The sequence below is a fragment of the Coffea arabica genome, chromosome 2c, assembly GCF_036785885.1.
Source record: "Coffea arabica cultivar ET-39 chromosome 2c, Coffea Arabica ET-39 HiFi, whole genome shotgun sequence".
Classification (NCBI taxonomy): domain Eukaryota; kingdom Viridiplantae; phylum Streptophyta; class Magnoliopsida; order Gentianales; family Rubiaceae; genus Coffea; species Coffea arabica.
In genome coordinates, this window is record NC_092312.1 from 10025337 (window position 1) to 10166990 (window position 141654).

At 35.5% G+C, this 141654-nt stretch overlaps 13 protein-coding genes, 1 non-coding gene and 1 pseudogene across 15 annotated transcripts; 10 read left to right on the plus strand and 5 right to left on the minus strand.

Moving 5' to 3' along the window:
- The first annotated feature begins 4259 nt into the window (after positions 1–4259).
- On the plus strand, positions 4260–8637 carry LOC113725859 (cysteine-rich receptor-like protein kinase 25). Its single transcript, XM_027249261.2, has 7 exons — positions 4260–5325; positions 6252–6377; positions 6497–6618; positions 6716–6926; positions 7296–7533; positions 7894–8044; positions 8138–8637. Exons 1-7 carry the CDS (start codon positions 4458–4460, stop codon positions 8462–8464), a joined length of 2043 nt encoding a protein of 680 aa, XP_027105062.1. The 5' UTR covers positions 4260–4457; the 3' UTR covers positions 8465–8637.
- A 10916-nt stretch (positions 8638–19553) lies between these two features.
- Positions 19554–23253, plus strand: LOC113723864 (cysteine-rich receptor-like protein kinase 15). Its single transcript, XM_027246830.2, has 7 exons — positions 19554–20468; positions 20798–20941; positions 21080–21207; positions 21352–21562; positions 21929–22166; positions 22459–22609; positions 22788–23253. The coding sequence occupies exons 1-7, from the start codon at positions 19664–19666 to the stop codon at positions 23103–23105; spliced, it is 1995 nt and encodes a 664-aa protein (XP_027102631.2). The 5' UTR covers positions 19554–19663; the 3' UTR covers positions 23106–23253.
- An 11757-nt stretch (positions 23254–35010) lies between these two features.
- LOC113723865 (cysteine-rich receptor-like protein kinase 25) lies at positions 35011–38174 on the plus strand. Its single transcript, XM_072076735.1, has 7 exons — positions 35011–35815; positions 36318–36455; positions 36579–36700; positions 36835–37045; positions 37209–37446; positions 37634–37784; positions 37922–38174. The coding sequence occupies exons 1-7, from the start codon at positions 35011–35013 to the stop codon at positions 38150–38152; spliced, it is 1896 nt and encodes a 631-aa protein (XP_071932836.1). The 3' UTR covers positions 38153–38174.
- Positions 38175–46505: 8331 nt separating this feature from the next.
- Positions 46506–50210, plus strand: LOC140004447 (cysteine-rich receptor-like protein kinase 10; annotated as a pseudogene).
- Positions 50211–56540: 6330 nt separating this feature from the next.
- On the plus strand, positions 56541–59639 carry LOC113725860 (sulfite exporter TauE/SafE family protein 2). Its single transcript, XM_027249262.2, has 4 exons — positions 56541–57470; positions 58235–58366; positions 58474–58623; positions 58783–59639. The coding sequence occupies exons 1-4, from the start codon at positions 56667–56669 to the stop codon at positions 59089–59091; spliced, it is 1395 nt and encodes a 464-aa protein (XP_027105063.1). The 5' UTR covers positions 56541–56666; the 3' UTR covers positions 59092–59639.
- Positions 59640–60506: 867 nt separating this feature from the next.
- On the minus strand, positions 60507–64332 carry LOC113725861 (transcription factor bHLH115). The gene is made up of 5 exons (XM_027249263.2): positions 64022–64332; positions 62465–62527; positions 61594–61671; positions 61247–61409; positions 60507–61107 (listed from the first exon to the last, which is right to left on the minus strand). The coding sequence occupies exons 1-5, from the start codon at positions 64159–64161 to the stop codon at positions 60841–60843; spliced, it is 711 nt and encodes a 236-aa protein (XP_027105064.1). The 5' UTR covers positions 64162–64332; the 3' UTR covers positions 60507–60840.
- A 2535-nt stretch (positions 64333–66867) lies between these two features.
- On the minus strand, positions 66868–70420 carry LOC113725863 (thioredoxin-like protein CXXS1). The gene is made up of 3 exons (XM_027249265.2): positions 69900–70420; positions 69364–69486; positions 66868–67229 (listed from the first exon to the last, which is right to left on the minus strand). Exons 1-3 carry the CDS (start codon positions 69999–70001, stop codon positions 67077–67079), a joined length of 378 nt encoding a protein of 125 aa, XP_027105066.1. The 5' UTR covers positions 70002–70420; the 3' UTR covers positions 66868–67076.
- A 2948-nt stretch (positions 70421–73368) lies between these two features.
- Positions 73369–74712, plus strand: LOC113725864 (oxygen-evolving enhancer protein 3-2, chloroplastic). Its single transcript, XM_027249266.2, has 3 exons — positions 73369–73787; positions 74152–74447; positions 74551–74712. Exons 1-3 carry the CDS (start codon positions 73487–73489, stop codon positions 74647–74649), a joined length of 696 nt encoding a protein of 231 aa, XP_027105067.1. The 5' UTR covers positions 73369–73486; the 3' UTR covers positions 74650–74712.
- Positions 74713–80178: 5466 nt separating this feature from the next.
- On the minus strand, positions 80179–81620 carry LOC113721868 (protein DESIGUAL 2-like). Its single transcript, XM_027245580.2, has 3 exons — positions 81424–81620; positions 80978–81183; positions 80179–80679 (listed from the first exon to the last, which is right to left on the minus strand). The coding sequence occupies exons 1-3, from the start codon at positions 81520–81522 to the stop codon at positions 80451–80453; spliced, it is 534 nt and encodes a 177-aa protein (XP_027101381.1). The 5' UTR covers positions 81523–81620; the 3' UTR covers positions 80179–80450.
- Positions 81621–89499: 7879 nt separating this feature from the next.
- On the minus strand, positions 89500–90743 carry LOC113721875 (protein DESIGUAL 2-like). The gene is made up of 3 exons (XM_027245584.2): positions 90563–90743; positions 90132–90337; positions 89500–89830 (listed from the first exon to the last, which is right to left on the minus strand). The coding sequence occupies exons 1-3, from the start codon at positions 90659–90661 to the stop codon at positions 89602–89604; spliced, it is 534 nt and encodes a 177-aa protein (XP_027101385.1). The 5' UTR covers positions 90662–90743; the 3' UTR covers positions 89500–89601.
- A 4386-nt stretch (positions 90744–95129) lies between these two features.
- Positions 95130–98900, plus strand: LOC113725865 (protein HEAT-STRESS-ASSOCIATED 32). The gene is made up of 5 exons (XM_027249267.2): positions 95130–95430; positions 96972–97163; positions 97247–97457; positions 98300–98523; positions 98613–98900. The coding sequence occupies exons 1-5, from the start codon at positions 95308–95310 to the stop codon at positions 98721–98723; spliced, it is 861 nt and encodes a 286-aa protein (XP_027105068.1). The 5' UTR covers positions 95130–95307; the 3' UTR covers positions 98724–98900.
- A 3102-nt stretch (positions 98901–102002) lies between these two features.
- LOC113723866 (alpha-farnesene synthase-like) lies at positions 102003–105499 on the plus strand. Of its 2 annotated transcripts, none has more exons than XM_027246831.2 (7): positions 102003–102223; positions 102618–102879; positions 103357–103732; positions 104019–104237; positions 104345–104486; positions 104600–104848; positions 105028–105499. In XM_027246831.2, the coding sequence occupies exons 1-7, from the start codon at positions 102005–102007 to the stop codon at positions 105322–105324; spliced, it is 1764 nt and encodes a 587-aa protein (XP_027102632.2). In that variant the 5' UTR covers positions 102003–102004; the 3' UTR covers positions 105325–105499. The 2 variants fall into 2 exon arrangements, with proteins under 2 accessions (XP_027102632.2, XP_071930371.1); XM_072074270.1 differs by having other exon boundaries at positions 104600–104867; positions 105028–105387.
- Positions 105500–118443: 12944 nt separating this feature from the next.
- On the plus strand, positions 118444–120454 carry LOC113725866 (uncharacterized). Its single transcript, XM_027249268.2, has 2 exons — positions 118444–119290; positions 119770–120454. Exons 1-2 carry the CDS (start codon positions 118669–118671, stop codon positions 120399–120401), a joined length of 1254 nt encoding a protein of 417 aa, XP_027105069.1. The 5' UTR covers positions 118444–118668; the 3' UTR covers positions 120402–120454.
- A 7381-nt stretch (positions 120455–127835) lies between these two features.
- On the plus strand, positions 127836–130401 carry LOC113725867 (anthocyanidin reductase ((2S)-flavan-3-ol-forming)). The gene is made up of 6 exons (XM_027249269.2): positions 127836–128059; positions 128788–128954; positions 129054–129254; positions 129421–129580; positions 129732–129945; positions 130056–130401. Exons 1-6 carry the CDS (start codon positions 127897–127899, stop codon positions 130198–130200), a joined length of 1050 nt encoding a protein of 349 aa, XP_027105070.1. The 5' UTR covers positions 127836–127896; the 3' UTR covers positions 130201–130401.
- Positions 130402–134045: 3644 nt separating this feature from the next.
- On the minus strand, positions 134046–134152 carry LOC140036069 (small nucleolar RNA R71). Its single transcript, XR_011839954.1, has one exon. It is a non-coding gene; the product is annotated as a small nucleolar RNA R71 (small nucleolar RNA).
- Positions 134153–141654: the final 7502 nt, after the last annotated feature.

The window sequence follows — 141654 nt, forward strand, 5'->3', positions numbered from 1 at the left end:
CCTTGGGACCGAGGGTTTGAACTTTGAAGTCTATTGTTTGAGACTTTTGGGCCGAACTCCAACGATTAAGATTCCAGCGTATTTGGCTGGCTTACAAGGGTGTTTTGTTTTTAGCTGTTATTAATACTGACAACAGGGGGCTGATATAACAAACATAAATACCAATAAGATGAAAAGCATAATAAATATGTTTGACACATCAGGATTGATGCTCTACATTTAATTTTCATCATTTAATTCAAAAGTACTCCATCTCTACCCAAAGTCAATAAAGTCACACTGCTGTCACGATAATCCCGATACAATAAAGTCAATAATCTACTAATACAAACATGATTTCCAACTTTTCTGGAGCAATTGGTTGTTTCGCTCAAGCAAGTGATCTGTCTGTTTGGATTGTGAATTATTAGAGATATTTTTACAGTAGCACTTTTTGTGATGTGATGTATGTGAGATAAAAAGATAATTGGGAAGGTAAAAAGGTGTATTGGAAATTGTAATGACGATGTAAACAAATAAATTTTGAGAAATAAAGCCCAATCCAAACAAAGCTGATATTATCACAAACGCCATCCCAGAGCTTGAACATGATGAAGATGTGCCTATTTTACTGTTTTGCACAAAGATAATAATGCCTCTTTTTCTTTATATACAACATTATCATCTAGGGTGAAAAATGACGTCAAAGCTTTTTGCTATATAATGTACTTGAGATTAAAAAAAAGTTAAAAAGAGAAAAAAATAATTAAAAAACGTATTTCTCATCTAAGTAAACTTTTTTTTTCAAATAATAACTTCTCCAAACACACTAATTCACGCGATGAATCATTAGCCTTTTTTGCCCCGGGAGAGATATGATATTTTAGCATGGAAAAAAATATAAAATATAATTACGATTAGACGAATTAAATGCTAAAGATAAAGATAAGGATGACCTACAATCTTAAGGTCATACTATTCATTTTGAAATTTCATGTTCAACTTAGTATAGCAATATTATTGTGTCCTAGTAGGTTTTTTTTTTGGTTACAATGGTAACGTTTCTATAATTTAATCTATCTTAATTTATGGGGAGGGGAAACCGATGGAAGTAAAAACTCCATCAGAGGAATCCATTAAAAATCGTCACATATAGTGACAATTTTTGGTAAGAAACAAGGGTTCCTAATACTATCAAGACTTAAATACTTGGTAGTGACCACCAGCCTTTTGGCATGGTGGCTATCCTAGTAGCTAAAAGGCCCTTTTTTTTTTCCCCATTTTTTGCCCTTTACCAAGAGGAACTAGTCAAGTAGACGACTAGTGAGCGAGCATGACGGGTGGAAAATCGGAAACGGGCAATAAAATGGGATTTCAATCGTGTCCCCACCGGCTTGATTAAATCTTAGTTAGAATTTGACGACTTAGAGGCCGTCTTGAATGCTGATAACACCTGTGAAGTGTAAACACGAATTTTCTTCCGAGAAACCAAAATGGCATTAAATTTGCTATAAACTTGAAAAAGACTGCTGAATGGAAGTATGACTTCCCAGTTTGACCGCTTGAGAATTGAGATAGCACAAGCAGAGATTGTAAGGGCCTTTGTACCCGGATTAGCATATTAATAAAGTGCTGTCGTTTTGAAGAAAAAAAAAGAAGAAGAAGCCAAAATGGCATTGGAGTCCGTAATGGGGTTGGAATGGAAGCCGTAAACGTATCGTTTTCGGATTATTCAAGATAATCACCGCATTAGGCAAGAAAGACTGTTGGACTGGACGTGAGGAGAAAGCGGTCAAGACCCAAATACCATTTTCTCCAGGCAACTTTTGGACCGTCGTTTACTCTTAGTATTTCCCAAAGGATAGGGTTTTCCAGTTCCTTAACCTCGACGAAGCTTCCTCCAGCCAATGCCTGTCTACTGAAACTTGTGTATGGGCAATTAATTCCTTTCATCCAATTTGAAACATTTGGAAGGAGAAAGGTCTTCCGCCAGTGGGTGCGATGTCAGATTAGTTAATCTTTGTTCTAGAACTACTCGAATCAAGAGAAAAATAAATAGAAACACTCATTTACAATAATGAAAACAGCTACAGTGACTGCTTTTCCCCCTCTTTTTTTTTTTTTTTTTTTTTTTTTAAAGAAAACAAATATTTTCATTTTAACCACTAAAAACATGTGCAGGACTTATGCTTACGAAAGGACCCAAAAAAAAAGTAAACTATTTTTAGATGAAAAGCTAAAAGATACATTTTCGACTGGTGTTCCAATATTACACTAGCCTATCTTGTAAATATCTTGATTGATTAAAATATTTAGAGCATATTTTTTAAAATACCTTTGGACATGATCAGATGGTGTATCTTTAGCTTTTCATTTAAATGTCGCGTTACATGAAAGGATCTTGCACTATGATTAAGCACTTCAAAAATTCGAACATGAATAGTTGCCTTTGCGTATCTATATCTAGTAGGAGTTAAAAAAAAAAAACTTTTACAGCCAAACAAATTTTAAGTTATTGCAATAATGATCTTTACGGAATCAGTTAAGAATTCACAAGATTATCTAATGTTTGTGTGATTAAGAAAGATTAATTTATGCTGTAACTTCGAAGACCAGTCAACTCCATGCTAATGCAACGAGTTTGAACTTTAACGGTAATGCTTTTTTGGAGATATGCTTAGGGGCTGTTTGGTAAAACTGAAGCCTGAATTCTAAATTCTTAAAGTTAGTGTTAAAAGTACTAAGTTGTGGAATTGTTTACATTGTATCTGTTTGGTAACTAACTGGATTATAATATTGAATTGAAATATCGCACAAAAATGTGTTTATATATATTTTAAAAATTACCTTTATTTGTGTATTGGAGAACAAGAAAAATAAGTGAGAGAGAGAGTAATGAAACAATTCAAAGATGGCATTTAAATATGTTGTATATTTGTGTGTAAAAAAGTGCGTGTACATGCATGTGTGTCTCTATGTGTGTTAAACATAAAGAAAACAAACGTACACCGCATGCGAGAATAGTATGAAAGTGTTTTATGTGTGTGAGATATATAATATATGTAATCAATTTAGAAGATTCAGTGAAAATTTTTCACTTAAAATTTTGTACATGAATTAATCAGTACTTAATACATTAATTGATAAAGCAATTTTATTGTCAAACACGTTAAATCCAAAAGCTCTGAATGAATTAATTTTCCTCGCGTAGAGTTATCAAACAGGCCCTTAGTCTCTCTATCCGAAAGAGTCACTGAATTGCTTAGAATGAATTCAATATATCCAGGTGCAACCAAACACAGCAGTTCACTATACAAATCTTATGAAATGTAAATTTAGTCGAGTTCATCCGTTAGTTTTTTATTTCACTATTTATGTGATGCTATTGAGTGATGATTTATGTGCATTGATCCTGCTACTGTAACCTAGGGCAGTTTCCCTGTGCAAATTGCATAATTATCCCTCTTAATTTTGCAACCAAGAAAAAATGGAGGAGTCCATGAATTCGACGACATGTGCCGGTGCAGCCCTTCTAACCCAAAGACGACGTGACCCAGACGGACCTTGATTATTCTCGGGGCTACTGCCCAAATTAATTGTACCAAACGTCATCGTCGCTTCCGTCACGTGACATCAACGATGATGTACATATGGTTGTTGAAATTCATTTGTGGAGTAATTTCCTGTTTTTCACTATTGCTTGTAAAGCAACTTTTTGGCATTCTTCTGTAATGGAAAAATCAACTTAACACAAACCATTTGTTGTATCCGGGATGTTTCCCCTTACCCGTCAGTCGTCACCTTTGTAAAAGTCATATTGTAAAAAAGTTTGTCAAATAAGTGCTAATGAATACTCGTAAAAAAAAAAAAAAAAAAATCCTAAGAATATGAGAGTTCTTGTGATTTTTTTTTTGAAAAAAAAATATCAATAAAGTCTCTAAATGTATAGAAGCAATAATTTGAGTATATTTTTAAATTAGATTTGTTTGGCCACTTATTAATACAGCTAAAATTTATTTAATCTATCATATATGTACACATACTAACATTTATTATTCTCTCTTGCATCGCATTATATATTTTTTCTATTTAATTTTACCTATCCTTCATTATATTTATTTATTTTGTTTTAAATAATTTTACATTTTAAAAATTATGATACTATATTTTAACGAGTATCCGACAGGCACACGTTAAATAGACCTTTTTAAATTTTAAAATCATGTACATATCTGAGTTGATGCTAAAGCATGATTGGCAGGCAGTGCAAACGTAGGGGAAGAAAAATTAGTGCTCATTTCCTGGTACGATGCAACCGCCAACCACTCATTTCCTGATCCAATTAATTCTAAAGCAAAACCACCGTACCCACCTTATAAAAGTTTGTTAAACTGCTAGTTAAAAACTGCCAAGCCATCAAACTAGCTGGAGATATTCTGAGTAACTACATAGTCATAAATCCATATTCAACAATTCATATGATCATGCTTCGTTTTGAAATCATATGCAAAGATTTTTCAATGTTTTTATGTTGCTTACTCTGCTTGCTGATCGGCTTCAGCAAGAGAGCAAATAGCGTGAATTTTCTTGCACCCTCCTGCGAAAATGTCACCTATAGTCCAAACACTACCAACAGCCCCTTCAGAACCAACCTGAATTTCCTCCTATCCACACTATCTTCCAATGCTTCAAGGACTAACGGCTTCTACAATTCTACCGCTCTTGGCCGTGGCAACGATCCCTCTAATACAATCTATGGCCTCTTTCTGTGTCGAGGCGACCTTAGCGTTGATGTCTGCCAACAATGCGTGGCCTCTGCTTCCAAGAGAATTATTCAGGAGTGCCCCAATCAGAAGGGTGCCATCGTTTGGTACGACGAGTGCTTGTTGCGGTATTCAAATCAGTACATCTTTTCCAGAGGGGATGCCCTCGTACGACTCCGCCTGTCTAATGTACAGAATGTAACTGAATCTGATGCAGCGCGATTCACCTCGTTATTGGAGAATTTGATGGATAAGATTCAGAACCGGGCTGCAAATGATCTTTCAGGGAAAAAGTTTGCTGTTGAGGAAGCCAATTTTTCTGCTTTCCAGACACTGTACACCCTGGCTCAGTGCACACCTGATCTTTCCACTGTGGACTGTGATTCTTGCCTCAGTAATGCTATCTCAGTTCTTCCAACTTGCTGCCGTAACCGTGTGGGAGGTAGGGTTCTTTATCCCAGCTGCAACATCAGGTATGAGCTTTACCGTTTCTACAACAATAGCGTAGCACCTGCGCCAGCGCCTCCACCAAGTCCTCCGCCACCTCCCCTGCCTCCTGTTCCGACAACTTCAAGCAGTAAAGGTAAGCTCTGGAGCTCCTGAGTCAGGAAGGTTCTTGGGTGGAACTTGTCAATACAGACTACGTCTCCAAGAACTTCCATAATGGATTTCAGTACATGTATATCCTGAGTGATCATTGACTTTCAAGTATGCAAATATTTCATAATCTAATTTGCTGACAACCCAATCGTACAATTTAATTAAATCACATTAAAAAGAATAAAATACTCTCAAGTACAAGCATCAAGACTTACTTTGTTCTTTTAACTTCTTATTTGAAACAAGGACCGGACTCCCTAGATGCATGTTCAGTTTTTTTGAGAATGGACGAGGTCAGTCTGATTTGTTGGCTAGGAAGTCCAAGTTTTCAAAGATCAATCTGGCCAAACCATGGTTTTCCTTATTTTATTTTGGGGATTAAATTCCCTCCAAGATATCTCTGGATTATGTTGGGAGTTGGGACAACTATATATACTCTTTTTCTGAAACAAGAATTTAGTGCGTGTTTTCAAAAGAGGGGAAGAGGGTGGGAGCGAGAGGGGGGAAGGGAACTGAGTATGTATATTTTACGAGAGTTTTAAATTTATATGTCGTCACTAGCATGCATCCCCACCCCCACCACCACCACAACCACCACCACCACACAGACAGACAGACAGACACACACACACACACACACACAATAATAGCCCAATTTGATCTGCGCGGAAATAGGCAAAATAATGATAGGTAATCTGCCACAAACTTAAGATGTATTAGATTCTTCCTTTTGCGATGCATCCTCTTTCAGAAGGCTTACAGGTTAATTCTTGATGTAAATTCTATGAACACTCCATTTTACATCTTTATTTATGTTGTTTGGACTGGGATCAAACGAGTTCATAGTTCACTAGTCATCCACAGATACAGATATTTATCAAACTGAAGATCTTCCGTTTCATAATACAGGCTCATCACGAACAATTATTGCCATTGTTGTTCCAGTGGCCGTTTCCATTTTGCTGCTCTTGGTAGGCTTCATTTTCTTAATAAGGAGATCAAGGAAGAGATATGATGCCATCGTGGAGGCAACGGGTAACTTACAGCAGTTAAAATGATTAGTAATCAAGAAGAAAGTATTTCAATCCTTCTGTGCTTCTGAATCTTTCTGACGTCTAACCATGGATTTCTCTGAAATTCAATTTATTCTGTAGATGCATCTCAATTCTCAACGCCTGAATCGCTGCAATATAGTCTGAGTTTAATTCAAGCCATCACAAACAACTTCTCTGCTGAGAACAAAATTGGTGAAGGTGGTTTTGGTCATGTCTATAAGGTACCTACAATGAGCTTAGACGGTTCCAAGAATGATATGTATCCACATTATATAATTTAGTTCTAATCAACTCCTCCTTGCTGTATTTATTGACTAGGGAACTCTTCAAAATGGACAAGAGATAGCAGTGAAGAGATTGTCCAGAAGCTCAATGCAAGGTTTAGAAGAGTTTAAGAATGAAATTTTACTGGTTGCCAATCTCCAACACAGAAATCTAGTTCGATTGCTTGGGTTTTGCTTCGAAGGAGAGGAGAAGTTACTTATCTATGAATTTGTTCCTAACAAAAGCCTTGACTGCTTCCTTTTTGGTAGGCCTTAGTTCAATAGCTACTTGTATTATTTTCATATTATTTTCTTGACTTCCAATCAAAGTCTAGAACTTCATACCTTAATATGGAAATATATGATCAATGTTGATCTTGTAGCATTGACCCAGAATAAATAAGCCAAGTTGAATAGGAGTGTCAATTTAACCACAGTCCAATACTCTTAATATAACATGACGTCTTGACCACTGCCTGCATACATATGGTGTAGGACATTTTGAGGCATTACACTTCTTTTTTATGCGTTTTGGAACACTTCCGTTTTTCTTTGGTATGGGTATTCCGTTTCTGGCTGTTTATGCATGCTAATTGCAACACTGACCTGAAACATTATTTTCAATTATCATGAAGATCCTGAAAAGCAACACATGCTGGATTGGTCCAGACGCTATAAGATCATAGCAGGAATAGCAAGAGGACTTCTTTATCTTCATGAAGATTCTCGGCTTAAGATTATACACCGCGATCTTAAAGCCAGTAATATATTACTGGACAGAGATATGAATCCAAAGATTGCGGATTTTGGCATGGCAAGGCTTTTTGGTGCTGATCAGTCTGCGGCTACCACAAAAACAATTGCCGGAACATAGTAAGTTCTGAAATTTTGCACAATTTTGATGAAAGTGTGGAACACATCCAATGTTCCTAATCCTTTTTAGAAGCACAAATCATCATCTGCTTGAAATAGCCAAAAAAAGGATTTTAACTGACAGGTCTTCTTTAACTGCTGCCTGGATATATGTTAGTTATCCGCGAAGTAATATTCTTTCTCGAAATTGATTATGAAAGGCCTGACAGCTCTTCAATTATGTTGCTGCAATTAAGCATACGAGGTTTTTGTAACACTAACACATTAGTACTGCTAATACTACTCCACTGTCCATATATTTGCAAGATTTGCGCTTTCTAATATATTTGTAACATGTCTGCCAATTGGCTTTGGTTGTAGTGGCTATATGTCTCCTGAATATGCAATGCATGGCCATTTCTCAACAAAGTCAGACGTGTTTAGTTTTGGTGTTCTGGTTCTGGAAATTGTAACTGGCAAGAAAAATAGCAGCTTCTACCAGTCAGATGGTGCACAAGATCTTCTAAGCCATGTGAGTGCATATTATCAAACCTGTTATGATTCTTTTTTTAACCCCTCGAAATTCCAAAGAGTCTATGATATCCATTTGCTATAAATGTTGCAGTGTTGGAAAAATTGGAGGGATGGGACGCCATTAGCATTGCTGGATCCAATTCTTGGAAACTCCTCTGCCAGAAACGAAGTGATTCAGAGCATCCATATTGGCTTACTATGTGTTCAAGAAGATGTTGATGAGAGGCCTAACATGGCCTCGGTGGTTCTTATGCTCAGCAGTCGTTCTGCCACCATGCCCACTCCAGATCAACCTGCATTTTTTGCTCGCAGTAAAACAGAGAGCTTTCCGAGAGAGTTTCAGTTTGATGCATCCACATCCAACTCAATGCCAGCTTCAGTCAATGAAACAACCGTTACGGAATTATATCCAAGATAGAGCAAGTCATTGGGCACTTCTCGTTTCAAGATTGTAAAAGTTGTGTACGAGTAAAAATTTCAAGACGGAACATGTGTTGTAATTTCTCCATGTACTTTAGTTGTTCAATTTTAGTAACAATATGCTGCTAAAAAGAATAAATCAAGTATTTCGGGGATCGAGGAACTCAGCAATCAGGGGGCTAATAACTAATTCCTGGTGTTGGCACTTAAGGGTGGAGACTGGCTATTCTGAATTTTCGAGATGGGGTTGAATCAGGGGAGCCACATCGAAGAAAAGGTGAAGACAAAGCTATTCTCGTCATCGGAATGCTACCTCCAATCACTTCCCGCTCAGAAGTCCAAGACTCCAAAGCCAACTGCCCATCCTTTCGCCTAGTTTCGGTCTTCTCTACCAAACTTCCCACCATCATTCCAAAAGCTTCACCCTTCTTCTGCTTTACCAAAATTCAATCCCGAATTAGAGACCACAGAGATTCAAACATGGAGCATAATCAATTCTCATTATGGGGATAGAGGTACGGCACGGCAAAATTGTATGCATTGAAATCCAATGAAAAGATCTTTTGACCAAAAATTGAGGAAGTCGATTGTTGCATGGCTTGACGGCCAAGAGCTCCTGGTTTGCCTAGAAGACTGACAAAAAAAATCCTTAAAAGTAACACTCACTAAGGATGTTGCCGTTGTCGGATTCATTTTTGCAAGACCATCCGTCTTAATTTGTTCATGGTCGGCTAATGTATGAGGTTTACACGAAAATAAAATATAAAATACATAAGATTATTCAAAATGTAATCAATTTTAAAACATACATAGCTACTTGAATATAAATGAATTATTCCATCGTGTACAACTTAATCATTCATAACGCTTGTCCTTTTGTTTTTGTTTTTTTTTTTTAAAGAAACTACCCTTTAAATATTAGTTTTTTTTTTCTTTTTCTTACAACTCAATTATCTCATTAAAAGCTGGGAAAGAGCCTTTAAATTTCACAACAAAATCTTAGTCTAGTATATTATGTGACATATAATTCTTGAATTTTTATGTAAATAATTAATGCAAATGGTTTCGGCTGCATTTATTGCTACGAATCAGAATAGACTTTCAAGGCCACAAGTCGCATATGCGAGTACTAACATATTATTATCTCTCGCCGCAACTTCATATCAATAATGAGAATTGAATACATGACTTTTTGAGGGAAAAAAATCCATTTATTCTAATTGGATCGACGTGCGGCGACATATAAAATACTGAATAGAATAAAAATATTTAGGTTCGAATCTATTAATCAAATGAAAAAGGTTTTGGTCACTTGTTGAGGATACTGCGATTCCAGATTTGGTGCAAAATCACATGGGATGTTAAGCTAATAATAATCAAATACAAAGATATAAGTCTGTGCACCAGTTATGTGCTTGTACAAATTTTAAATTTCTCCAAATTTAATATTTATAGCAGCTATTTTTACAACATGAATATGAGGCGTAATGTATATAGATACCACTACATATATGTTTACTTTAAACATTAGTTCAACTGATAAGACATACACAAAATTTGGTTTTTCCTTCCACGCTATGAATAACGTCCTTTTTCTCTCCAAAATGTATAATTACCTTTAGGTATACAAAGTCTTTCTTAATTGGAATTTTAATTAAACGTGTAAGGTTTTATCATTGTGTTCTAGACTTGCTATTATCTTTTAGCATTCGAATTTTGCATGTGTGGATTACTAATTAGAATAGGAAAGATATGGTGATTATGCTTTCTTTTTCTTTCTCTCTTTCTTTGTTTGGATAGGTAAGGTGCTAGTGTAGTTCAATTGTCTACTTAGTGAAAGACAATTCATTTGCTCCAAACTCAGGATGAGAAACGAGTTTCGCTATGAAGGGCAATTTTCAAGAGAAATTTCTAATTTTGTGATGATTTTAAAAAAAATTCTACAAAAGGGGTGATTGTGGCGAGGGATTCCGTTGGGGGGTCTTCGCATTTCACGAATGCGAGCTCTCCTGAGCTCGCATCTTCTCAATAGAGATCCACCCCTTTTTTGCTTAATTTTTTTCGGAGGCAGAGATTTATATTTTTGTATTAAAAGAAAATGTTTAAAGATTTCGCATTCGCGTTGGCATTCCCTATAAAAAATTTACTTAGGTCTGCTGAGCTCGCATTCGCGAAATGCGAGCTTAACTCAACTTAAGGGCGATTCGCGAGCTCAAAGACACTAAGTATAATTAAATATTTTGTTTTTTTTGGGAGCTAGAGAATTTTTTCAAGAAAATAGTAAGAGGTAAGTGCGAGGTCCTAAATATTTTTAAAAAAAATTTTTCAAATAGCTCGCATTTATAAGTTTGACCTCCAAAAATTGTATTTAATTTTTGTGTTAGATTTCGCATTTATAAGCATGACTTTCATAAAAATAAATTCAAACTTGGTAGAAAAAAAATTTAAAATGAAATTTACGAGCTCAAAAAAAAATGTACAATTAAATGTAAATGTTGTTTGTTTTGTAGAATTTACCTTTACTAAAATGCTCTCGGTAGTAAAATCTTATTTTAAAATCTCAACTAAAATCTTATATTTTGGAGAAATGTAGAGAAATTTTATTTAAAAATCTATAATTAGCAGAGGAATAAAATTTTTTTATTTTAAAACTTGCACGTGCCTAATCTTCATCAAATATGTGCTGTAAAGAAAAATCATATTCACAACAATCTGTTTAATATAATTTACTATACATGCATATTTCTTTTATATTAAAAAAAATTGATAATTTTACGGTTGGAAATACGTTATTTTATTATAATACATTTAAAGGGTGGAAAAAGAACACATGCATAGTTCTTTCTATTTCATAGATCAATGTAAAAATAGAATGAAATTATTAACATGTAAGGTGTTGACTATATTTTATGAATAAAATACTAACTTTTGATCCTAAATTTATGAAATAAATTTATTTATCAAATTCTAATTTTCCTTTGTTATTAATAAATCGTATTTATTTGTTGACACCGATGAATATTAGTTATAAGAATGTAATAATTAATAGTCATTAATATCTGTTACAATTTTTTTATTGTAATTTTAGAAATTCCATAACGCAATGCTATTTAAAAAAAGTATATAAGTTATTTTTATGAAGTGCATGTTATTTGTTTGGTAGTTGAAAAGGAAAAGAAAAAAAATAAAATCAAATATCTAGCTTGGTAAATCTTGCGTGTTTTACCTTTTACAATTGATGCGAATGTAGATATTTTTAGATGAAAATCACTGGTTACTCAACATTTCACATACTGAAGTTGCTTTTTATACTCTTAATTTAAGTATCGTTTTACGCGAAAGTCGACATTTGTAGATGAAAACTGCCGGTTACTAAGTACAAAAACATTTGGAGTAAAATAACCCTTTTTTATTTTGGTGTATATATAATAAAATTCCCTCTAAAAATAATCATGAGAAAAGTATGACACTTATTGACCATATTAATTTCTTAACTTATAAAATCAGATAAAAAAAAGAATTTTCATCAAATGTGCAAAATGTAGGCATAATTTTGTCCACTTTACTAGATATACTTTCCTATAGATGTAAAAATTATAATCACATAAAAATCATTTCCCAAATTCAATGAGAAAAGAAGTTTCAAAACTATATATATTTATTTCAAAAGGATAAGTGAAAAAATTGTTTTTATTTATTATGGTTAATAACATATATATGTATAAGGTTTTTATTTATTATGGTTAATAACATATATATGTATAAGGTTTTGGAAAAATTTTGACAGAATCTCCCCTTAAAAGTGGACTAAAACTCCCTGCCAGCAACCACAAGAAATACAATTTAAGCACAGCAATTATATGAAACACAACTAAAACCACAAGTACCACACATATTTCTCCCCCCACACTTAAATTACACATTGTCCTCAATGTGTAGGGAAGAAATGAAACAAAAGAAGAAAAGAAAAGAAAGAAGTTTCCGCCAAGTCAATGGTTGAGATCCTTTTCAGCCACTATTCACGAACCACTGCCAAAATACAAGTGCCTACCAAATAAAAAACAGAAAAAATAAAATGAAGTTAAACATCTTAAGTTCCACAAGTTAAGATAATTAGGCAAGCAAATCCACCAACTAAAGATAGCTTCTGCAGTGCACCATATCAGTTATCCCCCTCGGCATCATCGTCATCCTCTGCATCACGATTGGGTGGTGGATGAATGCCTAAATGATCTTCAATTCGGCTTAGATGATTCCTAACGTCAGCTAACTGGAATGAAAAGTTTTCGATATGGTCAAAGAGTCGCTGCCAATTAGTCTGTGGTGGAGGAGGTGGTGGTGCTGCAGTAGATGGTCCAACTTCATCCCGACCATGTCTCGCCTTCTGTCTCCGCTCCTCTACAGGGCCTGGATTGCCAATAGAAAGGCGGCGAAGAGTAGTGATAGTCATCTCAGCCCGTGGTGGAACAATCTCACGCCTCATTCCTTCCAACTGAACCTCAAAACGCAGGAAGATTAAAGTCAGTAGACGAGGAAATGATAGTTTGAAGGAAGTTGTCTTACGCCTCGCCGTAGACCTAATGTAGCTGATGATGATATTAGACAATGAAATTCGAGCATATGGAGATGTCCGGTTATGGAACATGTAATCCAAGAAATAGATATCGCTCTTGCTAAGACTGTTAAAGCAATAGTGTCTAAATGTATATAAAAAATAATTAAATGGCATGCTAAGACTGTTAAAGCAATGGAAATGCATCCAACACAACTTCAAAAAACGCGCATCAAATTTTGGGTCACGCTAACATATATTGTAATTTTAGCAAAATTTATTTTTCCATTTTAGTTTAATCTCCACTATTTTTCTAAAATCTTCTCTAGGAACACAACTCTAATGTACGATTTACCCATCTATATCTGGACACAGAAAACGCGACTGAAAACGCGCCTCGACCCGCGTTACATAAGTCGCGTTTTGTGCACAAATCTTGCGGGAATGAAAACGCGACTGTGGTGGAAAACGCGACTTCTAGTCACGTATTTGAAGTCGCGTTTTTTGGTATATGATCCAGGCTTTAAAACACGATTTAGGTGAGAAACGCGACATCATAGCGCGTTTTCTTCAGTGTCGTTGCAAGAATTCGAACAATGTAACGTATATCCTCAAATCCACCACAAAAATTACAAAAATAAGCACAACCCACGTCAAATTTAAACCCAAATTTCACAACAAATCTGAACTTGCCTTTGGATTCAAGTATTCAAGTATTAATTAAACTTAAAATGTGAGGCATTGCAAATGGAAAGAGCTCACCTTTATGCTGTTTGGCACTTGAAGTGGGACGGCAATGCTGGCAAATGTTGGGTACGGCAATGGGCGGCAGTGGGTGGGCAAAGTCGCAAATGGGTCGGCAATCTGTCGGCGCAGAAGCTCCGAAAACCGGCTGCAATCTGGATGGCTTGCTTCAGCGAGGCAGAAACTTCAGATTTGCGTGGCTTGCGGCGGAGCAGAACAACAGAGATGGTGGCGCCGTTCCTCCTATTTCTGCCGTCCGGCGTTAATAGCAGCGCAAAATAGGACACATGGTGGCCAGCTCTTTGGATGCTTCGATGTGCAGAACCCAACTCAGTTTTTTTCAATTGCGAGGCAGCTATGGCGGGAGTTTGCTGGCCGGCTCCGTTTTCTTTGTTTTGCTGTGAACTTCTCTAAGAATTGCGTTCTGCAATTGTTTTCACTGAGGGAAACTTTTTGACTGAGGGAAACTTTTGTGGTCACTGGCTCACTGAGCTCGCATTCGCGAAATGCGAGCTCATTGAGCTCGCATTTCGCGAATGCGAAAACCCTATTTCAAGAATAATACCCAAAAACCACCCTACTTGTAGAATACCTTTTTTTTTTTCGCCATAAAGTAAGAATTCTCCCCAATTTTCAATTAGAAATATTTTCTTCTTCGTAATAAATAGAATAAAATTTTCAAATATGTTAATAAACCAACTTTAATCAAGTAGTGATGAACTTTTACTTGTTTTAAGAAGGGCAAATCGTTCAAAAAGTCCCTCACATTTTACAAGATAACTTTTTTTGTCCCTCACTTTTAAAAGTGTAATTTTACGTTTCTTACAAATTCACATTAACCAAATTTGGTTTCTACCTAGGTTTTCGACTAATTTTTTACTGGAATCCACCACGTGACTTGCAATGTGATCATTTTTTAAGGGCAAAATTGTCAAATCAAATTTTTACATAATCTGATTCATAGTCCCTCACATTTCACAAAATGAATTTTTTTGTCCCTAAAATTTTACAAAATGAGTTGTTTCGTTTTTTATATTTGAAAAAATGAATTTTTCCATCCCTCATATTTTTCAAAATGAATTTTTTCATCCCTCATTGATCATGTATACGAATAGTTTTTTTTTCCTATAAACTCACGTATATGTTTATTTGATTTTACCTGAACGATATGAATAATATGTAATTTATCCCTATTGGATTTCATCTAAACATGCTAATCGTAGTTATACACATGCTATTCAATAAATATATATAGGAGTTTAAAACTAATAATTTTGTTTGAAACCCATGTATATATTTATATGATTTCACCATTTGAATCTATTCGATATTTGTGACAGTTCTCTTTTGGTAAGAATTTATTTATTGAGTTGTATAATAAGGTCATCTAATTAATGGGTCCTAACTCGAATTCTATAATTGTGCTAACAAATTTTAGTTTAAATCTGAAATTTCTACTCGACACTTTTAAGATAATCAGTTGAGTTACTTGCCTTGTAATTGTGTTAAAATTTGAAAGTGTCAATTACTTATTTCTTTTTGTTATACTTTTCTTTTGTTTACTTTTTCTATCTAAATTTAATTCGATATAAATACTCGATAATATTTAGGATTAAATGTCTTCTTTATTTCAAATTTCGAGTAAAAGAAAATGAATATAAGTGAAAAACTAACAATTTTTTTAAACCCGTATATATATCTATTTGATTTCACTTAAGCAATACGAATAGTATGTAATATATTTCTATTTGATTTTACATGCTATTCGTACTGTTCAGGTGAAATCAAATAAATATATACATGGATTTAAAAAAAATTATTCACACACATGATCAATAAAAGATGAAAAAATTCATTTTGAAAAATGTGAAGGATGAAAAAATTCATTTTGTGAAATGTAAGGGACGAAAAAATTTATTTTATGAAATGTGACGAATTATGAATCGAATTATATAAAATTTGATTTAACAAATTTGCCTTTAAAATATGATCACGTGTAAGGCACGTGGTGAATTCCGACAAAAAACTAGTCGGAAACCTAAGTAGGGACTAAATTTGACCAATGTGAATTTGTAAGGGATGTAAAATTACATTTTTAAAAGCGAGAAACGAAAAAAGTTATTTTACAAAATGTGAGGGACGTTTTGAATGATTTTCCCTTTTAAAAAGGCTTTAATTTTCTAAAGTAAAACTCAAAAATGGCTTTTTTTTTGTTGTACTTAATTGAGGAGTTAATCTGAAAATCTGAAATAAATTTCGACAGAGTCAAGACAAAAGGCAGATTTCCATTACAATAGGGATGAATTAGAAATTTGCGTTACAAACAAGTTGTAAAGGTGGGATCCAATATTTATGTTGGGTAACCGGATTATAATGGAAAGAAACTAGACATCTCGTTTTGTGAGTTTTAAATGTGCTAAAGGTGGGATACATAATATTTTCGAACCGAAGAGCTTTCTTTTGAATAATTCAGGAACAGATGTAGGCTCACGAATAATTACCACCATTGTTGTTCCAGTGGCCGTTTCCTTTTTTCTGTTTCTGGTAGCCTTCTCTATCTTTAATAAGAAGAACAAGGAAGAGAAATGAGGCAACTGGTAAATTACAGCAGTTAAAAATTGTATTATTAGATAGGGAAGAAAATATTTTAATCCTTTTTGTGCTTCGGAATCTTTCAAATGCCTGCCCATGTAACCTATGAAAATTAACAAATTTATTCTGTTGATGGATCTCAAGTCTTAACGCCTGAATCGCTGCAAGATAATCTGAGTTCAGTTCAAGCCGCCACAAGTAACTTCTCTGCTGACAACAAAATTGGTCAAGGTGGCCTTGGTCATTTATATAAGGTACCTATAAATTATAGGTGTCAAAATTGGTGATTTGAGCGGGTTTGGGTTGGTTAAAATAGGTAATGAGTATAAGTGAATCAATTTATTTATATCTATTTAATTAGATACGTATAAATAGATAAGTTAAAAAATAAATTGGATAACCCAATTACCCATTTATAACCCATTTATTATAATTTTTTGTAAACTCATTTAAATTCTTTTTTGCAAACTAAGTTATCAATTTATACCACTCTTTGCATCCATCATTAGTTTTAAATATTTACTTATAATGCTTAATAAGCCTAATTACCAATTTTTTTTTCATCCGTACTCTATGTCACAAAATTACATACTATTAATAATTGAACAATAAAAATATAAAAATTTGAACTAAGTACTATAAAAGTTAACATAAAAACTTAATTCAAAAATTTTGAACCCCTAGTATTTTTTTCGTATGTAAATTTAAAATTTCATTTTGGAAAGGTAGGAAAAGAAGTTAAAACTTTTCATAAATTGGTAATGTTAAAAAATGAGCAACTTAACAAATTAAGACTAAATAAAATGATAAGATAAAACCAACAAATAATAATGAAAATGAAACAAAAGTAGTTAACATCATGACAAAATGAAGAATATGAGAAAAAAAAATGAATGGGAGAAGAGAGAAGACTTGGGGAAGGACAATTTTAAATAAGTTAATTGGGTTTGATGGGTTACCCAATAATACCCATTTATTAAATAGGTATTATTGGATAACCCATTTATACCTATATACAAAAATTTAACATATCCATATTCATCTATTCATGAGCGAATATGGGTAAATTTAGTTAGATACTCATGACTAGGGATCTCTTCCAAATTTAGTTAGATACCCATGACCAGGGATCTCGTGAGATTTAGCACTTTTTTTTATAAAACTCTTACATGATTTCAAAATCTATGCATTGCCCCTTCACAATTTATACTGAACTGTCAAAATGATGAAAACTATTCAAATGTCGAGATTATCCTCGTTTAGAAACTAAAATAACTGAAGTGGCAAAAATTTATAAATGTAGTATGGATTACATTTTAACACCCTCTAGTTTAACGCTTTTCAACATAAGACTCTTATGATTTTTAAAATCTATACATAGTCTCTTATAGTCAACAAATAAGTTCCATCTTGAAAGCAACTACTATCAATTTTTGATACTTAAAATCCAAATTGTGAGGGAATTAATTACAACTTTTGAAATCATAAAAGGGTTACATTATAAAGTGCTAAACCACACGAGGGTCTTGTATAATTTATCCTAAAAAATAACAGGTTTTTTCCATAGCTAATACGATATTAATAGAAGCTTATAGTACTGCACACATTCGTAACATTGGCAATTTTTTATATTTGTCAACCCAATTGGCTTTGATTGTAGTGGCTATATGTCTCCCGAATATGCCGCCATGCATGGCCATTTCTCAGCGAAGTCGGATGTGCTTAGCTTTGGTGCTCTAGTTTTGGAAATTGTAACTGGCAAGAAAAACAGCAGCTTCCACCAATCAGATGGGGCATATGGTCTCCCAAGCTACGTGAGTGCAAATTAACAACCTGATATGATTTTGTTTGCCCTCTAAATTCGAAAGTTGTCCTGCGTAAAATATATCAAGTGTCTATGACATCCATTGCTATAATTGTTATAGGCTAGGAAATATGGAGGGATGGGACACCATTAGCATTGCTGGATCCAACTACAGGAGACTCCTCTGCCAGAGATGAAGTCATTCAGAGTATCCATATTGGCTTACTATGTGTTCAAGAAGATGTTGATCAGAGGCCAACCATGGCCTCTGTGGTTCCTATGCTTAGTAGTCGTTATGCCACGCTGCCAACACCTGATCAGCCTGCATTCTTTTGTTAGCAGTAAAACAGAGAGCTTTGCAAAAGAGTTTCATTTTGATGTATCCGCATGCATTTCAGTGCCAGCATGAGTCAATGAAATAAGTTACAGTTACGAAATTATATCCAAGATAGAGGAAGAAATTGGGCATTTCTTGTTTCAAGATTGTAAGCATTATCTACAAGTAAAAAAATTTCAAGATGGAACATAATTTGTACCTTCCCCATGTATTTAGGTGTTAAATTTTTGCAGGTATAAAAGAATCGATCTATTATTTAGGGGAAGGAGGGACTCCGTTAAAAACAGGGCTAATTACTGATGTTGGCAATTAAGTGCGGAGATTCGCTATTTTGAAGTTCAGGGATGCGATTGAACCAGGGGAGCTACTTTGAGGAGAAGGTGAAATTTTATTGTTGTTTCTAACAGTTTTATAGATTGGGCTAGCCTAAATTTTATGATAAGAGTGCACTTGTGAATTTTCCATAATTATATAAGAGGAAAAGGAAATGCACTTATATAGTTATAATGATGATTAAACCGTTGGTGCACAAAATGTGCAATTATTTCGTATAAATTTATAAATTTAAACATGGACAGGGTTTAAAGATTACGCTGTAATATTTTCGCTTGATAATATTAAATGGGCAGGCATTATTCGGGCTGAGCCTAGCTTGATCCAAGGCCGGTTCTCTCTCAATTTTTTAGATCCTGTGGTTTGACCAGAGCAATTAGATATTTCATGGAAGGGACAACAGTCACGGCAGCCAAGATTACTTGTAATAATCTACCCTTAAGTCAAGGATCAAACAACACACGCATCCAGTTAAATTAAACATTTAGTAGAAATCGAAAGAACGATCCAAATGGACAATCTAAGGGACTACAATACTTGTAATAATCTACAATTAAATCCGATTAGCATACCAGTCTCATCATCAACTTCCACGATAATTAATCTGCAGCTTTTTTTGGTTGACTAAGTACTTCATTCCTTTGCCACAATCTAGAAGTAAAAATAAGAACTCAATAAATAATTGCGCTTAGTTGGGTGGCTTGAAATGGTCTTTGATACTTACAATACTTATCAACAGAGTCAATAATCTGGTAATCATATGCAACTAGTCTAATAGCAATGGTTTGTTTCGCATAAGTTGAGAAAAAAAAAGGGCTTAGCCAAGAACTTGAACATGATGAACAAGCACAATTTCTTGATCAATAAAGTAGTACAATCATGTCTTTTGTTGTGGTGCTGCGGCAGCTTGCGCACACATGCGGCTGCGGCGGATGGCCCTAGCAGTCTAATTCGCGGCTGCCAAGGTACCAATCTCTCGGACGTCAACCCCTATCGACAAAACCTCAACCAGTTCCTAGTTTCAGCCGCTGCTGCTTCTCGCACCCAGGTCTTCAATACCTCCGCCACCGGCAGCGACCCATCTGATACAGTCTACGGCTTATTCATGTGCCGGGGTGATGTCAGCAGCGATGTCTGCGCCAACTGTGTCTCGACGGCTTCCACGGATTTCCTTAATTATTGCAGTCAGATGGTTGGGTATGGTTGGTACGATAACTGCCTCTTACGTTACTCGAACCAATCATTCTTCTCTGTTTTCTCCCAAGCGGATGCTGCCGTGGCTTCCTATGCGAGGAACACGATGAATGTTAGTTCTGACGAGGCCGACAAGTTCAACCAGGTTTTGGGAAGTAGCATGAATGAGGTTGCGGATGGAGCTGCCAATGATACTCGACCCCTGCAGAAATTTGCTGTCCTACTCGGGGGAGCAGAGTTTTCGAGCTCCAACAGTGTGTACCCGCTAGCCCAGTGCATACCTGAACTTTCCGGGACAGACTGCAGGAGATGCCTGAGTGATGCTATTTCGCTGCTGCCCAGATGCTGCGCCAATAGCCGAGGATGTAGAGTCGCCTTTCCTAGCTGCATGATTTGGTATGAGCTCTTCCAGTTTTACAACATTGCATCCCCATCAAGTGGTAAAGGTAAATTCAAGCCCCTCAGCCTAGCTACACCCCTTTTTGAGAAAAAAAAAAAAAATAGTAGTGACGCACTTAATTAGGTAATCCATCATAATCAACTATGGCAAATTAGGTTAGTAAATTGTTAGATAAAGTTGTTGAGTAAATGCTGATGCCCGGTACACTCCAACTATTTTTTTTTTAAACCTTAATTAGAAGTCAAGATTTTTAACCTTTGTGGGTCCAACTATTTTTTGGGTCAAAATAATTAAAATGCTAGAGTACATACTTCGTCGAATTGGTGAGGAGGACATTTCTGTCTAGTTTAATCCTATGTTCTTCTCTTGATTCAGGCAAAAAAGGAATATCAAAGCAAGCAGCTATTGGAATTGCTCTTTCAACCATTTTCTGTGTGTTGCTGTTTGTGGTGCTCGCTGTTTTCCTCCTCAAGAGAAGATCAAGAAAGCGACGTGATGCCGAAATACAAGAGGCATATGGTATAACTACAAGGATTGCAATGCACCATAACAAGACATAACTATCTTTGATTTATTTGCTTTTTTTAAAGAAATTTTTTGCCCTTAAACATTGGATTAAATGAGTAAACTTCAGTCATTTTTATGTTTTCTGTATAGATGGAGATGAAACCTTACAAATTGATCCCGAATCACTGCAGTACAGTTTAAGTGCAATTCGAATTGCCACAAACGATTTTTCAGTTGATAACAAAATCGGCCAAGGTGGATTTGGTCCTGTGTACAAGGTACCTGTATATCACTATGTGCAAGAGGAGCTTTGAAGAAAAACATACACAATTCACGTATAAACATTCCCTCAAACGGACGTATAAGTGATAATAACGTTTCCAATCAACTCCTAAATTTCTGCTGTTCATATACTCTCACAGGGTAAACTACCAGATGGACAAGACATAGCCGTGAAGAGACTATCTAGAAGATCAGGGCAAGGTGCACAAGAATTTAAAAACGAAATTGCAGTAGTTGCCAAGCTTCAGCATAGAAATCTGGTTCGACTTCTGGGATTTTGCTTGGAAGCAGGGGAAAAGTTACTAATCTACGAATTTGTTCCAAATAAAAGCCTTGACTACTTCCTATTTGGTAGGTTCTTCCTCAAATGCTTTTCCTCTTTTCTGTTGTTCTTTTTTCGTCTAATTTCCCGATTATGATTAAGCATTGAGAAATGCACTCTAGATCTGTTTGCATAATGACATTTTGCAAAATATTCCACAATATATTCTTTACACACATTTGCCTTTTGGATTAATCTCAGCTGGAATTTAAACTTCAAATTCTGCATATGTAGCATGTATCTAAATCCATTAGTGTAAACACTATTAGCGTAAAAAAGTTTAAATCTCAACGAAGGTCAATAAGCATTTTATCCTACATCTTTTTCCTGTGTATAGCATGACTTCGTGGTTCCTAAAACTGAGACGGAATATTTTCTTTGATGTCATTCTAAAGATCCAGAAAAGCAACAATTGTTGGACTGGTCAAAACGTTACAAGATCATTACAGGAATAGCAAGAGGACTTCTTTATCTTCAAGAAGATTCACGTCTTAGAATTGTTCACCGTGACCTTAAAGCTGGCAATATATTACTAGATGAAAGGATGAATCCAAAGATAGCAGATTTTGGGATGGCAAAAATTTGTGGAGTCGATGAATTTGAAGGAAACACAAATAGAATCGCCGGGACAATGTAAGTTCTGCATGCATCCAAACGATCAATCTCTCCTAATGGTGATTTGTGTTGTAAACCTATATACTGTCCCGACTGATAGCACTAGAATATCATAGGTTAGGTTACAAATTCCACTTATGGTGAAGATAGCCCTCCGGATTTTAATTTGATTACCCGCGAGGGTTTTTTTTTTTTTTTTTGAAATACACAAAAACAACATGATACGCACTACATATGCTTCTCCTCGAACACATTACATTGTCTTCTCATCCTAATAATCATGCTAACTAGTAACTATTGCGACTTGCAGTGGTTACATGGCTCCTGAATACACTACGACCGGGCAGTTCTCGGTCAAGTCAGATGTTTTTAGTTTTGGGGTCGTAATTTTGGAAATTATTGCTGGCAAGAAGAACAGCAGCTTCTACCTATCAGAGGATTCTCGAGACCTTTTGAGCTATGTGAGTGCACACAACAAATCTTAGCACCACTTCTACGATTCCTTCTGTTACGGTTTTTGTGCCTGCAAATCTTTGCATGATGTACTAGTCCAACTGGGTTCATACTTACAGGTGTCACTTGACTAATATTTGCCGTTTACTAATTGTGAACTCGATACTTTGGATTGATGTAAAACAGGCTTGGGAACAATGGAGACATGGCACGCCATTGGCCTTGTTGGATCCAACAATCGTAGACTCTTGTGTCGAAATTGAGGTCCTAAAATGCATCCAAATTGGATTGCTATGCGTTGAAGAAGATGCTGATAGAAGACCTATGATGTCTTCCGTGGTTTACATGCTCAGTGGCGACTCTGTTACCCTTCCTGATCCGCATCTTCCACTAATTTCCCGGCGTGAAAGAACAGAGAGCATTCCTGAAGAGCTAGAATCAGATCGATCTGATACCAAGTTACTGTTTGGCTCCATGACTGATTCATCATCATCTGCAGTTTAGGTTTTTGTGTTTTTTAGCACAAAAGTTTAGGACTGATGACATTTTTCATTTTTTTCATTGGTTGAGCGATGTATGTGCATTGAGGTCACGGCCCATTAACCACACAATTCTTTCTTCAGTAAAAGCTTTTAGCTTTTTTTTTTTTTTTTGATGAAAATTGTAAATTCTCTGATGTGGTCAAGTATTTTCAAATGTTTATTGCCTCCTATAAGCCTAAATACAAGCCAGATGTGAAATTAAATTTGAGCAGATACAATACAAGGTAACATGTATCGGGACCGGTTAATTAAATAGTTTTTATACTGTTACTGTACAAGAGATAATTTTCGAATTCATTCGACATCTTTGATTAAAGACAGAGATGCCTTATTTTTCACACTAAGCATTGAGTACATCACTTACTAGAACACCTTCCGAGGATGTTGGAAGGGGCAAGAGAAGGTACCTACCCAACAGGGCATATATATGGAAGGGGAGGGAGGGTACTGCAATTCTTCTCTGCTTCCCAGGCTAGACCTCCTGTTATTCTCCCATGCGTAGCTAAAGCTTAATTGATGGATTTACGTGGTCTTCTTCTTCTTCTTTTTTTTTTTTTTCTGTTTTTAATGAAGTTGGAATAATTCAGTGGGCTATCTCCATCTCTGCAACTTATATTTTTCTTGTCATTATTATGAGATATTTGCATGTTTTAGCTTGAGGAGCAGTGGTGGATTTATCATTTAAGGTGGGCATTGGGGGGCCCCCACAAAATTCTTCTGGCACGCCTTCAATTTTAGTAGATTTTTAGTTTTGCCCCCTCTAAATCATTTAGTTGGGAACATATTTTATGTCTAATTTTATATTTTGACCGAAATTGGAACCCTAAACAATCCAAAATGAAAAGCTTTTTCGTCTAATCTTTTAGCTTCCTTGGAAGTCATTTTAATTTATTACGCGATGGTTAATTGAGTTGGACTTTTTCTAGTCAATCATAAAATACAACGTTGATATGTATCTACAATTAAATAGTTATGCTGCTCAAGTAAAAATAAAGCAAAGGTAATAGGTTGACATTTTTTAGTAAATAAAAATTTTCGTTTCCTTTTGCTTAGAAAGTAGTGTAGGTCAAAAATATTTAGTATGTTTTTTAAAAGAAAATAATTATCTTATCAATAAATTTGAGCATGTCCTTTTATGCCACAGCATCCCTAATTTGTAATATAATTTCACTTGTTATGCAAATATTGCTATTGTGTCCTTTAGAGAAAATATGGAAGTATAATATTATTTTAGGTTTTTCTAATGGATCCCTCCGCATGGTACGCCTAAATCAAACTCAAATATCATGTGAATGAATACAGTAACAATTATTATGTGAATGCAAATATTAATAATTATTGTCCCTTATTGCATTTATACACTTTTTTGAATAATTTTTTCCCAAAAAAATAAACACTTACACTCAATTTTAGAATTGATCTTCTATACACTGACAGTGTATATATTTTCACCATTAGATGCATGACAAATAATTCGAATTTGAATTTAAAACACAAATTTTACATATGTATCGTATATCTAATCGTGATGGTGTATAAAGCATCAGTATGTATAAGATTTACTCTTTTAACAAATGCTAGTGACTTTTGTTAAAAGAAACCTTACTTGTTTTTTGCCACCACCTGAAATTAATCCTGGCTTCGCCACTGTTGAGGAGTTTCTAAATCCAAGCCTTATGGACCCAGCACTCAAGCTGCCACAAGAAATAGCAAAACCTGAAATGTTTGCCAAACGGCTTTTTAATCATGTCCCACTTGTCGGAAGGGACTTTAGAGTGGCCCAAAGTGGTCCAACCTGCTTTCATGCCGGTTTAAGCAAAACCATGAACCTGATCTCTCACTCGTCTGAATAGAGTTTAGATCCAAAGGGAGATTACTACCAACGGTCATGCATCCAAGCTTTGTATTAATCAATTCACAAAACCTGCCCAAAAAGCATAGAAATTCCTTGACTATTGCTAGCTCTCATGGGATCATCCCAATACTAGATATGCCATGCCAAAAATAAACTAGTGGAAACCTTTTTTTTGTGCTAGTTGTAGGGGTATATTAGTAAAAAAAACTTTAAAATTAATCAGTAGGAACAAATTACCCATTGATGTTATATTATCATGTGGGAATGGGGTTATATAATTATGAGAGTATAAATTTGTATTATGTAAAGGATAAATTAATTTAAAATTTTATCATCCTATCCATTAGTCATTCTAGGATGACTAATATCACCTCCCCATGGGATTATTTTATCCCATGAATAAATGATTAATCCAATTCTATATCATTCCATTAACCAAACGGACCCTTAGCTCTTATGTGGTCATTGCAATACTTGATGTGCCAAAAATAAAGGGTTATTATCACTTTACCTCTCTTAAACTATATTACTACTATCAGTTTACCCCCTAATGTTATTTTTTAGTCACTCTACCCCTATGAATAATTGAACTCAACATGTTAAAAAATTTTGGATAAAAATACCATTTTATTTTATAGTATTATTACATTGTTATTATCACTTTATTCGTTTAGATTATAGTGATACAATCACTTTAATTCCTAACATTATTTTCTAGACATTTAACTCATCATTAATCTAATTAGTATGGTCAAAAAATTTTAAATATATTTAACCTTTTTTATATATTTAACCATAATTGGATAATAAGACTATAGGGGTCACACTGCTGTCACAATAATCCTGATATAATAAAGTCAATAATCTACTAATAATAAAAAAATCATATCCAACTATTCTGTAGCAATTGTTTGTTTCGCTCAAGTAAATGATGTTAGCACCAACGCCACCCTAGAGCTTGAACATGTGCCTATTTTGCTGTTTTGCACAAAGATAATGCCTCTTTTTCTTTATATACAACATTATCATCTAGATGAAAAATAACATCAAAGCATCATATAATGTACTTGAGATAAAAAAAAAGTTAAAAAGATAAAAAAGTAATTAAAAAATATGTTTGTCATTTAAATAAATTCTTTTTTTCAAATAATAACTTCTCGAACACACACTAATTTACACGATGAATCATTAGCCTTTTTGACTCCTGGAGAGATATGATATTTTGACATGGAAAAAATATAAAATATAATTTCGATTAAATGAATTAAATGATAAAGACAAAAATAAAGATGGCCTACAATCTTAAGGTCGTACTATTCATTTTGGAATTTCATGTTGCTGGTCAGCTTAATAACGCAGTACTATGTTCTGGTAGTTAAAAAGTCCCTTTTGTTATGAAATAATGATAAGATGTAGATGTCCATTAATATTTTCAAAAAGAATTACAAGATGTGGATGTTAAGATGTGGATGTCCATTGATATTCTCAAGAAGGATTACAAGATGTGGATGTCCGTTTATATTTTCGAGATGATAGACACATGTATTCTCCCTAGATTCATTGGTACATTGGATGAACTCATTTATGGATGTACTTGATATACTAAATTCATGTATTTGTATTTAATAGAGTTCATGTACCTTTGATCTTGGATCACCTGTATATAGGGGTGTATCCTACTTCATTTGTAACCTTGAAAACCTTAAAATCTGGAAGTACTTTGATCAGTAAATATAATAATTCTATCTCTCTCTTCTTCTTACTCTACTATTTCAATCTCTACTTTTGGTAGTTTCTTTTATTAGTTTTACAACACGTATCAGCACGAGTCTCTACTTTGAGTGAAGGAAAGGCGCGAAGCAAAAGTGAAGCACGAGACGTGTCAAGATTTTGCCCGAACAACTTTTGGCTACTTATCAAGGTAATATTCTTTCCTACGAATCTATTGCATAGTCTTATGGTTAATCTCACAAAACAAGAGTTCATACCTCTTGATATTTCTGGAAAAAATTATTTATTGTGGGTTTTAGATGTTGAAATTCATCTTGAGGCAATGGGTCTTGGTAATACTATTGTTAATGAGAATGATGCCTCAAATGAAGACCGTGCTAAGGCCATGATTTTCCTTCGTTGTCATTTAGATGAATGATTAAAAGTAGAGTATTTTACTGTCAAAAATCCTCTCGTCCTTTGGCAAGATTTGAAAGAAAGATTCGATCACCTGAAGTTGATTGTTCTTCCAAAAGTCCGATATGATTGGCTTCATTTACGGCGACAAGATTTTAAATCTGTCAACGAATATAATTCAGCCATGTTCAAAATTACTTCTCAATTATCATTGTGTGGTGAAAAAGTCACTGATGAAAATATGTTAGAGAAAATATTCTCTACTTTTCATGTCTCTAATATGCTCCTGCAGTAGCAATATAGAGAGAAAGGATTTAAGAAGTATTTTGAACTTATTGCATTTCTTCTGTTGGTTGAACAAAATAATGAATTATTGCTGAAAAATCATGAGTCCCGACCAACTGGTGCAAGTCCATTCCCTGAAACGAATGGAACTCAATTCCAAAATTCTGGTTGAGATCGTGGACGTGGCCGTAGAGGTGGCCATGGACGTGATCGTAGTAGATTTGTGCCTCGTGAAAATTATAACCGTGGCAAGCAACAAAATATTTCCCAAAAAAGGAAAAATAACTACGATCCGAAAAATGGAGAAAAGAAAGTTTATGAAGAAAAATGCTACCGGTATGGTATGGAAGGTCACTGGTCCCGTACCTGTCGAACGGCTGAGCATCTTGTTGACCTCTATCAAGAATCATTGAAAAAGAAAGACAAAGGTGTTGAGACAAATTTCATTGATCAAAAGAATAATTATGATGATGCTGATATGACATATCTCGATGTAACTGATTTCTTTGAACATCCTGAAGATGTCAACAAATATCCCATGATTGTTTAGATATTTTTATAATGCTTTTATATATTTCATGTAATTTTCTTTTTATTTAATATTTATCTTCGCATTTTTATTAATATTTATTTTTATTTGATTTTTTCTTCCTGAAAAAGAAATGAATGCTAAATATTTGGGATCAAATAATGGTGATGATAACATTTGTCTCGTTGATAGTGCTTCTACGCACACCATATTGAAAAATAAAAAATATTTTTCTTATTTAACAATGGGAGAAACAAATATTAATACCATCTGTGGTACTGCAAAATTAATTGAGAGTTCCGGAAGAGCCACTCTATTTCTTCCTGAAGGAACTAGGATTGTCGTAAATAATGCACAAGTCTCTCCCAAGTCTCGGAGAAACTTGTTGAGTTTTAAAGATATCCGCGATAATGGATATCACATCGAGATAATGAATGAGACAAATGGTAAATTTTTATTAATTACAAGTACCATTTCTGGAGGAAAATGTGTATTAGAAAAAATTGCCTTCTCTTTCTTCTGGCTTATATTATGCACAGATAAGTGCTATTGAAATTCATCACCTAGCAGACCAGAAGTCTGCTTATCCCAATAATTTTATGATTTGACATGATCGTCTCGGATATTTTGGGTCCATTATGATGAGACGAATTATTGAGAATTCACATGGCCATTCATTGAAAAATCAAAAGGTATTGAAATCAAATGAATTCTCCTGTGTTGCCTATTCTCAAGGAAAATTAATTGTTAGACCATCACCAACTAAAGTTGGGACTGAATTTCCAACATTTCTAGAACGAATTCATGGTGATATATGTGGACCTGTAGATCCACCATGTGGACCTGTAGATCCACCCTGTGGACCATTTTGATATTTTATGGTGCTAATTGATGTATCAACTAGATGGTCCCATGTATGTTTGTTATCTACTCGCAACATAGCGTTTGCGAGATTGCTTGCTCAGATAATCAAATTACGAGCACAGTTTCCTAATTATTCTATTAAAAGAATTCGTTTAGATAATACTGGTGAATATTCCTCACATGTTTTTGACGAGTATTGCATGTCCATTGGGATAACTGTTGAACATCCTGTAGCCTATGTTCACACACAAAATGGTCTAGTCGAATCATTTATTAAAAGGCTACAATTAATTGCTAGACCATTGTTGATGAGGTCTAAGTTTCCCTTATCTGCTTGGGGACATGTTATATTACATGCAGCAACACTTGTGAGAATCAGGCTGACTAGTTATCATAATTATTCCTCCTTCAATTAGTATTTGATTATGAGTCCAATATTTCTCATTTACGAATATTTGGGTGTGCGGTTTATGGTCCTATTACACCACCCCAACGTCGTAAATTGGGCCTTCAAAGGCGGTCGGGAATATATATCGGGTATGAATCACCTTCTATTATTACATATATTGAGTCATTGACAGGTGATTTATTTACTGCAAGATTTACAGATTGTTATTTTGATGAATCACATTTTCCGATATTAGGGGGAGGAACAGATCAACTGAAAAAGGAAATTCCGAAAAAGGAAATCCCGAAAAAAGAAATCATTTGGAAAATATCATTAGATTTCCTGGATCCTGGTACAAAAGAATGTGTACTAGAAATTCAAAAGATCATACATTTGCAAAATATTGCAAATCAATTGCCGGATGCATTTTGTGACTTCAGAAGAGTCACCAATTCACATATTCCTGCCGAAAATGCTCCGATTAAACTAAATGTCCCTGAAGGGCAAATCACAAGTGCTAATGAATCCAAAGCACGCTTGAAGCGTGGAAGACCTCTTGGTTCCAAAGATAAAAATTCTCGAAAGAAAAGAGGATCAAATGAATTAATAATTAGTGACAAAATTCAACCTCTTGAAGAGCCAACTCTCAAAGAGCCAACTCCTGAAGAGAATGAAATTATAGAAAATTCGATAAACTTATCACTACAAGAAAAAATTGGAACAGAAGAGAAATAATTGTTGATAGTACTTTTGCATATAATGTAGCACTTGATATTATGATAGATGACGAGAATTATGAGCCCAGGTCGGTTGATGAATGTCGGCATAGAAATGATTGGCAAAAATGGAAAGATGCGATATAATTTGAATTAAATTCACTGGCTAAAAGGAATGTTTTTGACCTGTAGTCCAAACACCGAAGGTATAAAGTCAGTTGGATATAAATGAATTTTTGTGAGAAAAAGGAATGAAAAGAATGAAATAGTGAGATATAAAGCAAGACTTGTAACTCAAGGCTTTTCACAAAGGCCTGGATTCACCTGTGGTAGATATGATCACATTTAGATATCTTGTGAATATTGCAGTGCATGAAAAACTTGATATGCGTCTGATGGACGTTATCACTGCTTATTTGTATGGGAATCTTGACAATAATATTTACACGAGAATTCCTGAAGGATTCAACATGGCTGAAGCATGTAAATCAAATTCTAGATATGTGTATTCTATTAGAATACAAAAGTCTTTGTATGGATTCAAACAATTTGGACGTATGTTGTATAACCGCATCAATGAATGTTTAACTAAAGAAGGTTATACCAATGGCCCAATATGTCCATGTGTTTTTATCAAGAAAAATGGATCAAATTTTGTGATTATTGCGATATATGTTGATGATCTCAATTTGATTGGAACTCCTGAAGAGATCCAAAAGACTGTCGAATATTTGAAGAAAGAATTTGAGATCAAAGATTTTGGAAAGACAAAATTCTGTCTTGGTTTATAAATTTTGGAATGGTATTAAACACATTTTTCGCTATCTCCAAGAAACAATTGATCTTGGTTTGTTTTATTCAAATAAATCTAAGCCTAGGTTGCTTGGATATGCTGATGCTGGGTATTTGTCTGACCCACATAAAGCACGATCTCAGACTGACTATCTCTTTACTTGTGGCGGAACAGTCATTTCTTGGCGTTCTACAAAACAATCCTTAACTGCCACTTCATCAAATCATACTGAAATACTAGCAATTCATGAAGCCAGTCGAGAATGCATTTGGCTAAGATCAATGACCCACTACATCCGGAAGAGTTGTGGGTTATCCTCTGAGAAGAAAATTCCTCCAACTATTTTATATGAAAAGAATGCAGCTTGTATAACTCAATTAAAAGGAGGATATTTTAAGGGAGATAGGACGAAACACATTTCACCGAAATTCTTCTTTACTCATGATTTGCAAAAGAATGGTGAGATTGACGTGCTACAAATCCGATCGGATAATAATTTGGCAGATTTGTTTACCAAGGTTTTGCCGACTGCTACGTTTGGGAAATTGGTGAAGAATATTGGTATGCGTCGGCTAAAAGATCTCATATAATGTTTGCATTAGGGGGAGAATTTATTACACAAGAATAGTGTACTTTTTTTCCTTCACTAGGGTTTTTGTCCCACTGGATTTTTCCCTAGTAAGGTTTTAACGAGGCATATTTTTTGTGTCATGGACATCCAAGGGGGAGTGTTATGAAATAATGATAAGATGTGGATGTCCATTGATATTCTCAAGAAGAATTACAAGATGTGGATGTTCATTGATATTCTCAAAAAGGATTACAAGATGTGGATGTCCGTTTATATTTTCGAGATGATAGACACATGTATTATTTCTAGATTCATTGGTACATTGGATGAACTCATTTATGGATGTACTTGATGTACTAAATTCATATATTTGTATTTAATAGGGTTCATGTACCTTTGATCTTGGATCACCTATATATAGGGGTGTATTCTACTTCATTTATAACATTGGAAACCTTAAAACATGGAAGTACTTTGATCAGTAAATATAATAATCATATATCTCATTTTTTCTTACTCTACTATTCCAATCTCTACTTTTGAAAGTTTCTTTTATTAGTTTTACAGCACCTTTCTTTTTTTTTACCTTCTCGCCCTTTACCAAGAGGAACTAGACAAGTTTACCAAGAGGAACTAGACAAGTAGACAACTAGTGCGTGACTATGACGGGTGGAAAATCGGAAACGGGCAATCAAATGGGATTTCAATCCTGTCCCCACCTGCTTGACTAAATCTTAGGGCCTGTTTGGAACCTGAGTTTTTTAGGAGTTTGTCTAAAACTTTACTGTAGTACACTGTAGAAGTTTTTGAAAAAATTTTGTAGAAATTTTTATAAGGTGAAAAAATTTTTTGTAAGCTGCAAAATTTTGTAGAAGTTTTTTTAGAGTGAAAAACTTTTTTTTTCTTTCTTTTTCTCTTTCTCTTTCTTTTTCTTTTCTTTCTTTCCTTTTTCTTTTTTTTCCTCTCTTCTTCTTCTTCTTCCTTTTTCTTCCTCTTCTTCTTTCTTTCCTCCCCGTTACCTCCCAGCAGCACTCACACCCGCCACCCCTCTCCTCCCTTTCCCCTTCTCTTCCCGCCATCTCCCCTCTGCCGCCGTGACCACCTCCCCCCCGCCACCTCCTGTGCCCCTTCCTCCCGCCACCCCTTGTGCCCCTTCCCCCTCTATCATCGTGATCCCCTCCCCCCGCCACCCCCTGTGCTCCTTCTCCCTCTGCCACAGCAATCCCCTCCTCCCGCCACCCCCTTGCCCTTTCCCCCTGCCATCCCCTGCCCTTTCCTCTGCCAGCATGACCCCGTCCCTACGGCACCCCCTTGCCTTTTCCCCCTCCTCTCGCCGCCCCCTGTTTTTTCCCTAGCTTCTCCCGCCACTCCCCCTTCCCCCGTCACCCCCTGCCCTTTCCTCTGCCAGCGCGACCACCTTCCCCCGTCACTCCCCTGCCCTTTCCCTAGCTTTTCCCGCCACCTCCCCTATGCGACCCCCTTCCCTGTCACCCCCTGGCCTTTCCCCAACGCGACACCCTCCTCCCACCACCCCGCGGACGGCGCTGAAATAGTCCCCCAGTTTCCGGCAAAAAGCATAGAGGAATTTACAGAACTTGGAACGCTTCGTCACGGAGGATTTGCTCTTCTGTATCCAGTTGAATAAGGTAACCATCACTTTGAATTTGATGTCAAATTCCTACATTCTGGACTTTTTTTCCCCTTTTTTTGCTTTTTCTGGGCTATGATTTTGCTTGTTCGGTTCTTGGGATTCCATGTTCATTTTTTGTGTTTTAAAATGAAGGATTTAAAAATCGCCTAAAAGGGGGAGGGGGAAGGGGGCAGGGGAGGCAGAGGGGAAGAGGGAAGGGGGGAGGGAAAGAAAAAAAAAACTGTGTATGACCGGAACTGGCTGCCGGAATAGTAACCGGCGTCGGAAGTGGTGGTGGAGGTGGTGGCCAGCGGCGGAGGATGTGGTAGGTTGGGTGAGGGAGAAAAAAGAAAAAAAGTTTGAAAGGAAAGTTTTTTTGTGTATTTTTGAAGTGTGTAGGTAAAAAGTTTTGAGAAGTTTTTTGGGATTCTTGTAGCAAAAGTTGTTAAAAAACTAGTAGGTAAAAAACTTGGTCAAAAAACTCACTTCCAAACAGGCCCTTAGTGCCAGTAGTATTCTAGCCGTCTTGACTGCCGATAACACCGGTAGAGTGTGAACACGAATTTTCATCCGAGAAACCAAAATGGCATCAACCAAAATCGCTCCAACGCCCTACAATTAGTACAATTAATTAAATATAAATAGAATTTAATAATTAAAATAAAAAATAGTTATTATTTAAATAACAATTTTACACCTTATCACAGACACATGGTACCTAATAGGGCATATATTCGGGAAAGGGTTAGGAATCAACCTTAGCAAGGCACTGCAATCCTAGCTTAGGTCTCCTTTTATTCTGCCATCCGTTCAATTGGTTGACTTATGTCATTTATAATCGATTTTTTTTTCACTTTTTATTTTTTTATGGAAACATTTAGTGGGCTGTAACCCATCTCTGAAATTTGTTAATGCAACTTAACTAGTAGAAACATTAGATATTAATCAAATAATCGTGAAATTTTTAATTTGATTTTCAAATCCTCTTCTTTCCTTCTTCCTTTTTATACTTTGGAGTCTCCATTAGACAAAACTTTTTCTCATTATGGGTGTGCATATGTGTTTTTAATTTTTATTTTGAGAGGTAGGTCTCATCTTTGCCATCAACTTCCCATTTTTTTTTTACTTCAATTGTTCTTCATTTGGTAGGTCACCATAAAGCAATGACTATGTACATATGCTACTCATTGCTTTATCTTTCTTTTTTTTTTTTTTAAGAATTTAAGAAGTGAGAAAGAAGAGAATTTATTTTTTTTTAACTTCAATTGTTCTTTATTTGGTAGGACAGCATAATGCAATGACTATATGCAAGTAGTACTCATTACTTTTTTTTTTGGGGTTACTTCAATTGTTCTTTATTTATTAGGTCAGCGTAATGCAATGATTATATATATATATATATATATATATATATAGTAGTCATTACTTGTTTTGGGTTTTTGGAATTTGTAAAATGGGAATTTAAATCTAGAAGTTCTAAATTGTGAAATTTTAGTTTTAACCATTAAACCACAAGGTCTCCTCCACTAATGCTGATTACTTCCTAGTGATGTTACACATAATAAGTTAACTAAAGAAATGTCTGAAAGGAAAAATAAAAGGAAGAATGTGTTCGGTAAAAAAAAAAAAAAGAAGAAAAAATTAAGGGGGAAAATGAAAAGTTCATCTTAATATAGCCAGCGACAGAAACCTCCGACTAGAAGGAGCGTCAAAATAAGCAAGAGACCGACTGATACGAATATCTCCCATGTACACAAATGAAGTTGCAGCTCGCCAGTTTACCTGGGAATGATTCAACTATTTCAACTAGTAAATGATTCCCACCATGAGTTCCCATAGACGTGCTCGTCACTCCGATCGTTAATGCCATACCAACAAACATACGTGCTTTGAGCCCTTCATACCATAGACAATTCAACATTGCTCGGAAAGTTGAATGGTTGACTGCTGAATATATTGCCAAATTCTTCGCAGCTGGGGTAGTATGTTATCTAACACTCCCCACTACTTCAACTCCACCAGTTCACAATTATGCTGTATAAGTTCAAAACCTGAATACACCAACCTAGATTCTAAGTTGGAAGGATTGCATTGACGCCTGTTTTGGACATGATCCCCAGAAGCCTTTTTCGCTTATGTTGCATTCTTGGCTTCCTTTCCTTCAGCAAGAGAGTAACAAGCTTGACTTTCCTTGCACGTAGCTGCCAAAATACAACCTACAATCCGAAGGCTAATAGCGCTTACAGCGCCAGCCTGAACTTTCTGCTTAGCAGTTTATCTTCTAATGCTTCTCACACCATCAACGGGTTCTATAATTCCACTGCTGGCCATAACATTTCTGACAAAATCTACGGTCTCTTTCTCTGTCGAGGTGATCTTAGCAGTGACATTTGTGAACAGTGCGTGGCAGATGCCAGTAATAGGATTCTAAAGCTATGCTCCGATGAAAAGACTGCAATCGTTTGGTATGACGAATGCTTATTACGGTATTCAAATGAATCCATGTTCTCCAGGGGGGACGCAAGCTTTGAGATAAATTTTTGGAGCCGACAGAATGTCACTCGACCAGACCTGTTCAACCCTCTACTGCTAAATCTGATGAATAATGTTACCAATCAGGCGGCAAATGATGGTTCTGGCAAGAAGTTTGCTGTTGAAGAAGCCAATTTTTCCTCATTTCAGAGGTTATATACCCTGGCACAGTGCACACCTGATCTTTCGAGTTTTGACTGCATGGCATGCCTTAGTAATGCTGTTTCAAATCTTCCGAGTTGCTGCTACAACCGTCAAGGAGGTAGAGTTGTCTATCCAAGCTGTAATGTCAGGTATGAGCTCTACCGGTTTTACAATATTGTAACCGCTGCATCAAATTTACCTCCTCTGCTGCCGTGGAATACTCCTTCAAGCAGTAAAGGTAACCCTCAGAGCTTGCTGAATGATACATGTTCATTTGTAGGCATGCATATGCCCCATCAAATACCCTCATTTCGACTGTCATTTCTCTTTTTGTCGGCTTATCTTGTAAAAGCATGAGGAGGTTCTTTTTTACATTAACTTAGACCGTCAGGATTCATGAGAACAAATGATAACAGTTAGTGACTTTACATTGATGAGGTATTCCATCTTCTGCATCAAAATAAGTCAGGTATCTCAGGTCAAGCAGTGAGGAACAGTCTCCCTTTTCTCTTCATTTGCATGTTGACAATATATTTGGTTTGAATGCCATGGTATAATGGATTGCATAAGAAATTAATCTGGCACTCTTAATAATCCCAATCTAAAAAGGATTATGACTCTCAACACCTAACATAGTAAGTGTGAGTGACGGTTGGCCACTATCAATTTTTTATTGTAGGCATAAGAGAAGAATTAGCTATCAATACAGATTTTTGAGTTGAATAAGTTTATTGATGCAGAAAAAGGGCAAAATTCAAGAGAAGTAGTTATTGCCATTGTTGTCCCAATCATCGTATCTGTGTTTCTCTTTTTTGTGGCCTTATTTCTCCTAAGGAGAAGATTAAGGAAGAGAAGTGATCGTGTAGTGGAAGCAACTGGTAAGTCATAATCATTAGTATCCTCAGCACTAGAAGATGAGAGCTCTGCACTCTCTGCTATGCAATATTATTCATAAAATGATAAACTAAACAAACCGGATTTATGTACTACTTGTCATGTAGGCGGAAGCGAAATCTTAGATGCTGAATCCTTACAGTATAATCTCAATGAAATACAAGCAGCCACAAACAACTTTTCTGCCTGTAACAGAATTGGGGAAGGGGGATCTGGTCGTGTCTACAAGGTACAGTGAGAGCTAGATTTCAAGAGTGCAATTCGGATTTGATCATTTTGTGGTTGCCGTTGTTATCATCTTTCATTCTGTGTACTCTTTGTGTAAGTGTGTTAATGGATTATCTACTGTAACTGGACACTCAGGGTACACTTCATAATGGACAAGATGTAGCGGTGAAACGGCTGTCTACCAGCTCATTGCAAGGTTTTGAAGAATTTAGGAATGAAATAGTACTGGTTGCCAATCTCCATCACAGGAATGTAGTTCGGCTGCTGGGATATTGTTTTCATGGAGAAGAAAAATTACTCATATATGAATTTGTTCCCAACAAAAGCCTTGATTACTTCCTCTTTGGTTAGCTTCGATCTATACACTTCAATTTACTCTCTCTTTCTCTCTCTGTCGCTTTTTCTTTTTTCTTTTTTTTTTTTTCTAGACACTTCATTTCCTTGTCGTGCTTAAGCACAATGTCGATTTACAAGACTAATCTGCAAAAATTGTCCTTATCTTTTTAAAGACCCGGAACGGCAACCAGTGTTGGACTGGTCAAGACGATATAATATCATAGGAGGATTAGCAAGAGGACTTCTTTATCTTCATGAAGATTCTCGCCTTAGAATTGTTCATCGCGACCTTAAAGCTAGCAATGTACTGCTAGATGAAAGTATGAACCCCAAGATAGGAGATTTCGGTTTGGCAAGGATATGTGCAGTTGACCAATCTGAAGGCAGCACAAGCAAAATTGCCGGGACATAGTAAGCTGCTCACCTTTAACTCTCGTCATATGAAATACCAACGGTTAATCCTCAAGGACGATTCTCTTCTTCAGTAAGCTAGTCTGATTAGTGAAACATATAGATTGAGTCATATCCTAATGCTTAATGTCAAATATCTCAAGATATTTAGTACTTAGTTTAACGGATTGATTGATTTGGCTTGTAGTGGTTACATGGCTCCTGAGTATGCAATGCGTGGTCAGTTTTCCGTAAAATCAGATGTGTTCAGTTTTGGTGTTTTAGTTCTGGAAATTATAAGTGGCAAAAGGAGCGGTAGCTTCCACGAATCAGACAGTGCTGAAGATCTTCTGAGCTATGTTAGTGCAGATAAACATCATGCCATCCTGCCTTCATTTGAGAATGCTTATGCATCAATATCATGCCGTCCAATCAAGATTGAAAGGAAATATCATGACGCTCTTAATTGAATGTCGCTTGCATTAATGTTTTGCAGGCTTGGAAGCAATGGAGGGATGGAGCACCAGTTGCGTTGCTGGATCGCAATGTAGGAGACTCCTCCTCGAGAAATGAAGTCATTCAGTGTATCCATATTGGCTTGCTATGTGTTCAAGAAGATGCAGAACAGAGGCCTAACATGGCTGCAGTAGTTCTCATGCTTAACAGTTATTCTGCGACCATGCCAGCACCTAATCAGCCTCCAATTCTTTGTCATAGCAGAACCTAGAAAATGCCAAAAGAGCAAAAGACTGAGAATCTCATGGGAGCTTCAGCTTTGTCAAGTGCTTAGGTTTATCATCAAATTACACGCAATATTTTGGCTTGAAATGGGTGCTACAGAAACAATTTCCTAATCATAAAAAGACCACAAATTTGCCTGTCAAGCATCAATATTTCAGAACGTAGTCTTTTTTTTTTTTTTTAAATAGTGTGTTTGTATTGGCCTAAATGCGCAAAACCCCATCTTTTTTGTCTTTAAGACCATAGCGTGAACGAATACGCTTCTAGGTGAATTTGACTTTGTCAGCCAGGAAGACTTACCGTTGGGCCCATTAGAATTGACAATTGACTTTCGGCGATCAAGAAGAAAATATGGACTAGGCCGCGGCATGGTCCAGCAGCGGGGTTCTTAAGAGCTCTTGTGATTCTGAATTCGAATCTTATTCTAGATCGGCTACCAAAATTGGATTCAAATCTTATCCTAGATCGGGCTATCAAAAAAAATTGACTAGTCGCGGTGGGTGCCAACGCCCCCAGGACCCAGAAAATTATATATCACCCTTTAAAATTTTGAAAGGTTTCAAAGGGTGGTTTTGGAAATAACATGTTTGCCCCCACTCATATATTTAAGATTTTTATATGATGTTATACAGTTAATATGATAGTATTAACTTTGCCCCTTCAAGTTAATACTTCAACAATATTTCTACTTGTAGACTCCGACTCTTTGAGGGGTGATATGTTCTACTTTTCCACCAATTTTTATTTGGATGATACTTTTCCTTTTTGTGCGTAATGAAAGAAAGAACATACAAGTGACTACATTTTCATTTGTTTGCATGTGCTTTATTCAACTCTTAGGTGTGTCCTGACCGGAAAAGAGATAAGAAAATGTGCAATATTGGAATGGTCCTCCATGAAATGTAATACCGTTTGAGAGCAAATGGTGAAATAGAATCTTGGGCTGCTAAGGCTGTGGTAAATCTTTAGCTCCAATTCAAATTGCATAGAGTAGTACTCTCCATGTGGGTTTTTTTTTTCTTTCTTTCTTTATTTGAAGATATATATGAGTGTATTTGAATAGGAGATTAGTTAGGATAATTTTTTGAAAAAAAATACCATAGATATATATATATATATATATATATGATGCATGTGAGGTGAAAAGAAGATTGAAAAAATGTATTTATAATGTAAGTAATAAATTTGTGTAAATAATTAGCTATACAAATGGTGAACCTTCATGTTCATTACTGTCGTGGTGGTGACATATAGAGTTAGGTGAATAAGTTCCATCTATTGAGAATTTGTACAATTCTATGCTTTCACGTATCTATCTCTGAAAATTTTTATACTTGTAGGAATTCCAGAGCAAACATGGATTGACTTGGACCGTCTCAAGTAGGACTGCAAACGAGTCGAGCCGAATCGAGTTTTGAGCTAATTGAGCCGAGTCTCGACTAAATTTTACCAAGGTCGAGCTCGAGCTCGACGAGCCGAAAATTTTCAAGCTCGAACTCGACTCGAATCAAGTCGAGCCGAGCTCGAGCTCGACAAAAATAAAAAGTAATTATTTTATTTTTAAAAAAATAAATAATAAAATATTAAGGATATATATGTAATTTTACTATGAAAATAAAAAAAAATTAAAAAATATATAATATACGTAATTTTATTATTAAATAAAAAAATTTTATATATATATATATATATACTCAAACTCGCGAGCTAACGAGCTTAATATTCTGAGCTCGACTCGAGCTGCTCGCGAGCGGCTCGATTCGTTTGCAGCCCTAGTCTCAAGTCTTAACTTGCCTGAGGGGTACGGGTTGAACCAAGTGATAAAGGAGAAGTTATTATTCTAAGTGTGAAATTTTGGATTTAAAACTTTTCACTGATTAAAAGAAAAGAGTAAATCTTATATACACTGACAGTGCATACACTATTACTGTTACATTCATGACATATGCGCAAAAGTTAAATTTCAAATTTAAATTTTATATAATTGTCATTCATCCAACGCTGACAGTGTAGAAAAGATTAATCCTAAAAAAGAAAATCTTAATCTGTCTGAGAAGATTTAAGAACATAATAATTGAACGACAATTATTTGAATGTTTATGTGTGAGATTAAAAGATAGTTGGATGATATGTTAAAGAATCTGTAAAAAGTTAAAAAAAAAACTAAATGTTAATCTTTTGACCGATCAAATTTTTTGTTTAACCTTCCAAAATAGATTAAAGTGTTGCTTAGCACCTAATGATGAATAAGTTCTAATTGAATCTGCACTCCAAATAAGCCATTTTCTTAATTCAAAATTGTTATAATTAAATCTGATAAATGTTTAAGGGACACTAAAACAATTAACCTCCTACCCAAATGAGTTAAAAAAGATAAGATGTTCTCCTTGAATTAAGTGTGGAAGATTTTTAAAAAGTAGCAAACCTCTTTCAAATTACATAAACAATACTTTATTCCTTTTTGCCTAGGCGATAGGCTAATTACTCCAAAGTCTCAAAATTTTCAATTTACTACTAAGGCTCCGTTTGATAACATTGAACCTGAATTCTGAATTCTGAATACTGAATACTGAAATAATTAATTTGCTGAATTTTAAGCACTAAAAAGAGATATATGAATGTCTGAATCTTAATGCTGAATCTATTTATACTGTTTGATAAATATTCATAACTTAATGCTTAATAAACTAAATTGTACAATTTTACCCTTCTATCTTTTAATCCAAAAAGGAAATAGAACCTATGATTTAATTAACTTAAAATTGTTAGGTATGAAAATGACAATGATTGTGAAGAGCAATGTATACAATGACAATGTTTCTTTGTGTGGAAAAAGGGTATGGTTTCATCGTTTTGAGAATGGGAAAACGAGTTTTTAATACTCCAAAAGCACGTTAATTACATTTCTCAATCTTGCATGTGCTTGTTTAAAGCGTTCTCCTTTTGATCTTAGACGAGAAGCATTTCGAAAATCAGACAACCAATATCTAATATTTCGATATGGTGTCATAAAGCCACGTGTGTGTGGATAAGCTACATCACATAAATAATATTTATCTGCACAAAAAAAATCAAAATATAAATGTTTGTGGATGAAAATTACTGCAAAAAAATACTATTGTTAAAAAAAATTTTAAATAGAGAATATCAGGTTGTTTTGTTTAATTAGATAAGGATTTTGAATAGGGAATATTAGGTTGTTTAATTAGATAAGAATTTTGAATGTAATTAACAAACAGGGATATATTTGGTAGATAAGATAAAGTAGTTGAAGTAAATCTCGTGATTCTTATCAAATTAAGCATTCAGCTACGATTCTTGTGCTGAAAAAAATACATACTGTAATTTCCCGGTGCAACCCAATGAGTACAAACAATTTCACAATAATGCACAAAGATATATCAAATTTAAGCACAATAAAGAAAATTTAATTAAAGAGAAAAGATAAGAAATGCAAACCAAATATCAATCCAATAGCCTCTTCAATTGATGGCGATGCTAACCAAGATGTACAAGTGAAGGTTCACTCCTTCCTCACCCCAAACACTCTTTGGTTGAACCAAGGAGTTTTACAACAATTCTAGTTAACTCTCAACAACCTACACTTGAAAGATCACTCACCCAATTAAGAACTATTTTATACAAATGAGGCAACGTTCACCAAGGTTTTACCACTCCAAGTGATAGGTTCTCCTTCACCAAGGTTTTACTCCTCCTAGAGAGTAACCTTCACTTGAGCAACCTCACAACCCAACTTTCCCAACCCCTTGTACAACCAACAAAGAATCTTTCTACTCAAAAATCTCACTTGTAAGCTTGTATTTTGTGTTGGCAAAAGTCCCTTGTCTTCTTGTGCTTTGGGGTTTTAATAGAAGGTGAGAAATGGCTCCAAAAGGCTCTCCAACGGTCAAATATTAAATGCTGTCAAAACTAGCCGTTGGCCTGTCGGACGTCCGAACCCTGCGTCCGAACGTAGGCAGAGAGTCATCAAATCTTTGCGAAATTTCTCGGACGTCCGATGCGATCGATGTGCGTCCGACAGAGTTTCCTTCTTGACGTTCTTCATCCTTTCGGACGTCCGATAGCTTCCTTTCGGACGTCCCACATGAGTGCCCTGTTTTTGCTTCTTCTTTTGTGCCACAAGAATCTGTTCTAACAAATTGCTCACATAAAAACATTAGCCCAAATCTACATTTTGGTTTGTTAATCATCAAAACCAAGGATTGATCGACCAAAGTCAACAATCTCCCCCTTTTTTATGATGACAAACAAAATGAAGATTTCTTTTATCAAATAAATTCAAATAAAGCTCCCCCTTAGAAAGTGCCAACATACAAAGAAATTTCAATAAATCCTACTCCCCCTTTTGGTATCAATCAAAAAAACAAACTCCCCATTTATTTTTCAAATCAAGACCATATTGAATATCAAAATTTTGAAATGTACTTACAACCATTCAGCACACCTTGGATCAAATCTTCATGATTTACCTAAATATGAGAAATTTCAATTGGTACCCTTTCTTTATAGGGTCCTTGGGAGTTAATACGACATGATCTAGCAATCCACATGGATTTCATGCCTTTTCTCATATTTTTCTTTACATAGCAATCATTTTGCATATGTCCAAATTTGCAACAAAAGTGACACATGATAGAAGTATTTTGCACATAGGTGGATTTAATGCAACTAATTTTCTTACCTCTTATCATAGCAAACTTATTTGTGCCTTGAAAAGTTTTTCTTTCTTTTGTTTGAGAAAACATTTGTTTTTCATTTTGGAGAAACTCGTTCAAGTCATTAATTCTTTTCTTTAACACATTTTGTTCCTCCAACATTTTTTCATAAAACTTTGTTTTCTCTTCCAACTTCCTTTTCAAATTATTTTTGCAATCAAAAACACTTTTTTGATTTTTTAAATCATCATTTTCCATTCTCAAATATTTGTTTTCTTGAAAAAGTTTGGAGTTTTCTTCCAATAAATCATTTATTTTTGTTTTCAAATCTTTATTTTTAGCATAAGATTTTCTCAAACTTTTATGCATTTTAATCATAAGAATTTTCACATCATCATCTTCATTATTTTCATCACAAGAAAAGTGATAAGAACTTACCTCATCTTCTCCAACGGCCATTAATGCCATTTGGGCCAACTCTTCTTTTTCTCTTTTTGAATTGCATTCATCCCATGTAATTTTGCAATCTCCTCTTGAACATCTCTTGTTGAAGATCTTCTTGAAACTTTTGATGTGAGGAGTTATATCATTGTCCACTTCCATGATTTCATTACCCATGAAGGATGGGTTATCCCCCACTTGAGATGCTTTAAAAGCAATGCCTCTCTTATACAATCTTGCATTTTCTTCCTCTTGCACTTTGAATTTCAGCTTTAATTCATAAGAGGTTAGGGTATCCACAAGAGATTCAATGGACATAGAATTTAAATCCTTTGCCTCTTCTATAGCATTTATTTTGTTTTCCCATTCTTTTGGCAAGGCATTCAAAATCTTTCTATTTTTCTCACCCAAAGAATATTCTTTTCCAAACAATTTAAGATCTTCAATAATGTCACAAAATCTACTACACATCTTATCAACATTTTCAAGAGGATGCATTTTGAAAAATTCATATTGAGAAACAAGCAAAGATTTCTTTTGTTCTTTAATATCTTGGTTACCTTCATGAAATACACACAATTTATCCCAAATATCTTTAGCTGATTTACAACCTTTAATCCTACCAGATTCATTTACATCTAATGCATTGTACAATATACACATGGCCTTGGCATTCAAAGAAAGGTATCTCTTGTGTTTTTCATTCAATTCTTGTCTAGTCTTTAATCTACTCAAATTGATGGTAGAGTCAACTATTCTAGCTTCATAAGGACCATCTTCTACCACATACCATAATTCAATATAAACGGATTGTAAGAAAATCATCATTCTTTGTTTCCACATGCTAAAATGAGAACCATTAAACATAGGTGGTCTATCAATAGATTGCCCTTCTAAAAAAGAAACTTTTATGGTTGCCATGATCTTTACTCTAAGCGGTTAAACTTGATCAAAAGAGACCAAGCTCTGATACCAATTGTAATTTCCCGGTGCAACCCAATGAGTACAAACAATTTCACAATAATGCACAAAGATATATCAAATTTAAGCACAATAAAGAAAACTTAATTAAAGAGAAAAGATAAGAAATGCAAACCAAATATCAATCCAATAGCCTCTTCAATTGATGGCGATGCTAACCAAGATGTACAAGTGAAGGTTCACTCCTTCCTCACCCCAAACACTCTTTGGTTGAGCCAAGGAGTTTTACAACAATTCTAGTTAACCCTCAACAACCTACACTTGAAAGATCACTCACCCAATTAAGAACTATTTTATACAAATGAGGCAACTTTCACCAAGGTTTTACCACTCCAAGTGATAGGTTCTCCTTCACTAAGGTTTTACTCCTCCTAGAGAGTAACCTTCACTTGAGCAACCTCACAACCCAACTTTCCCAACCCCTTGTACAACCAACAAAGAATCTTTCTACTCAAAAATCTCACTTGTAAGCTTGTATTTTGTGTTGGCAAAAGTCCCTTGTCTTCTTGTGCTTTGGGGTTTTAATAGAAGGTGAGAAATGGCTCCAAAAGGCTCTCCAACGGTCAAATATTAAATGCTGTCAAAACTAGCCGTTGGCCTGTCGGACGTTCGAGACCTCCTGTCGGACGTCCGAACCCTGCGTCCGAACGTAGGCAGAGAGTCATCAAATCTTTGCGAAATTTCTCGGACGTCCGATGCGATCGATGTGCGTCCGACAGAGTTTCCTTCTTGACGTTCTTCATCCTTTCGGACGTCCGATAGCTTCCTTTCGGACGTCCCACATGAGTGCCCTGTTTTTGCTTCTTCTTTTGTGCCACAAGAATCTGTTCTAACAAATTGCTCACATAAAAACATTAGCCCAAATCTACATTTTGGTTTGTTAATCATCAAAACCAAGGATTGATCGACCAAGGTCAACACATACAAATTCAGCACCACTTAATAAGTTCAGTAGGTGAATTTTTATTTATCAAACACCCATAACATCTGAATGTCTGAATGAATTCAGTTTCAGCACTTTTTTATGTTATCAAACAGGCACTAAAGCTCCATCGAATGTCATGGACCAAACATGAATTGATAAAATGGCTTCTTTGAACAACTTAATTGGGGCATTGCTTGTTTTTGGGGCTGAATAGAGACGTTGGTCTACTTTAGAAAGTTATATTAACATTCATCCTTTCTTAAAAAAAAATTTGAAATGCTAATAAAAAATTATGCAGGCAATAGATGAGGGTGTATAATTATTTGAAAAATTAATCTTTTCAATAGTGTATATACTAGTAGGGTTATATATGCAAAACTTGAAGTTCAAATTAAAATTGAGGTTAAGGACCATCTATTGTATATAGTATAACTATGTCAATATAAGGGATATTAATTGAATTTTTAATAAAAAAATCAAAATATTATTCGTTATTTGAAAGGTAAATTGGACATAAAAAAGCTATATTAACTATTCACTAAAAATCCATAATCTTTATACTAATTTACCTTCAAATTAAATTATGATTTTGGAATAAACCCTGAAAATCACTATTGCGTAAATAACCAAAGGTTGGCAAAATTGGAATTCAAGTTATTAGAAAATTAAAATGTAGATAGTCCAAATTCCAATTCAGCCTAATATTAATTCAATATGAGGGGTCCAATGGTTTTCATACACTCCTTTTGGTGAGTCTAATAATTTCTAGGTACTCCCTCTAGAGAGATTCAATAAGTTTTCAGGTACTCTTCCCTGATAAATTCAATGAGTTCTAGGAAGGAAATTAGATTTACTACCGAGATAAACCACAGCTACAAATTAAAAGTTCCAGTATAGACTTATCACACGCATACTCAAAATGAAATTGCCATTCTAAAACAAATACAACGCTCAAATTGAGTTTTTTCCATAAAAACTAAAAGTCTGGCAAAAATATACGTCGAACAAAGCATTCAACCATAAGCTGTTCTAATTCTAGAATTCCACGCCTTTTGACAGCTAATTAAGTGGCAGTCCATTTTGGGGTTTGGAAAATGAAACTTCTAAGCCACAACCTTTTGTAGCCCATAAGTACAGTACTAGTGGCCTCACCACACTTTTTCTAATCTGGCAGGTATTTATGATGAACACCTGAAGGCCTCCTGGAAGTGCAAATTCGACGGTACCGCCGCAAAAGATGTCACCTTCTCTCGTTTGTACCTATAACTTAAGTTTTTTCAATATATAATCCCTTTTATTATCATAAAAAAGAAAAGATGTCGGCCTTCATGTTGTCTAAAAATTTATTGTACTTGTGTTGCGTGCTTTGTTTATTTATTGTTACGACCAGAGCACAAGATAATAGTAACCCCGATCAGATTAATTCTTGATAAAAGATGTGATAACACTGATCTCATTATTGCTGCTAACAGTACGTACCAATCCAACCTAAATTTCCTCCTTACCACTCTATCTTCAAATGCCTCAAGGGCTGCTAACGGCTTCTATAATTCGACTTCCGGCGGCATCCCACAAGACATCTCTAACACAGCCTACGGCCTCTTTCTATGTCGAGGCGATGTTAGCAGTGATGTGTGCCAGAAATGCGTGAGCAGGGCCTGTAGGGAAGCGCTAGAGCTATGCCCGGATCAAAAGACTGCCATTTTTTGGTATGACAAGTGCTTGTTACGTTATTCGAGTGAATCCATCTTCTCCAGGTTGGATGTGAGTGTGGTGATAACTCAGTATGCCTCCCTCAATGTCAGTGACACTGATCGGTTTAATCAGGTATTATTGAGCACGATGGATGAGATAGCAAGAAGGGCCTCAAATCCTGATTCAGGCAAGTATTTTGCTGTTCAGGAAGCCAAATTTTCAGATTTTCAGAGTTTATATGCACTTGGACAGTGCACGCCAGATCTTTCCGGTGCAGATTGCCATTCATGCCTTAGAGATGCTATTTCTGTTCTGCCTAGTTGCTGCCTCAGTCGCCTGGGAGCTAGAATTCTCCTGCCTAGCTGTAATATTAGATTTGAGAACTGGCGCTATTACAATATCTCTACCCCTGCACCACCAAGTCCGCCTCTGCCTCCTCCTTCCAGTCCTCCTCCAGCAAGCAGTAAAGGTTAGCTTCTGTTTCAGAGTCTGCGACTAAATCCGATACTATCCAAATAAAACCACCCGTCGTCAACTGGAACGTTCCGTCGTGATTCATGAATTTAAATTGCCTACACTAACTGCACAACTCTCTAGCTAATTCATCACCTTTTATGAATGCAGGAAAAAAGCGGCAAATCTCAACTCGGATCATAGTCGGTATTGTTGCAGCATTCCTTATTGCCAGTGTGCTGTTCATCTTGGTCTGCTGCTTCGTAGCAAGTAGATCAAGGAAGAGATACAAAACCATAGCAAAAAATGCTGGTAATTTTAAGGATGGAAAGTATAAGCATTAATTAAAATTTATCCCCTAAGGTGTATCTTGATTCTTGCTTTATCCCCTAACCTTTATTATTTTTATTATTTAAACCCTTATGAGACAAAAATACACCTTTATTATGCTAAATTATTATTTTTAATTTTTTTACTTCTTTCAAACAATAAATTTTAAACATGTGATTTGGCTTTGATTACTCTAATTGGTGGTGATATAGTTTCACATGAAATTAGTACATATATTAAGGAATACACTAATAATATACTTTTAAAAACTCCTAATAAGAAAAAATTTATTAGTGAAAAAATAGCAAAATAAATGTCCAATAATTGACATGTAAACGTGCAATTATAAAGATGGATAATTGATTTGAATTCCTAATTACAAGGAAATAGAATGCAATTTTTTTTAGAATTTTTTAAGTTAGAGAATAGATGAAGTTGATTTGCAAAAATGTATATATAATTTCTTCAATTTTGTAAATTAGACAATGAACATCCTAAATTTTTTGTTTGAGAAATTTTTTGTTTGAGAAATTTTTTTATTTTCTTAAAAAAAATTTGCAAAAAGAAAATTAATTTAGATTAGAAAAGAGAAGAGAGACCAAAAAAAAAAAAAAAAACCAACGTAATAGAGAGGTATTTTTTGTATCTTAGAGGGTTAAGTAAGAAAGAATAAAGGCTGGGGAGTAAAGTGATAATCAAGGTATATCTTAAGGGAATAAGTTATAAATAACCCAAAATAGAGTGAATAAAATCACTTCTATATATACTTACATTTCCTTCTTAATTGACTCTATCTTCTTTTCCATATCTAGATGGGATTGATATCTCAACCATAGAACCATTACACTATAACCTAAGTGATATTCAGGCTGCAACAAACAACTTCGATCGTGATAACAGGATTGGAGAAGGTGGATTCGGATCAGTTTACAAGGTACCAGAATATTCGGTGATTCATTGCAAGAATGCTTATATATTGGTCTTTACTGAATTCTCAAGGCACATTCTAAGAGGTAAATTGTTTTTACAATTCTTTTCCTGTCATACATTCTAAGGGTACTCTTCCTAATGGACAAGAGATAGCTGTGAAGAGGCTATCTAGAAGTTCCACTCAAGGTGCAGATGAATTTAAAAATGAAATTCTACTGGTCGCAAAGCTTCAACACAGGAACCTGGTCCGAGTGCTGGGCTACTGTCTGCAAGGAGAAGAAAAGGCTCTTATCTATGAACTTGTTCCAAACAGAAGTCTTGACTACTTTCTTTTTGGTCTGTTTTAATCCGTGCTTCTGTCTTTCTCTTTTTCTTCTTTTACTTTTTTTTTTTTTTTTGTCTTCTCTTTGATTAAATGACCACAATATGAAGAAATACTCCCTTAAAACATCAAAGCGACAGAACTGATGAAAGACAGTCATCTTATGGAAAGCATTGTCATAGTTCATGAGATTAACAGGCAAGTTTTTTTCCTTTTTTGGTCTTCGTGATAACATAGGAACAGAAAAGCAACAGACATTGGATTGGTCGACACGACTGACGACACAAGATCATCGAAGGAATAGCAAGAGGACTTCTTTATCTACACGAAGACTCTCGCCTTAGAATTATCCATCGTGATCTAAAAGCTAACAACGTCTTACTAGATGCAAATATGAATCCAAAGATAGCAGATTTTGGCATGGCAAGGCTTTTTGCAGTGGATCAGACTAAAGGATCCACAAGTAAAATTGCCGGGACATTGTGAATGCTTCACCCTAATCTTGTAGTAATTATGTTTGTAAGAAATTATGCGTATAATCATCTAGTATATTTGACGCTTTTATATATGGTCACGTCATTTACTCTTATATATGATAGTTAGTTAATTTATACGCTAACCGGTCATATTTGTGGTTCTGGTTTGCAGCGGTTACATGCCTCCTGAGTAAGTGTTGCACGGCCATTTCTCTGTAAAATCTGATGTGTTCAGTTTTGGTGTTTTAGTCCTCGAAATTGTAAGTGGACAGAAGAACAGCAGCTTCAACCAATCAAATAATGCTGATGGACTTCTAAGCTATGTAAGTGACAGTAATAAATATCATAAAATTGGAGCCTCGGTGTACTCATTTTTGGATTAGTCTTCACATTAAATAGACAATAATATCTAATTTGAGATTGCCACAAACTTTATTGATCTAACTTGAAGGCTTGGAAGCAATGGATGAATGGAACACCACTAGCTTTGGTGGATCCTAATATAGCAGACCTTTGTGCCAGAGAAGAAGTCATCCGGCGTATCCATATTGGCTTACTCTGTGCTCAAGAAGACGCTGAGGAAAGGCCTAACATGGCCACGGTAGTTCTCATGCTCAATAGCTCTTCTCACACCATGCCAACACCTTCTCGACCTGCATTTTTTGTGTCTAGCGGGACAGAGGGCTGGCGGAAAGAGCAATTGGAGGCTGATGAAGGACCTGTAAATGAAGCATCAATTACTGAATTGTCTCCGAGGTAGAGGAAGAAACCGGGCATCTATATATTTCTCATTGCAACTTGCAAGGCTATGAACCTGGGCAATAGATTTCCAGTCTCTTTGCTTAGCAATTTTTCTTTTTTCTTTCTCACCAAAATAAATATGTTATTTCAAAATACTATTACACCAATGGTCTAGCGACCATTTGTATTTGTATACAATACATGCTTTTGTCTTCTCTTGAGCTTTGAAGCTGTTGATGAAGATGTGATCACTACGCAATGTTTACATTTCTAATGGTAAGTGGAACAAGTTTAATTTCATGAATCATGTTCAAATATGGAAAATACTTTGAGAAGATGTTGCTATTAAGCCTAAGAATGCAAGTGTGGCTATGGTATGTCAAGTCCTTTTCTTTTCTTTTCTTTTTTCCCCTAAAAAATAATACTTTTGATGGAATTTATCATTTTTTTCTTCATACGGAATTCAAATCTGACACTTTTGGTTTCCATATTATTCTCATTATAAATCATTTAAGATTATTGGAGAAAACATCCTGTCTTTCCAGCATTCTCATCCACTTCAAGGTTCATCATTTCTAAATGTAGATTTTTCCTTGTCGTTAGGCAATATTGGAAGATTCTCTGAAGAAGACTCGCATTGACTTATAAAGACACGACAATGGACCTGGCCTCAATCAAAATTTCCAGTTTTAATCTGCAGAAAAATGTGCAAAAATTTTCAATTCAACTAATAAAACTTATTTCAAACATTTCTTACATTGGAGATGACAATGGGTTGGATATCCTTAAAAATTCCTCTCACCAAACCCTAACTCGCAGTTTTACCAAATTCTATTTGGTAATCCTACGGGTTTTAACTCCCATTACCAAATTCTCTTACTCGATGATTTGGATTACCCATCGGATACCTTCTACCTACCAAGCCGAATAGTACAAAAAAGGAAAATTCAGAAAACGTGTGTAAATGCGAAAGGGCTAATAATAATGGGTTCAAATGGTACAAGGTTATCCTGAATTGGTAAGCGTGCATCATTTCACCACATATACTTACGTAAAACACACCCAAAAAAAAAAGGTACAAAAAGTATATATGTAAAAAATGGTTGGTACAAGAGGGCTACTGTATATTCACCAAAATTCTCAGTACGATTGTTCGAGCGATCAGAAATCAACTTATGTATTTCCGGATATACATATGATCCCCAAAATTGTAGATTTTGGTAAGGCAGGACTTTTCAGTTGAACAATCTGAAGCAAACACAAGCAGAGTTATGTGCCAGGCCATGATAAAGTTATTTCTTATTTGTTCTCAAATACCTCGTAGTATATGTCTGAGAGACGTTTGCTTTTCACAAAGCATATTATTAGCATCTAAAAGTATAGCTATAATCCCCAAGTTCCCGTCGGGCTGTTTAAGATGAAATCGATTAGTCTCCATTAGCAGCGTGGACCTTGGACTGATGATCATCTAAAGCTCTATCGAAAGGAAGCAGCCTGCAATTTTCAGCTGCACCCCTACGCAATAATGCAAGCACAATCGAGACGGCGGGGAGAATGTGCATGTGATTGGGATAAATTTGAAGGCTTTTTCTTGCAATGTTGCCCACATCCCAAACAATCAATTTCTTTTAGTGCAATATGACTTTGTACACCTGCACTGCCTCCCAATAAGCGAACAGGAACAAAATCAGAGGGGTTGAACAGTAGTGTTAGGAAAAAAAAAAAAAACTAGTTACAGGTAAAATAACAGGTTGATCACCTCGAAAGTCAATGGACTGCTTAAACCATTTACTCGAACATTCATTGGCTGAACCCATATTGAAAATGGACAATATATTGAAAGACAGCAAAAAGTAAAAGAAAATTGTAAGTTAGGCCCAAAGACCTACCAAGTGATGCTTAATTCATGCTTTGATGAATTTTCATGGTAATGCACAATGAGGTGTTATCACTTATCGTTATCATCTGGAAATTCAAGCTTGTAATAATTGGTACATCATCTTCCGTTTTTGCATGATTCAGTGGCCCAACTGGCTGAAGGCACGTAATTGCCCTAAATGCTGTATTCACTTATCATCAAGAATTTCTTCAAGTTTGTTTGGATAAGAGTTTATTTGGATGATTTATTTGAGATAATTACTGTAACATTTTTTGTGATGTGATGTATGTTAGATAAAAAGATGATTGAAAAGATAAAAAGGCGATTAAAATTTGTGAAGTTAATTTTTTTTATTTGAAATCAAGCCAAACTGTTATTGGTTCATCATCTCCCCCTGTGTTTTCGCATGGTTCAGTGCCCAGCTGGTTGAAGACACGTAATTGCCCTAGTCGCTGTGTGCTGTTACCTGTTAGCATCGCTCTGTGCGGACTCATTTTGTAATGCTGTTACCTGTTATTATTGCTGCGGAGTCATTTCTGCCATCAAGTCAATTTGACATTTGCACTTTGCCATTAGGGAGACCAGATGTCCTCGGGAGTTTATGGCAGGTGATGAGATGACATCGCCTCTCTCTCTCTTTGGGGGATTTCGGAGAACTCATCATCTACACAAGCATAACCCTATTGAAACTCGTGTAATTTTTTCCGTTTGATTCAGTAGTCTGTCGTTCAGGTGACATTTTATATCATTTTGCATTACAATTTATTTGAACTAATAATCTTCCTCCATATTAACCATTGGAGTTGATCCGGTGGTGAAGAGAGAGGTTTTAGAATTTTTTGGACTTTCAAATTCGGGGTTTGATTTGTGATTCTAGCAGTCGGGAGTGGCAAGCATGTGAGAAAAGAAAGAGAGGCAAAAAAGAAAAAGAAAAAAAAAACTCCATCTCCATGAGTAGCTATAACTTTTTTTTTTCTTTTTTTTTTTCAACACCGAAAATATCTCAATTTTATCAGACTAATCTCTCTGTGTCTATGCACTCCGCGCCCTAAGGATATATAAGGGATAGAGAAGTGACTCGAACATACGATTTCGAAATCTAATTAAACTACTCCGAAACCATCCGAACCAACCCCAAGAGACTGTGAGTAGGTATAACTTAAACCTATCAAAACTTCTAAGAGATTGAAGGGGGACTAGCCAAAACTTAGGGCGGCTACCCTGTTGGCACCACCTCTGTTCTTAATCTTAAACAAATTGAGATAGTTCCGCTGCGAACCAGCAGCTCTAAACACTTGGGATGCATTTAATATTATCAAACTGAGGTCTAAATATTGAAATATGAAGTGTAAAATATTATATTTGAATGTATATCACATTAAGTGGTAAGTGAATAACTTATCATTTATTTTGTGAAACGAGTTTTGTTTAAAAAATTCAGTGTCAATTAATTAATTTAAATATTTCACAATTAATTATCGAGCGTATCTGAACATGTTAAAATCTGATCCCATTAAATTTAAATATTGAATTTGATTATCAAACAGGTTTTAGTTTAGCACCATAATTAACATGTAATTGTTCTGACAATCAGTCTCCCACTTGGAACATCAAATCTTACCAGGCGAGCTTTTTACACATTTTTTATTGGATTTGGTTCACAGGACAATAATTAACGCTGTAAACATCATAAGAAATCGAACGGGTAATTGTTGTGACAATCAGTCTCCCACTTGGAATATCAAATCTTACCAAACGTTCCATTTTGCACATTTTTAATTGGATTTGGTTCGCAGAACGAACAATTAACACTGTAAACATCTATAGCCTTTGCAATGTACAAGTTCTAAAGCCTACCTATGGTTCAGGATTTAAACTGAACCCCGGAAAAGCTGTTCAATGCGTCTTCCACGATTAAAATGATTAACTCGTTTTCTGTCGATGTGGAGACAGCAGGAATCCATTACGCCAGTCGAAATGTAGCATAATCAAGATAATGTTTAATAATGCTGCTAACGTAAGACCAGCCGGTTTGCTCAAAATGTTTAATCACTATTCACCGGCACGCCATAAGAACCTTCAGGCACTTGACCATTGTTTATTACCGTTAAAAATGACATTACATCCATAATCTACATTTTCTAATAATTTAAATGCCAAAATTAACCTCAGGGCCTAATTTTAATGATCATTTTGCATTACTTTTATTGAGATCTTTACAGGGTTGACTATAAAATCTTAATTTTTTTAACTCTTTTTTTTTTTATATAAAAAATTTAACAATGTTTAAAGTCGTAAAATTCACCTAAAAATAATAAACAAACTCAAAAATAATACAAACTCCATGCCACAAAATCTATTCCTTTATTCAAGAACTTATATAAACACGACATTTTTAAAATCATCCTTACCAAGAACTTTCTTTATTATTAGTTATACAATAATTTAAAACTAATTTCAGAGTACGAAAATCTAAGTGAATTGAAGAGACAGAAGTTATTGGCCAACACACAGAGGGGCAATTTGTCTTTTAGAATGTTTAATGGGTTTTTGTTTTATTTCATTAAGTAAAAAAGAAAAGTAGAGTATCTGTAACATTTTCTGAAGTGCAAATATATCATCATTTGCCTGTTCTTCAACAATATGAAGTCTATGGCATTAATCCCCTGCGCATGCCTAAATTAATCTTAAATTTCTCCTTTGTTCTTCTTGTCACGTATTCTAAAACGTCTGTTTTAGAGAACGCTAATGATATTCCTTGACCCTCTTTAATTTTTTGCATACATTTGCAATGCTTTTTTGAGCAGAAAGACAAACATGTATGGTAGACAAAAATACATTGTAGGTGTGGGTACATGAATTTGGGGCAGCAACGGTCAATAGAAAAATCGTCTGAATCAGTTTTGTGTGTTTTGCACAAGGTGTAATTTATTTTGCACAACGCGCAATTATAGAATAAAATTTTATGAGCCCCATGCATTGTATGAAAAACGATGTACTAGATGGAAGTTAGATCTCACATTTTTTTTTAAACCAAATCTTAGCCATCAACCTTTTAGAACGGTTGCTTCCTGCAATTGCTCCTGCCCCAAATCTGTGTGTACATGGTAGCTTAACAAAAGTGCCAGAATATCCTTGAATCTTGGATTCATCAAATTTTTTTTTTCGTTATTGTTTTTGAGATGAGAAAGTTGTACTTTTGCCACCACATTAAACCTACAGGCGAAGTACTTTTAATGCATTCATGATAAGTTCATAATATAAATTGCAATAGATGTAAAGGAGATTGTGAAACATTTCAAACAGAAAGCAGATCCTGTTGGTAACCCTTAATACTCCAGACAAATGTTGAAGGGGATCAAGGGTTTCAGTTCAGACCAGTTTGCACTTGAGTAATGACTAAGATTGCAGTGTAAAAATAATAGTAATAAATTTTATCCTTATCAGCGTTCGAACTTTGTATCTCACGATTGAGAGTGAAATGTGATTGAAAAAGTGTGAAAAGCTTTTTAAATAAAAAAATGCTGGCGACTTCTTGGAAGGAAAAACAAATCTTCATTTTTCTTTAGGTGCGTGCTTGTCCGTATCTCGGTGTCCATGTTTGTTCTTGCTGCCCTTTCGCTATTGAACGACCAAATTTTGCAATTTGAGAAATCAATCATCAGACTGGTTATTATTATTATTATTTTTTTGTCGATATTGTAGATTAGTTCAAATACTTTCACAGAGTTACAAAAATATCTGAACATCAAGTCATTAACTATTTAAGATTACCACCTTGCACCATAATCTATCAATTTTGTATTGAAGTACTTCAAACTTTAATTTATTATTATTATTTTTTTTGCAAAGTAGTGCATTAACTGAAAGATTTTGAGAGCACTCGTCAATCCGCCTAAATTATACATATATATTTTAATTTTTTTTGGTAAAAAATGGGTGGGATTTAAAAAAAATTAAAGAAGTGAAAGAGGGATTTGCATCTAAATTACACACAACATAGTAATTTATTATGTGAACATACACGTTTATAATTGTTACATCTTTTGTATTTAAACACTTTTTTCAAATTAACTTTAATTTTATTAAAATTTAACAAACCTCTTCTAATAGATGCCTCCAGGGTATCCGTTAGCCAAATCCATACTTAAAACCAAATGAAACTCACCTAGATTTCATCAAAATTTAGAAAAAGAAAAAGAAAAAAGGTAAGTGTCTTTCTTTTGTTTTTCTTTTCGCAGGGCTTTCAAATCAAAAAAAAAAATTCTCCATTTCCTCTCAGTGATATTTCTTCGTGATAGTTGCGCTGCTTAACATAATTTTCTTTTTTTTGTTCGCCTTTTTTTTATTTATCATTCCTTTTTTCATAATTACGATAATTATTTAAATTTTTGACCCACTAATCTTCGAGTCAATAAACAGGATGGCTTTCAACTGGCTGATGACTTTAATATTAAGCTGGTTGCACCTTTTCTTGCATGCCCAATTTTGTCCCATCCATTTGTGCTTTGGCCTTTTTGTGCTTTTGCCTTATAAAAATGCCGTGCAACCCATCCTCTCTTCCTCCATCTCTAATACTCCTACCACATAAGCCACCGATCCATTACTCAGAGAAACACAAACTCAATATCCCAGAAAGAACTGCAATAAAATGCAAGTGCAAAGAAATTTGAAATGGATGGTTTTTCTATTTATCATCCTGACAACATTCAAATCAGGCCATGCAAAAGAAACACAGCCCATTCTAGAAAAACTTGATCAACTCTTGAAGACAGCTCTTGAATGGAGGGCTAATCAGCAGATGCAACTGCAATCCCAAGATTCCAAATTGAAGCCTACAGTTTCCGTGACGATATCAGGAGCTTTATGCTTTGTAGCAGCATCCATATCAAGTGCTGGCGGGATAGGAGGTGGTGGGCTATTCATACCAATTCTGTCTATAGTTGCTGGATTAGACCTCAAAACAGCCTCAAGCTTTTCAGCATTTATGGTCACAGGAGGGTCAATTGCTAATGTTGCGTGCAATATGATCATCAAAGGAAAGAAAAATGGCGGTAAGACATTGATTGATTACGATATAGCACTTTTATCCGAGCCATGCATGCTCCTGGGAGTCAGTATTGGAGTGATCTGTAATCTTATGCTCCCTGAATGGCTCATTACAATCATGTTTGCTTGTTTTCTTGCTTGGTCCACATTCAAGACATTCAAATCAGGAATATCTTATTGGAAATTGGAATCAGAGTGGATGAGCAAAAATAGATGCCAAAAATTGGAAGGCGGGATGTTAATTGCTGAGAAAAGTGGAGAGACTGTTCAGAGCTCGCAAGAGCCTTTATTGCAGAAAGAAACAAGTTTAAAATTGGACATACCATGGACGAAGCTGGGGATGTTGGTCGCAATATGGTTTTGCTTCTTTGTTCTCTATCTTCTTCGGGGGAATCGCTATGGACAGGTGTGTGGTCTGTGGACTTCCTCATCTTCTTTTTCAATTCCTTTTAATATTTAGATAGTACCGGATATATCTATAGCTAGTTAGTGTCCGTGTTTTCTTTTCTGCCCCAGTGTGATAAAAAGGGGAAATTAAGACAACAGGGGAGAATTGTTCAGAAGTATAAATATAGGAAATGTGATCGTACGGGATATACTCCCGGTAGTAGAATCTAGTAGTAGATGTCACTCCTCAAGTTAGCTTTTTCCTCCTCTTTTTTTTTTTTTTTTTTTTTTTTTTTTTCTTGAAACACATTAGCTGGTTCAGTGAACCAATTACCCAGGCAGTCCTGAATTAATTCCACGTAGGGATAGGAAATAAAGACTACGTGCTACCTTAATTTTGAGCAAGAAAGCAACTCAAGTTATGAGAGACAGATTATTGGTGGAAAGATAGAGAAACAAAATAAAATTGGAAAAGAGACAAATTAATATGCACAATGAGCAAACTGGGAAATGGGGTCTGCGCAACTTCTTCTTGTATTTCTGTTTTGTTCGGAAACCTTCGTCAGGTAAAGATTTAACAAGCTTGTGACTTTCATCTAAATTTGTCAGAACCAATGGGCGAACTGGGCTGGCACTAGAAAATTGACTATCCAGTCGATGAAAACCAGACGGTGGACGAAAGTGTAATTAACGATCAGACTAATGTGTTGATCCTAAAAGAGTACATTAGCCAGTGGCTTTTTCTGAAAAGGAAAATGCTCTAACTATTTGAACTCTATGCAGGGAATTATAGTTATGCAGACTTGTGGAGTGGGATACTGGATCATCTCATCGACCCAAATTCCTCTTTGCATAATCTTCACTTTATGGATTTTGTATAGCAGAAAAAGCAACACCGATCAGTTTCAGCAGCAGGTGCTTGAAAAATCCCTTTTAGTACTTCTTTTTGTAGTTAATGCCGATTTTGATCCTTTTCTCCTTGAACATGCAAGACTACTGACACGGTCCTTTTCTTTGTATAGGAATTAGGAAGTGACGCGAAAAATCAAGGGCCAAACATGTTCGTGTTCCCAATCATGGCGCTGTTAGCAGGGGGATTGGGTGGTGTTTTTGGAGTTGGAGGTGGAATGCTGATAAGTCCACTTCTTCTGCAAGTTGGCATAACTCCTGAAGTAAGTTGTTTGATACATACTCTTTATCTTAGACTTCAGAATTTTGTCATGTCTTTGGTTAGCAGCAATCATCGTTATAGAGTTGTAGGTTGTCCAATCTTGACGGGTAACTGTGCCCGGATCAATTAGCTTAACTGTATAACCTTGTTCCTAGTACAGGTTACTGCGGCTACCTGTTCATTCATGGTATTCTTCTCCTCAACAATGTCAGCTTTTCAGTATTTACTCTTGGGAATGGACCATGTCTACGCTGCCATCATATATGCAATAATTTGTTTTATTGCCTCGATTATTGGTCTGGTTATTGTACAAAGTGCTATAGCGAAGCAGGGAAGAGCCTCGCTCATTGTGTTTTCAGTTGGTATAGTGATGGCTGTGAGCACTATTCTGATGTCTAGTTTTGGAGCTGTTGACGTCTGGAGGGACTACATTACTGGAAAATATATGGGATTCAAGAAGCCCTGTTGAAAAGGGGGAAAAGAGGAGAATCAGTGGTCCTACTAACCTTATAACCTGGTCCAGGAAGAATAAGGCCATAAACGCTAAACCGTGCTCTAGATTTTGCAGAAGAGATAAATAACGAGCTCGAGAATATTACATATGCATGCAACATCAAGATCGAAAGCAGTTGCATTATAGACATAAAATGCAGTTGATGAGTGATTTTTGGCACACATCACAACAAGACGAAAGTGCAGTTCCAGATTAGCTGATAAGATGCATCAGTTTCAGAAACTGATCCTCTCTAAATAAAGGCATTCTGGTGTACTCTATACGACTTGTTTATGTTCTAGTAAAGAATGGTGTAACCAGTTTTCTAGTACCGACCAACAAAGGTGAATAAGAATGAAAGGAAGCAAGAAAAGGTTCTTTGCATCCAACCTGCAGAAATATCCCCTACGGATGGTATGATTCAATCCTGTTTTGTAATGTCAAAAGTGTGGCTATGCGACCATTGTATCCTTCACTTATCTAGTGGGTATAAACTTTTAGATGTGGAATTTTTTTTTTTTCAATTTGATTGAGACAAAGGATGCTTCGATCCTTTTTTTTCCCAACAATTATTAGATCCATGTCAAAGTTGCATAAAAGCAAAATAGCATCTTTATTCCAGTATGTCTGATTCTGACATAGTGGACCATTCGTGACTATATGTCAACATCTCTAAGCATTTCTAGTAAGATGTGGATGCAAACTAAAGTTATGGAAGAGCTATTGGATAAGATCTGGTCTGGGAATAATAGCTTCCAAAGTTTTAAGAGATAAGACGTTGATATCCTTGGCGATTATAACAAAGAATTCCCACTTTTCATTAGGTACTAGTGTTTGTCCTTCACCACGCATCAAACAGAAGTAGAAAACTCAAGTACAATCACTAGAGGGAACTTAAGCAACCAAACTGCAAGGCAACCTGAAATGCATAATTTTTTCCAAATAGTTCTCCCCACCAACTGTTTACACATGCAAAAGAAGCAGGATACATTGTAGAAAAACTATCGATCATTGCTCAAAATCAATGACTAATCGGAGGCATCTGTAGCAGGTACAATGTGCAAAAATTCTATATTGAAGTTGACAGCTGATAATTTAGGAGCAGGGGCTCTAGCTTTATAGCAGCTAGCACTATAATAGAATAAGCCGTTTTCAAGTGCATGCATGTCTAACTTAATATGCATCTATCATTTCAGTGGAGGTTGAGGATGTTAAACAATATCAATTGTAAAATTGTAATAACTATTATACTCAAAATGCCAAAAAAAAAAAAAAAAAAAAATCAGCGACAAAGCTCTCTCAAGCTTGTCAAGAAAAGGAAAAGATAAATGCCAGTTCCACTTGCGAACATTCAGAAAATACAATTCTAGCAGCAGTTGAAAGAGTGATGATAGTAAAAGAAATTGGAGATCATAGTTTATTTCACTTTAACAACCATACAAAGACTAAAGGTTTCAAAACTGTAAGAAACAGACGTAGGTTAATGGACATCGTGCCAATGTCACGATCCTTAAACCATAAAAACATTAGAATTCTTTGAGTTTCTTGCAAACTCTACTCCTTTGTGAAAGCCGCCAGTAACTCATCCATTTCAAAAAAGTTTTACCAATACAAACTTAGTCTAGTTTCAAAACTGGAAACCAAAGTATTAAAATCTAACTATTTATATTTTGAAAGAGAATATTTTCTCTGATCACTTACAGCTCAGAGCTGAGCTATTATGAGTTAAGCAACTGGTGGACGTAGGACATGATCTTCCGAAGTGTCAACTGCAGCAGGTGGCATAAAATGCCACATCGATGTTCCAGGATAGCCAACAAATGGTGTCATCTTGCTGCTGAAAACTTGATGTGGAGCTACAAATGGAGCTAGAATTGCAGAAGGGTTGGATAAAAAGCCAGTTTGAGAGCTCAAGGCTTTTAATTGGTGTTCAAGTTTGTCCTTTTCTGCCTTTTGCTTCTGCTTCTCATCACGAAGTTCATTTTTCTCAGCCTATATGATAAGTTATTGTGGATCAATAGGAAGGGATGTATCTTCGCAGTGAAGGTGAACTATTGGAACGCCTAAATAGAAACTTTGCTTCCATACAAGAATTTGAATTACAGGAATGAATGACAAAAATTTGACACACCTTTAATTCATTAACCTTCTCTTGTAATCTCTCATATGACTCTTTCAACTTCTCGGCCTCATCTCTCAACTGAATCAACATCCTTGTGGCATCACCTAGTATAGCAGACTTATCCACTTTTGGGGGTCTTTCAGGATCCAGGAGAAAACTTAATTCTTGGAACCTTGGAAAAGAAACAAAGTCAACTTTGCAAAATGCACGCTTTGTGTAATAAAGTCAACATTGCGTAATCTCATGTGCACCATTCACAAACTCTAAAATAGATGAGTTGCGAACACACACACACACACATACACAGATGCACACACACACACACACAGATAGAGAGAGAGAGAGAGAGAGTCTGCCTATCATTCAATTTATCCCTACGCATTTTCTCCCTGTATGCTTTGGAATCTGTTGCACTGCATGGTCCAGACCTTGCCCTAATACAGTTACATCAAACTTCAAGAGTCAGATGGAAATAAGATGAAGATAAGAAGTAGATGAGAAGGAAGTACAAGGCAAAAGGGAGTGGCATTAGTTCCTGACAACTGGGCAGGGCAGAAATGCTATGGCACATACATGTAGAAATTCAAGATAAATGTACAAGAAAGACAGGCATCTAACTTTGGCATGAAATTCTGATATATATGTGCTGACTAGTCATCAAAAAATTTGAGCCCAAAGACTTAATCCTAGTTTGATTCCAAAAAAATTTTAAAGCTTCTATGAAATAAATGTGAACAGCATTCTGCCAATAAAATGCTGAATTGCAATTCTTACCAGGATTTTTAGGCTAAAACAATTAACATTCAACCAAAATCCTATTGGCAAGGGTGAAATGGCTGAGGGTTCAAAGAAAAAACCAAGTTTCCAGTTACAATCTCCATCCTGATACAGGTATTCTTACTTCCTGATATAGGTATTCTTACTCCTCTCAACATCATTAAAAAAAAAATCATATAACATAACAGATACACTAAAACTTAACTGTGAAAAAGAGGTTTAATACTTTCTTTCAAAAATATAAATCTAGTAATGCTGTATAACAGATTAAGACTGTGTATGCTATCTGCATGCCAAGAGGTGGAGGGGGCTGTTTATTGCGGCAGACCCATTATGCTGGCCCCTTTAAGAGTAAAGAGATGTTCCACATAAGTACATTGACCCATCTGACACTTTTCCTAATTGTTACAAAAGAAAGAGCTTGCTGATTACTCTGAATAAAGTACACACCTCTTTCTTGAGGAAGCTTCTTTCCTGCTCCGTGAACTTTGGAATGCACCATCAAGTTCCACACTGTGACGTTATCATCATAAAACAGGTTTTTAATTGGACAGTAAAGAGAGGGTTTTTACTAAAATCAATCGGGAAGTTGATTAATAGAACAGACAACAAAAGGAATCAAAGAAATAACATCCCAAGCAACAGAATGAGACAGCTAAAAACATGAGTTGCTCTCCAGGAAATTGAAATCCTATTGAGCAAGTAATAAGATCCCACAACTTGGCAAACATAATTGTCCTTCCCTGTGACAGATAAAGATGGAAGTAAGTACCTATCTGCAATCATCAAATGCGAGCATAGACGTTTATGCTTTCTATGATGCTACTTTTGTTAAAGTGGCAGGGACGAATAGTTAATAGTCAACAATTTGTAAATGCAAATTCTGATTTTCTGACAAACCACAACTTTTTCAACCATAAACTTGCCTCTATCCCAAACACCGAAGCTGTTATTTTTCATTTTCACTTCCTTGCATGAACAGAGCAGCGAAAGTTTATCTCACAACAAAAGCAGGCAAGAGTCTTTTTCCTTTTGGTTTTCTTTCATCTACCCCAAACAGAAACCGATACGAATCAAGCAATGTGCAACTTTTGCCAGAATTTAAGGGGACTAACGTTCTAGCACATCATGTTCAATCTATTCAGGAACTAGATGAAGCCAAGCACCAAATTGTTTGTACCATGTGAACTTCCTATCATCAACACGTCAACGTAACTCTTAAAACATAAGCAATGCAATCAGATCACAGTTTAGTCTGTCGTTGAGGCCACTGGATGTGCGATGAGCAGATATTCGCATTTAAATTATCGGTAAAGCCACCAAAGGTGTTAACTTTCTCAATCTGTTTCTTCATATTAGGTGGAACACATGCATCGATACAGGAATATTATTCAACTCTTGAATGTCCATCAATGCATGTACCTCATTTCTTCTTCCTTTTTTAATATTTTTTTTCTCGCTTTTGGTTAAGCAAATAGGAAGCTGGTTATTAAGTAGGCTAGCCCAACCTCCAAGCAAGGAACATTGCACTCGTTTCACACCACACTGTATCTGAAGAGATCCTTGCTCTCTAATAAAGTAAATTTCTGCAGCAAAAGGCAACAAATTCCTTTTTCTCAAAACAAGCAAACAAATTGTGAAGGGGCCCAATCAGCAAAATTGCAACAGAAGCGAACATTATTCTGAAAAATAATGCAATTATTTGTCGAAAAAGCTCCTAAATTATTTCGAGAAGCTCTTTTCCCTTTTTTTTTTTTTTTTACTAAATTTGGAAAAATTAAGCATCCCAAGTGCTCAGATTAAAAGGCCAAACCAAAGGAAGAAACAATAGAAAAAAAAAAAAGAAGCAAGACCACTTAAGAAATTCGCAGGCCAATAAATACCATAAAATCCACATCCAAGTGAAATAATCAAGAATTTTCATCTAATTTCGCAATAAATGCAATGCAAGAGTCGAGAAGGGAAACAGAAAAATTTCACATGCTAAAAGTAAGGAAAATGGAGGACCTGTTTGGATTGTAAAATGAATTGTTGGACCAATTTTGAAAACCGGGATCAAGAGGAGGAAGGTCACCACCAGGAACGGGAATGTCTTCAATCAATCCAAAATCGAAAACCCAGTTGGAGTCTTCCTCCGGAGATGCCATTTTCTCCGAAGGGTATTGTTGGGAAGGAATTTTTTAGTGGAGCTGTTTTGGGGAGTGCAAGAGTGAAGAGGAAATTCAGAGAGAAAATGGAAAGGAAAAGTACAAAGATAGAGAAAGAGAATGAGGAAGGGGAAGAAAATTTTATGTGGCGGGAGGAAATGGTTGGCTCTCTCAACGGTTAGTGGGGAGCTAGTTATGACGTCATCTTCGTGGAAAAGTGATTCCAAACGGAAGTGACATCGATTTTTTTTTTTTTTGTCGAAAGGTCATCATGGTTATTCATCCTTTTAGGTTAAAATGGTGTAGTGGGTTATATGAACTTCTTTAACTTGTAAAAAAAAAAAAAAAAAACCTCTTTAATAATAAAAATAATAAAATTTCAGTCAAATAATTCAACCGAAATCAAAGGGAAAATCTACAATGTGGTGGTAAATCACATTGCAGAACAAGAGTGTGAAAAAAAAGAAAAAAAAACTAATGAGATATCGCAAATATGGTATATCACATCGTAAAAGTTTCGGAAATAAAAATATTTCTTTGTCATTTTTATCTAAAATTTTCTTCCTACGCTCATACTTGGGTTTTGTGGGCTACAAAAACAATTTCTTTCACGATGTTCAAGTATGAAACTCAGCAACAAGGAAGAATATGTCTATATCAAGTTCTTTTTTGGACTGCCCTTTTTCTTTTTCTTTTTCTTTTTTTTTTTGTAGTCATTCAGTTAGGAAACAAATGAATGTTGAACGAAAATGAACATCCTGCAATAGATTGAGACTGTCCCAAGGTATTCTTTTGGTTAAATAATGAACTAAATAGCCAATGTAGCAGCGAGCATACATAAAAATGTTTCATGTTCAAAAAATTAAAGAAGTTGAATATGACTCTTTTTAAGTACTAGTAACAAGTAATTACCGCTGAAAATTGGGAGAGTTGAATTAGGTGGTAAGGTGGAAGAGATTGTAAGTAGAAGATCTTGGATTCAAAACTTTATATTTAAAAAAAAAAAAAAGTTCAAGAGAAGGTCATCAAATGAATATTGAAGATTTAATTAACTATGTAATCTCGCAAGAGAATTTCATAATTGACTACATCCACTTTTGGTTTTCTAATTGAAACTTGTGAACCAATTTCGAAGATTCAACGGTTGAATCTACCAAATCCCTCAAGGAAAATGTTTGGATACATGCGTTTGGATACATGAAAGGAATTATAGATCATATATAGCAGTATAGGAAACTCGTATCAAAGAAATAAAAATTTGTAAACTTTGAAAAGGTACAACAAAGTAATGCATAATACTATAAAAGTTGAATGCATGGTCTAAAATTAGACTAGGTGTCTCAAAGTACGCAAGACACATCGAACTCCTTGAAAAGTGAATAAGGATAAGAATAAAGAGAAGAACAAATGCGACACAAACTAAAGGCAATATTTGACTTCAAACACAGCCATCCAAGGTGTGCGTGCTCAAGAGCATTATATTATTATTATTTTATGGAATATGGTGGCCTCCATTACAATTTGGTGGTCCTTTTTTTCTTTGCATAATGAATTGCATATGCTATTTTAGTAGATACGTGTAAATTACGTGATGTGTGTGAAATAAAAAATTAATTAAAAATAATTATTGAAAAACGCATAAACGACGCAAGTGAAATAATTCTAGAAAAAATTTTGACATCCAAACGCTCGTAAAATTGATGACTAAGCATGCCAGATGAAATTGATGTACTGGATCCCATGAAAGCTGTTTTTTTTTTTTTTTCTCTTAATTGAAAACAAAGAATTCAAGAAGGAAAAGCATTTTCATAGTAATATAGTAATAATCAAGAGATTGTTTTATAGAGATTACACATATTAATTTAATAGTGTTTGATCTATTTTACATCTCTTTAATGATTTCTATTGAAAATATTCGGGTGAGGCAGAATTGCAAACATAACCAAAGACAAAAAAATTCTTTATCCCCTATCCCTGTTTCTCCTTTTTGGGAATTATTTTCGGTTTTGAGTCGAGTCAATTGAGAATATATGCAAATATAATTCTTTCCTGACCACTATGGTCCAAGGACTGATGATCAATTTAATTTCAAGCCACACCCTTATATTATGCACCTTTTCTCTAGAGCTTTGAAGAACCGTGGCTGCTTCTATCCTATGCAAAGTATCATAGAGGATGATCCATAACCATAAGCACACTTCCCAATATCCAGATCCTGTTCAAAATGCGATAATCTTGTATCACCAAAATAGCTGGTAGCCATTAGAAGAGGCCACCCAAGATTATCTGTACATGACAAGTTGACAGATCAATGCCTCAAGATGTTGATGTTTGATCCGACTTTAGGAAAGTTCTAAAACAAGGGAAACCTCACCACGTGTTTATGATCAACTCCGGGGCAACATCATGGGCTGCTGAAAAATGACATTTAGCAGAAAGCTATGCAGTCTAGTCTTCTGAAGGAAAGAAACAGCTCTTTTTGTGGGTTGATGCTCTAATAAGCTCTGTCACAGACTAAGGAACAGCTTACATGAACTTGGTTTTTCTCGCAGTGTTTGAAACTGTCGAGACAGATTTAAGAGGGGAAGTGTACGTTTAAAAGAGCTTGATAGATGTAGTTCTTCTTCTGGTTGCTTCCAGTTCCCAGGAATGAAGATGTATTGCTAACAACATACGAAAGTACAGTAGGTTTGATGATATACCAGCTTCAAAATCAAAAGAGTGATATATATAATCTGTAAACTACAAATTCAACTCCAGGTTTATCATCAATAGACAACACATTGCAGGCCAGTTATATATTCTGATTCACAAGCATTACTCAAAACAGTTATGTACAATGGGAACTGAAATAGCAGCGGAACATACAGTTGCAAACAAACAAGAATCTGAAAACAAAGAAAAGCACATTTCCTTTATGCCAATTGAGCAGGAGTGGACTGAACGAGACTCTCTATCCTCTTCCGAATTTCATCAGGATTGGCACCCACCAGTTTGTCCACGGGAGCTCCTTCCTTGATCAGGAGAAATGTTGGCATGGCTTTTACTTCATACTTGGTTGCAACCTCCTAAGTTAACAAAAGAAGAAAATGAAATACAAATTTCTTAGTATCACCACTTATCTATAATTCTACCTTCTATCTTCCTGAGACAAGAAAATGATCGTTGTGAATCTAGGTCTCTTGTGAAACTTGGCAACTCCAATAAGATCATACGTAATAGCAAAACGATATGGAAAAGATATATATAAACCATGACAGTCAGCTATCCAACTTTGCAGCAAGTGACTCAGTAAAGATGTTATGTGAAAATTTAATAGCTATTTTGCATATGAGGAATTGCCTCTGATTAGCCTCCAGTAAACAACAGTAATTAGACAAAAAAAATGCTAAGAAAACAAGCTAGTCGAATCCCAAACCTCAAGAACACACAGGGCAAGCAGAATAAATCTGCCAAGAATGTCATTATCTATCTTAGATTGCTTCAAAATATTGTGCAGATTCTAACACATTCATCATGGCCTTCTGTTGTAAACAACATGAACTACCTATTGAATAGAATGTACTAACACTAGCTCACAATTTTCTTCCAACTGTGCAGTCCAGCCCTGGATGCTCTGTCTAGCTTCTGGCTTCCTTTCTATTTATCTATTCTACAACCACGACAACCACAAACATATACCATAAGCATTCATGATGGAACAGTTCCCACCTGCAACTACTACAGAGATGAACAGTTGAACTATAGGAAGCCAAGAATCATAGCAGATGACGTTAGTGCCGTCACAAAAAGTAAGATTCAAGGCTACCAGTCTCGTTGAGTCAAATGACAGATAATGAAGTCCCACTGTATTACACTCTATATGCAAGCTTATCATGTGCTTTAGATGACTGAAATGCTCTAGGGAATGTACTTCATATGATCTTTAGAATGCTGATGGTAGTCAGAGGCCATAGGCTCTATTATACCAGTATTCTTTCAACTACTGCAATATTAGTAGATAAAATTTCATGAATTAAGTTTTGAATATTTTGACTGGAAGTATTTACCTTCCTGTTAAGCTCTGGGTATTTCCATGTTCTACAAAAATTACTTCACCAGAGACCTTAATGATTTTGTGGACAGCAGTACAGAAAGCTTAAAACGGATTTACCAGTGCATCTTCACCAAAATAGCATAGGAAACGGATAAAAAAACCTTTGAGACAGGTGAAATACGAGAGTCATACTGAGCAGCTTGCCAGAGCAGTTCATATGATAACCAAAGAGGATTTAAGGGGTCGCCAAACATAGAGGAGATTTAACAATCTTAAATTGCAGTCTATTGATCGAGTACAGATAAACTAGAACTTAGATCTGCTCAAAGACAAAAGACAAACAAATTTGATTTGCATACGTATTATCAGGCAACTCTTTGGTTTGGAGAATCATGCACAAATGTAAAAATGCATGAAATTCATAAGATATTTCTTTTAGAGAGCGCAATTGGAAGGAAGGATCATGAAACAAAGACTATTTCTGATAGAAGCCAGCAAAGCTGAAAAGGTTACACTACGTATTGAACGTTGTCCTGCATTATTCCCCAAGTACTAGCAAGTTTTAATTAACATTAAAGTAAAGATGTCTTGAATCAGATTCGATCTTTTTGAGCATAACAAAGTTATGGAAGGGGAAGAATATGCATACAATTTGAAAATCTCTATTACCCTTCTTTGGTTGACTGAAGTGGAAATTAAATTGATCCATGATCTTAGACAAGATGACAATTCAGTAGCTAAAGCATGCATAATTAAGCTTGTTGTACATCAAGACAACAGGTGGTGCATCCATCCTTGGTTCTTCTAGCATAGTACTAATTTTCTTAAAATTTTAACAAACAAGCTTAATTCTGTTCATCCTTGTGCAGTTTAGTGATTTTTGTACTTGACAAATGCAAATGAAAGTGAACTGCCTGAGTCTTTCTCCTAAACTAAAAAATCCATAGATGCAGAGCTACTAATGCAGTACAAAATCGAAAAGAGCACAGGCTTTACAATTGCTACCAATGCAACATCCTTCTACATACTTGTCAGCCGAGTTCATGCTACAACTTAAATTAAATGCCAACAGAAAATCACCTCTAACCCCAGGGGGCGAAGGGGGGCGGGGGGGTTGGGTTTTTCTGGGGGTTGCTTGTATAGCAGGAAACAAAGTGGAGTATTACCTTGACTTCATCCACATCAACGGACAAAAAGGAAACATCTTGAAAATCTGAAGCCAATTCCTCAAAGAACGGATTCATTGCCACTGATGGCATGCACCAAGAAGCTGAAAAGTGTGCCACAATCTATACATACAATAAAACACCCCACCCATCACTACTTATTTGTACAGCTTAAATTCATTGAGGAAATTAAATTAAAATGCAATTCAATGCTAAAAAAGCACTTCCAGGATTTCACTGATTTCATGTAATTTCGGTAAAACAGGACGCCTGACTCCTCATATAAGAATTGCTTAAATAGAGATAAAAACGAACTAATCTTTCAAGGTTTATTCCGAAAAATTGAAACAATTGCTCGGTTGTTCCCATACACTATTCCTGAAGAGCCCCTTTCCAATTGCATCAGAAACAGTGAAAATAAGATGCTTTGTTTTGTATAATAATAGAGAGGAAGATAAATCAGTGAGCAGGCGGAAGAATTAAAGGCATATGCAAGCTTAAAGTACAAAGAGCTAAGCAGATACAACACAACATACAGGATTGCCTCGAGTTGTTGCCTGATTAACATGAAAATTCCAGGACTCCAGCGAATCCACCTTGACAACTCTTGACTTACTTTGATGCTCCTGCCCTTCCATTTCTTCTTCTTCTTCTTGCAGTTGGATGGCCTGGCTAGCTAGAAATATCCAATCACCATAGCTGTTGAAACATGTTTATACGTAGTTAAACCATTAAAGAAAGATGACATCTATTTTTTCCAGAAGATGACAGAGCAAATTACTGCTAAATTGAGGTGTCGGACCCCACTTGTGGATATACATTGTGCCATTATGTAGCCCCCACAGCCCACAATGCATTTGCCCAATCTTTAGTAGATTGGATTACATTTGTCGGGTCAGGTTGAAGATTCTTTGCGGACCTGAAGCAAATCCTCCAATGTGGATTTGTTCACACAATTTAGGAAATACTTGTTCAAGAAATCAAGATCATGAGGGCACTCATCTGTCTCTAAAATCTTTCTTTCTTGGACTCTATTCCAGACGGACAAAGGCGAATTCCAATTTGCAAGGAGAAGTTGAAAAGTGAAATGGGTGTGTAATCACTATATAACTACAAATTAACGCCTTTAAAGATACACGGCAAATCTCAAATTAAAATTTTGTTGGCAGACCTAGAGAATGCAATTCAATTCTGAATTTGAAATTAAAAGGGCTGAGACCATCGTCCTAAAACCCATCAATCCAAAAATTCTACTCTGCTTCCTTCCCTTGCACCTTAAAGTTGCTGTATGAGTGAGAAAAAGACAGAGAGACTTTTGTGCAGTTGAAATATTAGTGAGAGGGACAAAATGCGAGCATATGAAATATCCAAATTTGATGAGATTAAAGATTTTTTTTCCACGAAATTAATCCCTTCGTTTGTTGACCTAGACATTTTAGTTTTTCCGACATCACTTGGTGGTTTTTTTCTCTCTTTTTTTTTTTTTTTTTTTTTTTTTCTATTCCCACTCATGTAGCAAGACTAGCGTCTCTTATTGAAGCCCAAGAGACATATTTTTGTTTAAGGATGGCGGTTCTGATCACCGTCCTTGTCCCGAAATCGATAATTTTCAAAAATGATATGACGTATTGAAATGACATGACAATCAAGTTACTCCTTAAAAAATTAGGGAAATAACACAAATAGTCTTTCAATTCTTAATTAAATCACTTTTGGTCCTTCAACTTTAATTTAAGATAATGTCATCCTTTAATTTTTATTATTGAATCAATTTGATCCATCTACTTTAATTTGGGGCTATGCCCTAAATTAGCTCGATAATTAAGGTTAAGAGACGAAATTATCCCAAACTAAAGTGAAAGGAGCAAAATGATCTAGTAAAAGGATAAGTAGGGGTGGGCAAAATTATCCGCTAACCCGAAAACCCGTCATATCCGATCCGATTCGAAAATTAGGATATCCGATTTTTAGTATTTAATCGGGTCAAAAGAGGGTCGGGTATCCGCTAAGATGCGGGGCGTGTTAGGGTCACATAATTAAAAACCCGCGGGTACCCGATCCGCCCCGCATATATATATTTTTTATTTTTATTTTTATACACACACTATAAAATAATAAGTTAGAACTAAATAAGTAATTTTATTGAACAAATTGCATTACAAATATGAGAGACTATAGTTTATTTACAAGATTCATTTGTAAAGGTCATGATCTTATATTTTATAGAAAAAAGTTTAATTAATGTGGAACATATATATTAAAAATTGTGCTATTTATTTCAAACTTTTATTGATTTTGAATTCTTTTAATTTTTTTCCTTTATCTTATATTCTCTTCATATGCTTGTTTCTTGATGGGAAACCTTTTTTTAGGAAAAAAAATTATTAAATCTTAGATGAATGTGTAAAATATAAAATTAAATTGGTATAAATCATTTTTTTTAAAAAAATTAAATAATAAACGGGGCGGGGTGGGTACCCGCTGATCCGACCCTATCTCAGCAGGTACCCGTTATAGGGTACCCATTGATATGCGGGGCAGGTAAGTGTCAGAAAATGACTGACCCGCAATATGCGGGTCGGGTCAGCCAAATGGTGAATAGGACGGGTACCTGACCCGCGCCCACCCCTAAGGATAAGGGATGACATTGCCCTAAATTAAAATTGAAGGACCAGAAGTAGTTCAATAAAAGTGTTGGAGGACTATTTGGGACATTTGCCTTAAAAATTTCTCTTGTTTTTAGCTATGCGTGCAATTTGGCAAAACAAACTTACCTTTGGTCAAACTGCTGAGATGCAATACTTATATATGAAATTTGAGGAAGTTAAAGGCATTTCAATTTTCTCAGCTCAATATACAAAAGAGTTTGTTTAACAGTGTTCTTAAATTTTTAAAATTTTTCGCAGTTCAATTTGCTAATTATGTTTCTGAACTTTTATATTCTATTAATATTCTTTTTGTTGGGTTGGAACTAGAATAGTTTCTATATCTTCTTTTCTTTTCTCTTTTTTTTTTTTGTGTTAACGCTCTGGTGACTAGTCACCGTATTGGGTCTCAACTAGGGTTGCAAACGAACCGAGTCGAGTCGAGTTTTGGGCTAATTGAGCCGAGTCTCGACTAAATTTTATCAAGCTCGAGCTTGACGAGCCAGCAAATTTCGAGCTCGAGCTCGACTTGAATCAAGTCGAGCTGAGCTCAAGCTCGAAATAAAATAAAAAATAATTATTTTATTTTAAAAAAAATAATATAATATTTTTTTCTTAATAAATAATAAAATATTAAGGATATATACGTAATTTTACTATGAAAATAAAAAATAAAAAAATATATATATAATATACGTAATTTTATTATTAAATAAAAAAAAAAATATATATATATATATATACCCAAGCTCGCGAGCCTAACGAGCTTAATATTCTGAGCTCGAGTTTGACTCGAGCTTGATTCGAGCGGCTCGCGAGCGGCTCGATTCGTTTGCAGCCCTAGTCTCGACTAATCCAAAGTCGATCAACTCTTTTAATGTTGCTTGAGATCTTGTTTAAGGGATATCATGTTCCTCGCCACTTAACCCAACAACGATTGGTAAAGAGTTTATGTATTACTAAAATATTAACGTGCTCTTCTCACACTGACAATGTATAACAAGTAACCATAAACTAGGTAATTAAGATAGACATTTTGGGGCTAAAGCATCCAATAATAGCACCAATTCTCCAAAATAAATATTCTATATTAGGCCAGATGACCCTCCTGTTTGTTAGTATGATTACTTTTCATTCGTTTTCAATTTGCTTTCAAAATAAAATAGATCATACAACTGATGCTCATGAAAAATCCCTTGACATTTCTACGCACGTATGAAATCTTTGTAGGTCCACGTGTCAAAACGATATTGAACCAATTCTAACCTGATCCAACTTGTCAAAAACTTGAACATTCATTGGCCGAGGGCATATCCAAAGGCAGATAAGGTGCTCTTGAGTATTCGCTCTCCATCACAGAAACATTAAAACAAAACCTCTACATCATCATCCAGCTGCGAAAGTTATATTCGGCGAATTGCCTTTCCATCACTTTGCCTGAGAATTTTGGAAATCTTGCAAACTGAAATAAACAAGCAATGGCCCAAGCTATGGCTTCAATGGCAGGATTACGTGGATCCTCTCAAGCTGTGCTGGATGGCAGCCTCCAGCTCAGCGGTTCTGGCCGGTTGAGCACATCCAGCACCACCAGAGTTGCCTTGGCTAGACCAGGATTCAGCGTTAGAGCCCAGCAAGGGTCGGGCGAGACCGAAACAAGCCGCCGAGCCATGTTGGGGCTTGTTGCAGCTGGGATTGCCTCAGGATCTTTTGTTCAGGCAGCGCTTGCTGAAGCCAGGGCAATCAAGGTTGGAGGACCACCACCGCCCTCTGGCGGATTGCGTAAGCTCTTCTCCATTCCCTTCTTCTACGACTTTCCTTGTAAGAACATGGCCATGTCGTTTTCACATGAGCTCTTGCTGATTTATCCTAAAATTAGGCGAAAATTGGATCACAATGTTGGATAGCTAAGAATTTCCCCACTTCCATTGCTGTCAGCTACTTCACATAACCTATCGAAATTTTACCTCAAGATATCTCTTTCAATCTATGAAATGAATTTGGTTTTTGTTGATTAAAAATCATCTGAGACATAGAGCTACAAGGTTTGACCGTAGAGTCAGATTCTTTGGATAGATAATGTTAGATTGCTAGTCGGCAATTGAGATTTTACTAATCATTATGTCAAAATTTGTGCATTTGGCAGCCGGAACTTTGAACTCAGACATTCCGAGAGACCTTGATTTGCCACTCAAGGACCGTTTCTTCATTCAGGCGCTGCCACCGGCTGGGGCAGCAGCGAGGGCGAAGGATAGTGCCAAGGATATTATTAATGTAAAGGGATTGATAGACAAGAAGGCTTGGCCTTATGTACAAAATGACCTTCGTCTAAAGGCCGAATTACTTCGCTATGATCTCAACACTGTCATCTCAGCAAAACCCAAAGATGAGAAGAAACAGCTGAAAGATCTCACCGGGAAGCTGTTCCAGACCATCAGTGATGTAAGTTGACCAAATATTCCTTCATGCCAACTTTGTTTTTGTGAACTGCATACTTTTTAATTGGCCGAAGCCATGTAACTGTTGCAATTTTTTGGCATAACAGTTGGATCATGCAGCGAAGATCAAGAGCACTCCTGAAGCAGAGAAGTACTATGCAGCAACTGTATCTGCTTTAAATGATGTTCTATCAAAAGTTGGTTAAACAAAATCAATGTAACTTGGTGTAAGCTTTTGTTGAGAAATCAGATGACACTTTCAAATTTAATTTCTCAAGGAATCTTTCATAACTGGAAAGGCAAATAGAGAGCCACAAAACTATCACTTTATGTGCTCAAGCCTGAGTCTTAGGCTGGTGTAAGGTAGCGGTTGCCGTAATTAATTCGTCCAAGACGTTGTTTTAGGTCCAGGACCTCCAGCTAATCAAAGAGAATGAGGGATCGTGGCCCTTTAAAACTGAATATCATCGGATAAATACTCTGTTTTAACTCAGTCAAGGATGCCAATTACCACAAATGTAAACAGAAACCAATATAGGGTCCTGAACAGATATTGGGCTCTGCAAGAGAATAAGATAACAAATTTGTTCACGGGCAGAAATGTTTATTGTACAAAAGTTCTTCCCTGTGACCATAACAAGAATGCGGCACCTCACAACCTGTGAGAATTTTGAAATTTGATAGCCAAAGACAGAGATAAGCTCGAGTCGATGAATTGACATTGAAAATGTTTTTCATGTCATATTCATGGTAGTGAGGCCTCAAGAAGAAGCAGGAAAATCTTGAAATAGCCTGACGCTTTGAGATCTTAATCATACGTTTTTGCGCATGCTGTGTTAGCTGGACAAAGAGAGCAGGAAATGTTTGCCACAAAATTGAATGTTCTGGAACAGAGAAAGTGCAACCATTAGTAAGGTGTCTGACATTTTACTCCGTTAGATTGCTTGGAAATTGCATGCATGAGAAAGTTCTAAACTTGATTCATCACAGAGGGATGCTTGCCCAAGGCAGAACAGGCAATATAGAGCATTGTGCCCAAGAACGCAAAAGTAGCACGACAAATTCCCTCAGTTTATGGACCATTTTACAGAATTTTGCAGAATTATAGACAAGATGTGTCTAGGACTTCACAACCAGCATGGGACATTAGAAGTCAGGCTTTTCTCCGTCCATATGCCGAGTAATTCATTGCTAACGCCGAAGACAATCAAGAAGCAAATTTCTAGGACTCAAAACTATTCAAGACTTGAACATAACCCTCAGGATAAAAGTTTTCCATCTCATAATCATACTAGAAAAGCGTTAAAAAAAAAAAAAAAAAAGAGGCAAATCTAGATACCTCTTTAGAAGCAGATGCATGATAACATTGATAAGTGAGCTGGACAAAGAGAGGTAGCAACAATTTCAGCCTGTACAAGTAATGTTTAAATTACTCGTGGGAGATTGAATATGCAAAACAGAGATGCTGTTGGGCCGTATAAATTGCACAAAAGTTATTAAAACTATGCAATAAGCATCTTCCTTTGTTGGAGAAAATAACAAACAACGAAACCAATTATCACAGGTAAAAGAAAGAAGCCGAATGACAAATAACTGACCTTACGGCTTACACAACATTTGTTAATTGCTTTTCTACGCTTTACTTTTTCTTCTTTGACGATTTTCCTTTAAGCTTTACAAGACTTTCTATTTTGCTTCCGCTTAAGTTTCTCTTGTGGATGATTTACTTCCCAGCTAACCAGGCTGGGAAGAAATTTACACAAATTCCTTTTGGCTGGAGGGCTATAAATGTATTTCCGGTTGTTTCGGATGTTATACTGGACTTGAAAGTCGTCACATCGCTCAAACCAGAAACAATCGTTGGCAAATCAGCAAGGGAATAGTGTGTCCAGATTCTTGGGGTAACTAGTAATAGTTTACGTCATTTGCACGTAATTATAATATCCTAAATTATATTATTTTTTAGATACTAAAAAATTTTTGTGAAATTTTGATCATCAACATCATAATATAGTATTTTTATGTTATTTATTTTCTTTAGCCAGTTACTTTTAGAAATTTTATTAAATGGAAAGAGACAAAAAAGCATTCCAATATAATTAACATGTCTCATCGGATTAAATTTGGAATCATAAACCAAACATTTTTTTTTATTTATAACTTGAACTCTAACATATCAAATATTGATAATATCATGTTTTACCAAAAATTGTTGTATATTCATGATTTTATTACATATGAACTACAATTGTTACATTTTTTTTTATAAACGAAGAATATAATTAAGCTAAAATAATAAACATACATGTAATTTGAATTATTTGTATTCTTTTTATTGCTATTTTTGTCAATAATGGAGTATAAATGATCCACCAAGTAAAGTATTTTTTTTTTTGGCTTGTACATTCTGACAATTGAAATTTCATAGATAGAGATAGTTGAGTTTTTTCCATTTTTTTTTTCTTTTAATCATATTTTTTAGCAGAATCCAATGCAAAGCAAAAGCAACAAGTCTACTTTTTTCATATGAGCACAATATTTTTTGTTTTGATATCAGTGTTTTTAATAATCATGGAATTGGAATGAGAATTCTAGCTAATTAACAATTTTAATATTAATTTTTAGTATATTGTAGTATTTTATTTTTTCAATTGCCAACTTTAATCCATAACATCTACCATTATTGTCAATTATTGGAATGCACTAAATCTGTCTAATTACAATTGTCACCATAAATGAAATTTGCTTAATTTTAAAGTTTTTCATTTCATAACTGCTACCATTATTCACTAATATTGCAGTACAATAGACACATGTAATCATTAGAAAAATAAGATTATTTTGGGCATCACAAAAAAATAATTTGGATATCATTCTTCATTTTAAGTTTACTCTTATTATAATTCTTATTTTATAATTGGAGATGACCTTTGCATGGCTTGATGGATGGACTTGTTTGTTCAAACAAATACAAATGAAGCATTATTATATTATTACAAATAACAATGCTTATCTTCCCTTAAATGTCAGGGATTTGGATGTTGTCTTTAATATTATTTGAATTGTATTTCCAGCTTTTTAATTCATTTGTCATTCACTTTATGCCATTTTATAAATAGTTTCAGTTTTTTTTTGTTTTGAGGGGTTACTATTAATGATAATAATGGTTTATATCGTGCTATTTCAGATTTTTTTTTCTCCAATTTAATATTGCTATTTCAGTTATAAAGTTGTTATACCTTTTTGTAAATTGAAATTCAATTGGGTAGAACAAGAAAATTTCTTCCCCTTCTAAATTGGATGTGAACAACTTATTTAATTCATCCAAGAAATGTTTCTCAAATCATTTCACTGTTAATAACTTTAAGAAAATGTTTCTTTCTAAATCAATATGGTATGATGTAATATAGTGATTTTACTAATCAATCATTATTTTCTTCTAAGCTACCTACAATTAAGATTATATGAAACTTTAATGATAAATTAATAAAGGCGTAATTGGAATGACAAAAAAATAAGATCCTCCAAGTTACTAAGGCTCGTGATACTTTTTATATAGTAATGATTGCCAAAGAATGTCGATGGAATAACTACCTTCCTTTCAGTCCATTTTTGCGTCTTGTGGTCTTCTAGAACCCAGATGTGAAGCTCTTGTTCCACAAGATTAGCCAGACCCAATTTGCTATCCCAGGGAAGAGGATTAACACATTCAAAACTTGGGAACAACGCATGCGGAATCTTGACAACAGCAAAATGCTCGGTTTCAACCTCAAAATAAACTACTTCTGCAGGAACACCAAATCCAACATTATGAAAAAACCTTATGACATAGAATACTTTACAGATAGCTGCAGTAAAGTACTTCCGTTTTTGAATTCTAGTTACATAAGGTACCCCTGTGGGGCTAATAAAAATTTGTTATACTTTAGTATTTAGATCTATGAACGAAAAAAGGATCAAGAATTCGAATTCTATACTTTTAAATTTTTCGATGCATAAGTAGTAGTCTAATGCCAGTTAGGTTTGTGTCTTCAGACGATCAAGGAATCGATAAAGCTTATGTTGCTCTAGAATTTTGTGTTGTTGTGGTATCACAAGAAAATCGCAACGTTATAGACATTGTGATCCGGGCTGTTACAAACCATTCTACTCGTTGTATTTTAGTACAACTAAGCTACTTATTTTGCTAAATTATAGGCACATCCATCCCCTGTTTATGGACACTCAATAATTAAGAAATTGATTCGTTAATTACAATTAGTCAATCAATTACCTTCTAATTCATCCATTCCTATATCAGGTTTCCTTATATTTAAACAATTAACTTATAATTAATTTTCTTTCTTCCAGCTCTCTCCTTAACAACTGCATCTAAGTTTTATCCCCAACCAAAATTCTCTACCCCGCTTGTATCCAAAAACAAAAGGTATATTTATGCTAATGTTGTTTAGTCATTGTTTTAAGGCAACATGGCTAAATGTTAGCAAAGTATACAATTTTTAATCAAATGTTTTGGGCGTAATTAAAATCCTCTTTCAAATGAATTGTAGCTTTGCATACTAAAAGTAGACGTGATTTACAACTTTTTTTTTTGACGTGATTTACAACTTAATGGAACCAACATCGAACACTCACCATCCAAGCTTCTACGGCGTGTAAGTCAGGGACTTTAGGAGGTCGGAGTTGATGGCTGAGCTGACTAAGCTGATTTTGAATGGCTTGAAACAACCAGGGCGTTGAGTTTTTGGAAGAATGTGAAAGGTCAGTTGTGTTAATGGGGTTTGTTGTTGATTGATGCTGTGGAACACGGTGCATTGTTTTGCTTAATTGATCTTTAGCACTTTTAGGGCTGTAGGGTTGCTAATTAGCTAATTATGGATTATAGTTGGCCTTATGTAGATGATATTTTGCATGCTAATAGCGTTGCAACTTGTATGATGGAGATATTTTCGTTATCTAAATGCTGAATTAGGATGTTGGCTTTGCAGTACCGTGGTTAGTATTGATATCGTTGCCAACTTCATGTAGTCAGGTAGCTACAATAAACAACTTTGACAAGTGGAGATTTCCCTGCAGTAACTAGAATAGAAAATCAAGACAATGACTAATTGAAGGTTGGCGATTCCTAATTTTCAAGTTAAAAAGGTATATTTGGTCAATTTCCTCTGCAGGGACACATTGTTTGTGCCTGAGAGGATGATAGCAGATTATCGTTAGTGTAGTTTAGGAGCTTGATATCTAACTTCGAGTAATTAGTCTCTGTCATCCCTGTGATGGTCCCAAGTAGTCTTCATGTAGAGAGTTGAAGGGAAAAATAAAACGAAACCTTGAGTTTGAGGATCTGATATTTCAATCCCTGGTCTGTTCGGCTGTGGAGTAATCCATCTATCAATTGAAGAAAGATACCTGGTTGTAATAACTGGTTCTGTTACTTGAATGATCTATATTCCCTTATTTTCATGATCTGAAAGTTATGTTGTGTCATTGCGCTGGTAGTTTCTCATTGGTTCTTGTCACCAAGTCTGAAATCAGCTTTGACTTGGCAGGTTTTTGGGCAAGCAGCAATTTGAATTTCTGACTATTGAGAATTTTGAATGCTGCTTCTGTTGATGCCAGTATGTCTTGTTTAATTCGTGTTTTGAATATGTTTTTCACTTTAGTACCTTGCAAGCTTTCTGATAATGTAAATATTTCATTGACTGGAACTGAAAGATAGAAGAGAAAGATTCATCGAATTTGAACCCCAAGTTTAAGCTCTCTTTGTGCTTACGTGCAATTGCATACAAATGTATCTGTTTGAACGAATCTGAAAAATTTTCTTGCTTTCAGAAAGATAATGAACTCCAACATTGTAACAAACACGCCTTAAACATCAGCAAGAACCTATTTGAAAAGAGAGAAGAAAGAACGATGAAAGCACATTGCAGAAAGCTTCTTGCATAATAATTACAAATCAATAGTATTTGAATTGTAAACAAAGAACGAACTGAATAGTTTTTAGGTCCTTTCAAGCATTGGCAGCTGCACCTGCAGTTGCCGGATGCTTCAACATCTTTTCTTCTTGAATGATCGTTGTTGCAGAAATATAATAAGAGACGGCAAAAAGTCCATGGACAAAACACAAAATTCCTCCTATGGACAACTGATTATGGTTTGAAATTCCGCAGTTTTGCCTCGACCTTGAGTTCGATATTGTCCCACTGATTAGCAATGAGAATGCTATAACCATTATGACCCTGATACATCACCACGGTAGTCTGTTAATGACAGATTAAGATGGATTCTCAAAGATCGTGGGAGCATATTAAGCCCCTGTTGCTTCATGTTTTTGGTGGTTGTGGCTTTAATCTGCCGATGCGAAATTCTTTTCAAGTAAAATCAATTATAGCAAGAATTATTTCACATGAACTGCTGCTGCACGAAAAGTTTGGTGAATATTAATTCGCTCACAAACAATTTCGCAACTCTTTATTATTGACTAATCTGTAATTATTGTTTGTAAGGCGACAAAATGCAATAAAAGTAATCTCGTACCATGCTAAAACGTGAGAAGCTGCTGCTAACTGCTTATTGTTAGATGACTGATCCAACTCTTCCTTGGACCAAATGCAGACGCACCCGCTGAGCATAACGGCTGCAGCATGTGCCAAGGTCAATAGCACTGTTGCAACCAAGCCTAGTTTGAAGGCTTCATAGCTTGGGTCTCTGCATTCAAATATCCACACCCGAAGGTTTTTGGCCTGCAAAACGGAGGTTCTCTTGCAATTATCACAATAAGCATAGCCCTAAACAAAGAAGCTGTGGTAGATGAATTCATAGTTTTCCTCCCTTGATCGCCAAAGACTATACCATATTAATATTACCATATCGATCTTTAGACTATGTTTGAACCGCTACTATGGAATGCCGTTTACCTTATCTTCTACAGTGTATCCGAACAAGAGTGAATGAACATATAAATGCATAAATTTGACCAATACCTTGTTTTGGGCAACTTCAGCTTCGATGCCTAGAATACCAGCTGCAACGTCCATAGCCATGATCAAAAGGCCAACAAGGTAATAAACCTTTTTAGCCATCTTAATCAGCAACTCCCAAAAGCTAAAAGAGATAGATGGCTGTGGAAGGCAAAGATGGGGAAGCCTTGTGTATTTATATGACTTCACTCTATGTTGCCTTTCTTGAGTGGTACAGCTAATTAGAGTTTTCTTTGAAGAATCTGAATAAAGTGGAAGAATGCATGTAGCTGGGCAACATTATACCTTTATATATAATAACGGCTAGCTGTATAATCCGCTCAGAAAGGCTTCCTTTGTCTTCAAAGATTACTTTATTCTACCTTCGTTCCCTCTTGCTCTTTTAGATTTGGATTCTTTTCATTGGTGACAAGCCAAGCAGGGCACCATGGCATTAGCGCTGCATTCATCTTTTCCTCTCCCTAAACTTCAAGATCTGGACAGCTCACATTCAGTTCCAGTTTTCTCCACAAACCGGAAATATGCCTATTCCAAACTCCTAAAGCAATATTCACTTGCATGTTACGGTATCTTCCACTCGTCTTCAATTTTCTTATCCTTTCAAGTTATATTCACCTGAAAATTCATGTTTCTAAGTTCCAACAGCCATGCTGTATGAGCACGTGTTCAAAAAGTTGATTACTTAGTGTAGTTAACCTGGTTGAGATACCATTTTTGACCATCATCAGTGCTACATATTTCCTTTCCCTTTGGGCACTCTATCGTTTGGTATCGTCCCAAATCCTCAACAAATAAGAAGAACATGACAGAAGAAGCCCTCTTGAGTGAGAGAAAAAATGAAAAAAAAAGAGTACTCAACTCAACAATCATGAAATTGTAAGTTTTGAGGATATGTAACGTCAACTAACTTTACCTGGGAAGCACTCACTATTGATCAGTTTTAGGGATAATGCATCTAATTCTCATCTAGTATCCCAAGTTAAATACCTTTATACAATGTCATTATGGTATGTAAGAATGAGTTGTATTCAAAGAGGGGTTTGAATTTTAACCGCTTGGATAAGAAATTTTTTGGAAATGTGGAATGTTGTGTAGTTTTTTTAAAATTTTTGATACAACCAAGGGCAGCATGTGTTTAGATATATTTATCGAAATGTCCTCATTTTGGTACATTTAAAGTTTTGATTCATGAAAACATTTGGGTATTTCTAGAATATTGAATTATTTTACAACCGTTTTTGCATCGAGTACAGTTCATATAAGTTTATGTATTGGTGTAATTATTAAAATGGTATTATAGACACATTTAATTGAAGTATAGTTTTTGTTGTGCAATTAACACAAAAACATATTAACACGTTGTTATAACTAGCCGTTGAAGGGTATTTTTTTATTTGAAACAACTTATGCCACCTCTTAGGCTATTTTCACATCTGTGGGGGTCTTTTGGAAATGGTGAAATTGTAAAAGTATTAATAAAGTAAAGTGTATAAGTGTATGTTGCAATTAGAATGTACTATTATTAGCTTTGTTATATTTGATGATTATTTCTTTTCAGAATGTACTATTATTTGTTCAATGAAAAGTCCTCTTTAACCACACGCCTGTGTTTTTAAACTCGGACCGGACTGACCCGTCCGATTGATTGAACCAGAAACCGGCCAAATGTTCGATCTGAGTTACTCTAAAAAATCAGGTGTATAAAATTTTGGTCAAACTTGATCAAAAGCTGGGTTTGACCGACAAATCGGATGAACCGGTTTGATGTCAAGCTTTTTTTTTAAAAGGTCAAAATATTTTTAATATTATGTTTTGGCCCCTAGGTTGTTAAAAATTATTAATATATCTCAAATATTTCATACTTTATAAATGTTGTCCTAAAGTTTGGTGTTATTTTTCAATCAAATCCATAATTTTAATTCTAAACTTGTTAATGTTCATTTAATAATATAAATTGCTACTTGATCATTCTAATTTCTTTGTATTTTCTTATTAAATATATTTGAAACATTAAATATATATGAATATACATTTATTAATACTAACACGCTCTTAAGCATTTTACATATAATATTTTAATTTTTAAATAATTTTTATTTATGACGTTATTCGGTTCAACCTCAATCGAATTCGGTCAAACCCATTGACCTCTGACTCCTGAGTTCGATCGAGTTAATGTCCGATCCGAGTCTGAAAACATAGCCACATGCACCAAACACTCGTGCAATGTGTGCAGGCACTTCCCCACCCCCCTAGTCTTTACTATAATAAAGAGTGTGTAGTTCAGTTGATGTTAACTTATGCATTAACTCTTATTTAATTTGGTATTAACTTTATCCATTAACCATTATTTATTAACCCTTATCAAATGACACACAAATTCAACGTTATAGACATTGTGATTTGGGCTGTTAAAAACCATTTTACTCATTGTACTTCAGTACAACTAAGCTACTTATTTTTCTAAATTATACGCACATCCATCCCCTGCTTGCGGACACTCACTAATTAAGAAATTGATTCATTAATTACAATTAGTCAATCAATTACCTTCTAATTTCATCCATTCTTATACCAGGTTTCCTTATATTTAATCAATTAGCTTATGATTAATTTTCTTTTCTTCCAGTTCTCTCCTTAAACAACTGCATCTAAGTTTTATCTCCAACCAAAATTCCCTACCTCGCTTGCATCCAGAAACAAAAGGTATATTTATGCTAATGTTGTTTAGACATTGTTTAAGGCAACATGGCTAAATGTTTGCAAAGTATACATGTTTTGGCCAGATGTTTTGGGCGTAATGAAAATCCTCTTTCAAATGAATTGTAGCCTTGCTTCTTTAGTTTGCATACTAAGAGTAGACGTGATTTACAACTTTTAATTTTTTTTTTTGACGTGATTTACAACTTAATGGAACCAACATCGAACACAACATCCAAGCTTCTGGGGGTTGCTACAAAGGTTTGAGGGTCAGGGCCCTTAGGAGTTGGCCTGATGATGGATTATGTATTTTATGTACTGCATTTGATCAGCACGCCTTCAAGAGACTGCATTTCTTAAATGGGGTCTCATACGCTAAAGTATATGATTAAGTTACTGAGGACAATAGTGATATGTGTTAAACTAATTATGTACATATTGATATACTATGCAGTAGAAATCTGAATAGACTTACCTCCAACCATTATTGTCAAACAAGTTAAGTTGATCTCTCCTTGTAGGAGTAAGGAGCTTTTAACCTATGCCTAACTAGAGAGTGTGTTGATAGAATACTACAAGCTATTTATAGATTTATAGATTAGAGTAGGGACCTTTACTGGCAAATACCAGAATTTCTAGGGTTTTCTTCCTTCAATGAAATTTTGCCATAATCCATAGCACTTTCTGACTAATTGATTGATTTGATTAGTTAAATGATTGAACAAGATATCAATTAGCAGAAGACACCAATTAATCATTAATACATGGGAGATACTAATTAATTATTGATAAAATATCAATCAATTAATCAAGATATCAATCACTTTAGAATCAATCATGTGGGTAATTAGGATATCAATCACTTTAAAATCAATCATGTGGGTCACAATTACATCTAAAAGAGGCAAGTTTTACAATATGCTCAACCTTTGATATTGTTTAGATAAAGTTGGAGACACCTGAAACCGCGTGTTTTATCTTTGATATTCTTTACCTAAAGTTCAATAACATAATATTTTTTGGGTGGTCAATTTACCCATTTAAGTTGCACTTATTGTTTTTTGGGTCAATTTAGATACCCATTGAAGTTGCCACTGGGCTTGTGATCCAGTGTTCACTGCCCAACCTTCTAAGGCTTGATGGTGTTGGGAGGTCAAGGATTCGACTTTTACCTCTCATCAAAATCATCACAATATGTGACGGTTTTCGTTGATCATCTTCGATGGAGTTTCTACTCACATCGAGTCCCCTCTCCCTCCCCCAAGATTAGGCTAGCTTAAGTTACAGGAATCCTATCGTTGTGATAAAAAATATATATATATATATACCCATAGAAGTTGCTCTGTTTTGATCACTCTGTTATTGCATAAAGTTGGCTAATACAGAAAAGAAGCATGTTACCTGCAGGGCATTTTTTGTCGTGACAAAAATAGCACACTTTCACAAGTTGAATTGGAAAATTACCATCCAAGCATAGAACAAATTCTCTAATTCTTTCCATCTTAATCCTGATACTGGCAACAAGGGGTTGACTAACATATCACCAAACATTGCAATATATCTTTGGTTTCAATAGCTCCTAATGTTTTCTTACTCCAAGATTAATGGGGATCCCGGTTTTTTTGACCGTAGAGGGTATTTCAAGGCTCAGATCAGGCAAGTTCAACTCGAAGTGATCTTGACTATTGATTTAAAATTCATTTTAATTTAACTCTTCTCGTAAACAAAAACTGTCTTTTCAGGTCCAAATCTTTCTCCCTCCGAAATCAAACGACATTGAAAAATCAATCATTGCCTTTTCCCCATCTTCCCAAAGACACCAAGAACCGAATGCTCAAATTACAATACATAAAATATTCCGTGCCGCAAAATTGCATGGTAAAAACGAAAATTATCAATGCTAATGAACAGCAGTAACAAGAGCCATCACTTCTGCTGCAGTTAGCCTTTGCAATTCTTTACCAGAATAAGCGTCAATGAACAATTGCTGAAAAGATAATAAAGAGAAGTTATAGAACCATGAAAAGAACTCATGCGTCTCTGAGGATATTAATAGCAGAATAGATGCATAAACTGTTCATCAGTCCGATGAAAACTATTCAGGAGACCTTTTTTAATCTCAATTTTGCTAGAATCATTAAGAGAAACTGCTCTCTAACAAAAATATATAACTGAAGAGTGCCAGTGTATTGCCTGTCAAAGACGGTAGAAGAAACTGGTAGGTTACTCCACCTTGCATAATTTCTTGACCCTCCTATCGTCACTTGACAAGTCTGCGCAACCACCGCCTGGATAAAGAAAGAAACAACGTTTTATTTATATAGTATCTCCAACTTCAAATCACAGGAAATTTGTCCAGAATGCGATCTAGTGTTTGAAAGAAAGAAGTGCAAGAGAAAACCGAAAAAATTAAAAAAAAATGAGCGAGAATTCACGAATGTGATAAAAGACAAGGAGTGAAAATTCCAGTTTCTGCGTGTTTGGATTCTCTTTTGGCTGAGTTCCTTCTAAATTCATGTTCTCATTTGGCTGAATCTCTTGTAAATTCACGTCCCCTGTTCGCTGAATCCCATCTAAATTCACTTCCTCTTTTTTGCTGAGTCCGTTCCAAACTCACTCTGTCCTTTGGCTTGCTCTTTTGCCTGAATTTTTTCTAAATTAACTAGGCTGCACTGGATGCAGCCTGAATTCCTTTTTCCTGGTGGTAGACGGTTAGCAATGCGCAGTCTTTTGGATTCAAAGTTATGTGCAATATGACGTGCATCTGCTGGATAAAACCGCAGCCAACCATTTTCCACTTTATATGGAAAAGTAAATTGGAAGTCTGGATTTTTACTCAGGAACGACAAATGTACAACCGTCTTACTTTGAGCCCATTGTTGCTTTTTGATAATTTTCCAGCACATAGACTTGAGGTTCCTGTTTCACTAAATCCAATAGAGATAACTTCTTGTCCCACAGCAAAGTCCTAACATTCTTCCAACTCGAGAAAAGATCCCGTGGAATCCTGATACTGACAAAATTCTCACCTCCCATGTCAAGGCAGACTACTTCAGAAATGACAAATCGAGCGTCACAAAGCTTGGTGATAAAGAACAAATCGCCGGTAGCTACAACATAGGACCTCACCCCTTTGCTACCCAGATCATACAAATTTGGAATATCAAGGGTTCTCCAATTGAGATCTGTCCTCCCCAGCGTTAGGACATCACAGCCACCATGTTTTGTTCCTTTCCCTATACACACATAGGCTAACTTGTACTTGTTAGTGGTCTGAGGATAGAACATCCACATTTCATTGGCTGAGTCTCAAGGACCAGACAGATCAAGCATTTTCTTGGTTGCAGGGTTCCTGACACGATATTTTTTGGTCAAGCTACTTCTCTTCAAAACCAGTCTGTCAATGACAAACAGCCATAAGAATTCTTCATCTCCTATAGCATATGCCTTTCCCCTGTACTCATAAACCGTCTGATCGATTCATCTGCTCTTCGATGAATTTACGTTCCTCAACAATGACATACCACGTCTTGCACACGCATTTACATCTGCTAACAGACTTCACAGTCAGTCTAATTAAGATCTCAAAAATAATTTCATTGGGCTGGAAGAATTTTATTTCATGATCTGAACATCAGATTTGTGCAGTAATATTTCTGCTAGTTTTTTGGTCTTCTCTAATCAGCTTCTGCAAATCTCGTTTACATCTCCCCGTGAGCAAACTTGATCCCAAGAAACACAGAAATTCTAGGTAACAATGCAGAATTTCATCATTCCAATTCCAATAGAGAAAGCAAAGACAACAGAACAACAGAAAAGTCCAACTGTTTATTACAAACTGTTTTTTAGTCCATCAAGGCAATCAGAGTGACCCACATTTGGCCACATAATTTATCTTGGCTGCTAACCTTTTGTAAAGATTTACTATCAATAAAAAGTCCAAATTGTACTGTTCAATAAAATCAGCCACTAATGCACCATTAAAAATTAAGATTGTGAAAGGGAAGAACTAACCATTAACAATTGGATTGCAACACCCAAATCATCAACTTTATATTAACTGAACTTCCGTATCATACGTTTGCTTGGGATAAGAAGATTGAAAACTGAGATACTTGATGAAGAAACAGGAAAAGATTTAAATGCATTTGGTTTACAAGTTTAAGTGCTCATGGAAGACAATCAATTACACTATGAGAGTCCATTTCCTTAACAAAGAAAATGTGCATTGGACTCCTTGTCATAGTAAATAACCACAAGCATTTGTAACACTTCTATTTTATTACGTTTTTCTTTTATAGGGAAAAACACCTCGAGAAAGTCCACCAAAGAGGCCAATATGTAAATCAGGAACTCAATTCTGATCCCAAAACTTAAGCCATTAGGCCTCGGGCCCTCCCCATATGTAAGTCAGGAACCCAACTTTGATCCAAAAGATTAAGCCATTCGGCCTCGAGTCCATTTTAATACTCAACGCAAGCCTATCTTATCACCTAAGGTCACCTCTTTTCCCAAATATGGACTCACTCTGGCACACCTGATCCAACACCAACCAAACTCTTTGGCATTTCGGTCCACTATTAAGAAGAGAATTTTTACTGGTCCAACTCCAAGAAGAACCACTTACTCATAAGTAGTCCAATCTCGTAACCTAAAACTCTGATACCAATTTGATAGGGAAAAATACCTCGAAAGAGTCCATCGAAGAGTTCAATATGTAAGTCACGAACCCAATTCTGATCCAAAAGTTTAAGCGATTAGGTCTCAGACCCTTACTTACATATTAATCGTTCTTTCTCCATCTTTCGAATCAACGTGGCACATAAACCTTTACTCATGAACCTAACATTTTTTGCTGAGGATTATTAATTGATTACGTCCCCCGTCTCTCTGTAGTCCTGTTAAATTTTAGGTCATAAGTTGGGCTGCGGATCACAAGACTCATTTTTCAATACTCTCCAAAAGCCCCCCCCCCCCCCCCTTTTTTTTTTTTTTTTTTTATCAAAAGTCATTTTTGTAACAAAAAAAAAAAAAGAAAATGAAACAGGGTCAAAGACTCAAGGCATCTGAACCAGATAAATGATCTTCCACAACATTTGGCAAAACCAGACAGTAAGGCACGATTTGCTCCATGGATGACACATGATGGGTTACTGATCCTATGAATGACATAAAACTGAATTACCAACCCCCTGTCATGCCTTGTTTGGTTAACAATTGATCAGTAGAATTTTATTCACCAGACTCTTGTAATTAAGCAAACCTGCAAAACACTATAGTCCCGTTAAATTTTTTTGCTTCAGAAAGATAATGAACTCCAACTTTGTAACAAATACGCCTTAAACATCAGCAAGAACCTATTTGAAAAGAGAGAAGAAAGAACGATGAAAGCACATTGCAGCAAGCTTCTTGCAAAATAATTACAAATCAATAGCATTTGAATTGTAAACAAAAAACGAACTGAATAGTTTTCAGGTCCTTTCAAGCATTGGCAGCTGCACCTGCAGTTGCAGGATGCTTCAACTTCTTTCCTTCTTGAATGACTGCTGTTGCAGAAATATAATAAGTGACGGCAAAAAGTCCATGGACAAAACACAAAATTCCTCCTATGGACAAATGATGATGGTTTGAAATTCCGCAGTTTTGCCTCGACCTTGAGTTCGATATTGTCCCACTGATTAGCATTAAGAATGCTATAACCATTATGACCCTGATACATCACCACGGTAGTCTGTTAATGATAGATAAAGATGGATTCTCAAAGATCGTGGGAGCATATTAAGCCCCTATTGCTTCATGTTTTTGGTGGTTGTGGCTTTAATCTGCTGAAGCGAAATGCTTTTCAAGCAAAATCAATTGTAGCAAGAATTATTTCACATGAGCTGCTGCTGCATGAAAAGTTTGGTGAAAATTAATTTTCGCTCACCAAACAATTTCGCAACTCTTTATTATTGACTAATCTGTGATTATAGTTTGTATGGGGACAAAATGCAATAAAAGTAATCTCGTACCATGCTAAAACGTGAGAAGCTGCTGCAAGCCGCTTAATGTTAGATGACTGATCCAACTCTTCCTTAGACCCAATGCAGACGCACCCGCTGAGCATAACGGCAGCGACATGTGCCAAGGTCAATAGTACTGTTGCAACCGTGCCTAGTTTGAAAGCTTCATAGCTTGGGTGTGTGCATTCAAATATCCACAGCCGAAGGGTTATGGCCTGCAAAACAGAGGTTCTCTTGCAATGATCACAATAAGCATAGCCCTAAACAAAGAAGCCGTGGTAGATGAATTCATAGGTTTCCTCCCTTGATCCCCAAAGACAATACCACATTACCATATCGATCTTTAGGCTCATGTTTGAACTGCTACTATGGAATGCCGTTTACCTTATCTTCTACAGTGCATCCGAACAAGAGTGAATGAATATAAATTTGACCAGTACCTTGTTTTGGGCAAACTCAGCTTGGATGCCTAGAATACCAGCTACAACGTCCATGACCATGATCAAAAGGCCAACTATGTAATAAACCATTTTAACCATCTTAATCAGCAACTTCCAAAAATCAAAAGAGATAGATGGCTGTGGAAGGCAGAGATGGCGCAGCCTTGTGCATATAACTATATATATGACTTCACTCTATGCTGCCTTTCGTGAATGGTACGGCTAATTAGAGTTTTCTTTGAAGTATCTGAATAAAGTGGAAGGATGCATGCAGCTGGGCAGCATCATACCGTTATATATAGGGTTAATTACATTTGTCTCCCTTGAGGTTTGGCCAAACTACAAACTAAGCCCCGAGATTTGGCCAAACTACGGAGAGCCCTCTGAATTCACAAAAGCTTAACTAAAAGCCACCTATCGTTAGTCAACAAACGTTGACTGCTTGATGTTAAACGAAAAGGTCAGTGAATGTCCTAGACTACCCACAAGATTATTCCCTTTAAGTCTTCAGCCCTTCTTCTCGGGGACTAAAATCAACGGAGTTGCAAAATTGTTGGTTGCATAATAGTTCTTCGTTGTTCGTGTAGAATGGATTCAAATGAGTACACATTCACTAGTTGCTTATCAAAATCACTCCTTACTGCTGTTTTTTCTTCCTTCTTCTTCTTCCATTAAAACACTATTTCTTCACAAATTGTCAGCCTTAGATTCAATCAAAAGCAGGAAAAGAAAGGAAAGGAAAAACACGAATTGCAATTCCTTTCAAAATATATATCTTGCTATTTAACTACCAAGACCAAATCTTTAGTCCAAACGATTCTCCTCTAGACATGAGATTTGAATGATGAACCCTATTTATGAGGAGCTAGAGAAGAGATTCTGAGCATTGCTTGTGGCTACGATGGGTTATGGTTTTGCGTGTGATTTTGGTGGCTCTCCTAGCATCAAATTTTGCTGCTTTCTTGTTTCTACTTTGCCGACTTTGCTTCAATTGAATGTGTACAAAGAATTGGGTTGGCACGATTTTGGTTTTGTATACGGCAATTATATGTCTATTTTTTGTGGGTTTTTAAAGGAGATGATAAAAAACACAAGCTATGGTGTTAAACGATGAATGATTTTGCAATAGTTTGGAATTGGGAGTGTGTTAGAGATGGTTGATAACTTAAAGATGGGAAGAGAAGCAATTACGGTTTTTGAGGAGTACGATCCGTGGACAACAGGAAATTTTTTTCTTCTTAATTTTTTGTATTCTTTCCCGTATCTAGTACTAATGAACTTCCTTTTTATTATTTTCTGCCACCTTTTCTTTTATCTATCAATTTGTTAACTTTAGGCGTTAGGATAAAGATTTATTTTGTTCAATTGTCTTTATGTTTTCTCTATTAAACTCTCGCAATTTTTATTTTTGGAAATTTTTTTTGTGAACTTTATTTATTGTTGTGAGTAGAGGGTAAATTTGTCATTTTATTTGTTGTATTTATTTGCTCTGACGGTGTTATTGACAAGGGAGGCAAATGTAATTTAGTTAAACTTCAAGGTTTGATTCGTAATTTGGTCAAACCTAAAGGGAGGCAAATGCGATTAATCCTTATATATAAGAATGGCTAGCTGTATAATCCGCTCAGAAAGGCTTCCTATTGTCTTCAGAGATGACTTTATTCTACGTTCATTCCCTCTGCTCTTTCAGATTTGGATTCTTTTCATTGGTGACAAGCCAAGCACGGCACCATGGCATTAGCGCTGCATTCATCTTTTCCTCTCCCAAAACTTCAACAAAACTTCAAGATTTGGCAGTTGGGATTCTCCGTGCCACTATTCGGTATCAAATTCAGTATCAATCTCACTTATCACGTGATGATAGAAGAAATTTAAATAAACAGCACATGACAAATTAAATAAACAAGACACTTAACATAAATATAGAAATGATACTAAATAATCACTGAAAAAGTGGTATTGAGAATCCCATGTGATGCTTATACGAGCATATGTGTTCAAAAAGTTGATTACTTTGTGTAGTTAACCTGGTTGAGGCACAAATTTTGACCATCATCAGTGCTATATATTTTTTAAAATGAGCAGTTCCTCCCCCCCCCCCCCCCAAAATGCTTATATGAGCATATGTGTTCAAAAAGTTGATTACTTTGTGTAGTTAACCTGGTTGAGGCACAAATTTTGACCATCATCAGTGCTATATATTTTTTAAAATGAGCAGTTCCTCCCCCCCCCCCCCCCAAAAAAAAAAGAAAAACGCTCGACAACTTCGACAATTTTGTAGTTTTGCATTGTTTGGTAAACAAATAGACATTTCAAATTTATCTGTTTAAATCCGAAATTGTTGAGCTTAACATATGAAGCAGTAGCCTAAAATGTTAATGCTGAACTGCTGCAGAAAGTGCTCTTAAACAATCTAGCCTAAAATATTGTGTGTTTGGAGTGTAAATTATTTGAGATAATTTTATGAAAAAGTACTGTAGCATTTTTTTTTGATGTGATGTATGTGAGATAAAAAAGGTGATTGAAAATATGTTGATGATACAAGCAAATTAGTGTGTATAAATAATGTGTAAATAAAGTGAAATAGAAGACAATCCAAACACACTAGCACAGAAGTGCTTTCAGACGTCCAGTTTTATGCATCTGGGGCGAAGCAAAACTTCCAAAGGCCCTCTTCGAGGCCAATCTCGTTCCTGGCAGCGTGGAATTTCTTGAGGCTATTGTGCGTTATTTCCTGCTTCTTCTACAGCCTTCACTCTTCAGGGTGATATCCATCTGCCATCTTTCTAAATTAAACGGTCACCTTGATACCATGCAGAAGTTACTTAAGTTCGTTCTGGCTTTCTGGCGATCCTGATTAGTTATCTTAACATCATAGGAATTTTCATTTCTGGGCGCTCTCTCAAGCATGAAAAGTTGATCCTAAGACCTAAATAATGCACAATGCCCTATCAGTCATAACAAAGAACTACTCAACGCATTTGAAGATGATAAGTTGCAAGGAATTTCCTTTCCCTTCGGGCACTCTATCGTTTGGTGTCGTCCCAAATCCTCAACAAATAAGAAAGAACATGACAGAAGAAGCCCCCAAGAATGAGAAAGAAAAATGAAAAAAAAAAAGAAAAAAGAGAGCACTCAACTTAACAATCATGAAATTGTAAGTTTGAGGATACGTAACATTAAATACTTTACCTAGGAAGCACTCATTATTGATCAGTTTTAGGGATAATGCATCTAATTCTCATCTAGTATCCCAAGTTATTACCTGTATACAATATCTCTATATAAATCACGTGTTATGTTGAAAAACTGTTAATGCCAGGCTCATTTTACCCTTTTATGATTAACTAATAAAAAATTACCACAAATCCATACTCAAATACCATTTTATGCCCAAGTCTCTAAGTTACCTCTTTCTAATATGCTTTAATGCTTAAGTTTTTTTAGCATAACAAAGCTGCTCGTAATTAATTCAAAACCACTTAAAACGAAAAGCTTCTTAGAATTTTGAGAACCATTGATCAATTTAAACGAAAAAAGAATCAATGTAAGGAAGCTCATTCCAACTATTGATTAAATATTTTGAAGAATTTTGTCAATACACATAGATTGTCATTAATGTACAGGTAAGTCACACTTTGCTCCCTTAAACTAAGACGATAATCTAACCTTACCCACTCCATGTTTCTTGCTGCGTTTTAAAATTCAGATCAGACTGACCGGTTCAATTGGTTGAACCGGGTAGACATCCGATCCGAGTTGTCCTAAACAACCGTCAAATAAAAACTTGGTTAAATCCAGTTAAAAAATCGGATTTTATCGTAAATGGGAAGAGCTGCTTGGAATCGGATTTTTTCCGCCTTTTCCTTTTTTTGTTTTCCTTTTTTATTCTTTTTTTTTTAACTACTCTCAAATCTCTTCACATATCGTACTATAAATCTCTCTTAGACAACTCCAATAGAGGATCTAAGTTCAAAAAGGGATAAAACATTTTTAAAAAAAAAGAAAGTAAAAATTTCACCTAGAAACATTTTATCAATTTTATGATTTGACCCATAGAGTACTAGAAAACTATTATTACATCTAGAAACATTTTAGAACATATAGCTAGAACCCTAAATTCTTGTATTATTTTTCAAATAAGCCCTCCAATTTGGTTCTAAACTCGTTGACTATGCATTATATTGTAAATTGCATAAATTGCTACTTAATTATACTACTTTATTTGTATTTTTTTGAAAAATATTTTAGAAACATCAAACATACATTGAACCTATCTTTCTTAGTATTAATATGTTTTTAGAAATTTTACATAATATTTTAATTTTTAAAATTAAATACATTTATAACATCATAATAATATCATCCGATTATTGAATGGATTCGATCCTAATCGAATTCATTGACCCTCACCCTTGATCTCAACCGGTGGATGGCCTGTCCAAATTTTGAAGATAGAGGAGGAAAATCTAGAAAATACACGTGTAACGGAAAAATTGGGGCGACACCACATTGAATTTAGAAACTGGATAATGACGTTAATCAATAATTTATCACAGATGACAATCAATTTACATTTCTAGAAACCACTCAAGGCTTCTCCAGCTTTTCCTTTTGTTCTGCTCAAAAAATTAAAAGAAAACGCCCAGTAAAGATCCCTATTATAAGTCTGTGAAGCTTCTCTAAACTTTGAGCTCTATCCCCAACAATTTTCAGAGCAAAAGAGAAGGGAAGGGGGAAAGAAAATGTCGGCATTTGCATGGAAGAGCTTCTATGAAGATGAGGATCGTCCTGAGAAGCCAAGAACTTATGGTGTCACTGAAGTCAGGGGACCCCATTGCTCCCTTTTCTCTCAAAACCTCCTTGAGGTACGTCGAAAACAAAGCTTTTAGCTTTTTACTGAATAAAATGCCATGGGTTTTTATACCTTCCCCCTTTTTATTTTAATTGTAATGCTTTGGATTGAAGTGGAATGGAACGAAATTCCCTTCCATGTGATTTTTTTTTTCCTTTTTGTTGCAAGATTCCCAATTGGAGCTTTCAGTTTAGATGATTCTCTTTTTTTCCATTAATTCTTTATAAAGGTGTTGGTTTTTCTTAAGTAGTTTAGGAAGATGGATTGATGATCAAATGGCTTTAGCGGTATACTGAGATTTCTTATTGAACTGTTTGATTTTTTGGGGATCCCTTCTGGGTACAATTTGATTGGCAGTGAGCTTCAATATGGTAATGCAAGTTGTTTGATAGGTTAAATTTGGTAGGTTTGTCATCATAGGAACCAGGAATTTGACCTCCTAAAAGAGCTGGAGCTAAAGTGATAAAAGTTTTCTTGTATCTAGGGCTTGTTTCAAATCCGCGTTTCATGGACACTAGATTTGCTATGTGCCTGTCCTTGTTTTAACAAAAGGAAATAGAAATTTGCAGGAAGTGAAGGAAATGGAACTGATATTTTGGATGGTAATATGGTAAATTTCCACGGAAGGTTCAATGTTGCAGTTAAAGATTGATATCACACTTGGTGCGTCTAATAGGGTTATCTATAGTTGAATCATTTCTGCAAACTTGTAGAGAGATTATGGAAATGGGGGCGAGGGATGGGATAATTGGCTTAGAAGTAGTACCCCGGATGGTCAAGAAGTAGCTGAAATAGTGGTCTGATCCGTTTTTAAATTGCATCACTTAGCCAAACAACTGTCTCTCTCTGATAATTGGCTACTACGTCTTGTTCATTCTGATTAGCAGGCTCATTTTCAACATGAAATCTGTGCACTAGAATACATTCAAGGTCCTAATGAACTGGCAAATATATCTGGGATGTGTGTTGGAGAAAGCTAGGGAAAAAGGGAAACTTATATTCTCGTTTTGCAAGTTCTGTGAGCATATATCCTCACTATACTATAAACAGGTCATTCTGGATATGCTAAAGACTGAGGATCCCTTTCATTTACTAAAAATCAAAGAAAATCTTCCATAACCGAAGATGAACATGGATTCAGTCTAAGTATATTGATAAGTTTGTAAATGGATCTTAACTTGATTGGCAATGCAAGTTCCTAATTTGTCAAAACTTTCACAAGCACTGATTAACTGCATTTCCTTTGTAGTTATCATGAAATTGGAAAATTATAAATCCTACCTGCTCCCTAGTTCAGGCGATTTTGGTTACTGGTTCTTTTTAACTCAACTAAGTTCCCAGAGGGTCCAATCTTAGCATTAATAATCTGCATTTTCCATTTTGTTTGTGGTGTTAACAGGTGATTTGCTAGTTGTGAGAGTTAATCTTCCTATAAGTAGGATGGCTTTACTTTCTGTGGTGCCTATTTTGTGGTGGCTAGAAACCCATTTTACATTTCATAATGGAGGACAGCTTATGTTTTTAATTCTCTTAATTTGATATTATTGTTTGCAGGACATCTTTGAATCAATGGGAGAGTTTGTTGATGGGTTAAAGTTCACTGGAGGCTCCCATAGTCTATTGCCAAAGACTTACATAAGAGAAGTTACTGATATGGCTCATAAACACAATGTCTATGTCACTACAGGAGACTGGGCTGAACATATGCTCTGCAAAGGACCGTCTGCCTTTAAGGAATATCTCGAGGTATGCATACTGTTATTCCTTTCCAGTTATTGCATTCGACAGCCCAAGGTGATGATATCTCATTGCGGATATTCATCTCTCAGGAATGTAAGCAGTTGGGATTTGACACTATCGAGCTCAACATGGGATCGATGGGGTTTCCTGAAGAAACTTTGTTAAGATATGTGCGGTTGATAAAGAATGGTGGTCTTAGAGCTAAGCCTCAATTTGCAGTCAAGACTAACAAGTCTGATATACCTGTCAACAGAGATAGAGCATTTGGATCTTATGTGGTACCTGCACCTAGAAGCTCTGGTAAGCAAGCAAGTTATATGCTCCGTGATTCAAATTGTGGGGTCTAATGGGTACTTTATTTTGATCCTCTTGTTTGATAAATCAAAAGCCCATGCAGACATGATTTGGTTAACCTGATGACGAGAGTGCAGATCATGCACTGGCCTTATGATTGAAGTGTATTATAAACTTTCTGATTACTGTGCTTAATAAGTTTTGATTTTATCTCAATTGTTCTCCAGTTGAAGTAGAACTGCTGAATGAGAAATTGAGGCCTGCCTTCTCGGGCTTAGAATCGTTACTGACCTTAATCACGTAAATACAGATTTAGGCGTCTTTCTGAACTGGTATCTCATGTTATAACAGAGAATTCTGGAGAATGACTTTGTTGCAGAGCTTTAAAACTCTGCCCCATCCATCTTTGGAGGAAATTATAATTTTTTTTTCTCCCCTTTCTTCAATTTTCCCAGCACCGTATAAGGAAAATTTGCTATTGCAATTACATCATGATTTCTGAGTGTTGCTTAAACCAAGTTCAGTTTGCTCTTGTGAAAGTCTATATAGCAATTTGTGGCATCCAATCTATAGTACCAGTAATGATCACTAGTGGGATTTGAAGTTTTAAGTGTTCAGCTTGCATGGATGGCTGAAAGTTTTGACAGTTCAGAGTATATTCAACCCTCAACAAATTTTCCTCTTCAATACAAACTAGAAAAGAGAAAATCAAAAAATGAGGAATGTCATGTCCTCAGTTCGGAGATGTAGGATCACAAACTGTCAGTCTTGCATCCAGAGCTTAAGATTACAAGCAGAAATTCCTCTGCTACTGCCTTTAACTGGTGAGTTTCACTTATACCTTGCAGAATTCATTGAGGATGTTGATCTTCTGATAAGAAGGGCCGAAAGATGCTTAGAAGCTGGGGCAGACATGATAGTGATTGATGCTGATGATGTCTGCCGGCAGGCTGATTCTGTTAGGGCAGATATCATTGCGAAGATAATTGGGCGTCTTGGCCTTGAGAGAACCATGTTTGAAGCCTCAAATCCTAAGACCTCTGAGTGGTTTATTAAGCAATATGGTCCCAAGGCAAGCTGCCCTTTCTTTTGTGTTGTCTATAGAAATGATCATAAGCTTTGCAGAATATTATCACATTTTGTCATATCTTTTGTTTTTAGGTGAACCTTTTCGTGGATCACTCTCAAGTTATGGACCTGGAGTGTCTTCGAGGGCGCAACCTGGGGAAAAATCATACATCAGTTCTTGGTTCTTCACATTTTCCATTCTAATTAACTTGGGAAGTGTATAGGGAACTAAAATACTTGAATATGTTATTCACGTTTTCAGATACTGCTGGTGTCGTAATGTATGTTTTCAGCATCTGGTTTTGCATGGACCTTTCGCTTACATTGTGATTTGGTCGTTAATGATCAACGCAGAATTTCTATGGGTTCCCTTGTGTAAAATTTGCTGCCTGAGATCACATTCATCTTTTGACTGCTTTGTCAATGAATATATCATGTCCAAACTTGGCACTTCCGTTTCCCATCAAGATCAAAACTAATATACAGTGGTCCAAGGCGAATATGGAAGTGAGTGTATCCTGATAATGACAAAACAGAGGTAGAAGAAGAGGGGAGGGAAAATGCGGAAACAATGGGAGAAAATCGAACAAGCCATATGATATTGTTGACGTCCTCATCAAGGCGATTTTTCTGTCATAAGTTTTCATTCTGCAGCATTTTGCAGAGTTGAGATGTTATCTAGATCCTTGTATTGGCCATGACATTAACATAATGGCCAACTAGCATGAGCCAGCCACCTCATTGCTTGCATTGGCACAGAAATGTTGATTGTAAGGTCTGTAAATCTGCTTACTTGTTAGTGTCCTTGGGGTTTTGCTTAATTGAAATAGCACATGTATTGTCCAAGGTTTTGCGTATTTCGCTCTTTCTTTAAAAATCTTGGACAATACACATGTTATTTCAATTGAATGAAGAAGTTGAGAAGTGCGCTGGAATAATCATTGATACAAGACTGAGAATTTCTATTGAATGGAGCATGTTAGGGGAGAAAACATTTCAAGAGAGCTTGCCAAAAAGTTTAATATATATGTTAGGAGCGCAACTCTAATTCAAAAGTTTAAATTATTAGGTTTTGGAACCTTATAAAGAAGTTGAGAACCAACAGCTCAAATGGCTGTTAGTCATCACTATGGCTTTTAGATTTGATGAGGTGAAAGGTCAAGGGTTCAAATCTTATCTCGTGACAAATACAAATCTTATCTCATACCATTTGCCACTATATGTGGCTGATCTCACTATTTGCCACTATTTTTAAGATTTTTTTGTAGGAAAATATACTGTAGCGATTTAATGTGTATAAGGTAAAAATATGATTGAAAAATATGTTCAAAAAAATGTAAATTTTTTTTTTCTTTTGTAAAAAATCACAATCCAAATGCAAGTGTTGAGCTAATTTTTTTTTTCTTTTTGTTAAGAAAAAAGATTGCATCTCTCTTTTCGTCTGGAATATCAGTATTAAAACCAGCATGTACCCAAACCAATTCGAGAAGCAGAAGCAAATGAACTGGGGTCCGGGCAACTACTTTGAACTCTTTCTTCTTGGTGCACATAATAGACCCTAGCCCTAATGGTCCTTTGCATCTCCTCAATTACTTTTTTTTTTTTTATTGTCTAGCATCAAACTGGGGAAAAAAAAGCCCAGAAGTTAATTTTTTTCAGCATTATATATGATGAGGATGAGAAAGGGATAATTTGGTGCAATAAAACTAGACAAATGAAAAGATTGGAATGCGGCTTCTAGAAATATCACATTGTGCCACATTCATCATAACAGACGTGTCAAGGCTAAATTTGCCAATCCAACCGGTAGGGGTGGGCGCGGGTCGGGTACCCGCCCTATTTACCATTTGGCTGATCTGACCTGCATCTTGCGGGTCAGCCATTTTCTGACTCTTATCCGCCCCGCATATCAGCCGGTACCCGTTGAGATAGGGTACCCGTTGAGATAGGGTACCCGCTGAGATAGGGTTGGATCAGCAGGTACTGGCCCCGCCCCATTTATCATTTAATTTTTTAAAAAAAATGATTTATACCAATTTAATTTTATATTTTACACATTTATCTAAGATTTAATAATTTTTTGCCTAAAAAAAGGTTTCCCACCAAGAAACAAGCATATGAAGAGAATATAAGATAAAGGAAAAAAATTAAAAGAATTCAAAATCAATAAAAGTTTGAAATAACTAGCACAATTTTTAATATATATGTTCCACGTTAATTAAACTTTTTTCTATAAAATATAAGATCATGACCTTTATAAATAAATCTCGTAAATAAACTACAGTCTCTCATATTTGTAATGCAATTTGTTCAATAAAATTACTTATTTAATTCTAACTTATTATTTTATAGTGTGTGTATAAAAATAAAAATAAAAATAAATAAATAAATATATATATATATATATATATATGCGGGGCGGATCGGGTATCCACGGATTTTTAATTATGTGACCCTAACCCGCCCCGCATCTTAGCGAATACCCGACCCTCTTTTGATCCGATCAAATAATAAAAATCGAATATTCTAATTTTCGAATCGGATCAGATCAGATATGACGGATTTTTGGGTTAGCGGATAATTTTGTCCACCCCTACCAACCGGTGCTCAAACCCTAAGTCCAAACATTACTGGTCCAAACATTACTGGTCATTACTAAATCCCAAACCTTTTTACTTAGGTGTCCGCAAATGTCATTATCTATTTAAGTACACCTAATAGTGATAATCACAAGTTAAATAGTAACTATTAATCATAACAGACGCGTCAAGGCTAAATTGGCCAACCCAACTAGTATGGAAACAAAACTTGTTTGTTGAAGTAGTACTAAATCCCAAACCATTTTACTTACGTGTCCGTAAATGTGATTTTCATTTATTTAAGTACACCTAATAGTGAAAATCACACCTAATAAATGAAAATCACAAGTTAAATGTAAACAAGTATGGAGACAAAACTTGCTTGTTGAAGTAGTACTAAATCTCAAACCTTTTTACTTAAGTGTATGCAAATGTGATTTTCATTTATTTAAGTACACCTAATAGCGATTCATTAACCCAAGTCAAGTACGTCTTTAGAAATCTAAAATATATTACTGAATTCTCAATTATCGACCGATGAAACACGTTTCCTCCTACTTAAAGATCCCCTATCTTATCAGTCAATCCAACTCTCTCCCAAATAAATCAGAAGTTAATTTGTCACTTGAGCATTTTGCAGCTATTTATCTAAACTACATTTTACTAATAGATAACAGTTGCTTTGTTGTTCACAACTATCGTGCGCATTTCTGCATTTTTTCTATCAAATTGGAACACGTTTTTGATGAATTCTTTAGTCCAGTAGTTTAGTTTATAGAGAAATTTCAGCCCGCTTCCACTATAAATAATGGAGTTCAAAGAAGAGGCCTAACTATCTTTAAACACTCGGCATTGTATATCCCTTCTTCTTGTTTTTCCTCCATGTATCCTTCAACAACCATGGGCATGAACTCTAGGATAGGATCCTTCAATCACCATACGCTGATCTTTTCTTCTTCTACTTCTTCCCTGACTAGTGTTGAATTGCAACCTTTGTCGAGCCCACAAGCGAAGGCAGGAACTAATAGTGATAAGATAGATCAAAGTGTTCAAAGGAGAACAGCCAACTACAAGCCAAACATATGGAAACATGAACTCCTTCAATCTCTCACTAGCCAATTTTCGGTAAGAACTCTGGTTCTTGATTGCCATGCATGTAATCAACAGACGCATGTGATAGCTAAGCTCCAATCCACAAGAATGGAAATATCCATGCTACCTAGAGTGACCTATTAAATTATCATCCTCTTTTTTTAAATTCTTTATATTGAACCTCGTCACCTTTTTGATCATGGTGATTAGAGTCCTCCCAATTTATGACGACTAGTGATATTTTCTCCAGATGAACCAATGGCTAAAATTAGGAGTGCTTTTCGTACTTAACTTCGTTCCTTGTACGTGTGATTAATAAATAAATAAATGTACTTTATATACTTAGTTGGCATATAGTAACTATAAGGTGGTTGCACCATAGCTACAATACTTCCATTCTACTTGAAATATTTTTCCCTCTTTTCAGGAAAAGAAATACAAAACTAGAGCCCAGACACTTAAAGAGGATGTCAAATGCATGTTTGTGGAAGCTAGTGACACATTGTCTAAGCTGGAGCTTATAGACAGCATATCAAAATTAGGTCTCGACAAATACTTCATGCAGGAGATCAAAGAAGCTCTAGATGCCACAGCCTTAAGCAACAACACCTCTGTTTTAAAAGGAGATCTTTACGCTACCGCACTCTGCTTTAGGCTTCTTAGGCATCACGGTTATCATGCTTCACAAGGTACGTACATGCAAACTACTTGAGAGAGTTCCTTGTAAATATAAAGTATTTATGAGTGCTCAAAAGCAGGCAATATTTGATTGAATGTGAAAAGCAAAATATGGAAGAAAAAAATTGACTTCTGGATCGTTTAATTTACGTAATTCAATGTGTCTTGGAGGGGTAACACTTCAATTGAAGGAAACGCTTTAAACTTCGTTTGAATTGAAGAATTAGATGAAAGATTTCAAATCCATTAAAATTGCTCTAGTTGCTTGAATTATTTAACATGTATTTGGATTTGTAATTCACCAAATATTAGAATATATTTTAAATACTAACATAATTGATGATTTACAAATTTAAATACCTCATAAATAATTTAAACGATTAGACATATTTAAAAGGATTTCAAATCCTTCGTCGAATCCCTCAATCAAAACACAGCCTAAAGAATTTACGTTTTTTCCCCTCACTTTCAATTTGGATGGATTTCAGATATGTTCCTAGATTTTGTGGATGGAGCTGATAAATTCATCCCTAGCCCGAAAGTAAGCATCAAAGGGTTGCTTGAGCTTCTTCAAGCATCAAATCTAGGTGGAGAAGGAGAAGATCTTTTGACTGAGGCAGGATTATTCTCTATCGAAAATCTTAGTGGTTTTGGGGCCTCGTCAGATAACATGCTTGCCAAACAAGTGTATGAAGCTATAAGTCTTCCAATGCAATGGAGAGTGGAATGGTACAATGTGAAGAAACATGTCCAGGCGCATGAAAAAAATCATGAATCAACAAAGTCTAAATTGATCGAGTTAGCAAAGCTCAATTTCAATCTAGTTCAATCTTCACACCAAGAAGATCTCAAGGAGGTTTCAAGGTAATGAATAACAACAAAGAAAATATCTTGGAGTGCAAATGAAAGGACACTAACCTCGAGATTAAAAATCCAGTTTGTTCTCGCTTATTGTTTGAATTTGATTCCTTTTTCAAAATAAAGAAAAAAGTCCGTTGAGTTCTGATAATTTTACGTTCTAGCCTTCAGTTATTCAGGATTATTACACTTTGTTCTTCTTACCATGCAGTGAAAAAAAAATAGAAGATGCAACTAACGGGAATCCTAATTGTCAAATGGTAATTGTTAAGCCTTTAATTTCTTCGTTTAGGTGGTGGATGAATCTTGGAATCAAGGAAAGGCTGAGCTTTTCGAGGGACCGAGTGGTTGAAAGTTTTCTGTATGCTGCGGGAACTGCTCCAGAGCCTAAACAAGCAAGTCTAAGAAAATGGCTGAGCAAAGTCATCAATTTGATTCTAATAACAGATGATGTTTATGACGTTTATGGTACCCTGGATGAACTAGAAATCTTCACCAATGCGGTTGAGAGGTTTGCAAATAACTATAATCCTGTTTGTCAACCGTTGTAATTACTGGCAACAAATAAAGTTGTACGTGACAAATCATAGGATCTATAACTTGAATTGTCTTAATTAGGTGGAGCCCTGAGGAGATTAAAGAGCTACCTGAAGGCATACAGATATGTTTCTGGACATTGCTAAATACTACAAATGAAATGGCAGCTGAAATCGAGCAAGAAAATGGTTGGACACCAGTTTTACCATATCTACAGAAAACGGTAATTAGCTATCTGATCAAATTTACTCCAAATCAGTTATTGAAAGTGTTTTTTTGGTGAGCTTTCATGTATCAACGGTATTTATTTGAGTTTCTTTTTCCCTATTTTTCCAGTGGACAGATTTTCTGAAATCCTTGCTCGTGGAAGCTAAGTGGTACAACAAGGGTTACACGCCATCACTTGAAGAGTATCTTAACAATGGTTGGATATCTTCATCTGGGCCTCTGCTTTCTGTGCTTGCAATCCTGGGTGTAGCGGATAGGAAGACACAAAATGTTGCAGAATATCTTAAAGATTGTCAGCAGATTATCCACCATTCCTCACTCGTCATCCGGCTTTGCAATGATCAGGGAACATCTGCGGTACATAATTACTTGGGGTGTATGGTTTTCATAACTTGTTATTGTCAGCTAATGTCAGATTTTAGTTTACTTAGTACAACAAATCATATATTTCTTTAATCTCTTAATTTTGTTTTTTGTGTTCATCATAATTGGCAAATGTTGGTATTAAGTGACAATTAATTGTCCTAATGATATAGGCGGAACTAGAGAGAGGAGACGCTGCTTCATCAATCTTATGTTACATGAGAGAAGCAAACGTTTCAGAAGAAGTGGCCAGGGAGCACATCAAAAGCCTAATCGTGAAGGCCTGGAAGCAGATTAATGGATACTGCATTTCGTGTCCTCCATTTCTACAAGAACCAGCCAAATATATCACAAATACAGCAAGAGTAGCACATTTCATGTATCAACACGGAGATGGATTTGGTGTCCAAGATCGTGAGACTCAAGACCATGTTCGGTCCAACTTCATTGAACCCATTCCAATCAACTGACCAAACTATTGCTGTTCAATGTTCATGCATGGCTCAATTAAAGTACCTAAATGTTTTGTTAAATCTATCTAGCCAGTGCTTGTGGTTTCATTAATTATATTTGATAACTTTGAACCCAAAATTAAGCCTCCCAGAATGGATTATTCCTGTATGATGCAGGGTTTACACATTGCAATTGATGTATCAGTTAATGCCTTAATGCAGGGTCTCTATCAACGTTTTTAAAATTTGATCAGTCAGCACACAAATTAATTGGAAGTCGTGTGCATCCAAAGTATTACGTGGAAAACAATTGGCAAGTCATTGAAAGTTATAAAAGAAAATGAAAAAAATGTCAAATCATATTAAAAATCAGTCAACAAGTACCCGTATATTGCACTTCTCAGTCCAAAACTAGTAGTCGAACTTCATGGGGAAAAAAAAAGTAAAGAAGAAATTTCAACTCTACATGTGTGTTCATGTTCTAGAAACACTCACTACCTATAAGTACTGCAACACATTTTTAGTTGATTTAACATGCAACTGTCTGAAATAGAATAATGAATAATACATTTTGGGGAACTTTTAATACATTTATCACATATTTTGGGTATTAAATGTTTTAATCAAGAAAATGAAAGCACAAGAGTATTTACGTTCCAAAAAAAAAAACCAAGAAATTCTCAATTTTCCCAAACAAAGTCACACCGAATTTATGTGTGTAACGTGTCATTAAATGTCGGACATGAACAACAAGTGTACTAGTATGTAGATGCCAAAAAAATAAAAGAAATCCGCAATATTTCCCAAGACATATTCAAGTGGAATTTAAGTTTGTAGTATGCCATTTTAATGTAGATATAAGGCGATTGAAATATGTTTTAAGGATGCATTATAGTACTTTAACAGCTATAATGAAAATTTTTCAGAAATGGTCCAGTCTTAGATCTTTTAATATGACAGTAGTATACTCCTATTTAGTATACTTAAAATGTTTCAGAACAAATCATGGTGTAAACATTGGTATTTTTATATTAAGAAATATAAAGGCTTTTATTGTACTCCCTCCGTCCTAATATTTTAATCATGTTTGAGGAATCCAATTTTTTAAAAATAATAGTTTGATTGTGATGTTTGTGCTTCTCTTTTTAATTTTATCCCCACAAATTCAAAATTTAAATTTGAATGGTGCCATGCATATGATTAGAAAGAAAGACAATAATGAAAGAGAGACTAAAAGTGTTTTAACTTTTCCAACATAATAAATGTTTTGAGTTATTCCAATATGGTCCCAAGGCAAGCTGCCCTTTCTTTTGTGTTGTCTATAGAAATGATCATACGTTTTGCAGAATATTACTCCCTCCGTCACACTTTGATAGTTCTGATTTTCTTTTCACACAGTTTAAAAAAAAGTAATTAACTTTGTTGGAACAATCAATTTAGGTAACTATTTTCCTAAAATACCCTCACATTAATTAAAGTACTGTTATGAAACAATTAAAAGTATGGATGTCCCTTTGTATACTCAAGATGATTAATTCTTGATTTATGGTTACATTATGTATAGAAATTACAATTCATAAATCTATTCATGTAGTGGAGAAACCGTTTCATAAGTTTTTTTCATATTCTTGTAGTAGTGGGTGTTTAATAGGATTAATGTACCTTTAATCTTGTAGTACCTATATATAGAGGTACATTGACACCCTTTGGAAGGACTTTTATATTAGTTGGAATAATAAGATAATCACTCTCTATTTCTCTACTTTTTTCTCTAATATTTCCATTCATACTATAATAGTTTATTAGTTTTATAACACGTTATCAGCATGAGTCTCTATTTTTGAGTAAAAGATGAAAACGGAGACTCTATCTTGAGTAAAAGTGAAACAAGAGATTCTGCCCGTATTTCTTCAAGTAACTTCTGAGGTAAATCTCTAACCCACAAACTTATTTCAATTTCTTATGGTTAACATTTGAATGATTGCAAAATACAAGTGCCTATTGCTGAGCAATCACTAAACACAAACATATACTATTTGACACCTTTGAGGTAATATTTCTTCTTTTAATTCTACTTATTTACATTTAAAATTATTCGTTATAGATACTTATATTCTGATGCATTGAGTTTTGGAGATGCTATTATAGAAAATCAATTATATTTGAGAATCTACTTGTCCTTTGAAATATTTAAAGAAAAAGATTTGACTACTTGAAGATAGTCGTTCTTTAACGAAAATATTTGGCCACTAGAAAATGGTCATTATTTTAAAAGTCTGGTATGATAAATTTACCTATGGCTACAAGAACATAATTCTGCAATTTTCAGAATTACTTCTCAGTTGAAATTGTGTCGAGAAAATTTTACTTATAAGATATATTGAAAATAATATTCTCCACAATTGATTTCTCTAATATGCTCTTGTAGTAGCAATACTAAGAGAAATTTTGAGAATTATTTTGTACTTATTGCATTCTAATTCTAGTCCATTCCCAGAAGTGAATGTGACTAAATTTCAATTTACTAGTTATGGTTGATGCCATGACTATGATTTTGGTAAATATGTATTTTACCATGACAAGAAAAAAAGTTACCACTTGAAGTGGGATAATAATGATAAGAACAAGAAAATAATGATCCTGAAGACAAATGTCTCGAAGTACATTTGACAAATAAAAATTATAATAGCATTGTCACATGGCAAATTTCTTTAAACACCCTGAAGGTGTATGATGCTTGATTTAATTTATGATACTAATTGACTTTTCTTCCTGAAGAAGAAATGGATGTTAAATATTTGGAATCAAAAGATTATGGTTATGATATTTGTCTCATAAGAATTATGGTGACAATAATATGTGTCTCATTAATAAGTGCTACTATATACACTATATTTCAATGACAGAGACAAATATAATCAGTTGTAGTGTTTAAGTGATTGAAAACTCCAGAAGAACCACTATTATATTTCTCCCTGTAGGAGAAAAGTTTATCATAAATAAAACACTACTTTTTACGATGTCTCGAAAAATTTATTGAATTTGAATATTCGTCGAAATGGATATCAAATTGAGACATTAAATGAGACAATAATAGAGATCATGTTTAGAAATCAAATGAGATAAAGGTTAATTATATCATAATAACCATTCGAGAGAGAAATGGTTATCGATATAGTTGTCTTCATTCTCATTTGATTTATAATTATCACCTGTAGTAAACCAAAAGTTTACTGATCCCAATGGATATATGATTTAACAAAAATGAGAATATTTGAGAGCCGATAAGTATTTATACATACCCCCTTTATATTATATATGGCTCCAAAAGAAATTTAAAATTTATGTCGGATATGAAATACCTTTTACGATTAAATATTGTAAAATATTGATGAATGATCTATTGAATGATTTATTTATTCTGATGAGCTACGATTCCCGACATTAGGGGAAAGAAAAAAACCAACCGAAAGGAAATCATTTGAAAAATTGGATTTCCTCTATCCTCATACAAAATAATGTGAACTAGAAGTTCAAGAAATCTTTCATTTGTAGAAAATTATATTTATCAACTCCAGAAGAGTCATTAAATCAACTATTTTTGCAGGGAATACTCAGGTTAAAATTGATGTCCCTGAAGGACATGCACAAGTGCTACAAATAAATATAAGGCCGGTCTACTTAAATAAGGTATAAATTGATTTCAAATATCTCTGGAGATTAAATAAATGTCATGACAAAATTCAATCTCTTGAAGAGGTCACTCCTTAAGAGCCAACTCGTGAAGAGAATGAAATCATAGAAAATTTAATTGGAGCCTAATGAAATGTAGCACTTGATATTATAGAAGTTGATGAGAATCATGAATCTATATTGGTTGATGAATGTCGGTATAGAAATAATTGTTCAAAATGGAAAGATATGATCTAATTTGAATTGGATTTATTGGTTAAAAGAAAAGTTTTTGGACTTGTAGTCCAAACACCTGAAGGTGTAAAGCAAATAGCCCAAGAATTTTCACAAATATTTGAATACCAATAATCCAATATGTCCAAGTGTTTTATCAAGAAAAATGGATCAAATTTTGTGATAATTGCTGTATATGTTGATGATCTAAATTTGATTGGAACTCCTGAAGAGATTCAAAATAGTATTGAATATTTGAAGAAAGAATTTGAGATCAAAGATTTTGGAAAGATAAAATTTTGCATTGATTTACAAATTAAGCATTTGAAAAGTGAAATTTTTATCCACCAAACTGCATATATCCGGAAGGTATTAAAGCGATTTTATATGGACAAGGCACATATATTAAGTACTCCAATGGTTGTCAGATCATTAGATCCTAATAAGGATCCTTCTAGATCGCCAGAGGAAGATGAAGAGATACTTGATCCTGAAGTACCATATCTCAGTGCAATTGGCGAAGAACATTGGAATGCAATGATTAAAAGATTTCAAATAATGTTTGCATCAGGGGGAGAAATTAATACACAAGCATAATATACTCTTTTTCCTTCACTAGGGTTTTTGTCCCGATGAATTTTTCCCTAGTAAGGTTTTAACGAGACATATTTTTTGTGTAATGGACATCCAAGGGAAGTGTTATGAAACAATTAAAAGTATGGATGTCCCTTTGTATACTCAAGAGGATTAATTCTTGATTTATGGTTACATTATGTATAGAAGTTACAATCCATAAATCTATTCATGTAGTGGAGAAACCGTTTCATAAGTTTCTTTATATTCTTGTAATAGTGGGTGTTTAATAGGATTAATGTACCTTTAATCCTGTAGTACCTATATATAGAGGTACATTGACACCCTTTGGAATGACTTTTGTATTAGTTGGAATAATAAGATAATCACTCTCTATTTCTCTACTTTTTTCTCTAATATTTCCATTCATACTATAATAGTTTATTAGTTTTATAACAAGTACAATTTTATGGGAACTTGAATTGATGGTAAAAAAAGAATTAGTTCTCATTAAATGAGGTAAGTTTATAGTAACAACAACTTACATTGAATAAAGGTATTTTAGGAAAATTAAAATACAACTACATTTTTCAATTGGGAAGCGGACTACAATTTGAGACAGACGAAAAAGGAAAATAGGATTATCAAAGTGGGACGGAAGGAGTATCACATTTTTGTCTTATCTTTTGTTTTTAGGTGAACCTTTTCCTGGATCACTCTCAAGTTATGGACCTGGAGTGTCTTCGAGGGCGCAACCTGGGGAAAAATCATACATCAGTTCTTGGTTCTTCACATTTTCTATTCTAATTAACTTGGGAGGTGTATAGGGAATTAAAATACTTGAATATGTTATTCACGTTTTCAGATACTGCTGGTGTCGTAATTTATGTTTTCAGCATCTGGTTTTGCATGGACCTTTCGCTTACATTGTGATTTGTTCGTTAATGATCAACGCAGAATTTCTATGGGTTCCCTTGTGTAAAATTTGCTGCCTGAGATCACATTCATCTTTTGACTGCTTTGTCAACGAATATATCATATCCAAACTTGGCACTTCCGTTTCCTTTCCAGCCCAAAACTAATACTATACAGTTGTCCAATGCGAATATGGAAGTTAGTGTGTCCTGACAATGACAAAGCAGAGGTGGGGGGGGGGGGGGGCGGAAACAATGGGAGAAAGTCAAACAAGCCATATGATATTGTTGACGTCCTCATCAGGGCGATTTTTTCTGTTATAAGTTTTCATTCTGCAGCATTTTGTAGAGTTGAGATGTTATCTAGATCCTTGCCTTGGCTATGACATTAACATAATGGCCAACTAGCATGAGCCAACCATCTCATTGCTTGCATTGGCACAGTAATGTTGATTGTGAGGTCTGTAAATCTGCTTGCTTGTTAGTGTCTTTGAGGTTTTGCTTATGAGATCTTTTCAAGGTAAGAGTAAAATGTACGTTTATGGGCAAAGGGGAAAAGTAAGCTTTGTAGTCTCTATGACTTTTTCCATTTGTAGTGTCCAATATCCGTCTCTTCTGGTTCCCCATCAACCCGAGGCAACGAGGAAACTAAAAACATAAACAGAAATTGTATTAATTTCCTTTATTTTGCAGATTATTTCAAGAAAACTGCTTACATTTCTAGCTACAACTGATACAAGAGTAGAAGCATAACTAAATGGTGAAATGTGCGAGAACATGGACACAACTAACCTGGGAGACTAGTTACAAAAAATTCCCTGAAGAGTGATTATGATGCTAACTAACTTGGGCATCTTGTAGCTTCCAAGGGTTGTTTCAGCCTATCAGGCGGAGTGAGGACTTTGACTTTTAAACAGAGTTCATGCTAGGTAACTTGGACAAAACCAGATCATAGTCTAGAATTGTCACGATGGGACTATACTACCACCAACAAGTTGATCATTAGTCTAGAGTAATAACTTTTCTGTGCCATATTTCCGGTTAGCCTTCATTGGCACGATTAGCCAAATAATAGTTTAAATTTCTCAATGTGGAAATTCAGCACAACCCAGCAATTGATGATTGGCCTACAATCAAGATGTTTGTGCCATGTTCCTTGTTAGTCTTCATAGACACTGTTGGCTACTGGGAAAGCACAGGATTGCCTTCAAAGAACAGCTTGAGAAATCATTGTACTTTTAATCAACTATGGCATTGCTGGGCCAAACAGTAAACCATTTCCATCCCCTTTTTGTTTGCATCAAATCATAATTTTGTTGACAAACCAATAGCCATTTATCTTCATAGCAACGTAGGACCCCAAAAACAAAAAAACAAAAAACAAAAAAAAAGAATGAATCTAACAGGTGCTGGCTGAAAATCTCATATCTCCCCTCAAGTAAGTAGAATTTTTTTTTTTTATTTATTGATGATGGATCTTGATTTATTTCACCAGGCAAGTGCCTACCTTGCTTTATGAATGTGGGATTATTTATGGAAAATCTTATACTAATCAACAATACAAATTAGGGATAATTTCAGAAACCTCCACTGAGGTTTTCGACAATTTCACTTGGCTCCCTTGAGATTTACATAATTACGGAGACCTCCCTTGATGTGATAAAAACACAACATTGCCCTTCACTCATTATCAACTCATTAAAAAATTCTATTAACTATTAAAGCTCTCTCATTTGTTATCAACCAATAATTCAAACTACATCTTTCCCATTGAACTATCTATCATCTTCCTCTTATATCCATTTTCCTTTGAAACTCATTTATTTATTATTATCAACCAAATGTGTACTATCGCCACTAATAAAATCACCATACACACCAAATCACCAATACTTACATATCTTGGCATTTTTTCCAATTCTCGATTTTTCACTATTATTAAATAGTTTCCTTGCCCATTTTTGCTTCCAATTTTTGATAGGCATTAGCAACTTGAAATTGTCAAATGACAAATTGAATGCTAATTTCATTATCAAACTAGATGGAGATGAAAATAGTGATAGTGATAAAAAAATAAAAATTTAAGGATAGGAAGTGAAAAAAAAAAAGTATTCTTGGTATATATTTATAACTACATTGTATTTCTATTTTTGATTTACAATTATTGATATCATTCCTATAGAGAGAATTTGATTGATTTTGAATTATGTGCCAATGGAGTATATTGAATATTAATATTAGTAGTGATGATTCAGATTATTTTGTATTAAAAAGTTGGCAGCCATGGAATTGAAATTTAGGGATATTGATGAATATTGTTGTGTATTAAATAAAATCTGATATTGATATATGATTGTAGGTAAGTTTTTGGGTATATGATATAGCGTTTATAGCTGATATAATGGTTTATATCAGAAATTTTTAGGTAAAAAAGGAACATTAGAACAAAGATAAGTGTTTATTTATTGGTGATTTGGATGTTGATGGATAGGTAATAGTGATCACAAGTAAAGATAAATGAAATAGAGACTGCAAACCATCTTTTCCATTTACATTTTTGTTAATTTTGAGAAAAAGTATAGCCTTTTGGCCTAAAATGTTACTTAAATAGTGATAACAACAGAGATAGGTGTAATTTTTAGAACTTAAGGGGAGTTTTCTGCAATTGTCAAAAATCTCAGGGGAGGTATGTGAAATTAACCCTACAAATTAAGTGATAGAAATAAGGGATAATTTCAGAAAGCACACTTGAGATTTCGGACAATTTCACTCGACTTCCCTTATGTTTAAGAAATTAAACTTACCTCCCTTAACATAGTAAAATACCTATAATACCCTTCACTTAGTAGTCAATTTTAAATTTAAAGTAATAAATTTACAAAATCTAAAAAAAAATCTATTTTGCTGTCTCTTGTCTATTTTCTAGTTAATATAATCTTTTTTTTTATTATCTTCAGTTTTGTGGATATTAACAATTTGAAATTACAAAATCTACAAAGGAAGTAGATTATATGTCAAATTAGAAGGAAATCAAGAGACTCGCAGTGATAGAGAAATAAATAATGAAATTGATGATTGAAATAGGAAAAAGAACTAAAGATGTGGAATTTGTCATATTTTGTTTGTTGTTAAGAAAAACTTTTATAAAATGTTAATAATTACATAATGCTTTCTTTCATTGGATTAGAAATTTTTATTATGATTTTATTGTGGAAGTCGAATTTATTCTCACATTTCAGATATTAATATTTTTAAAGCCATAGGAGGGTTATAATGGTGATTTTAGGTCAAATTAGTTTATTTTTGAGTATTGATATTTAATTTGGAGGTATAAAATTAGTTGTCAATGGGGTTTTTTTGTGTATGTGTGTGTATGTATTTTTTTTTTTATCGTGGCAAGTATGGATACTGTCTATGCAATTTGGAATCTTTTGGATGGTTACTTGATTTTAGAACTTATGTTTAGATGGTTATTAGGGATTTAGCTTGTTGATTTATGCAAAGTGTGGAAGAAAATGATTGAGTATACTATATTTTTCTTTTTTAGTTTTGTACAAAAGGGTAATTTAGAATTTTTGAAAGAAAATTTAAGTTCTTAGATCTACATCGTTACTAAATAGTAAAAGTATGAGAGGTATACGTAATTTTTAAAATATGAGGAGAGCTCTCTGTAATTGTGAGAAACCTCAGGGGAGGTTTGTGAAATTATCCCTAGAAACAAACTGAAAAAATGACTGATTTATTTGATTTTAGAGATTTTATGTTTGTGTCTGTCGTATCGTATGTATAATAATGTTGTAATTTTGAATTGCTTTTTCTACTTGGACTCGGGATTATATGTCGCATGTGGTTAGTACTAAAAACGTTAGCTGTTGATGTTGATCCTTTCGGCAGGTGATATTTAATATCCATTTCCCTCACTCACCGTTCCCTATTGAGAACATGTGCCAAGTTAATGTGGGCTGTGACCACGGGTTGCTAGAACTGAATTAATGCATCATAAATGGTTGTATCAATTATTTCTGGTCTGTACTCTGTGGTGATTTGACTTCATAGATATGTGTTCCCTAGAGAAAACAAATTAGGTGTCATGCTTCTATTCCATTCCCCGTAGAAGCCCGTAATCAAGTTTTAGTTGTATACTTGTAGTGTATTTATAAACTATATCCGAGGCCGCCTTTACTTGGGGATATATCTGGGTTCAACTGTAGTTCTCTTCTGAAAGTCTTCTCGTGCACCAAAACGGTTATTGAGTTGGGCAGAGCATACATAGTTCACGTATGCAATTTCTCTGCTGTTTATAGAGCCAACTTGGTCTTAAGTGTATGAGTTTTGGTGAAGAAACACCAAGAAGGAAACAAAAAAGAATCAAAGGCCACCGATTCAGATAGACCATAAGATGTAAAGAAGGAGAGATTCTCTCTCTCTCTGGGTGAAATATTAAAGAGTGAGTTCTTCCTTTAAAATGGTAATAATACTATAGATGATAAACTCTACATGTTCAAACGAAATGTGGTATTGCAGATATGGTGATAATGTGGATTGCAGGCATGAAGGATTCTTAGCAGAGAAATGGAAGGAACACTAAAAATTTCAGTTATCTGTCGCTTTTAACAATTTTGTCCATTACTAGCTGTTTCCCCACACTTATAAATGAAAATCAACTTATTAGGCAGTCAAATTATGTTTTCTTGACCCCAAGACACAGTTTGGCCGATAAGAACATTAATCAGATGACCGTGAGATTTTTAATCCATGTGTCCCGTTCTTCTCTTTCTCTCTCTATCATCTCTTATATAAAGCTTGAAATCTCTTCTAAAACAAAAACAAAACAAAACAAAAAAAAAAAAAGAGAGGGAGGTAAGTTCATTCATATTTTAGTATCTTGTAACCTCTGATTTTGGCTTTTTATTTTTCTAGCTTAAGAAAATTCAAAGCCTAAAAGAAAAACAATTGAAATATCCCAATAACAGGTTATTTAAAAGGGATAATTTCACATACCTCCCCTGAGGTTTTTGACACTTGCACTAACACCGCCCAAGGTTTTAAAAATTTCACCGGCCTCCGCTGGCAGAGATTTAGAACCCTTTGCTTACATCATGATAGCTGAAATTACCACTTTGTCCTATGAAATTGGGACTAATAACTAATGTAAATTTGGGGGAAAATGCATCAAAATTAGTTAATTACATTTAACTAGAATAACATAAATTTGATGTCTAATTAAGCTAATTAAAACTCCATTACAAAAAGGTGCCAATTGAGGAAGAAATTTGGTGCCAGTTTTGTGACTGGTATGCTTTGACAAAGATGATTGAACAAATTTCTAATATTGTAGCCATGTAACTAGAAGGGAAGAAATAGAGAAGAAAAAGACAAAGGAAAAAGAAGAAGAAAATGGAGACAAAGTGAAGATGCTATTCATTTATTAGGAGTAAAGCTGATTTAAAGCGGAAATCAAGGTATAAATTTTCTTTTCATCATAGCCTACTATTACAAAGTGTTCTTATGAATTGGTTTCAAGAAAACTAGTATATTATCTACAGTACATTATGAACTACTTTGCTTGATCAGTAGATTTTTTAGTTGATAATAAAACTAAATTCTTGTACTTCATGTATCATGTTGTTATGTGTAAATTTATACTGTGAGAAAGGGATAATAGAAAGATATTAAGAGTTGAAATAAATATTGGTGTATTGTTTTAAATCTTATGTTAAGTAAAAGTTGTATTTTGTTGTTGAAAGATGAGGGTGAATTCCATGATTCTCCCCTATGATTTGAAGAGGCCATAATTTCTACTAAATGTTTTCAATATGAACTCTAAATGCAGCACAAAACAATAACTTTATATGCACCCAAACCCTTGCTGCTCATAATCATAATCTTGAGGGTGTAGATGTAATTGTGATGTTTACATACACTTCCACCTGAATAAAAAAATCTGGCAGTTAAAACTTGCAGGTAGTCGTTGCTATGCCTGATAAAACGTTGCTTATATTTCCGTGTGATGTTTGAAAGTTTTTGAATTATATTGACACTCCCTCAACTTTACTAATCATTTCAATCTTTTGATAACTTGTAATCTTCTACTAATACAGGGACAAAGAGGGCATTGATGGAATAAAAATCTCATCTTACTCATGAAAATAATATTTTAAGCCTATTTGGACTGAATTGTTACCAAAATCTCAAAAGTAAGGGTGGTTAGTGAAATTTATAAAATCTTAGGGGGTGTCAGTGCAAGTGTCAGAAACCTCAGGGGAGGTTTGTGAAATTATCCCTATTTAAAATCAAATAGTATCAATCAAAAACAGGGCCCTCCGCAATGCAACGATTTGAATGAGCTTTTGTACTTGATAACATGCCACCGCATTACTACTTTGTTTTGTGTAATAAATGAAGAATCTCTGGGGCAAATAAACAACACACCACTAAACTCCTCATGTTTTAAAAGTTCACATAAATTAAAGAGGCATTGGGATTAATATTCTGGACAGCTCTGTCGTAGCAAATTGGGCAAATTTCACTTTGCCCCCTGTAGTTTAATATTTTTTTATATAACTCTTCTATGGTTTCAAAAAATATAAATAACCCCTTTATGGTTTGGATTAAAGTATTAAAATGACGGGAATGATCATTCGTAACGGAGTCACCTAAAATGTCAAAAATACCCTTATATAAAGTTGAAAATTATTTATTAATCAAAGGGGGTTATGTGTATATTTTGAAAACCATAAGGGGGTTATATAGTAAAGTATTAAACCATACGGGAGTTATATAGTAAAATATAAAAATCATACGGGGTTAATGTGTCATATATTTATAAGGGTAATTTCGATATTTTTAGAAGTTCCGTTACGAGTGACTATTTCCGTCACTTTGACACTTTGTTCCAAATCATGAGGGGGTTATGTATAGTTTTTGAAATCATATGAAGGTTACGTAAAAAAAGACTAAACCAAAAGGGGTAAAATGTAATTTGCCCTAGCAAATTTGATGACAGCCTTTTTCTTGTTAAGGGCCTATGGATATGGGGCAGTCAATAACCAGTAAGCTGTCAATGCTTTTGCACCATTAGGATTATAATTGTGTTTTTTTTTTATAATTACACCAGCTGATTTTACATGTATTTTAGTTTGCTTGTGATGTGAATTCATAAGCTCCCCTGAAGTTTATCACGTTTACGAAGTACCCCTGCTCTAATTTTGAATTTACAATGACTTGACCAACCAATTTTACTAGTTAAATTACCATCTATTGTAAAATTAAACTTATTCGCCCATCATTGCAATTTGACTGACTTTTCTCTCTTAATTTTGAAATTGTCAGGTCACATTTTAAACATTTTCTCTAATATGACACAAGTCTCATGAAAAGGATAATGAATGAGGGGTCAAAGTTAGCATTTATACACTTTCAATATTCAAAGTCACGTTGTTCGATGTTCTGTTCCTGTGTTTTCCCTTTCAATATTAGAAGTCCTCGGAAAAATCTCATGCGAAGTTTTTTGACGTGTAAGTTTTTTGAGGAGTGCGAATATCATTTTTCATCTGACAACTTCAATTTAAATTAATATACAAAAATACTTAATTAACAAACAATAACCGATAAATGCATTATTTTCAATGCTTAAGATGAGAGAAGGTGAGAGATATGCATCATGAGAAGTTGAAATAAAATGAAATGAAATTACGCATATATATATATATATATAAATATAATATATGTGTGTGTGTGTGTGTGTATAGTGCCACAATAGTTGGCCCAAGAATGGAAACAGTGTGACAAATATGGTCACTTTTGATTCTTGTAAAACTAGAAACAACACATGGAAGAAAGATATGTTTCCCTGGTTTATTATCTAATATCTGCTCTATAGAACAAAATCTTGATGAAGGATTTAAAAGGTTTTTTGTCTTGTACACCAAAAGCCTTAAAGGGCCAAGAAGGATAGCTTGGTGGAAAGATGCCTGCTGTCTGGTTTGCTCTCAAGAGATCGTTGCACTGTAAATCAGGGCCAGCAGATGTTCACGATCCAAAGGTGAGTGGAAACAAAAATGATAATAATCTGAGCAATATTTTGACAAAGAAAACAGGCAGGTCTGGATGTTCAAGGTCTATTGCAAATCTCAGAGACGTTATTCATGGAAGCAAGAGGCATCTGGAGAAGCCCCCAATATGTAGTCCAAGATCCATCGGAAGCAGTGAACTTCTGAACCCAATTACTCATGAGGTGGTGCTCAGTAATTCAACTTGTGAACTGAAAATAACCGGCTGTGGTTTCTCAGATGTTAATTGTACCAATGGTGGTGTAGAAAGTGGTTGTTCAGCCTTTGTGGGAACCCTGAAGCCAGGAACTCCAGGCCCTGGAGGCCATCATCCTAAAGGCCTAGCTAGTCCTGCAAGGAGGAGTTCCAGCAGCCTTTCCTCGAGGAGGAGGGCCTCTGGATTTGGTGGTAATAGCTCTAGAACCAGGTATTCCTTTGGAGCAGATTCCCATGGCTTTTCACCTTTAGCCTGCCATAAATGTGGTGAGCAATTTGTAAAGTGGGAAGCAGCTGAAGCACATCACCTATCCAAGCATGCTGGTAAGAGATAATTATGCAATAAAAAAAATTCTCTTTATGACTTATATCACTTTTTCTGTACAACTGAAACTGAATCCAAAGGAACAGGAATGTTTGATAGATCATGCTTCTCTTCAGTTAGTGTTTTAAATGATTCAGTTCCAGTCCTGCCATACATGTAAATTGGACTTCGCAAGGTCTTATGCAAGATTAATCTCTAAGAAGAAATTTATTGGGACGTCAAGTTACCATTTGAATAGAATCATTGTGAATAGGGAAAATATCTTCGACTTCATTTGGTACCTTTTGGAAGTTTGTCACAAAATTGCAATGCCAAGGCACATTTAGCCTATACTCTTTCTCTTGACTAGTTCATAAGCCTCAAATTTGGACAGGGATGATTCAATCATTGCAATTTGCATCTTTTGCATAATAATCACCAATCTGTGGTCTTTGATTGCAATTTCTGTCATATTTAACCATGTTTCCTTCTTCTGCAGTTACTGAACTTCTTGAAGGAGATTCTTCTAGGAAAATAGTGGAGATAATATGCCGGACTAGCTCGTCAAAATCTGATAACAATGCTGGAGGAATAGAGAGGATTTTGAAGGTCCACAATATGCAAAAGACACTAGCTCAATTCGAAGACTATAGAGAAACGGTGAAGATCAAAGCTAGCAAACTTGCCAAAAAACACCCGCGGTGCTTGGCCGATGGCAATGAGCTTTTAAGGTTCCATGGCACAACAGTTGAATGCCCTCTTGGGATGAATGGCTCAGCCAGCCTATGTACGTCTGATAAATGCGGTGTTTGTCAAATCCTAAGACATGGTTTTCCGACGAATAAGGAATCGAACAATGGGATTGGCGTTTTCACAGCATCCACAAGTAACAGAGCATTTGAATCAGTTGAAGTTTCTGATGATAAAACTTCTCTAAGGAAGGCTCTAATAGTATGCAGAGTAATTGCAGGCAGGGTTCATAAACCATTGGACAATGTCCAAGAACTGGCTGGTCAATCAGGTTTCGATTCATTGGCTGGAAAAGTTGGCTTATATTCTAATATTGAAGAACTCTATTTGCTCAATGCCAAAGCTCTCCTTCCTTGTTTCGTGGTGATTTGCAAAACATAAAAGAAAGATTGCATTGTTAAAGACAAAATATATATAATTTTTTCTGTATCAAATTCCCTTCTGCAATTTTTTTTCTCTTCAAGGACAATTGTTTTACTTATATTGAACTTTCCATTAATGATCTCGTTCTTTCCTTCTGTAGTTTGAAAGTTGGAAATGAAATTGGGGTACTCTTTTCTTTTGGATTAATCTTTTCTACGTTGACACTGTCAGTATTGAATGAATGACCACTATATAAAATTTGAATTTGAAATTCAACTTTTACATACATGTCATAAATCAAACGGTGATAATGTATATATTATCAATATATATAAAATTTACTCGTTTCGTTCTAGCACGAATGACGAAACTGAATCTGTCTCATATCAAGTGTACAATTCTTCCCCCCCCCCCCCCTCCCCCTCCCCCTCGCCCTCCCCTCTTTTTATTTATCTTCAGGTACATGTCTTTCTTTTTTCCAACTTGAATTATTCATTTGGAGAATCGGGAATGCGGCAGATAAAATGGAGTAATTGTATACCTACCAAAGAGTAAACATTCAAGGGAAAGAATTCCCGCCTAATCACAAGGTTCACTTTTCACTGTACATCTCGTTTGTCCTCTTCTTAAAAAAGATTAAAAAAAAAAATCCTTCTAAATTTACACCAAATCTTTCCAAATTATGGATGATTTCATTTCTTTGGGGATTTCTTAATTCAATCCAAAGATATGCACATTCAATTAACAAGACTGAGAAAGGCGCAGAAATCTAGCAGTGCATGTAGTACGTCCTCTATTGCATTTGGGATTTGAATTTAATTTGTGAAAACGGACAAATATCCCAGTTGAATGTCTGTGTAGCTGGAGCAACATACAAGACAAGATAGAAAATTGATCTGTCGACTCGTCGGAGTTCAGAAAATTGATTGCGTTGTCTTGCTATAGGGGTCCAGCTCCAGCATGCTTTTTTATTTTTGGTTTTTTTAACGTCTGCCTAAAACTTAAAAGTTAGAACTAGGGAATGTGGTTCAAAACCTCCCATACAAATTCAAATTAACAAAATTCAATTCCAATTTAAATTTTCAATCACTACATGTAGTCATTTTTAATGTATAAAAATGTCATATCACACTAGCAAAAATGAATATAAATTGGGTCCGATCTCACTGTTTTAGGGAAAAAATAAATATGGTTTGAATCAGATCCTATTTTTTTAGGAGCAAAAATGAATATAGACCGATTTATTTGTTTAACTAGATATTGGATCTAACCTTTTTGCCTTTAAGAACATGACAATGTGTGAGTCTCGTGATGGATTCAAGGTAAAAAGTGGTCGGAAACTTAAATTGTGGTCAAATTTTACTGACTTAAGTTTGTGAGGGTTGAAATTATCATTTCAAAAGTAAAGAACGAAAAAATTTATTTGTCAAAATATGATGTACGTTTTAAACGATTTTCCCTTAAGACTACGTCTTCCTGTATATTTTCTTTTGACATGCTTTTTCTGGTGGTAGTTCCATATCCTTTACTTCACTAATTTCGATCTTTAAGTCGTGCTTTATTGTCCTTAAACATCAATCGGAAATGAGCTGGTTACTTGTTCCTCTATACACTGAAAAAATATGATACTAACGGCAAATTTAAATGCATTTCTTTTATATGATATTATTGCTTAAAGAAAAATTAATTGTACATATGTTTGTGGCTGTTAGCCCTAGCCTCCTAGTATATCTGAGAGGTTAAAAGTTAAAACTCAAAGTCAATGTGATTTAATTAGATTTACTTTCAGGAGAGTTACGAGTCCCATAAAACTTTCGTTAACACCCTGAACTTCAGTGTGTGTGGACAACTACGGATAACATCACAGAAATTGCAGTTCACGTGCTACGACATCAAATGATATGTTTTTGCAACAAGTTGGATTCGCAAATTTTCAGCAAATAAAGACAATTTTCGCCGTTGCTGAGAACCAAAAGATTTTGCCAACTACCCCTTGATGTGTAGGCAAAAAAACAAAAAAAAATTTTTGACACAGAGACTTTGAGTATCAATTTTGTCAAAACTTACAGTTTAACCATAGGATTTATGTCTTTTTTTTTTTTTTTTTTTTTACAACTATCATACTCCTACATCTATTCTAATTTGTACTAAAGTAGGGTCGAACTGAATCAAGGGGTTAGAGAGAGAAAATTCCACCTTTTAAGTTAAAGGGATAAACTACTACACACCCTCGCATTCTACTGTCTGCAACCAACCAGAGTTTGCACGTTATGCTTCACTTGATAGCTAAATCATCTAAGGAGAGAGTTGGTCATAGAGTTTATGTCTTGATGCACAAAAATTTCCTATTGTTATTCGCTACCAAGAATAGGTTTTAGGACTTATTTTACTTACTTTGAAAACTAAAAAAAAAAAAAAAAAATTTAGGGATAAGATAACATATTCAATAAATTAATCTACAAAAATCATGACACGCATAATTGATAGAAACAAAATAATATAAGAATTCCTAAAATCAAGAAGGCGAATCATTTTTCTCTTTGTTTCTAATGTAAATCTAAAATCAAAAAAGTGGATCATCCTCGTGTTTCTACAGTGTAGAGCTGTGCTCCGTGTAAGGTCATGGGGTATGAAATAGCATTTTCCTATCCAAAATATGTCAGCAGAATAGTTGCCCACTTGCCCCAAATGCAATGTTGCTCTATAAACATCTTCTCCGATCAGCCATGTCCCATGCCTTGAATTCTGACAACTTAGCTCCTCCCCTCCCCTGAGTAAGACTGAAAAAGATGGTGCTAATTGCCAGGTTATCGCTTTAGAGTGGACATTTGGGTCCATTTCTTTTCATTCACGATGTGGTCCTTGTTGATTCTCGATTCTTTCTAATGTATCAAACATATGTGTGGGTGGGTCTATAATACACACACACACACACACACACACACACACACACACATATATATATAAGCATTATATATAGATATGTATATACTCTCTTATACACTAATAGTATACACACTAATAGCTTTAGATATATGCTACTTCATTTAAATTTAAACTTTATTGTTTACATATGATATAAGACGTATATCAATGGGTGCCAATATATGTCGGCTAAACCCATATTTTAAGCCAGCTTTGAACAAGAAAAGCCACAATAGTTGGGTCTGAAGGTTTTTTCCTCTTCGATCAAACCCTGACCAGCCCAAGTTGGACTTGGAGTCGGGGTTAACCTCTTTGGGGATTGTTCGGGAAGGGAGTTAAGGAGCAACTTGGGTCATGAATAAGAGGTGGATCAGCCCTTGAGATTCATCCAGCCACACCCACCAATACCCGATCCATTGGACCAATTTTAACCCCGCGTAGATCCTTTAAAAAAAAATTCCCAATGCCTCCCATCCTCTATCCACGTTTGTGTTTTTTTTTAGGTTAGCTGAGAATTTTTCACTAATTTTGAGAATTTTAGTGCTCAGTTTAGAATGAAGTAATATATAGGCATGTACCTTTACTATAATCACCTCTAATTTCTTTCCCCCTTGTTCCATCTTCCAGGCCTCATATTGTAAATGTCACAATATTAATGATTAATTATGTTCACCCGTAGCAAAAGTGTAAGTACACATTGCAAAATTACAAGAAAAAAAAAAGGCTCTAGTTTGGTATAACGATGCAAAACCAACTCATGATGCTTGTACAATATCTAGTTCTAAAATGGCAATTAATTAGTCCATTAAGACAAGATTAAGAAATAAGAATTTTTCTCTAAGAGTTTTCACTAGGCATTGGACTATTCAATAAAATGACCTAGCTACCTATCATATAACTATAACTATTGTAATGAAAGATAGTAGAGATAAATTCATTAAAATAGCCTAGATAAAAAAATAAATATACAGCTGCGAAATATCATGATGAAATGCATAGAAGTGGAGAAATATGGAACAAAAAAAAAATAAATTAACTTCATTTTAAGTACAATGGAAACACGTTCAGCCACATTTCTATCCTCCGCTGCACACTTAAAAATCTTCCTAATTTTCTGATAAGTTGTTTTCCTACTTCATGTGTACTTTGGAAGGTTTTAGTTTATATCCCTCTCCACTATATCTTTTTTAATAATTAATAAAATTTTGGGTCAGCATCTCTTTCTCGCGTACGGGATATGTCAATAATAATTTTAAAAAATGCCTAATTTGATTTTACATTTTTCAAAGTAATAATACTTGAACGCCTTTTAAACCGTACAAATTCAAAAATAAGATATGTATAAGTATCTTCTTATATTTTATGCTTGTTTTAAATCTAATTCACGACATATTCTTTGAAAAAAAAAATGCGGTTAGTTTTCTTTGATCCACACTACATGATATACTAGCTACTTTAATTTGAGAATATTTTAAAAATGAGAATATTTTATTCTTTTTTTTTCGGAGACGATAACCCGTCTGAATTTTTTAGAAATAAATCACTGACATTTTTTATGGGAGGCAAGGGTTACCCCACCCACTTCAATTGAGAATATTTTATCCACCTGCCTACTTTTCAAGATACCCCGTGCCCGTGCACGTGCACGTTGCACGCTTTAAGTTTTGACCCCCATCTACAAAACACACGTTGCACGCTTTAAGTTTTGACCCCCATCTACAAAACAAAGCCATGCTCGCGATTGCTCAGGAGCCCGTTGCCCAACCAGAGTTATCCCCACCTAACAAATCCCCATCGCTTTCCAACCTTAAAAATCTGCCTTTCAGGGACGGATTGAGAAGCAGTTTTGTCCTTGATCTGAAAACCGAAATTCAACAAAATAATGGGGGATGAAAAACTTTGGTGACAAAGGGGAGAAACGTATTTATAGTTTAATGCTAATGTTGTAGAACGGCACAAATTAAATTACAAGCATAAAAAGGGGCCTGTGATGGTTGGTTAGCATAAATTGAAAAAAAAATTGAAGTTTGAAATTTGAGAACTAAAACTTAATTGATATAGTCTAATTTGCTAAATCCTAAAGCCAAATCTATTTTGACAACCAACTGAATATGATGTGTATTTATAGTTGAATAGTAATGTTAGAGTTTGTTTTCATATTATACTAAGTTTTTAAATATTGCTTTGTGAAACTAATAAACTTAATGCTAATATGGAAACGTATATGAGTGAGAGAGAATATATGTTTTTAGTTTGAAAATGTGTGCATTCAAGAGAATCAAAATAAATATTTTGTGAAAAGTGTCTTTTAGAAGAAAATGTGTAGAGAAGAGAGAGAGAGAGTGTGTGTGTATGTATATGAGACAGAGTGTGTGTGCATTTGTGAAGGTACGTGTGAAAAAGAATGTGCATGCGTGTGTGTGTGTGTGAGAGAGAGAGTGTACGCGCATGTATATATGTATATGTTCAAGAGAGAGAGTGTATGCATGTGTTTTTTTTTTAAATTTTTTCAGTAAGGAAGGGGTGAGGCTTGAGAAGCAAGGAGGAAGAACTTCGACCTTAGCCACTAAACCAATGTCTCATTATTTAAAATGTATGTGTGTGTATGAGAGAGCATGTGCATATGGATAAAAGTAAGGCCCTTCTTGATAAACCAATTCAGCACACAAATTTAGTGGATTCAGATTTTAACATGTTCAGATGTGTTTAATAACAAAAAATAGAACATTTTAATTAATTAAGTATATCTAAGTTGTGTATGGAAAACTTACTCCAAAAAATAAGTGATAAATTATTCACTTATCAATCAATGCATAATGCGCTTAAATATTAGAATTTCAATATTTAACAATTTAATAATTAATGGATTTAGATTTCAAATTTTAGATTTTAGATTTTAGTTTTTATCAAATGCACCCTGAGTTGTGTGAGAATGTGTGAGCATGCATGAAAGTGTGTGTGTGTATGATAGAGGAAGTGTGTTTGTGCGTATATGTTTGTGTGAATATGTGTGTGAGAAGAAAGTATATGTATATTTGAACATTGTGCTAGTTAAAGAATTTAGCAACTTAAGTGATCTAACTTTCAATCAAATTTTTGCATAAAAATTAAGTAAATCTTAATTTATAAATATGTAAGCAAATTAGGTTATCAAACAAACTTAATAGAAAAAGCACTTAATGCATTAAATTTAAGGCCCCGTATGGGGTTGCGGTACATTTGCACAAAAAGTGTTTTTGGAAGACAAAAGCATCTTTAACATGTTTGGTGAGTATTAGTCCTAGAATTCAGGAGTGGATTTTTTGCCTATAAGAGCATTTTGGCATAAGTTCAAATTTGATGTTTTTAAAACAACTTTTATGTTTCAAAAGAATAAAAAATTTACTCTAACAATTTTATTAAAAAATTTGAACTAAATAAAGAGATAAATATGTTTTAGAAATTCAAAATTATGTATTATTAAATAGAAAAAGCACTTATGCAAGTATGCACCCAAACAATAAAATTAAGGATTTAATAAGTACTTTGCCATGGATTTCTATTAATTGAAATGCTTCTTCATATGTAACTGCAACCTAAATGGACCTTAATGGGGTTATCAAACTTCTTCATAGTAAATTAAAAACATAGCTACATCGAACATGAGTTAAAATTTTCAACAAACAAAGTCACGATAAAATGACAAACGAGTAAAGTAATTAAAGCGATCTCTGATTAAGTACAACAACCAACTGAAAATTGGAATTATGTGTGTGTGTCTATAAATAAATAAATAAATAAATAAATATATATATATATATTATGGAGTTTTGGAAGAGCTGTATTCTGTACTTTAAAAAAAAAAAACTTTTAGCTTTTGAAGTTATAAAGCCACAGTAGATCAGCTATAATTTAGCTTTTTGAAGTTAAGCTTCGATAATTCAATACAAGCAATAAAGACTAAAGAGCTATACTACATGCAAGTGCAAATTGGCTTAAATAGAAAAGGTCATCTTTTCTCAAGTGAGCCCGTCCGCTGCAAACAGATAAAAATTGAACCAAAAAAAATCTTTTCTCAAGTGATAAAAGTAAAGTTGATTTTGATGCAGGCTGGTAGTAACCTTCTAAGTAGGATTCTCTAATCTGCAAACCAACCTCCCATAGCCAGTTTACAGAAACTAAGTAGCAGATCATACATATGTAGCACTAAAACATGCTTGATCTTATCGAAGAACATTTCCTTTTATAAATTGTTATTGACTATTGGCTTTAATTTTTTTTTCAATCACTAGATTTTTTTAAAAAACAAAATCGACAATATCTACCATACTCCTACTCACGCTATTAACTTCTAACTTTCTGCTGTTCGATCCCAATGGACTTCAAATTTGTCAACTTACAGTGCTAACTGCTAACCAATACGCATTAGCCCTTCATGCAATCCGGGCATCTGACATATTTGTCTTTGACTCTTTGGTATAATTTTTTTTTTGCAAGCAACAACATCATTAGCTTTGAGGAGTTGGTGAGAGTGGTCTCACGTGTTTCCCGTCTACTTCCACAATTTGTTTAGCTGAAACCATATTTAACCCCGTTGTTCGCTTTTGATATGTGCCAATCTCCAAAATCTATAGGAATAGAACTGATGGCAGCTCAAGCAATTGAACTGAAGAAAGCCTGTGTTATCGGTGGCAGTGGATTTTTGGCATCATTTCTGGTGAAGCTATTGCTCCAGAAAGGGTATGCAGTGAATACAACCGTTCGGGATCCTGGTTAGTTATGTTTTTTTATTGTGGTACTTAGTTGATACAATTTTAGATGCATAGCTTATGTGTGATTTTTTGTTCTTCTGCAAATTAACCTACATTTATGCTCAATTTTGTCAAGGCTAATTCTATTGTTAAAAGATCCCCTGGCTTTAACAAGGATAAGGTCGTTTTAGGATGGACAAAGATTTCCTAGAACTAGACCCGACACAACCATTTGCCAAGAATTATCAGGGTATTTTGCCCGAATCATTGTGATCTGCACAGAAAAAGATGGATGATGCGAAGGCGCGTTATGGAAGAAAACTTTATTCTTGACATCACAAAGAAGCAAAGAAAATGCAATGCTTATCTTTTTCTGTGGTTCTTTTTAACTTCAGTTAATTCCCTTGAAAAGTACGGAGTTCACCTTGTAGAGGAGAATGGAAGAAGATTGTTTCCATTCTTGAACGTGATTCCAATGCCAATGGAGCTTTGCACTTCTCGATTCTCAGCAAGTAAACGTATAACAACATTTTAGATTATGTATGAGAATGAAGCCAAGTAGCAATCAGCTCTGATTCATTAGTTTGGGGCTGGCAAATGTTAAGAATACAGAAGTTGGACTTCGAACACAAACTCTCAACATCACTGAGCTCTGGAATAGTAATTAATTCCTAGATAGTTCTCATGTTTATTGTTCCAACACTTGTACTTTGCCTTGTTTAACATCGTCTTCTCCTTTTTCTACCCAGGTAATCAGAAAAAGATAACTCACCTATTGGCACTACAGAGTTTGGGAGACTTAAAAGTTTTTAAAGCAGATCTTACAGATGAAGCAAGCTTTGATGCCCCTGTAGCAGGCTGTGACCTTGTCTTTCATGTGGCCGCCCCAGTCAACTTTGCCTCTGAGGATCCAGAGGTATGAGATTGATAATCAAATAAACATTAGCAATTCAACAAGGTTATCATCAATTCTGTATCAGAAATCAGGTTAAGATTTTTGTTCCTCATGTTGCAGAATGATATGATAAAACCGGCAATTCAAGGAGTTGTCAATGTTCTAAAAGCTTGCGTAAAAGCTGGATCAGTGAAACGCGTAATTTTTACCTCCTCAGCTGCAGCTGTAACCATCAACGAACTTAAGGGTACAGGGCTGATTATGGATGAAGGGAACTGGACAGATGTTGAGTTTCTGAGTTCTGCAAAACCACCTACTTGGGTAACTATCAGCACACTTGCAATTCTCGACTTCGATTGCATATTTGCATTATTAGTTTAAGATAAGCAATGTTATGTCCATCCATAGTGGCATTCATTTTTTTTTCTTAATCTCCATTTTTGCATAATGAAATGATGATCGGGAACATTTTACATCTGCTCTGCAGGGGTATCCTGTCTCCAAGACTCTAGCTGAAAAGGAAGCTTGGAAATTTGCTGAAGAGAAGAAGATTGATCTCATTACCGTCATTCCAAGTCTCATTGCTGGTCCTCCCCTGACACCAGACGTTCCCTCCAGCGTCAATCTTGCGATGTCCTTGATCACAGGTAAAATCAAAGCATTATGCATGATCATACTCACACACATGCTGTAACATGTCGTAAATCCATCAGGTCAGAAAATTTTTGTCCCAACTCCCAAATGCACTTGAGCATATATCCAAATTAATTTCCAGCTAAAGTGTCCAACATTTTACAGGAAACGAGTTCCTCATTAATGGCTTGAAAGGGATGCAGATGCTCGCAGGATCAATCTCCATTACACATGTGGAAGATGTCTGTGAAGCCCACATTTTTTTGGCTGAGAAAAAATCGGCTTCCGGTCGTTACATTTGCTGCGCTGCCAATACTAGTGTTCCTGACCTCGCAAACTTTCTGAGTAAAAGATACCCAGACTACAAAATCCCAACAGAGTAAGCACGCTTTCAAGACACTGCAGTAGTATCTTTCTGCCCAATAGATTTGGAGGCCTAAACAAAACAAATGTCACCATGCATTTTCACACTATCATGGTTAATTGCAGATTTGAAGGTTTTCCATCCAAAGCAAAGTTGATCATCTCATCAGAGAAGCTTATCAAAGAGGGTTTCAATTTTAAGCATGGAATTGAGGACATTTATGATGACGCCCTTGCTTATTTCAAGGCTAAGGGTTTATTGCAGCATTGAAGACTTTTTTTTTTTCCTTTTCTAAGTGAAAGCAACTCTATCCTGCAGTTGAATAAACCAATGTAGCTACCTGTTGTATCTATTGAAGTCTCCCAGGCGTCTATCTGCTGAAGTCACTTTAATTAAAACTAGTGAAATACTTAATATGTATAATCCTTTGCTTGGTGCATGTGCATCCTAAATGCTTATGGATTTGCTCAATTGGAGTTGAACCCTGAATTTATATTTGTTTTACTCATAAATCTAAAAGTTAAATTAGTTAAATGATCATGAATCCTCATAAAGGAACATCATCAGTACTAAATCAAGATTTTGAAATCAGTTGTTTCAAATCTACCATTAGGTTTTCTGAAATTAGATATGGGATTAGATGCTATCTACCATTGGTTTTGCTATACTGAGAGGTTTGATACGTGTTTGTTGTCTGCTGGTTATGTTTAGCCCATTGCTTAACAAATTTCTTACTATAGCAAAAGTCATCATTGTGTTAAAAAAAAAAAAAAAAGGGTCATCACTGTAAAGTTGGATAATCGTTATTCATCATACTTCTAGGTCGGATCACTAGGTTCATTTTAGGGAAAAAAGTCTCAATGGCCCTCCAACTCTTTCTCAAGTAAAGTTTTAGCCCTCCAATAATTAACAATAAAGATTTGGCCCTCGATCTAATAAAATAACATATTCGTGGCCCTTCTGTCAAATCCAACAGTTAAAATTAATATGAAGTATCATTTCATGAGACACGCGATCAAATATCTAGGGTATTATAGTTTCTGAATGGTTTACCAAGCATCTTCGCCCCACCGACCCCTCTACCACCCCACCACCTATGCCACCGCCACGGCTGCCATTGCTCTTGCTTCTCCTCACGATAATAAGCAGCATGACTACAGGGATGATTTTTTTGTGAGCCTGGGTCTGGTTGTGAGGACTCTAAGGGAAGACCTCCCTCTACTCTTCGCCAAAAACCTCAATTTTTTTTTTTGACATAAAAAGGCTAATTACCTGTAAGAAGTATTTAGTGTATTTAGTGGCAGCACTAGCAATCCTAGGCCCGAGATCAGCACACTCCTTCCCAATTGGCCCAATGATAGCAAATCCTTGATCCCTTTCACCGAAATGAGCCTACCCTTGATCCCCTTCCTCCTTGCCCACCTGAATATGCCATCTTGGACACTGAGAAGGGCTCGCCTACGACATAGCGATTGATAGCCGACGCTGGCAGCGGAGGCTTAGGAGGCAATTTCCCAGGTGGGCTACGCGGCGGGAAGGTTTGCTCCTCTCTCGGGGTTGGAATTGGGGAGGATCCATGAGTAAGAGATGTGTGATCTGAGGAAATTGATGATCCCTCGGGTGAGTAATCTGGAGAAAAAGCTTAATTGAAACCTAACATGTATTGTTCAGTGTGAAGAAGCTTCCGAGCACCAAATATATCAGAATTTCAGTCGGGACGTCATAAAGCCGAACTCCTGGTTCAAATTTGACCCCTTTAAAGTGGTTCCTCATAGAAGCCATAATGACTTGAACAAATCTAGTAAAGGCACTTCCCATTGGCTCTTGGTAATTGATAGGGTGCATTTTAGTAGGATATTTTGGGCATTATTTCACAATTATTTGACTAAATATCTCATTAATTGGGTAGATTCTACTCATATACGATTTTGGTGCTAATGGCAGGAATGGATGCTGAAAAGTGCTTAAATTCGAAATTCAGAGGATTTGCCGTACGTGGGGCCCTCTGGAGAAGCTGAAGAAATTTAATTGTAATAGACTTTATTTTATTTTATTTGAGGGAGTCTTGTTTTAATTTGTAAAAGATCAATTTCCGATATGGGGGAAATCCCCTCCTTGAATTTCAGAGGACCAAAACAGAAAGGGGGAAGTATTAGACTCCAGTAGGGCAGCCTGGCGGAGGAGAGGGGAGAAATGAATTTTCCGTCTGGCTTAGTTTTTTTCTTCTTACGTTTTTGCCTTTGAATTGGGCGGCCGTACCTTGTAAAAACAATCAAGGGACAAAGCCACCATTGTTGATTTTGCAATTTCATTGGCTTTTATATCTCGTGTGGTTTGAATTGAAGAAAGCAAGCAAAGCAATCTCTCGGAAGTCTTGCTAGCAATTGGGAGAAGAAATAAGGGCCGCAATTGTTGACCCCTGGCTTTGCTTTTCAATTGGCTGTGACTGGAATTGAAATAAAGCATCAAACCCTCTCTCATGTTTGCTCCGTGAGAGACAATTGGAAGCAATTAAATCCCGTGCTTTTTCCTCTTGTGGTGGACCGAAGTGGGAGAATCGATTTGCAAACTTTTCCCAATTCTACATGCGCGATTTGTCCTCCATTAATGGAGGGCTAATTCTCTAATTCTAGTCAAGGGGGCAACTGACGAATTGGTTCAACAACTACTGTGAGATCTAAACCGCTTTTAATTATTTTCTTCATTTATTGATATTTATATGTTTCCTACTTTTAATTGTTATAGCCTTGTGTATGATTGGTTAGTGCGCAATAATTAATTATTCATATAGGCTATTTTGCTAAATAGGGGTAATTGAATCCGTAATTGTTCGTTATCTCTATCTTAGTAGCAACTGGCGTAATTGGATTTATGTTGGGGGAACTTATGATCTAACATTAAATAAACCCTCGTAGCGTGTTTATTAGTTAGGATTGGGCCTTTCTAATTATTAATGCAATCTAAAAATTAAATCATACGGTCGTACCTAGGGTTGTTTTTAGGTTAGAAAAATAATTAACGATCGTACCTTAACTATCGAGAAATTAAAGAAAGATTGGTTGTTTATCGCGTGCATGACAACTATAACTAATCTATTAATAAATATTGGAATTATCTGTGAGTCGATGATCAGTGCCTGAACCATTTCTGAAGTGTACCCTTGGCTAGAGCTCTCCCAATTATTTCTTTTAACTAATTACTTTTCTACAGTTAAATTATTTAGTTAGCATTTAATCTTAAAATCCCCTATTTGTTTTGGCTTGAAAAGAAATAAATTTCTCGCTAGTCCCTAAGAGACGACCCTACTTGCTACTATCTACTAGTTAGTGAGTTCAGTTAAATAATTAATTCAAGTATATCGGATTAAACAAACTCTTCAGGAATATGGTGAATCAAGTAACCCATTGCACACCTAGAGTCTCTGCTCCAGTACTCGAATTGATTATTGACTGTTTCAGGTGGTAGTTAGGTTTTATTTATTATTATTGCACAGGTTCAGCACCTGTCAATTTTTGGTGCCGTTGCCGGGGTTTGGCGTTTGAAATATTTATTTCTTTTTAAGTTCAGTTTTTTCTTCGTTTTCTTGGTATCTTTGCTAGTTTATGCCCCGTTCTTCTCGCACAGGTGAATTGATATACGATTTTGAGATTGAGAAGGCAGTGCATAGGCGAAGGCAAGAGACCAAAAGACGGAAAGAAGGGCACTATTCTACTGCAAACGAGTCAGTAGAAGACGAATTTAGCATGGCCAACACCCAAACATTAAGGGAGCTGGCTGCCCCGGAGTTGACTCACCAGCCCTTGTGCATCACATTCCCCACTTTGACTGAGAATATCGCCTTCGAGCTGAAGTCGGGGTTGATTCATCTCTTACCCTCGTTCCATGGTCTCTCTGGTAAAGAGCCCCACAAACACGTTAAGGAGTTCAAAGTGGTTTGCTCTAACATGAAACCTCCTGGGGTCACTGAGGAGCAAATTAGACTTAGAACATTCCCCTTCTCTCTCAAGGATGCAGCGAAGGATTGGCTATACTATCTACCTGCAGGTAATATCACCACGTGGGTACAATTGAAAAAAAAATTTCTAAAAAAATTCTTCTCCGCATCTCGGGCTGCAAGTTTGAGAAATGAGATATACAGCATCAAGCAGTATTCCGTGGAGTCCTTATACGACTATTGGGAAAGATTCAACAAGTTGTGCACTAGATGCCCGCAGCATCAAATTAGTGAGCAACTGTTGATCCAATACTTCTATGAATGGCTCCAGTCAACTGATAGGAGTATCATTGACGCTGCGAGTGGAGGAACCCTGGCGAACAAGACACCGAAGAAAGCGTGGGAGTTTATTGAAGCCATGGCAGAAAACTCTCAGCAGTTTGGCTACCGTGAGAGTAACCCCACTCGTAGGGTTAACAAGATAGAGACATCATCCATTCAGCAGCAACTGTCAGAGTTGACGTCCGCTGTTAGACAATTAGCCATGGGGAACACGCCGCGAGCGAAGGTTTGTGGAATCTGCACTAGCATGGACCACTGCACGGACACGTGCCCATTTTTACAAGAGGACGACGCAGAACAGGTAAACATGGCCAGAGGCGTGCCCGCGCCCTGCAGGCAGTATGACCCGTACTCCAATACGTACAATCGGGGTTGGAGGGACCATCCCAATTTCAGTTATGGAAACATGCAACAAAATTCATTCCTAAATCGTCCATCAGGATTTCAACAGTCATGGCAAACAAAACCTCAGCCCTCGTCCTCCAATTCAGGAAGCTCTCTGGAGGATATTGTCAAAAGCCTAGCCACGACTACTACTCAACTACAACAGGAGATCAGATCCTTGACCACGAATACCGTTCAGCTCCAGCAGGAGACTAGAGCCTTAACCGTGAGCACTACCCAATTCCAGCAGGACACCAAAGCGGGCATGAAGGACCAAGATGCTCGAATAAGCCAACTGGCAACTGCCATCAACCGCTTGGAGTCCCACGTTTATGGAAAATTGTCATAGCAACTCGAGGTAAATTTCAAAAATGTGAGTGCCATGAGGAGCAAGAAACTGGAAGGACCTAAAGTGAAAAATTCAAAAAGTAAAAGTGATGAGGAGCTAGAAAAGGAAATTGAAGAGGAAGAACGTATTCGCGAGGATCCTAAGGTAACCTTCACTTCTCCACCTACTATTAAATCTAACTTACCTCCTTTTCCTTGCAGGTTAGAAAAGACAAAGAAAGTAGAGTAAAAAAAGGAGCTTTTGGATGTGTTCCAAAAAGTGGAGATTAACATCCCTTTACTGGATGCAATCAAGCAGATACCTAAGTACGCCAAGTTTTTGAAAGATTTGTGCACCCACAAAAGGAAGTTAAGGGGTGATGAAAGAGTGACGGTGGGAGAAAATGTGTCAACTATGCTTCAAAGGAAACTCCCACCAAAGTGTGGGGACCCAGGTATGTTCACAATTCCCTGCAAAATAGGGGGTACCCCAATTAGGAAAGCGATGTTGGACTTAAGGGCGTCAATAAATGTAATGGCTAAAACTATTTATACGTCTCTTAATCTTGGGCCATTAAAAGGCACAGACATTATAATTCAACTAGCAGATCGTACCAATGCTTATCCCGATGGGCTAGTTGAAGATGTCTTGGTACAGGTCAATGATTAGTCTTCCCTGCAAATTTCTATGTCCTAAATATAGGGGATGAGAGGGCATTAAACCCGTCACCTATTTTGTTAGGTAGACCATTTTTAAGTACTGCTAGGACAAAAATAGATGTGAATGAGGGTACTTTGTCGATGAAGTTTGATGGTGAAATTGTAAATTTCAATATCTTTGATGCGATGAAATACCCGGATGAGGCTAATTCTATTTTTGTTTTGAGTGTTATTGAACCCCTTGTACAGGACACATTTGAATTGAATAGGGACGATGCACTGAAAGTGGCATTGGCCAAACATCTTGAGTTGGGAGCAACTCTTGATATATAAATAAGTGATGAGCTATACCGTGCAGTTGAAGCACTGCATTCGCTTCCACCAATTTCTCCAAGGTATGAGCTTACTTCTCTCTTTGTACCAGAAATTCAGGCGAAATTGTTACCTTCTATTGTGCAGGCACCTGAGTTGCAGGTTAAGCCTCTCCCAAAGCACTTGAAGTATGCATTTCTCGGAGACAATGAGACGCTACCAGTCATCATATTTGCTCACCTTTCACCAAGGTAAGAAAACAATCTTGTTCGTCTTCTCCGAGATCATAAGGAGACGATTGGGTGGAGTATAGCAGATATCAAGGGAATTAGCCCCTCCTTATGCATGCATCGGATCCAACTTGATGATGATGCAAAATCGGTAAGACAGGCGCAACGGAGATTGAACCCATTAATAATGGAAGTGATAAAGAAGGAGATACTTAACCTCCTGGAAGTGGGGATCATTTTCGTCATTTCAGACAGTTCTTGGGTGAACCCAATACAAGTAGTCCCGAAAAAAGACGGGAGTAACAGTAGAAGAGAACCAAGAGGGCGAGATGGTCCCGGTGAGGAAATCCACAGGATGGCGTCAATGCATTGATTACCGGTGTCTGAATGCTGTGACAAAAAAGGATCACTTTTCTCTCCCTTTTATTGATTAGATGATAGAGAGGTTAGCTGGTCGAGTCTATTACTGTTTCCTTGATGATTTTTCAGGTTATTTCCAGATTGCATTAGCACCGGAGGACTAGGAGAAAACTACATTCACTTGCCTCTTTGGTACTTTTGCCTACCGGAGGATGCCTTTTGGCCTCTGCAATGCTCCAGCGACTTTTCAAATATGCATAGTGAGTATCTTTTCCAAATATGTAGAAAAAATTATTGAGGTATTCATGGATGATTTTAGTGTCTATGAGGATAGTTTTGATGAATGCCTTGATAATTTAGTTTTGATTTTGAAAAGATGCATAGAGACAATTTTAGTTCTAAATTGAAAAAAAATGTTATTTCATGATGGAGCAGGGTATTGTCTTGGGCCATGTATTGTCGGCTAGGGGAATAGAAGTAGACAAAGCAAAGGTTAATATTATTTCTGCTTTACCTTATCCCGTAAGTGTACGGGAAGTGCGTTTTTTTTAGTCATGCAGGGTTCTATAGGAAATTCATCAGAGATTTCTCAAAAATTGGAGCACTCCTGTTCAAACTGTTGCAAAAGGATGTAGCATTTGATTTCACCGAGAAGTGCAAGGTGGCATTTGACAGATTGAATGAGTCATTAACATCGCTGCCCGTTATCCAACCTCCAGACTGGAGCATCCCATTCAAAATTATATGTGACGCGAGTGACTACGCAGTGGGAGCTGTGTTGGGGCAAAGAGTTGGCAGGGCGACACGTGCAATCTACTATGCATCAAAGGCATTGAATAGAGCTCAGGTCAACTATTCTACAACAGAGAAAGAATTACTAGTTGTGATTTTTGCATTAGAAAAATTTAGACTTTATTTGTTAGGTGCAAAAGTAATAGTTTTCTCTGATCATGCAGTCTTAAGGTAATTGATGATGAAAAAGGCTGCAAAACCAAGGCTCATCAGATGGATCCTGTTCCTTCAAGAGTTCAACTTGGAAATTAAGAATAAAAGTGGGACAGAAAATTTAGTTGCTGATCACTTGAGCCGCTTGCTTGCACATAAGGAAGAGCAACCATTGAGAGAGACATTCCCAAAGGAACAACTACTTGCCGTTAATTCGTCGGCACTCTAGTATGCTGATATTATAAATTTCTTAGTAACTAATCAATTACCCGCAGGTTGGCCAAATGCAAGGAGAGACAAGTTAAAGAGTGATGCCAAATACTACATTTGGGATGACCCCTACCTTTGGAGACAATGTTTGGATCAAGTACTAAAAAGATGTGTAAGTGCAGGTGAATTCCACTTTGTTTTAAATTTCTGTCATTCGTTTGCATGTGGAGGGCATTTTGGGCCCAAGAGAATAGCTTGCAAAGTGTTGGAGTGTGATTTTTACTGGACCACCCTTTTTAAAAATGCATACTTATTTTGCAAATCCTGTGATAGGTGTCAAAGGGTGGGAAATATTTTTCGTAAGGAACAAATGTTTCAGACCCCCATGTTGTTTGTTGAAATTTTTTATATTTGAGAAATAGATGGGTCCTTTTCCACCATCTCTTGGTTTCGTATATATCTTACTCGCGATTGATTTTGTCTCTAAATGGGTGAAAGTCAAAACTACCCGTACTAACGATTCTAGAGTGGTTGCAGAATTCTTAAAATCTAATATTTTTGTCCACTTTAAAATGCCAAGAGCTGTGGTAAGTGATAGGGGGACACATTTTTGTAATAAAACTATCATTGTCCTATTCCGAAAATACGACGGCTCCACAAGGTATCTGCACCGTATCACCCGCAGACAAATGGGCAAGCCAAAATGTCAAACAGGGAGATCAAATCAATCTTAGAGAAGATGGTGCGCCCAGATAGGAAGGATTAGAGTTTAAAACTAGAAGACGCACATTGGGCGTACAGAACCGCATATAAGACGCGGATTGAGATGTCACCGTACAGACTAGTCTTTGGTAAGGCTTGCCATCTTCCCGTAGAGTTCGAACACAAGGCGTTCTGGGCAGTGAAGCAATACAACATGGACCTGGAAGAAACGGGGGTTCAAAGGAAATTGCAACTACAAGAATTGGAGGAGATTAGGAATAAAGCATACGAGAACGCCACGATCTATAAGGAAAAGAGTAAAATCTTTCATGATCAGCAAGTCTCTAGGAAATCGTTTAAAGTGGAGCAAAAAGTCTTCTTGTATCACTCGAGACTTAAACTTTTTCCCAGTAAATTGCATTCTCGTTGGATTGGTCCCTTTGTCGTTTCTAATGTGTTTCGTTATGGTGCAGTGGAGATCCAAAGTTTAAAAACAGAAAAGAAGTTCGTGGTGAACGGTCATTGTCTCAAACCTTATTATGAAGGATTCTCTGTTGAAGAAGTAGAAGTTGTACACCTCCAGAATCCACTTTATCTTGCTTGAGGGTTTCGGGCATGTCTAGCCAAAGACGTTAAAGAAATGCGCTACTTGGGAGGCAACCCAAGACTATTTGTTTTAGTTAAGTGTTAGTATCATTTAGTAGTTTTTTTATTTGGTGGCAGGAACTTAGCAGTTAGACGTGCCCACGCTAAGTGGTCACGTCTAAGGAAAAGAGTTGGAAGGCGACGGTCAGAAGACTCTATAGCAGTTAAGCGTGCCCATGCCAGGTGGTCATGTTTAAGAGAAGAAAATTTTCATCCGCAGTCAGAAAACTCTGTAGCGGTTAGGCGTGGTCACGCTAAAGGATCAAAAATTTTAGACGGATGGTCAAAAGACTAGAGGGCAGTTAGGCGTGCCCACGTCTAAGACAAGGGTCCCTTAAACCAAAAAAAAAAATTTGAGAAAAAATTTTGAGAAAAAAAAATGAGGGGTGAATAGACGAAATTGCCCTTGGAAAAAAATATATTCAAAGACCCGAAACCCTAATCTCCTAAATCTTAGGGATGAGGTCACGAAGCACTTGGCCGACATAAGTTGGACCCGCTATGCTGCTATCATTTCACCTGCTTTTACTGAACTGATGTGGGAATTCTATGCTACTTTTGAGTTTAATATCCCCGATGAATTTTCCGTTACCACTCTTGAGGTAGTGAGGTTTAGATTAATGGGTAGAGAGTTCACCCAATCTATCACTGAATTTAATTTGGCCCTTGGATTCATTGATATTCCCTAATCCCAGAGTGAGGAATATATGCACAGTGTGTGCGAGTACACGGAGCCATTTTTCTCTCATAACATTGGTTATTGGAGAGATTTATCGATTGACCGACACAACTATGACCCAGCCAGTCTAAGGCATCTTTTCTTAAGAGTCCTGCATACCGTTATTTACATAGATTCATGGCTTACAACTTCTCTGGTAGAAAGGATAGTTGGGGTACTTTGACCAAACCCGAATTCTTTTTCATTTGGTGCATAGTTGCTCGAATTAAGGTCAATTTGAGTTGCTGGTTTGCTTTCCACCTCCAAACTGTGTTAAGTAAGAAAAATAAGCCATTAATATTAGACTCATTTATCACTCAATTGGCTATAAATCTTGAGATTTTGGACTTGAATAATCATAATTTGCATCGTACTTGTACTATAGAACCCCTCGATTTAGTTTGTTTGGAGAAAATGGGTCTTGTGCAACAGGTGAATGGCATTTTTCAGTTTGCCCTCCCGGGGCTAATCTCTGTTGCTCCGAAGCGCAGAACTTTCAAATCCATCGCGCCCGGAGGCCGGTGGTCCTTCCATGGATGTCCCCGGACCGTCCTCTTCGGTACCTCTACCGTTTTCCTCCGTCGATAGCCAGTTTGCAGCCCTTCGGTTCCAGATGCAGCACATGGACACTCGTATGGAGCGGATGGAGCGTCAAATGGCCGGAATGACCCAGAATTTAGCGCAATATCTCCATCACGTGGGTTTCCGTCCACCCTTCCCTTCGCAATCGTAGTTCATTTCTGCCCTTCTCCGTTTTCAGAGAAGTGTCGTTGCCCCAATACCTCTGTTTTAATCTTTCTTTGCTTACATTGGGAGCAATGTAAAGTTTAGGTGTAGGGGAAGGTTAACTATGCATTAGTTGGGTTTTGAGTTGTTTGGTGTGCACTTTTCTTGCCTTAGTAGTTAAACGGTGATGAATGCGATTGAGATATTAGTATAAGCGGTAAGTTCATGCCATGGGGTGCTCTACTTTCCTTGATAATGAATTGATTGATGAATATGCTGAACTTAACATCAATTTGATCACTTGTGCAATTTTTGAATCTAATTCTTCGTTTGTTGAGTGATTAATGCACATGATTTGTTCCTCTAGAACTTGCTCGATTATGCATGTCAAGACCACATTTAAATGAGTTTAATGCATTAAAATGATAGGGCAACTAGGATTGAGCCATTTTTGGACTTTCTTAAAAAAACCAACCTTTAATTCATTTACCGTTAGAGAGCCAAGTTAAGCCTTAACCCTTAATCTTCGCTTGAGACCTTAGTTTTTACTTGTAAACCCTTTTTTTAGACTCTCTTTTTGAACCTCGTGTAAAGAAGTGCTTTAATTTCATTACATAGAAATGTGAAGTATTATTTGGGAGACATTACATATGTATATGAAAAAAAGAGAAGGAAAAAAGAGCAAGAGAAAGAGAGGAAAAAATTGTAAAAAGAAGAAAAAGTGTAAGGAATCAATAAGTGGAGTTGATTTTTATGGTGTTGGGGCTTATTGAAGAAAAAGAGGAAAAAAAAGGGGGGAAAAAGAAAAAAAGAAGAGAGGGGCAATAGATGGAAAAAAGAGAGAAAAAAAAAAGAGAAAAAGAAAAGTCAAAGGTTGTGGCGAGGACCAATTTTTACTTCACTTGGGCGATTGTTGAGGTGCCTTAAAGTCTCAAATGTGCAAGAATCTGTGTAATGAATTTCTGAGTATTCTCTTTACATTTTTACACCCTTTTGAATTCTTTTTATCCTACTTTCTCACCCCAGTCTCGTTACAACCTTGCAAAGTCCCTTGATTGCTGCATTTAGATTCATAAGTGAGTGGTGGCGATATGATATATGAGCAAACTTATGATAGTGTCATTCTATTGTGTTGATTTGAGAGCTATCTTATATACATACCCTATACACTTGGAGTGAATGAGTGCACTTTAAACTGCGAGAATTGTTGATTTGGTATATTCTGATTT

What these genes read in the sequence shown, in the direction of transcription:
- LOC113725859 (XM_027249261.2), top strand. Translation starts at nt 4,458, where the DNA reads ATGATCATGCTTCGTTTTGAAATCATATGCAAAGATTTTTCAATGTTT. An exon ending in GACAACTTCAAGCAGTAAAG is followed by an intron (nt 5,326 to 6,251) that starts GTAAGCTCTGGA and finishes TTCATAATACAG; the next exon opens with GCTCATCACGAACAATTATT. An exon ending in CCTTGACTGCTTCCTTTTTG is followed by an intron (nt 6,927 to 7,295) that starts GTAGGCCTTAGT and finishes ATTATCATGAAG; the next exon opens with ATCCTGAAAAGCAACACATG.
- LOC113723864 (XM_027246830.2), top strand. Translation starts at nt 19,664, where the DNA reads ATGATGAACAAGCACAATTTCTTGATCAATAAAGTAGTACAATCATGT. An exon ending in GATTTGGTCCTGTGTACAAG is followed by an intron (nt 21,208 to 21,351) that starts GTACCTGTATAT and finishes ATACTCTCACAG; the next exon opens with GGTAAACTACCAGATGGACA. An exon ending in CCTTGACTACTTCCTATTTG is followed by an intron (nt 21,563 to 21,928) that starts GTAGGTTCTTCC and finishes GTCATTCTAAAG; the next exon opens with ATCCAGAAAAGCAACAATTG.
- LOC113723865 (XM_072076735.1), top strand. Translation starts at nt 35,011, where the DNA reads ATGATCCCCAGAAGCCTTTTTCGCTTATGTTGCATTCTTGGCTTCCTT. An exon ending in TACTCCTTCAAGCAGTAAAG is followed by an intron (nt 35,816 to 36,317) that starts GTAACCCTCAGA and finishes TTATTGATGCAG; the next exon opens with AAAAAGGGCAAAATTCAAGA. An exon ending in TCGTGTAGTGGAAGCAACTG is followed by an intron (nt 36,456 to 36,578) that starts GTAAGTCATAAT and finishes CTTGTCATGTAG; the next exon opens with GCGGAAGCGAAATCTTAGAT.
- LOC113725860 (XM_027249262.2), top strand. Translation starts at nt 56,667, where the DNA reads ATGCAAGTGCAAAGAAATTTGAAATGGATGGTTTTTCTATTTATCATC. An exon ending in GGGGGAATCGCTATGGACAG is followed by an intron (nt 57,471 to 58,234) that starts GTGTGTGGTCTG and finishes AACTCTATGCAG; the next exon opens with GGAATTATAGTTATGCAGAC. An exon ending in AAGTTGGCATAACTCCTGAA is followed by an intron (nt 58,624 to 58,782) that starts GTAAGTTGTTTG and finishes TTCCTAGTACAG; the next exon opens with GTTACTGCGGCTACCTGTTC.
- LOC113725861 (XM_027249263.2), bottom strand. Translation starts at nt 64,161, where the DNA reads ATGGCATCTCCGGAGGAAGACTCCAACTGGGTTTTCGATTTTGGATTG. An exon ending in TCATTTTACAATCCAAACAG is followed by an intron (nt 62,528 to 64,021) that starts GTCCTCCATTTT and finishes ATAACGTCACAG; the next exon opens with TGTGGAACTTGATGGTGCAT. An exon ending in AGAAGGTTAATGAATTAAAG is followed by an intron (nt 61,108 to 61,246) that starts GTGTGTCAAATT and finishes CTTATCATATAG; the next exon opens with GCTGAGAAAAATGAACTTCG.
- LOC113725863 (XM_027249265.2), bottom strand. Translation starts at nt 70,001, where the DNA reads ATGGAAGGGCAGGAGCATCAAAGTAAGTCAAGAGTTGTCAAGGTGGAT. An exon ending in CAACAACTCGAGGCAATCCT is followed by an intron (nt 69,487 to 69,899) that starts GTATGTTGTGTT and finishes TTGTATGTATAG; the next exon opens with ATTGTGGCACACTTTTCAGC. An exon ending in TTGATGTGGATGAAGTCAAG is followed by an intron (nt 67,230 to 69,363) that starts GTAATACTCCAC and finishes TTGTTAACTTAG; the next exon opens with GAGGTTGCAACCAAGTATGA.
- LOC113725864 (XM_027249266.2), top strand. Translation starts at nt 73,487, where the DNA reads ATGGCCCAAGCTATGGCTTCAATGGCAGGATTACGTGGATCCTCTCAA. An exon ending in ACCGCCCTCTGGCGGATTGC is followed by an intron (nt 73,788 to 74,151) that starts GTAAGCTCTTCT and finishes TGCATTTGGCAG; the next exon opens with CCGGAACTTTGAACTCAGAC. An exon ending in TGTTCCAGACCATCAGTGAT is followed by an intron (nt 74,448 to 74,550) that starts GTAAGTTGACCA and finishes TTGGCATAACAG; the next exon opens with TTGGATCATGCAGCGAAGAT.
- LOC113721868 (XM_027245580.2), bottom strand. Translation starts at nt 81,522, where the DNA reads ATGGCTAAAAAGGTTTATTACCTTGTTGGCCTTTTGATCATGGCTATG. An exon ending in CTGAAGTTGCCCAAAACAAG is followed by an intron (nt 81,184 to 81,423) that starts GTATTGGTCAAA and finishes TCCGTTTTGCAG; the next exon opens with GCCAAAAACCTTCGGGTGTG. An exon ending in GCTTCTCACGTTTTAGCATG is followed by an intron (nt 80,680 to 80,977) that starts GTACGAGATTAC and finishes GTGATGTATCAG; the next exon opens with GGTCATAATGGTTATAGCAT.
- LOC113721875 (XM_027245584.2), bottom strand. Translation starts at nt 90,661, where the DNA reads ATGGTTAAAATGGTTTATTACATAGTTGGCCTTTTGATCATGGTCATG. An exon ending in CTGAGTTTGCCCAAAACAAG is followed by an intron (nt 90,338 to 90,562) that starts GTACTGGTCAAA and finishes TCTGTTTTGCAG; the next exon opens with GCCATAACCCTTCGGCTGTG. An exon ending in GCTTCTCACGTTTTAGCATG is followed by an intron (nt 89,831 to 90,131) that starts GTACGAGATTAC and finishes GTGATGTATCAG; the next exon opens with GGTCATAATGGTTATAGCAT.
- LOC113725865 (XM_027249267.2), top strand. Translation starts at nt 95,308, where the DNA reads ATGTCGGCATTTGCATGGAAGAGCTTCTATGAAGATGAGGATCGTCCT. An exon ending in TCTCTCAAAACCTCCTTGAG is followed by an intron (nt 95,431 to 96,971) that starts GTACGTCGAAAA and finishes TATTGTTTGCAG; the next exon opens with GACATCTTTGAATCAATGGG. An exon ending in TTAAGCAATATGGTCCCAAG is followed by an intron (nt 98,524 to 98,612) that starts GCAAGCTGCCCT and finishes TTTTGTTTTTAG; the next exon opens with GTGAACCTTTTCGTGGATCA.
- LOC113723866 (XM_027246831.2), top strand. Translation starts at nt 102,005, where the DNA reads ATGAACTCTAGGATAGGATCCTTCAATCACCATACGCTGATCTTTTCT. An exon ending in GATCTCAAGGAGGTTTCAAG is followed by an intron (nt 103,733 to 104,018) that starts GTAATGAATAAC and finishes TTCTTCGTTTAG; the next exon opens with GTGGTGGATGAATCTTGGAA. An exon ending in TACCATATCTACAGAAAACG is followed by an intron (nt 104,487 to 104,599) that starts GTAATTAGCTAT and finishes CTATTTTTCCAG; the next exon opens with TGGACAGATTTTCTGAAATC.
- LOC113725866 (XM_027249268.2), top strand. Translation starts at nt 118,669, where the DNA reads ATGCCTGCTGTCTGGTTTGCTCTCAAGAGATCGTTGCACTGTAAATCA. An exon ending in TCACCTATCCAAGCATGCTG is followed by an intron (nt 119,291 to 119,769) that starts GTAAGAGATAAT and finishes CTTCTTCTGCAG; the next exon opens with TTACTGAACTTCTTGAAGGA.
- LOC113725867 (XM_027249269.2), top strand. Translation starts at nt 127,897, where the DNA reads ATGTGCCAATCTCCAAAATCTATAGGAATAGAACTGATGGCAGCTCAA. An exon ending in TACAACCGTTCGGGATCCTG is followed by an intron (nt 128,060 to 128,787) that starts GTTAGTTATGTT and finishes TTTTCTACCCAG; the next exon opens with GTAATCAGAAAAAGATAACT. An exon ending in TTGCCTCTGAGGATCCAGAG is followed by an intron (nt 128,955 to 129,053) that starts GTATGAGATTGA and finishes CTCATGTTGCAG; the next exon opens with AATGATATGATAAAACCGGC.